A 144179-nucleotide genomic window follows, 5' to 3' on the forward strand; every position below is an offset into this window, starting at 1 on the left:
TCGAATTTATAAGTGGATAACGTTTCGTTTATTTACTTATTTTAGAGCAGTTGTTTTACACTGGCGCACCAGCAAAGCATTACCACCGTAAGTCGTACGTACCACCAACAGTGGCTCGCGTACCACTGGTTGAGAGACTCTGCTTTAGAGTCCCATAACATAGGAAAGGTGTGATTGGAAGTCATTTAATTCAATGAATATAGATTATCTGTTCTTATTGTACAAGGTTAAAATGTTCATTCTAAATTAACAACACCTGTGATTACTTATAATTTTTAATAGTAATTATAATGTGATTTTGATATTTGTAGTAACAACTACTAAACAAGTTGGAGTAAAGAGTTACAATATAGTCACAATATAGAGCTCTTAATTGTATTTTTATAAAAGCCTTCCATTTTGTCTATAAATTGATAATACATTCGCATCCTCATTTTGAATCAGATTCTAAAGTTAATTAATTGGCTCACAGTATTATTTTTTTGTTAAGTACGTGTTCAACAAAGAATTCTTGAAGAATAAATAATAATGAAAATAAAAAGACACTAATGGAAATAAATGAAAGTTTGTATCTGACAACATTGTGGGATAGGTGAAACTCGCTTTTGAATAGCTTCCGTATCAATCGATAGAGAGACTCTCCGACCAGCAAGAGATATATCCAGGGGTCAGTAGCGGTTTCATTCTTCTCTGGCGTCTGCATTCGTAGGAAGGTTTCTAAAGGTGTGGAAAAATGGTGATAGCAGAGAAGAAGGCCGATGAATTTTATACTCCCCCTCCTAAACTAGGAAAATGGGAGGGTTTCAAATTATTCATATGGAATCCAAATACTCATCAATTTTTAGGAAGAACAGGATTAAGCTGGGGTAAGTACTTGGGCGTTCCCCTTTTATATTTTGCTGCATTAGAGAACTTCCCTTGTAGAGTTGTATAGTGCTTACGCTACCCAATAAATTATTTAGTTGAATGTCAATTGATATTTATAAAATCGCATTTACCAAAGAGCTTTATTATGTAACAGTAGTTTTTACATTGTTATTGTACTGCATGGCGTTTTCTTTGTATACGAAGCACTAATGTAATCTGAGTAAATGCTTTTAGCGTCAGCGTCTAGAGCACATAGTAAGTTACTCTATTTAGATTTTTAAAATTATTTTAACTGTTTATTATTGAAAATACGGATAAATTCTTATAAAACTTCTCCGATTTTGACAGGTTATGTTGACGTTTAAGCATTTGCGTCGTTATCGACTTCCGGACTACATTTGGAAATTGCAAGGAGTAGGTGTGTCAGTAAAGGGTGCAGATTGAGAATATTCAGTCCGTATGATGTAGATTTACGTGACATTTAGGTAATTTTTGTTAAGTCAGTTCTTACAAGCTCCCTACAATAGAACTCACAAAAGATCAATATACATAGTGATAAGGCACTAAAGGAAATAATAATAATCCGGCTAAATCGAACAACTATGATTGTGCTTGCAATTCCACCTGTATGTTAACTCTCAAGTCACTATAAAATTGAATTTGTAAGGCATAAAAGTCCAATATTAACAGGAATAGTACCGACTTATGTAATTGACAGGAAATGTTTTTTTTTTTTTAAATAAACCAAGGACTGTGATCGCTAGATTTGTAGCGATGATATGATGGTCAGTATTCACTTTCGACTTGTCAATTTGTGCATTCAAGACGGGACAGCCACAATAAGGTACCGGTAGGACATTTTAGGTGCCGAATTTTGCGACATTGCGCTCTATATCGGGTGAAAGTAGGATGGCCTGTGTATTCTTAATCTGCACATATTATCGTTCGAAATTTGTGAAGTTGTGTACTTAGCGATGTGTTATATTTCTTTTCGATGTTAAAAAAACAAATTATGCTGCACCAGTTCATAGCCACCGACAGTCGAGCCATTCCAGGTCAAATCAACACAATTTGAGAAAATTTACCTTACCATCTCAGATTGTCATGAAATTTTGCACAGGGTTACTATTCATATAGAGTAAGAAAGATACCAAGTTTCAGCTTTATATATCGACACGTATTGAAGACAGGGCTATGTGAAATTTGAAAAAATGCCAAAAATAGCATGGTCAATGTATTTTGAAATTGGAATTGCAGCTCTCCTAATTGAGCTAGCGAGCTGGTTAAGGTATCATTTTACAGCACTTTTTATGCCCTTTCCTGTGATATACATCATCATATAGGCTAATCCAAATTTTTATTTTCAAAATCAAAATCAAATATTACATATTTTAAAGTTTTGAAATTAATTCCATAAATAGACAGTATTGTTATAAAGCACCTGGCAAAATATGAATTTGGGATGATAATGGGTTGATTGTGAAAAAAATTTGAAACTAACACTAGTTTTCATTAATACCCTGTACCTAGTTGAAAAATACACGAAAGCATTTTTTTTTAAAACTTGTGGGAATAAGTCTGAACACTTACATGAAGAGTACAGTAATGGGTGTAAAACATATACCTACTTATAATCTGCTGGCTATACTTATTACCTCATACTTTAAAAACTACCTTAAAGCAAGTTAAAGTATTGATACTTTTGAACTTTAAAATGATATGAATACAAGTTTCACAAATAAAAATGTTACTGTAAATAAACGTGGTTTGTAAAAAGTATACGTATACGTAGCACTGGTACAACAGCAGGGTTGGCTGCTTTAAGTCAGGTTTTTTTATATATAGAAAAAACAATTGGTGTAAAAAAGCAATGCAAAAATGCCGCAAATCGTAATCACAAATGCCACGTGAATTTCATAGTGACATTTCACATATATCTGTGTTAGTTGAATCTAATTTTTGCCTTGTAATTAAGAAGCCCGATGAACCCACAAAATTTCTCCGAGATGGAAACAAAGTACTGGTTCAGATGCCACTTCAAGTAATATGTCCAATCCTTCATAACCTCGCTGTTGCTTAAGGACGTTAAGCCTAAATAAACCAAACAAATTGAATCAGCTTTAGCGGGTAGGCATGAGTTCATTGCCAAGCAAAAGGAAGCCTTCCTTAACTGTACAAAAGAAAATCTCAAAGAAACAATTTGCTGTCATCTGATTTTTCTGAAAATTATAGCACACCGCTACAAGATGAAGCATAGAGCTACCACTGGACAAGCTGACAGGCCACAATCCATCCTTTTCTTTTATATTTCAAACAGGAAAACAAAGTTGAAGATGGTAAGCATGTAGTTGTTTCCGATTGCCTGGAGCACAATACAGTTGCTGTTTACACCTTTCAAAAGGACTCGTCATTTCTGACATCCAAATTTCAAAAACTTTCTAACAAGGTTTTTTATTTTTCCGATAGGCCTACCGCGCATTACAAAAATAAGGAAAGCTTTTTTGAACCTCTGCTTTCATGATTCAGCCTTTTTAAAGTGAAAAGAGGCTGGTACTTCTCGGCTATACCACATGGAAAAAGGCCTTGCGATGGAGTAGGCGGTTCACTAAAGAGACTGGCAGTTTGTGCTACTTTGCAAGGACCCTATGACAATCAAACCCCAAGACGACGTTTTGAGTAAATTTTGCCTACTCAATCCAAGAGAAATATACTGAAGCTAAAATGTTCCTGGAAAGTCGTTTCGATCAAGCATTGCCTATCAAAGGAACACAACAATATGATGCATTCATTCCCAAAACTACATCAACATTATTGGTGAAACACTTTTCAGATGGTTTGCAGGGTTGGGAAAAGGAAGTGTCACAATCCCCAAATAAACTTCAATTAGAAGACATATCAGCTTATGCCACCGCTGTCTATGAAGGAAATTGGTGGTTCCGGTATGTTTTACAGAAAAATGAAGAACTTGATGAAGTAAAAATAACTTTTCTTCAACCACCTGGGCATTTCCTGGCCGTTGCCAACGAATTGTAACTACAATGAGGCCGATGGTTCCTGTACCACTGGATGTATATCCATGAAACGTGGCATAATTAGTCACTAGAGGAAATATACTTCGGACATATTTCTCTCCCAAGAACCCCAGTTTGTCAGGGTTGCCAACCAAGTATAAAAATAAGGAATTGAAAAACAGGTTCCGTGCGAAGAGACGTTTATCCACCAAGCTTGAGAGAAACATCACACGAACTATAACAAGCCAAACTACAGCATTGGCGGGTATAATTAGACTGTGATCCATACTAGGTTCGTAGTATGTTAGTGAACCCACAAATATCCATATTGTCAGTTATGTTCGCCAATGCGGTAGACTTCATGCGGAAATCTTGAATGTTCGCATTCGTTGGCGACACTGTGGTGCTTGGGAGACAGGGACACTCACACTATATTTTCCATTGTCCAATGTTGCTTCTGTCACATTTGTCATATATCTGCTTGTCACAACGTTCAATGGCATTCACACCATTTTCAACATTGTGATGTTAACACGTGTTGGCAACACTGACAACCTAGAATGGTTTGTAGACGGTTACACTCAACATGTTTTTGCTATAGTTCGTTTGTTGCTTCTGCCAAGCTTGGTGTATGAACGTCTCATAGTACGGAACCTGTTTTACAATTTCTTATTTTTATACTTGGTGGTAACACTGACAAACTGGGGTTCTTGGAAGAGGAAAATATCCGAAGTATATTTTCTCTAGTGACAAATAATGTTTTTACCAGGTTTCATGGATATACATCCAGTGGTCCAGAAACCATCTATCGAATATACCATACATAGGGTCACAAACACCAACAAACTGGCCACATATGGGGTCAGGTTGCGGGTTTGCCAGTGATTTGAGAACTTTCGTACTTCTCATGGCAAGAGCTTTCAGATGCTGTATAGATTTTTCCCAGATACTTGGTCCCGGTATGGAATCGTCCCTAGTTAGTATTCTTGTGTTCTACGTACAGAGTATTCTTGAAAAATAAGTATTAGTTTTGATTTTTTTTTTTTAACAATGAACCCATTATCATCCCAAATTCATATTTTCCAGGTGCTTTACAACAATACTGTCTATTCGTGGAATTAATTTCAAAATTTTAAAATATGTACTTTTTGAAAAATTTTGAAGTAAAATTTTGATTTTAATTTTGAAAATAAAAATTTGGATTAGCCTATATGATGATGTATATCACAGCAAAGGGCATGAAAAATGCTGTAAAATGACACCTCAACCAGCTCGTTAGCTCAATTAGAAGAGCTGCAATTCCAATTTCAAAATACATTGAACATGCTTTTTTGGGCATTTTTACCAGACTTTACATAGCCCTATCTTCAATACCGGTCGATATATAAAGCTGAAATTTGGTTTTTCTTAGTCTATCTAGAGGGCATCTATGTATCAAATTTCATTAAAATCTGAGATGAAGTTAAATCACTATATTGAATTGATATGGAATGACCCAGTCATATAATATGTAAAAAAAATTTTGGATTGACTTCGTAATGAGAGAAGACCGATTTGATGGTTGGATCTGGTTTTAAGGAGTTTCGTGTCTTTTTCGAAATAGAACTTGTCCACGTAATCTTAGGTAACTAATGGTTGATATTTAGTATCTCCCAATCTTGCACACAAAATCTTCAATGTTACTTTACTAAATATAGCTGCGTGACCGAAGGGGATTTAGAAGCCTCACAGGGCTCGTTGTTTTTTACAATTTAGACAAAGACGGGGTACTTTGTTCTGGAGCCATGAAACGAATTGGGAGATTCTAAATGCCATCCCGACTAGGGTGAGGGTGTTTTTAACTGTCCTTGTATATCAATGCTTGTACATGTTTAAGTTGAAGTTTTCGTAATTTAATAAAGTAGATTTGAAAGGTAAGAGAACATAGGATAAATGGTTCGTACTGAAAATTCTGACGAGAGTTCTCAGACTCAAAAAATTTTAGTGTCACGTTGTTAAGAGTGTTACATTTCGAATGATTAAATGGTTAGCGCGCGTGGTTCTGGTACTATTGGGGGCGATGGATTTAAACATTTCGATCTTAACCCAGCACTGTCATTTAGTTAGGGAATAGGCCTGATTGGAAGTAATAATTAAGCTCAGATATCAATAGCATCAAGTGAAAATGTTAACTGATGTGCTCAGCAATTGATTTAATATCGCTTATTTTCTGCGTTTATCGCACTCGCACATTACTAAAGACATTACGCGAGACGTGGACATACGGCTTGGTGTAGGATCTGAACCACTTGAATTCGCACCGGGAATCGAATTTTTATCTTGCTCGACACAGGCAATACACTAACCATATAGCCAGGAGAAAGATTCAGATTATAGTATGGAATTTACCTAGTAGTCACGTGATGTTTCTCTTAAAAACTGCTTTGGCTTCAGAAACAGTTCAAGGCCTTTCAGATATGTGGCTATTCAGAAGATCGGTTTAGAATCGACACTGATAATGATGTGGATAAAGGAAGAACTCCTTTGGAGAGTTAGAGATTCCATCAATACCATGTCTTTTAGATTCGAATTCGATAAATGGTTATCGTGTATGTATATCATTGTTTTTTAAGTGACAGGTTTGTTTAGCGTCTCTTTCAACACAAATCGCTGTTATGATACGAGATCTACCTTTGCATCCGAATAACAGTTCGAATTTTTACTCGGAGCTATTACCTTCACTTGAGATACAACTCGGGACAAGGAAGTGTACAGTTTAGTCACTTGATTTTGAAAGGGAATATCTACATTGTTGTACTACACGGTTTTGCAGTGAGAAATTATGATTTGCCCTATAATTGACGTATTTTTTGTTTTTGATAATGTTTGTTGGAATTAATTCCTTTCGTTGATATTAGGGACATGTGCCTTCTCTAAAAATGACCAACCAGAATTAGGTTATTTGACAAATATAAGAAATATTTATTCTTCAAATTCGGTAGCTTACGACATGAAAACAGAAATCTTTGATGTATTAATTAAACTTAAGCTCACAGACTGCGTGTGTGCGTATCTTTTTTCTTTGTCATGCGGGCCGGAGAGAAATTCGCAAATGCTACTGACAAGAGAACCATTGTAGGCGTTGAGGTATCGAATGCAGAAGGAAGGAGTAATTTGGAGCTAAGGTGGTTACAAGAAAATTAAAAAAAAAAAAAAAAGTTATGTATCGACTATAGAATCAAATCTAGTGACCTTCGAGGTTAGAGTTCTTGTGAAATTACTGTCTCGAAAAAATAATTAAAACTTCAGCCATTCTGACGCCGGAATATTGATACATCTTTCATGACGTAAAAGCACGCTTGCTCAACTTTCATTTTATGTTGCCGTTCTTATTTTTCCATGGAGTAACTATCATTTTGTAAAGATATGAACGAAATCCTTGAAAAATTTACAAAAATAAATATTTTCGTGGTATCATCACATGGGACACCCGTTGCTTCTTTATTGGTTGGTTCGATCCCCGGCCAAGTAAGTTTGTGATGGACAACATCGTGTTGGTGGGTTTTCTCAGGTCCTCCCACTTACTCATTCCACAATTTTTTCCATTGACGTTCACTTAGTCTTCCGTAGCCTACAGGACATAATTGTGGGACGTTAAACTGATATATTTCGTTATTGGTTTTCCATCCCATTCAATTAACTTGTCTCCTGTGTATTCAAAGGACATTATAGTGTTATTCACGGTGCATGGTCTTTAATTTTAATTCGTAATTGAGGAATTACTTCAATTCCTATGTCTCCTTTGTTATATTTCATAACGTCGTTAATTATACTATGTACGATCGTCAGTAGCGAAATTGTGTATACAGAGACTGCGCTTTTTTTCAATAACTTGGGACGAATTTACCAAGTTGGTCATTAGCACTATAGGTAGTTGCATACTGCCTATATATATATATATATATATATATATATATATATATATATATATATATATATATATATATATATAAATTGGACGAATGGTTTCGAAATTACAGTGAGATGTGTAAATAGATTTTTACGGGAGGCTACACCTGTTCTATTTCCCAGATCTGAGAAATCAAGTGGCCAACATACCTTTTACGGGTATAATACCAGGTTTGGTTCCCGGTTGTGACCCAGTCTTCATTATCGACCAAATAGTAAGTCCAGGACCCTCAGTGGCAGAGCTGAGCTCTCACATCTGATGGGTGGGTCCCTGGTTCAATCCTATCTCGCACTAGGTGGGCTGTGTGGTACACTGGATATATAAAGGGTTTTTCAGAGTTCTGTTTTCTTCCACTTTCTTCATTTTAACGTTATCATTCCTCGTATCGCATTATGTGAAGTTTTTTCTCTTCTCAGAACAGCGTTCAAATTGGGGTGTTCTGTGACCTAGATTTTTCGGTCGCGACAGTGTGGTGACTTCGGAAGGAGTAAATTTATTGATTATCGTTGTTATTCCAGCATTGTTCCGCTGCCGTAAAAGGATCTTGTAAAGCTGGCCTCAGATTTGGGTTATCCAGCTTTGAAGTAATTGAAATTATAGTGTTTTTTTCTAAATTCTGTAAAATTCTGGAATACCTTGGCTCCTGACAAGCTTCAATGCTGTTTTCTGAAAAGATATTTCAGTTCTGTGCTTTGTTAAAGAATACTAAAATATGCACCAAGCTTTAAGTGGAATGTATTATCTTTAGCGTGTAACAATCTTTTCACAATCGAAGAAAGAGTATTCGTTAGCATCATATGAATAGAGATATTGCTCTCAAAAATGCCAGTCATGTTTGTTTTACCCATGGTGCTAAATCATTTGGAACTTGCGGGGAGGAAAGGTCAGCGATCCATAGTGATACGCATAATTGTTAATGGGTTGCCGTTCTAGAAATATTGTATGTAACGTAAAATCAGAGGGATTTTTTTAAGTGTAATTGACTTTCCTTCCGAGTAAAACTTAACGAACGTCAATTTGACAAAAACTTGTTTGTTCTGTGCTCCTTATTAGCAGGGTGTGTAGAAGTGCGTTAAGAAGTCCTGAGGTTATTCGTCGTGTTAGGATTTTTTTAAATCACTTAGCTCAGATAAATGTTTAGAATACCTTGAATAGAACCGTAGCAAAATGTATATCATTAAACACAACTGCCAGATTCCACAACAAGCCTGTTTTTATAATTATATGAGATTATAATTTAAATAGTTATAATCTTCGAGATTTGTGAAAAATTATGGAAGAAATATTAAAACAGGAAATACGATCTGGTTATTTTACTTCATTTTTATTTTTTATTTTTGTGTGCCTGCAGTCTGCTCTGGTTTTTAATTTCTCAATATAATATGTATTGATACTTTGGCTAGGGAACATTTTTGGTTAGTTGAAATTTTCCCGTTGGATTTTAGCAGTTAAACAGTAATCCTCGTCAAAATTGATTTCTTAATTTTGAACAAGTAGTCACAGTGATAGGAAGGATGTATAGGATTTTCCGTACTATCAATCAAATGGGATTGGTGTTATCTGACTTGAAGCGTATCATTAATGGCAATTTAATCCTGGATAAGGAGAATGACAAATGTTGTTTACGCGTTTTTGAAAGTAATTCTATCTTTCGTATATTTAGATGCAAAATTCATACTTCAGATTGGAATTCCTGTTTAATCTTACATGTAGTCAGAGAGTCCATTTCTTACGGGATTTTCATTTTGCATAGATTGGATATGGCTTAAGTAACCTCTTAATCTGATAGTGCTGCCTCGATCCTTTACTTTGGTCTAATATCTACTCTAGTCCCGAATCTACAAGAATATGCCGTATAACGTTATCGAATGCTTTTAAGTCCGAATTTCGGACTGTTATTTTCTCTAAATTGATTATACAGAAATGTTGAAGCTCAGGATTTTATATTGGGTATCCCAGTCAGAAGTAGTCCTGAGTGAGTGACTTGATCAACACTTAGCCCAAAACACTTAAGATAGAAACCTGCAGTTTTGACAGTGCATAGGATTTGTAACGTAATGTACCACTAAGCTCTTTTTTTTTTTTTTTTTTTTTTTTTTTTTTAATTCGATAGGGAAGAGGGAACTGATGCGACAGATATTACAGTAAAATGTCCATAATGCTGAACGGTAGAGATATGAAATTTGGTATATGGACCTCCCATTAAAAATACACAAATAATATTTTCTTGATATTTTCCTTATAAGGGGATGTCTACCCATCATCACAGGCTTCAGAATCTCCATAAGATAACATGTAAAATTTAATTCATAAATATCTTACAAAATACTGCATCTGGAAACTTGCAATTTTCTATACGAATGCCAAAGAGCAATAGAAAGGAGATGGTTATCTCAATTTTAAATTTAATGACTTAGATTAATTGTAATAATTACTTCCGTAATGACGGAATCACTATTTCAGGTAAAGATTCAAAGACCACTTTCATACTTCATAAATTACTACGGGTGACATTCTTTGAAGAACACATGCTGGGGAGGAATGCATTGTGGCAATTTGAGGATCGAAACTCGTCTACCACCTCCATTTTCATATCATTTACGCCTTGAGCAGCCTTCCTTCCCACCCCTACCCCCACTTCCCTGCTGAGTTCCTACAACTTTACGACGGCAACTATCTTTGAAACCTCAGTATCGAACATATGTTTCAGATTGCTTTTCTACATCTTTTGTTACTTCAAGCGGACGGATTCTCCGAACGGCTTTTACCTCTACCACTGACAACTATAGTACTATACAACCAAAGAAAGTGTAAATGTTTATTTGCCTATTTGTTTTGTTGTCTGGATAGATAGGTTTTTCGTTTTATATTATTCATCACAGAAAACCACAGTATGTTTCTGCAGTTAGAACAAATTGATTGTATGCAGGGGTGGCAAAAAGCAAGTTTTCCTATTTTTTTTAAATAACTAGTTTGGTTTACCAAAACTCCTTTATATATTTACCATACCCGTGTATACATGTCTGTTCGTGTGTGACAAAAAAAAAATAAAAAAAATTCCTGGATCATCAAATTAGGTCAAAATATAGTCAGGAATTGAGTTTATTAAAACCATGTACTCAGACCGGAAGTGGTTTAAATAAATCATTTTCCGTTTGGTCATTGTTCATCATAAATCGAAAATGGTAATATGTAGTGAGATCCGGTTTTGTGCTTCGTAAAAACACACTTAATCTCTATTATTAACTCTCTACTAAAACCGAAAATGATTCAAATTAAAACTTAACTATAATTTCTGGTTTCAATAAGTATTGATCTACGTACAGCAAAAACGGGGAAAAAAATGAAAGCGGTTTCCTCCAATCGAGTAGCTCTCAAGTCTGCCTTTCATCTCCTCTTTTGATCTTCAATTGAAACCTGAAATCGTAGAAATTAACCACTTCCGGTTTCAGTAGTGTTCTCCATAAAACAGGAATGGTAAAAGCGAGAAGTGTTTTTTTTTACTTTCTATTCAGTATTCTAAAAATAACTACTATCTTCAGTCTTAAGCCTCTATTCAAACCAAAAGAGATGGAAATCAACCACTTCCGGTTTTAACGGTGAAAGCTATAGAATAAAAACTGTAATAGACAACAAAAGCGGTTTTCTGCAATCAATTAGGCGTCACAAGAATCTATTTCGTCTCTAATCTAGTCTCTCTACTAAAACCGGATCTACAATTTCCAGTTTCAATATTAATTATGAAAATATCGTACCACAGACACCAAACTCCTTTGCGTGGTGTAATCGTGGTCTCTATTTTTTAAACCATAAAATAGTCAAACTTAATGTCATACGTAAACTAGTTGCCAGTAGAGAACAAATCATTTACTAGTCTGCCCATTCAGCACTGTTCAAGATTGACTAAGCCAAACCGAGTAGCGCGTCTGAACAAGGGATTGAGAGTTATGGAAACTAATATATAAAATTATTTGCATGAAGTTAAATCTACTTTAGATTTGTAATAAGGGATAAGAAATTGTAAACATCTGAGAGATTATTTGGTTCATACAGTTACAGTTAAGAAATAGATAAGAACCTAAGATACATTGGGTTAGAGCTAAGTTAGGATAAAGCTGGAAGTATAAAACTCTCCATTATGCTATTCTATGACAACCAATTAGGTTACATAACCTTCAATAAAATTCTGTAAGCGCTTACACATTTTTGTAATGAAAGTCTTGATTCTGAGCGAAAAGAACTAGTTGACCTTTGACCTCGAGTTGGACCACTTTGCGGTTATTGATAAAATATTTAACAAAGTTGTCTGGGTCATGATTTTTAGAAAATCGAAACTTATTTCCAAGAGTAAACTACCCTGTGGATTCTTTGTAGAACAAATGAGTTACACTATACTGTCAGGTTACAAAGAGAATAACCTTTTTGTGTGTGTGTGTGTGTCGGAAAAAACTCTGCCCGACTGAAATACTTCTTTTTTTCGTAAAAAGTGATAACAGTATAGGGTTGTAAATACAATATTGATGTATGAAACATAAACAAAATCCGTTGACGTTTTCGAGGAAATCTCCCCCCCCCCCCCTAATTTTCACCCTTCAGGAAACTATTATTTTTAGAGGTACATGAAAATGCGACCCCTTTCCTGGAGAATCCTGGAAAACTGACACTTCGTATACCCACTAGAATCTAGGCTGAAAATAATCACTTATCCAACATTTCGCTCTCTAGTTATTTCTTTTTTGCACCATTACAACCAGCTTTCTGCGGACTATATCTCTGAAATAATGCATTTGTGTACCAAGATTGGTCTGTAGGCTTTTTCACGTTTACATGTGAGGATTCACTTCCCAAAGTTATTTCCTAACACCATGTGTATATATTACACTTGCTTACTTTCGAGTAACAAGAACTAGAAATGTTCGAAGCCCTAGTTCTACTTATATTTATGACCATAGTCTGAAAGATTATAAAATTTCACGTAGTCTAAATTATGGTGACATTACTGCGTCCGTCCTTTATTAGCTTGGCTGGCTTTGTAGGTAGTTTAGCTTCCCTTTCTGCACCAGTTTTGTAAGAGACTGATGATTACGGAGCCTTCAGTGGGATCCATATTCTTAGTAACGCATTGAAATTTCAAGGCTCTTCCACCGGGTATCGAAGCCGAGATCCGTGCTCCAAAATGAGCGAGCTAGGCACTATACCAACGGGAAGAGCTGCTGTATTTTTGAAATGTTACTTACGTATGTTTATTCACAGGCAATTTGGTTCATGGGTTCAGTCCATCGTTTCTGTTAAATGGATCTTAAAGTAAAGTTGATTTTTTCATTACTTCCTGAAAATTTGAATATTGTTGCCAGGAAGGGGAAGTAACTACCCGCTACGAATTTCAAATCCCGGTCACTAGAGGGAATTATGTATTTTGTATTCATGTGAGTGTCTCAAAGTTAGTGCTGCAAAGGAACGCTAAATTTCAGCCATGATCTGTATCGAACTGTTGATCCTACTAACCACAGTATATTTTTTACTGTTGAGGCAGTGCTATTATAAAGTTGGAACTAACAAATGCAGTAGCAGGAAATCGTAAGAAGCAGAGATTTCAAATTGTTGTTTTCTTTCTTTGTGGCGTTTACAAGAAAATCTACCTGCTCTGCAGAAACGAAGGAAACAAATAGGATGAAGGTGGCACCCCGAGGCGTTCTACCACTCTCATTGGAAAAGGACTTGAGAGGGGGAGGGAAATCCTTGCCTGTCAGCAGCACATCTGTTCGTGAAGACTAAATTGGAGCAGATACATTCAACCACTATGTAATATAGTCCACTACATTGTTACCAAAAAATGTTCATTACTCGCGATCTACGTCATTAAGCGTGAAATTGAAACAATTATTTAATTTCTATTGATTTTCTCTATTCATATGGAAGATTTTAGTTGTTACGTACCATATTTCGTTAGATATTCATGAAGTAAAATTTACATGTTATCTTATGGGAGCTGAGAAACCAGTGGTAAAAGGTATAAGATCCCCATAAGGGAAGAAAAACGTGTGAGTGTTGTAATTGTTATAAGATGCCCATATCTCGAAATCTGTTGAGATTAGACACACATGATATTAAGGATGTGGAGCTTGGTGTGTAAATTTCTTATTCAAAACACGTGACCATATGCAACTGCCGGGCGTACTCAGGACTTCATTTCGGGAGGGGTTCAAAGCTTTGGGATTGGGTTCAAATTCAACATGAGGATTACATACCTATATTAAACTCTGTAAAATCACCCCTAAAATTAGACTGAAGAAAGTCCGGATTTAAAATTACTTTTCTCTAAACGGTATGAAAATTACTGCAAGCTACTGTAGTGATAAAATACGCCTCCTAGAGAAGTAACGAAAGACTTGGTATTGTAATGCATCAATGTTTCGTATATTTGTCAAATTTACCTGCGTTGGAGGAAGTCGATAAATTTGTTCTGAAATTGTGGATAAGATACCAGTAATATTCATAGGATGTTAGAGGCAAATAGGCTACGCTCTTTACTATTATTATTGGATACGAGTAATTACCATGTGTGACTGGAATTTTGCAAATTGTGGCAATGGATGGGTTTGTGCACAGCGTTACTTAGAAATGGCTCATTGCGCCAAATGCGAGAGAAAAAGAAAGTACGATAAATATTGGTTATAAATGCGTTCTTAAGTTGTAAGTCTATATTAATCTCCAGGATATATGTAGCGGTGGCTTTAGCGGGTAGGCACGGGCCTACTACCCAAAAATTTTGGGGAGCAGGAAAATTCGGTGTACAGAAAATTCGGTGTACGGAAAACTCGGTGTGGGGAATGTTCGGTGTAAAGAAAGATTCGTTGTAGTAGACAGTAGTATTTATTAAAAACTTAACTTTGAGCATAAATGAGCGTATTAGTTTTAAGTTCAAACTTTGTGTAGAACGTACTTTTACTGTCTGCTATACCAAATTTTGAAAAATTGTGATCGTGAAATAATTTGAATTCTAGATTTCGACGGATTTTAACATTTCATGGCCCTTACATGACGAGAAATTTGTTTATTGATGTCCGTTTGTGTGATTTAGCGAAGCGATCATCGATACCAATCGACATTTCATTTAAAACTTAAGTTTTTATGCTGTTTTGGAGGATGTCTCCTAGAATTTTATATTTCAAAAAAAAAAAAAAAAAAAAGTAGGTTACTAGACGGGTAAAGTTGAAAATTGTAGGTTTTTCAAAAATGTTCTGACGATTTTATGTATATTTTATAAATAAATATTTAAATTTAAATTCTTCAAAAACGACATAGTTTATTTATGTTACTCAAAGGTGTAAAAATAAATGCCTCAACTAAAGTATCTACGCCTGATTGGAGGAGAAGTCAATAAGGAGTCAATAGGGTTGCAGTACTTGTTTACCTTAACTTAAGGCAAACAAACTAAAGTGTCTGATTGGAGGAGGAGTCAACTATTTGTACAAATATTATATGATAAAACCATCCTGCTTTATATTGCCCTTTCCACTAAGACTTTTTTGATCAATATATTTTTGCATCTTACATATGTATATGCAGAGTGATACTCCCGAATTCATTGGGCTCTAGAATTTCCAACTAAAGTCCGGTTTTCATGCGGTTTGTTGCAAATTATCAAGGGAGAATGGGAGGTTTATGGGACTATGTTTACTGGTTTAAATTCATCCGGGGTAATATCGAGCAGGCCGCAAGAAAAACAGCAAATATTCGCCATTGTACGTTACAGTTCGAATGAGATATTGGATATTTGAAGCGAAATTGAAGAATACAAATTAAGTGTTAGTGAAATGAAATGAAATCTTTAAGTTTTATGTCCAACAACATCCGCCAGCGGTGTCAGATGCTTCCATGCCTTACTCAGAAGAGATCCTGTTTCCTGCAATTTATTCACTAGCGACCATATTATGTTCCTGTTTGGGGCAGAACGTGAGGCAAAGTTGCGTGTAGCTGCCCTTTGCGTAGCAACAACAGATCCCGGCCTCTAAAATCTTTTTAACGATAAAATCACGTTGCTCCAAAGAGTACATTATTGTAACTGCGGCCTGATCATATTGGTACAGTAGCACAGCATAATTCTCAATACGAAGGCCCAGTCTCCTGTTTCTTATTGACCGTCGCGAGGTTACCATCTAACGAAGAAACTCAAATCCCCATACCGCACCTCACCTAATTCCAATTCGGTACAGTAGCGAATATTTGCTGCTTTTCTAGAGGAGCGGCCTATATTACCCCAAATGAATGTAAACCAGTAAGCATAGTTCCATAAATCTTCCAACGTTCCTTGATCATTTGCCACAAACCGCATGAAAATCGGACTTCAGTTAGAAAATCTAGACCCCCAAATGAAATCCGTGAGTTTTAAAAGAATCACCTTGTATATGTTCTATGATGTACTATATAGGAAAGGTGTTTTTAGTTGTTCCTATAACTATTCTCTGAACTTATAGTTGTAATTGTTTTATTTTTGACAAAAAGTGTCAGCTTCATTGTGTGATGAAAAGTAGTTTATAGTAATACCCCGCAAAAGACATGCAAGAGGTAATGGACTCAAGGCAGAAAAATAAATTTGCTTTTCTTGAAATAGGTAATAACATTTTATTCGTTACATTATATGGTTTTCGTTTTCACAATATGAAATGTCGTAAATTATTGTAAGTAGTAATATCCAATATGTATTACACCGAATCTACCTACACCAAAATTTCCCCACACCGAGTTTTCCGTACACCGAATTTTCTGTACACCGAATTTTCCTACACCGAGTTTTCTTACACCGAATTTTCCTACACCGAATTTTCCTAGACCCACATAAACACTAAGAGATACAATAAAGAGCAAATATATTTTTCGCCATTTATATTAATGGTAGATAATTATAATAACAGATAGCATCAACCAGTACTGTTAAAATCATTTCCTACTGTCATTAATCAATCAAATGTGTATATGTATCTATAAGCAAGGGAGCGGGCCTACCCAAAATTAAAATCCTAAGGCCGCCCCCAGATATATGGAACCACGAATAACCAATGGAAATATGTCGATGTGCTTTAAAAATAACTCAGTCTTTTATTCTGCGAATTATTTTATTGTATGATTGAATGACATTTTCTTCGGTCTGGCTCTATTTGTAAAATTGAAGTACAATTAGTATAGGCTTATATAGCGCTTGTGCGCAAGGCACACATTAAATCGACATTTGTTATGTTTGTATGTGAAGTTCATGCATCATTCGATAGGTATAGGAAGAGCATTTCTTAAGTTACTTCAGAGCCGCATCAACCTTGTTTTGTTGCCATCACAAAGGTTGTAGCGAGTGCAAATAATTATCACTACTAACGAGTCTGCTTGAGGACTCCGGATGAAGCGGGACCTAGCCAGATTTGCTGACGTCACACAAGAACGTGACATCTTGCTGCCCTACATGGGGAGCTGGCTAAAAGCCCAGTGTCCTCGCCTCGGCTCTTGTCTTGGAAAGCTGTGTGTTGCAACATCAAGCATTTCTGAATGTTGTACCTCAGGTAAACCACACATTCAGAACAATGCCCGCACGTAGTTACTGATTTTATTCCACTTCAAATTGCCACAGCATTCATTTTTTCGCATTTCTGTTCTTTTAAATTATTACAACTGTTAAGGACAACTATAAATTGTATGTACTGTAAATGAATAGGCAAATAATAATATGGAAGTTAATGTCGGGAACTTCAATTCTGAAACTTAAGCCTAATTTGTAATCTGTTGATACGTGTGTAACTTGACTTCGCAAATGTTTTTAAATAGTTATGAACTTTTTTGATACTCGAATAGCACAAGGCTTACACGTGAATACGACCAGGAGCAACATACAAGTTTTATGGCTGCGGTCTCACTTCAGCAACGTAAGCCTGTCATCACAAAATCGATGAAAAAGAGATCAGTATTGATATATTAGCCAGAAATGAGTTTTTTTTTTTTTTTTAAGTACATCAATGCCTATTGAAATTTGAGCTATGCTTGCAATAAATCTCTAAAATCATTTACACGGTGATGGGCGTTCTGTGTACTATTTATAGTAGACGTTCGAATTTTGCCAACGTCATTTATGTTCCTGATTCCTAAAAGACTGCATAAGCCTCACAGAAAGAAATTGCGCGGTTACTACCGTTTGTGTTTGAAGGATGGTGCATATTATACATTGAATGCAGATTAAGTGCACTTCGATTTACATTTTCGCTTAGTTATGGCCGCATCTCAGACTGGATCTTCATACCAAAATTTGTTCTGATCGCTTGTTAATCTTAATCCGGACATAGAACCGAATTCTTGTTCGTGCTTTCGTAAGTTTAAAGGTGAGTTGTGGACTTTCAGGTACCGAGACAAGTAGATTCTTACAGAATTTTTAGTATCCAAATTTAAATCAGAAATTACTATTGAGTGATACTTTTGTTCCTCAGCAACGGCCAGCATTGCGTTGCGTTACCTGTGGTCGAGGGGTTGCCGTAATACTTTCGAGGGTGTCCAGAGTGTTCTGCAGATCTTAAATCTCGTAACTCTTAGTACTAGAGTTCAGTCATCTCTGAACATAGATAGATTGCAAAATAAAATTACCCCAAGTTGGTCGTGTAGGCGTATTGGATATCGGAAAATTTTTGAGTAAGGTTATTTAAATTTCAGTAATACGTGATGAGGTAAACAAAAGATTTTTTATTTTTTATTTTCGTTATAGAACACGTTTGTTACATTCCGTATTTCTTGTCCTTTCTTAGCACGAGGATATCAGTTGAAATTACTAAAATGTTCTTATAATACTTTATTTTGCGAAAAAGTGATAAGGACGTACCGAATGTTTATGTGAAAATTTTGACAAATCATATTGTGGTATCCTGGTGCAGACTAAGCTTAATTGGTTCATTAAAACCATGATTATTTGCGTTCCATGTATTAGCCCTTCCGATTCTAGTACTTGAAAAGATAGGCAGGATGAATGGGAAATTACTAGGGAAGGTTAGGAATTACTGGAATTAGCCGACTAGTCTTTTTTTTTTTTTTCTCCTTACAGTAGTTTCGTTATGTTGAACGTGTACAACTCGTCTGAGCGATGTTGTATTTAGTAAATTTAGGTCAGGGTTGACAACTTGAGAAAGAGTTGCAGTCTCAAACTGGAATTGGACATGCTGAATATATTTGTTCCTTTCATTCTGCTATTTTTTTTTCTTTCTTGAAAGCGTGATACTAAATTTATTTTATTTGTGTGTTAATAAATTTGTCGATAGATCGTTGTCGTTTCGCACTCATCATGGAATTAGTGTTTTACATACGATACTCCTGCAATCTGTTTTATTAAATAAGTTCTACTTACTGGTCTAGTGTCTAACATGTGTACGTTTACACATGGATCCGGGTTGGACTCCGGTGGGAGAGCACAATGAATTAATCTCACAATCATTCATCTACTTTAGCCTAAACACAATCATGGGACGTTAAGCTTTTTTTCTGCTAATTTGTGTCATACATCCGAATACTTACATAGATAATTTGGTTTTATACTCTCAACTTTCTCTAACACTTTAGGCGCTAAATGTTTTATTCTGGGGCTAGCAGCGTTCACTGGCCTACCGGTATTGAATAATTCGTGAATATGTGTGTAGGCTTCTAGTATGAATATAGGCCTCTAGTAATAGACCAAATGTGCATAAAACTATGTACATTGCGCTTAGTGTTAAAGTTGATAAAAATAATCGAAATCCATGACACGTTCACTTTTAGTTGGAAACCCTTGTATTAGCCATTAGTCTAGCCAAAAGAAAAGTGTGAAGGCGATAGGGCTGGTAAAAGGATAGTTTCAGAGGCTACAGTAAGAGAGTTTCGCAGTTTGTTGCACCAATGGTAAGCTGATTGGGACCTGTTCTAAAGAAAAAAGCAGCAAACTCCAATCGAGAAAGCCTGCATTAACGGTGAGGGGAGCCGATGTGCTGACCACATATCACCCCAAACGTGAGTGCCACAAGTTGGCTGGTGTACCTTGCTCCTTTAAGGACTTGCGCAGAGTTTAATATTGGGCAGGACACATTTATCTATACAAATTGGACACTTCATTCATTACTTTTCATATATTAAAAATGTACTAAGTTGGATGGATCATACATTTTGGCCAGGGTTTACAGAGTCGAGCTCATTAATTGAAGTGATATTCAAACAAAGTGGTATAAATCAACCATTTTCGATTTTAACGATGTTAACTTTGTTAAGCAAAAATGGTCACAAATGGCGAGTAGCGGTTTCCTGTTATCAATTAAGTGTCCTAAGAATAAATCTTATCATCAGCCATAACTCGACAAAACTGGAAGTGATAAATTCACTATAACTTCAGGTTTCAGTATTGAAAATATCACACCATTCAAACTAAACTCCTTTACGTGGTGGGGGGCGCGGTGGCTCAGTGGTAGAGCGTTCACCTCTGGTGCTTGGGGTTCCGGGTTCGATCCCAGCCCCCCGCCAAGTGAACTTTGTGGTGGACGAACACCGTGCTCGTGGGTTTTCTCGGGGTTCTCCCGTTTCCTCCCACTTTCTTCATCCCACCATTTTCACTCTTCTCTCATCATCACCGTCTCCTTTAGCCTTACCGTCATAACCGTGGGACGTAAAACTTAAAGATTTCATTTCATTTTTCTTCCTTTACGTGGTGTACACGTGACACTGCTACTCGTTCCGTTCTAGTAATCGAATTCCGTCGTTCTATGGTGCTCAACTTGGTTTTATTTACGGAAGGTCAGCGTTTCCTTTCAGTCCCCTCGCTATAAAGTAAGACGTGGACTTACAATTTAAAGTGAAATCCGAACAATAATTGTGTGTTCAGATTTCAGTGTACTCGAACAGTTTTTTAAGCTTCTAAAGAGTAGGGAAACAGACCTACGGTTCCCTTTTTTAAGCTAGAAACCGAACCACCATCATTGTGTTTAATATTCTTCCACCGTAAATCACTCGGAAGTTTCTGGCTCGTGACACAGTAGGAAGTCATGTTGTATATTTTAAGGAATATTAATTGAAATGTACCAACGGCTATCTGAGTAATGTAGTTTATAATTATAGTTATTGTATATATTATATTAATTCTCGATTTGTTCCTCTACTCCAGCTCGTAATTACTAGTGTACCATTATTTTTGAACAACATGAAACACTGGCCATTCTCTCTCTCTCTCTCTCTCTCTCTCTCTCTCTCTCTCTCTCTCTCTCTCTCTCTCTCTCTCTCTCTCTCTCTCTCTCTCTCTCTCTCTCCTTAACTGGCTTGGTAACCCCACCTAGGTGCGTTATGGTAGGTGGGCTAGAACTTGCGTTCGGGTAGAATAGACTCGAGACTAGATCCACCAAAAGTGAGCGCGCTAGTCACTAGACCAGTGAGGGAGAGCTAGTAGAATTTTGGTGTTGGTTTGTTTCGTGTATCAGTCAGGGATCTCCTTGAATTTAAAGGTAGCGATCTTTGATTTAGAAAGTATGGTATTCTGCTATGGGAGCCGATAATGCAGACACGCATCACTGTAGTCATTTTGCACGCAATAGCCCTTCTTGGTCCAATCGCAAGCTTCTTAAAAATCTAGAAGATTGAGTTCCTTTCTGAGGAAGGGCTAGTTGGAGATGTTCTGAAACGATAATTATGAAGGTAATTGAGAATAATCTTAGATGTTGAACGTTTGTAGATAGTAAAGTTTGTTTTGTACGTGAACGGAAGAGATTTATGATAGAGTGAAAAGTGGCTGGGAGCATCGTTAAATTCTTTTTAACGTTGACATGACTTCTATCAAGACTTCCGCTGTGAACTTTTTCGTCTTGTCTGTAATCAGCTGTGAGGACAAAAGCCTTGAAGTATGGGAAAGTGACAGGTTGTCAAGGACTTCTATTATTTTATGTGCTGAGGAAAATTTTTATTAATTTAATTAAGTCTTTCATGTGTTCATTAAGGCTTGTGAACAAACAGAAGTCTTACTGTAATGATATTGGTAATAGAATAATAGACCTTTAATTGTAATAACATATTCTCTATTTTCAGTAGAAATAGATGCATTTTAGTAATTACGTTGCTCGTATAATAGAAGTGCAATCCAAGTAGCTTCCTAAATATTACGTAATAGATGTACTTCTAGCATGGGCTAGTTTCGATAATTTTTGCTTGCGATATGGATTCCAAATATTTTGTGCCAATTTAGTTTATATTTTGTAATAAGAATGTGGAAACAATTCCTGATAACTCGGACTATTGACATTGCAAATTTGGGAACTATGTCTTTCTCTTCTAGCATTATTACCACGTTGACACGACATATATAGGCGCGGATCCAATGAGGGGCTCTAGCCCCCCTTGACGCTCAGCTATGCACTGGATAAAATGGGCTTCAATCGTGCTTTACACTGGATAAAGTGGCAAACTATGGTTTAGCCCCTCCCTTCATCATATCCTGGATCCGCCACTATATATATATATATATATATATATATATATATATATATATATAAAACTGAATCTACGCTATTTACACAGCGCACAGTTCTAATATGAGCGTGAATCTCCTTCCCACTTCTCACTATATCTGCAAGTCACTTTACGAACACAGGTAAAGGACAGAGACTCAAAGGGAGTGAATTGCTATAGACAAACATATACATGTAGTATTTTCATATAGAATGTTGGGAAGTTTGTGGCAAACTTGGGTAAGTAATAGATTATGCCAACTGCAAATATTGTTTTTCTTATAATTCCATATTCGGCAACGCCTTGTGGGTCCACAAGCCTTCGAAGTTGCTAGCCTGCAATATGTTTTGTCATTCAGATTAAAGCAAAGCGCCTGAAATGTCCATCAACCTAGTTGCAATATTAAACTAATAGTGAAAACTACACCTAAAATGTGGAATATAAAAATAGACAAGTTTTTTGAAAATTTGAATGAGAACTGGAAAATCTACACAATTTGGAATCGACCAGCGCGAAAACAGCGTTTCTGCCGCTTGTGGTTTTCGAGATTTCATTGTCGAAAGTGTTGGCCGCAAACTCTTTCCTAGCATATATAATATAAATATATAAAGGGAGAAAGGCATATTCTGGCACGACTCCGACGTCATCGTGTTTAGTAGACTAGCCATGAATATGTACGTCAGTATGTCTAATGAAGCCATAGCTACATATATGTTGTGTACGTGATATTTCTAATTATTCTTAATTTATTCAAGCTCCTAAATTTCTACTTTCCCTTGAAACTCTTTAGGTAATGCAGGAAAGAAACTGATAACCCTATCCCTGTTCTACTAGCTAAAAGCTCGCCCTGGATTATCATTCGGACGAAAAACTGACGGACTTGTTCAAAATGTGGCTATTTTGTAATCCGTATCCAAAATTCATTAGCTGTAGCGTGTACTTTTTCTGTGGGTGTTGTCATTGAATGATTTTTTTTCTCTAATTTCGATGCTTCCAATAAATTTTATAATAGTAGTCAAAACGGAAGTAGAGTAAAGTTTAATTAACTTCCTACTAAGCATAATGAGGATTTTCTTTTTTTACCTCATTAATTCAAGGTTTAGAACGAAATCGTGTAAATTTCATGGTTTCTTTTCTGGTGGAGTGAAACTACGGGCAAAGAAAGAAAAATGATCGTTTTCGTTTAATAGCGTTCCTATGAATACGACCTTGTGGTGTTTTTCAAAGGGATTATACCTTTATCCATCGTGTTTACTTTTCTTCAAGGGCTTTCTTTATTTCCTATGAGCACAAATGGATTCGCATATTACGTGCTTTCACCCGCCTTACGTAATTAGAAGACGAACATTTTGTTGCATATATTAGTGTTGTTTTGTATCAATATACGGAAGTGACTAGAGTTTAAGCATGCTAAGCATGTTTTTCTGTGTCGTCTTTGTGTTACAAAGAGAAAAAAAAACTTAGAGAAGACTCTTGTAGTCCTCAATTTATGAGTGTGGGTAGATATGTAATAAGATTGCACTAATACACAGAATTAACAATTGTCAAAGTACATCAAACATACTAATTCAATTCGTATGACTAATTGACTGCCAGCATTAATCCTTTGTGCTCTGTCGGTACAGCCGACACTGCAATTTGCCATGGTTTGAACTCAGTATGTTATTTCGGCTGACCTGTGTTCATTTTATTGAGTTCTTAGTTTCCAGAACAGTTTGCAAGTGTCTACACTTGCTTGCAGTTGGACCGAAAAAGAATAGTTGATTCTTTCTGTGGGATTAGGAAAAAAAAATAATGTTCACGGAGTGTTTTGAACTAATGCTGTAAAAGCTATTCGTTATTCCATTTTCTTCTCATTATTCGACAAAAATTAATGTCCTTGGCATCTTATATGGTTTCATGAATTTGATTGTCTGTTCGAGCTCCCTCGTATCTATATGGTTAGCGTACGTCTTTGACGCGGGAAATCCAAGATCTTTGTTACACGCTTAGTTTCTGAATGAATATTATATAGACATAGCTCCTCCCTTGATTGCTCTTTTTCCATATCGCTCTAATGTATTCTGGCCTTAATTCTCCAATAAATCTTAGATAATATTTTGATTTTCAGAGTATTTTGCTGATTTTCTGATCTCATAACTGGTATGTTGGTCATTTTATCTCTCTTTCTGTGTGTGTGTGTGTGTATGTATGTATAGGGCTATAGTGTAGATAATTATTCAATAAAATCTATATAATACCGAGTCATATTCCATATCATTAGGCATGGGCACAGTTATTAAATCCTTTATCTTGCTTCTTCGCAGGCATCCTCGCTACTAATGGTTACCTTTGTAAGAACCCCAATAGGATCCTATGTAGTTCGGGTTCGATGTTGAATGTGGGACACTCATCTCAAAATTTTCTAATGCTTTTACCAGTTTCACCTTATTGCTTCTAGTATCACTTATGTTCCAGATATTTTGTTTCACTAAGTCAGTTTTAGTAGTTCCTATTCGTACCCACACCTCGAAAAGTTGGTTTCTTGAAGCAAAAACGTGGAATGATTAGTAGGGTGAATCGATTTTTTTTTCGAATCACTATAGTCCGGTCAAGTTGCCTCCTATATTGACAAGCAACGTAAAAATATTTAAAATCAGTTAGCATCTTTCGGTCGCGCATTATACTTAAGTTTTATAGAAATTGACGACATTAAAATTGTGCAATCGACGCTATAGTTTGATGTTTATTTTATGGATCAGTAATATGAAGTTAAAACGCCATTAATATTTTAACGTTTACTGGTCGCGCAGTGTGTTGCAAAAGCAGGAATTTTCCAAAGTTAGCAAGTTTCATTGTGCATCTTTAGCCTATTTTGTGAAAATAGAACGAACCAGAACTCACCACGACGAAGTAGCTGCACGTCAAGTTCCATCCACACCCTGTCCAATCAACCATTCAAAGTAGAGGTGTGTTTTTGCATTATATTTGACCTTTGTGTACAACAAATCGATTAATGGATTCAGTAATTCACTGTTTCTTTTCAATATGAACGAGTTTGAAATCTGACTTTAGGGAGAAATCATTCATAACCGATCTTTATAACAGAGTAGATGATGGGAGCGAAACTGCGCTGAGTGCAGTTTAAACCATTATCGATTCGGATTATCCGATCCTAAAACAGTTGTCTTAGCTTCGAGTGTTCTGCAAGGCATCGGAATGATTGCTGACCCGGAATCTTCCCACGTGGTTGACATACAGAATCAGAAGAGCAGTGTCGTGTCAGGACTGATTTGAAGTGTATGCCTAATGGAAAAATGTGTGGCCTTTACTTCGGCGGCAATAAAGACGATACTTTGTTGAAAAAGTGAACGCCAAGCATTTTCGGAGGAACAGGAAAAACAAAATTATCTGTGATTCAGGAACAAAGATACTTTCATTAGTCGCGTTTCTCCTTCCTCGAGGTTGTCCACCGGCGACGTAACTCGAAGCATTATTTCACACCTGTCTAAACTTGAAATATCGCTTGAAAAGCTTCAAGTGATCAGATGTGACGGCACTGTTGTCAACACAGGCTGAAAGAATGTCATTCGTCAGCCAGAATTGCACGTGGCTTGATACGAGTTTAATTACCTTTCAGCAGCAAAGCTATATGAGACGTGGACCTACAGTTTTAACTAGAACTGAACCACGTGAGCTTCCTTCGGGAATTGAACCCGGATCTTCCGGCAGTACGAGAGGCGCGTACACTAACCGCTTATCTATGAATGAGCTCGGGAATTGCACGTGGAAAGACTACAGTGGAGCATGTCTACTGCATTTCAACAAACTCTTCCCGTCATATATTCCAACATACAGATAGTGTTACCACCAGTGGTCAAAGTGAGACGGTATGCGGTGGTATGCCATACCGCCTCTGGTTTTTCAGTGATCAACACATACCGTCACTAGAGAGTAGATGTTAAATACCTTTAATAAATACATTTTTATATACAGTAATTGGCGAATAGCTTCGCGTGTAAATATATTTTATTTCCTGTGTAGAAATAATTTCTAAGTTGACAGCACCGACATTCTTATCTTTTTCCTACCTTTTGTTTCTAAAATAAGGTGTCTTCAAAGAAGTTAATCTAGTTTAGATTTTGATGTGCCATATAAAGGTGTTTTTATAGGGTTTTAGATTTCTGAGCTTTCGGCATCTAAGGCCATTTATTTAGCTCGTCACGTTTGAGATGACGTCCCTCGGCTAGCACACAATCCGGGGAAAGGGAAGGAAGAAAGGATTGGGCATTTGCCTGGTGTGAATGAGGAAAACCCAGGAAAACGTCATTCAGGGTGGTTTCCTGAAAAAGCATTTTACACTTCGACCGAGTGTCCCCATCGGGAATCGAATCCGCGACCGCTCGCACCGAAGGCGAAAGCGTTAGCGACTACGCTACGTGGAGCCACATGTGCCATATTGAATTGTTTCTTATGTGTGCGTGTCTTCTTTCCTTAATGCATATAAATGTTTTGAGCATGGCGGATTTATTGGTAGTCTGCTATGGGAAACGGATCTTCCGGGGTTTTGGTAGACCCGTCAGTTGAATGGGTAGTCCAAAACTTTTCCCGCAGGAAATTAATATAAAAATTCGGCTTTTGAGCATTTTCTTGTATAATTCTCTACAATACAACATAAAGGGATTTTTTTTTTTTTTTCAGTATTGGCTAGGGATCAGTCTCGTCATGCTCCCCCTCCCCTCTTCCGTAACTAAAGAGCTCTCCAGAAGATTTCAGTCATTATGTAAATAGAAATGAAATGTTTTAGGCAACATACCCTCACTGTATTTCAGCATTTAGATAGCCGGTATGCCGAGTCAAAATTGTAGTGAAACATAGTCTCTGCTGCTTTTCCACTTCGAACACTGGTTACCACAGAACCAGTCTCTCTGGGCCCATTGAGCAACAGTTTATTGGATGGTAAAAGGTCCTTGTGGTCAAGTATCCTTGTAGGAGTCTGTACATTGATTCCAGAAATAGGCAGAGATGCTGAGCAAGGACTAGCAGTATTTATTACACACATCCAACGCAATGAAGTCAGAACATGGTGCAGAGGATTTATCAATTTTAGATGCTCTGTCACCTTCCAGATGGCTAACTGCGGTCAACAGAGTGGTTGGTTTGTGCATTAATTTGCGCATTCTTTGCGAAAACTTCAAACAAAAAGTTACCTTCATTTTGAAATTATACGCTCTTGTGTGGTTCAGTATCAAGAAAGACATGGCGCCTCTAAGGGAAAAACGATTAGACACTTTGTGCCACCTAAGATAAGACTTTAAAGCTACCGATTATGCTGAACTTAGATCGGTATACCAGTTGTGTTCTTCCCAATGTTACGGGAAGTGTGTGATGATATTAAATTATCAATTCGAACACAAAGCTCATCAGGGACATCACGAAGTTTTCCTGTCACTCAGGCATCGAAAGATTTCGAACTTGTTACCAGGGCTTCAACCAAAGTATGTGGACATGAAGCCAGAGGTAGTTACATCAAATCTAAGTTAAGATCTGTTATGCCTGAAGAAATAGTAGATAACAATGAACCACTGAATCAGTTACTCAATTTGTTGTAAATAGAGGTAAAATACAATAAAAACAACATATCTCTACTTGAATAGTTGGTTGGATAGGATGTGGATGGAACTCGACATGCAGATACTTCCTCATGGGGAGTTCCGAGTTGTTTCGTTTTAACAACGGTCCAAGAACTGTACAACGGAACTAGGAAACATTTTGAAAATTTCCGAGTTTCGATTATATTGCGCGACCGGTAAACATTAAAATATTAAATTTATTTAACGTCATTGAACCATAAAATAAACATCACAAACTATAGCGTGTCGATCGTAGAATTTAAAGTAACGTTAAAAAAAAAAAATACAAAAAAATGTTTTTCGTCAATTTCTATGAGCTTTAAGTACAGTGGACTACTGGAAATTGTCAACAGTTTTTATTTATTTATTTTTATTATAGAAGGTACTTTTCCGCACTATAGCGGTTCGAAAAAAATGACTTCCGTTGCACCCTAATGACTAAACTAACCCTATGGCTTATGGAACCCAGAGGTTCAATGCCGCGTTCACAAAAGCTTTCCATCGACTTCTATCCTTAGCCAATTGGATCCAGTTTCTACTTTGTATTCCTATTTCTGCGAGACCCGTCTTAATATTGTCCTCCCATCTGCGCCTAGGTCTTCCTAATGGTAGTTTTCCGATTGGACTTCCAGTTAAAAATTTAAAAGCGCTCCTATTCAATTCTGGCTACATGCCCTGCGCACCTGAACCTCATAGATTTGACCCTAACAATGTTCAGTAAACTGTATAAATTTTGTAGTTCCTCGTTATGAAGTTTCCGTCATTCCCCATTCCAGGGTGTCTACTGGTCATGAAAGTCATGAAAGTCATAAAAAAGTCATATATTTTGCTTAGTGGTCATGAAAGCCATGAAAAAGTCCTTTATTTACCCAACTGGTCATGAAAATCTGAAATCTCAGAGTATATTTTTATATTTCATACTTTTATACCTCATACTGCATGTATTGAAACAGTTGTATCAGGTCAGTAATTGTGAGAATTTCCCCTACCAGTTAGTGCTGGCTAACTGGTACTTTACTGTCTTCCTAGCTGCTCCCCATTTCATCTTCTAGTCTCTGTAATATAGTAACAATTTTTTACTGTCCAACTTTCTGATCTGCTATTTCTTTACTTCTAAGAAACGTAAATTGTGTATATTTGGAACTGAAACGTAAAGATCTCAGTGACTCAGTAACTTCAGAACTTGATGGAATTGATGTTCAAATTAACTCATTGAAAAAGAAGTTGAACTTGTGACATTCAATCAAGATGTCCATTTTTGTGTTCACTTTTTTTTTTTTTTTTTTTTTTTTTTTTTTTTTTTTTTTTTTTTAAGTTTTGATGTGATACTAGTATGCAGACTGTGAGAAAAAAATATTTGTGAAAGTACCCCTGAAAAAAGAGTAGAAAGAAGGCATCAGACCCTATCCAGGATGAAGGTTCCATTATGAACAAATTCAGTAGGTTCCATTATGAACAAATTCAGCAGTATGTTTATGTATGCTAATTTCAAATATGACACGATGGAAAAGAATTGTATATTTACGTAATCAGTCTTTTCTTGTAAACGAAAATTATAAATTTAGAATTCAGAGTACATAAAATGCAGATAAAAAACCTATCTGAATGTAACGGGACTGTTCACAAGATTTTTTTTTAAATCTATAGAACCTGGTAAGCCTTAAACCCATACTTGAACCGCAATTAAAAATTTGTTTACTGCCTTTTAAATTGCTCTTGCATTTTAAAATTAGTTGTCAGCTAATCGACATTATGTACATTAGACAAATAAGAACATAATGTGATCTTCATCTTAACCGATGCACCACTGATGGTAGGGGTTTATTATTACTAATGGTAAATTTTTATCACCATGAAAATTTGAACAAAAAGGTCATGAAAAGTCATGAAAAAGTCATGAATTTACTTTCTGGTATTCCAGTAGACACCCTGCCATTCCCATTCCTTTTGGGTCCGAATATTCGTCGTAGGATTTTATCCTGAAATACTTTGTCTACATTCTTCCCTCAGGGTAAACTACTATGTTTCGCAACCATACAAAACAACTGGCATGATTACCTGTACAGATGGTTTGATACAGTATTTTAAGTTTCACATTCCTCGATAGAATTCGCGACGACAGAAGATTTTGAACTGAGTAGTAACACGAATTCCTTGCTTTCAATTGAGATTTAATTTCTTCTTGAATATGGCTTTGGTCTGTTAATATTGATCCTAGATATTTAAAAGTATGCACTTTATCGAACGTATTATTTAATATTTTAACGCGTTCATAATTTGCAGTATTACAATCCCGACAGACTTTCATGTATCTCTGTACTTCTAAACCCATGTCCCTGCAAGCGTTTAATAAGATCTCTGCATTTCTTTCTATTCTATTAAATTTACATCAGCATATGCCATAACCTGGTGAATATCATTCAGCTCTAGGTCCTGGTTGCTATCTTTGAACTTCCTTATAGCGTACTTCAGGACAAGTTGAATAATAATGGCAACAACACATCACTCTCAGCGTGAAAACTCGTGACATTAATTTTCCTACCCGGACTTTATTTTGGGATTCGTTTAAACATATCTTAATTAATCTAACTAGCTTTTTCGGTATTCCAAATTCTGTAAGAATGTTGAACAATGTTTCTCCTAACCGAGTCGTAAGCCTTTCTAAAATCAATAAATAATGGATGTACAGGGATATTGACGTACAGGCCTTAATGACTAGTACCTTAAAAGATTCATATTAGTTTTCCCCGCCAGAATTTTCATACATCAACGGGTTGTAGAAATGTAATTAAATAAAATCTTTTCTGACATACCATAACGTAAATCGTAACAGTGCTGTACAGAATGAAGTATAGAATCCGAGATGTTAATTTTTGTTGTAATAATTATTGTTATAAAGTATACGTGATATTTGACTATAGTATTTGACGAATGTATTTGTGATTTCGTATGGCAGTTTCATCATTTCAGAAGACAAATTATAGATTGTTATTTTCTTTTTAGTTCGGTATTCAGAGAGCCGATAAAAAATTGTATTACATGATGTATCTTTGAACGTCACCCTATCCTAAGTACAGTAGTTAATCTGTTAAAGCATAATAACTTTAGCCAAAGAGAAAATTTCAGTTTCTCAAATGGCAATTTTAAACTACTTTTTCTGTAATTTTATAGGTTTAATTAGAAGGAAGCAGTTCTGCTTTTTTGTAAATGTTAATGTTAAACTTTTCATAAGACTTAGTTTTAACACTGTTTGATAGCTTTATAACTGAAAATCCATTTCAGTTTGCGCGGGTGGCCTGGGTTCGATTCCTAGTAGCTCATTTGGTTCAAATCCCACAGTAAGCTGAAGGTCCAAGTCTTATATTGACTCAGTACTTCGAGGAACGTCACAAGAATAACTTTACTTCAGCCCTAGATTAGCCACTTTTCACTTCTTTCTCATTACACACTTAAGATGGTGGTAGGGTATTGTGACTCTGTAGCAGTAGTTTCTTGTGAGAACAGTTAGTCATTATGTAGCGGAGGTCTGCTTATAGCTTCCTGAATATAGTGCTTGCTTTGAGTGTGCGTGATTACAGGTTCAAATTTCTGCTTGGAGTGTAGCTACTCGGATAGTTGTTTTGAATCTCACTTTAATAGTAAAGCCTCTCCTTCGTAATCTTGTGTTGCATAAAGGCAGGAAGTACCTTGCAAATAAATACAGTATACTCCTAATATCCGGTGTAATGTGACAGAAAGGCAGACTGAATAACATAACAACCGGGTGGGCCGGAGTTCTTTATTACTCATTTCCTGCCCCCACATATACCATTAAAAACGTAGGAATTATACCAAGATCTGTTGTTGTTCGTATTTTCTGACCCCTTAGTACGAGCCAGTACATTGTAAATGTTTGTGTATTGTAATGTAGGTTTTAAATTTATTACAGAAAAGGTCAAAGAATAAAATATAGCATACATTTTAAGAATTTGTAGGACCTTATGTAGAGTTGTTTTGACATATTAGCGTCATACTAAAGGCCTGACTACTGCAGGAAACATGTTAGTCATACTCTTTAGTATGGCAGTAATAACGCGTCAGAACTACTCAGCAGAAGGCCCATAATGTCTAACTTGATTGCGTGAAGCAGGGTTGGCAAAAACCATGGTTTTTATTAAAAAAACAAAATAAACCGGTTTTTTTGGTTTAAACCAGGTTTTCTTTTGGTTTAAACCAGGTTTTTATGGTTTAAATAATTTGCTCTATATATTCATATCATATATGGACAGAAATAAGTTTGTTTCGCCTTGATGTTATTATGCGACAACAGAGTTATGCTGGAAGGGGTTGCATAAGCTTAAAGCGGAATAAAAACCGCTTCTCGAGTTACATCCGAGAGAAATTGTCCTCCATTTGAACTCGGAACCAGGACTAATTGGCCACAAATGCGATACGTCTGCCGACTCACTCACGAAGGAATCCTGATAAAAAAAAACGTTGTACTGATCTCTGTCAAGAGTCATTTCAGAAGGACAAAAAGATACAGTTGCACAACTGAAACCATTACACAGAATTACCTATGAACAATTTCAAAGTACTACGGAGTACAGAAGAACTAATTTAGTTCAAGTTAGTTAATAACGACTTTTATTGGTCCAAATTAAAGAAATACACCGACTTAATCTGCATATCAATAAGAAAAGTGAATAAAGATACGAATTATTTGAGTCCACTTTGGCTCAGACTCATTTATACATAAATAGATACCAAAGATACTTATTTCACTAAATGCCTCTTGTGAGGTCTGTATGACCCTCCCCCCCCCCCACACACACACAAAAAGTACGGCATTTTCGATGTATTTTATCAATAGTAAACATTGAAACGAAACAATATTTAGAATTTTTCTTAGATTGCAATTACATAACAATAATAACTACAAAAAAATCACAAAATAAACGTTTATAAACTTATAAAAAAAAGTTGCTTTTGTAGTATAATCTTTTTGAGTAATGAATGGGGAATTTAGGTCTGAATATAATACGAATAATATACGGGAGTGAAACATGATAACCCATAAATGTGTGTTCATTAAGATTTTACAAACACTTACACTTTTACGAAAATTTTTTGTTTTCTGGTTTAAACCATGGTTTAAACCACCTTGGTTTAAACCAGCCAACCCTGGCGTGAAGCAAAGTAATGTGCAGTGTACAGTACGAATACATACAACTTGAACATAAAAGTGGGTCAGCTGTGATAGAATGCAATGTTCATAGTGGACGAACTCAGTAGTTAAATCAGGTGAGTCAAAGTTCGCCAGTGGGCTCCTGGACCCGAGATAAAAAGTCAAAACGTAGCTTTTAGTTTTTTAAAATGTTCCTGATAGATGATTGCATCTCTTTGACAAAGTCGCGATTTTATGAAGACGTTAAAAGCCTATTAGATCATTCAAGTTACATTCCTCATTTTAGTACGGATACTGTTTTTTTTTTTTTTTTTTAACCAAGCCAGGTAGTTGTGGGTCTACTGTAAATAAAATCGTAGATTTTTGACTTTCCTTAGGACTCCCTTGATTAGACTATTTTTGCAATTACAGTATTAGACTTCCGTATGCTACAGAATATAACTAGGGTATTACGTGAAATTTTCTCGCCAACTGGACGACAGAACAAGCCTTATTACAATCGGAACTTGTAAATATCTTAAAGAAATTCAATATGCAATTGGCTTGCTGCACAAAAGTGACACACGCAAACATTTTTAAAAATATATTGAATAATGTAATTAAGTTTTAACAACATTAAATATTAATATCGTTAAAAAAAACGTAATCAACTTCGGGGAGTACAATAGAATAAAAATTTGATTTCCTGAGTAGTAGCACTATTTTTTTATGTCCAAGGTCATGTGTAATTTCGTGCATGTATGTCTTTCAGTTGTCAGAAGAAACACACTTGTAGTAGAATTTTGATAAAAGATATTTTGTATAATACTAAGGATGAATTGGTTTGCTGAAGACATGTACTGCATATTCCGTGTTCTAAGCTTTTTTTTTCCTTTAATATGTGCTTCGTGACTTCATACTAACGTTTACAACAGTTGAACAGCTAGATACTATCTTAATGCTGTTTGTGTGAAAGGCTCTCATAATTCGCATAAAAGCAACCTTCGGGAAGTATTGCAAAACTGATTTAGAAAGTTATTGCTTCTTTATGACGTGACCGGATCGCATTTTCTAATAATTATTGTGGCATTGTTTGCCACTACAGAATTGCTTAATGTATGTATGTAATTCTATTATTGAAACTAATAAACAGTTGACGAATAATTCTTAATATTAAACGAAGTTGTCAGAAATCTGAGTAGGGTTAATCCAAGTGCAATGCCTTCTATATTAGCGTATCTCAAGAGCTTTTGCTGGCAAAGTTTGAACGCATATCAGCAAATGGAGAAAAAGGGAAATTGAAGTTTCACTAAATCTTTTTGAAATAAAGGTAATAATACCAGTGGAAATGTAATACTGTGAAATCGTTGAGTGTAGAATACCTGCACCATTTTAATTTTCGTAGTAGCTCATTTGTATGCTGATTTTCCTTAGTTTTCTTTTAAATGAACTGTGACTAATGATTTAATTGTGCTGTCGCTTACCGTTGAAAATTAAATTTTGTTACATATAAGGTTAATAATAAAACTTAAATATTATATTTCATTTATATATAATAGAAATTCATTTTTTGGAAAAGACATTCAGTTACACTTGAAAAATCAGTAAAATTACATAATTCCAGTTTATTTCGAATAAAATAGCCTCTGAGGAAAGCACAATATTTTTATTAAAACACACACTATGTTTAGAGGCTGTTATTTCTATTTTAAATTACTAAAGCAAAGTAAACCAGATAGTTACTGGATTGACTCCGGTGCTGAAAAAGGAGGATTAATAAGCGGAAAGACAGGAAGAGAACTTATGTAAATAATAACATAATCAATGGGCAAGTTGAGAGCGAAAGCGACGAATCACCTAAGTGCAATGATCTAAATCTGACATTTTCGGTTTCAAACAATACGTCTATTAGATTAAGAAAACATAGGCCGGTGTGTGTTTCACTTTTTCATGTAAATATATTTCCCTCCTTAACTTCGATCCGATTGCAGGTGCCCTCTTTTAGAAAGTTAAAAAAAAAAAAAATGCAATTTTCTCTTGCATTATAATAAGTCTATACGAAACATAACCATTGCAAGTTCCATATGCAGCTCACGATGTTGGAATCCAACGGAAACAAATGAGCAACAAATACTGGCGGAAATACGTAATGCTTATTTAACCTGCCATTGGCTGCAAAATAGATATTAAATACCATTAAACGAATGTCTTCATCACGTGTGATTTGAAATACTGGGTGAGAATTTCAGAGTTAGAACAGTTCGGAATGTTGACAAATTGGAGGTTAAAAATCCTTTCCAGCAGATTGAAATAGGTACCGGTAGTCTACTGGCTAAGTATGTGCTTGGCGGAGGTCCCGCCTTATATATTGTTTTAAAAGTGTTCAATAAATACTACTTTCATTAGTAGGTGAAGTGTTAAGTAAGTTTGAAGATATATTTTTATCAGTATTTGCCACCAGCAATTAACGAACTTATAACATATGATAGACCTCTTTGCCTCATTGACTAAGAATGTTACGTAAGAGATAAGAAACTGACAATTAGAATTACGAGATTTGCTTATCTAAGAACAAATATAAGCTGCATGTTTTTCCATTTTAAACATTACGTGAATCAGCTTTATAGTACACTTACCGCTAATCCCCAAATTGAATTACGATTATATATCAAGCGTTGCCAGTTAAGGGCAAAAATGGAAATTGACTGTATTAAGTAGGAGTTGCTCTTCACTGTCTTAAATTCTGCCGTCTATATCTTATCTATCTAGTTTAGTTTCGAAGCTGCCATGCACAGACTGTGGATTGCCAGAGTAGGAATTTTCCTATTTACTTTCTATATACAAAAAACTAGTAGGTTATACTCGTCACATGCGCTAAATAAGCATACAGTTGAACCGGGGTAATAAGAGACAGCTCTCTTATTACCCCTTCAAAATTTCTAAAACGGGTAATAAGAGACATGCCCTCAATTGACCTGAAATGCATGCCCTCAATTGACCTGAAATGCAATGTTTTAGCATTTTTCAAAATTTCACATCAATCTTCATAATCTTCGTCACAAAATTACATAGTCATTTCCACATTTGTAACTCACTTTTCACAATAAAATTTTCTTTTAAAACAGTCACGAACTTCCGTAGTAAGTTTCAAAGTGAAGGTATTTGTTTATCCAAACAACGGTTTGTTGTTTTAACATAGAATATAAAAACACTGTAAAAACGTGTTGATAATTATTTAATACTAACACATAATAAGAACTACACAATTATTGGACTGTATTTGGTACACAGATTGATAATTATTCTCATTGAAAAGGAATGTAATTTGGTCCTCCAAGCACGATCGCGGTAGCGCGTTATACACATAAAGCTCTCACTCCCACACACTGACAAAAGATGTTTGGACGCGGCCTAACTGTAAATTTTGAACAAAGGGAGGAAAGGAACCAGTATGCGAAACTTCGGGGTAGAGAAAAAGTCACCCCAAGAGCCATCTGTACACAAAAATTGGCACTACATACAGACTGTCAAAATTGAATATAAGGCTGTTAGAAAAAATAATAATAATTATTTGGCAAAGGACAGGATGGCCCAAACAGTATTTTTTGCAAAACGTGACAACAATATAAAAACTCATTAGTTCATAAGTACAGGTGAGGTAGGAAAGTAAAGGTATTGACGTTTTCATTACTTTTGCTATTTTGATTTGATATTTAGGATATTTTTGGCCGTCTCTTATAACTCCTGTCTCTTATTACCCCGGTCTCCCCTATAACACGTTCGGTAATGCAACACAAGTATTAATAATATATATTTGGTGCTTTGGTCAGCTTTGTTTCAGTAATACTGTAGAACATTACCAAAGCTGTAATGAAGTGTGTTTGTCTAAGGGTAGGGGTTCGTGTATTTTCCGGTATACAAATCTACACCATTGACTTACATATTTCAGTGATTTTATCGAAGAGACTGGAGGCTATATAGAACTTCTTGGTTCATATTCTAAGGGGTTGGAAGAACTTCAAAGAGGAGGAAGGGGTTTAAAACTTACGTAAAACAAAAAATAAATTACGAATTTTTCGTGTTACAAAGATAAAACTGTGTGTAACCTTATCTCTAAAAGCAAGTAAACATACTTATGACTATAATCTGAAAAAATTACTATGGGAGTAAAATATCTCTAGGGGATTGTGAAGGCGGTGACATGTAAAAATAATCGAAAATGACTTATATCAGTGTTGAAGCCATAGTTTTCTGGATCGTTGAAATAAGTTATTGATGATCAGTGGGGCAAGTTATTGATAAAACTTAGTGTAGCTTGTTTAAATCCAGTAGTGTCTACTGGACCAAGAGAAGAAATGGATTTGTTTAGTTACTCCTTTGTGAACTCGGAGTGGCTAACATTATCAATCAGCGTTTTGAATCAGTCTGAGGGATTCTTTTATATTATGATCTGTAAAAATTGTTATACTGCTTGAAACATCAAACAGAAGGCAGATTCTTCATATATTCAGATATGAAAATATATAAACTTCCCTTTTCGTAATGTATTTTCATACGTGACATTTGGGTAGGAAGAAAATTCTATACCTTGTGATTGATTATTCGATTTTGAAGGACTTTGTCTTGACAAGAATATAGTAATAATGGATTTAGTCTTAAACTGATTATCCTTTGTCGTACACAGTGGGGAAAAGAGAACTATTGTGAATGATGTAATCAAACTCTTAGAATACGTTGCTAAATACGAATTTATTATATCACTCGTTCTTGTGTGGCCTTTTACTTCAGTGGAATTCCGTGAAATGCTGCTAACTGATAATATTCTATTTTCCTTGTTGATAATGAGCAAGTCGTAAATCCGGGGGTTTCTTGATGGAGGAAACTACAAAAATATGTAGCCTTTTTGTAGGTGTTGGCAGTCTGCCCTGAAATCAATAGCGGAGAAGTCTGCAGCTGACTTGAAGGAAGGCTCCACGTATATAACCTGGGGGAGAGTTGCCAAAAGCTACGGAACATTTCTGATATTTTCTTTTGTATAAAAATGCATACAATAATTCTAATCATATAAATTGACTATTAAAACACATGTTGACTTCATTATTCGAGGAAAAATAACGCATTTCCTTTCAAACAGAAATTTCCTTGAACTCTTCGTTCTTACGTAAGGCATCGCTTTGTTTCATTCTCTGAACTTTGTTATAGCCAAAGCGGCGGCGCAGGTGTACTTCGCTGTTTCTGAAAGGTAGTCAAGCTGTCAAGAAGACTGTTACAGTGCAGAGAGATTGTAGTTTTATATGTCGGAAATACTCGGTGAAGATTGATCCGCGACCTAATTTTGGGATGAATAAAAAGTTCACTCTGCGTTAAATTGCTTTTCTATCCAAGTTATATATTTTCGAATCTTAACAGCGTTGTAGTATCTCTCTACTTTGGGCACGCAGAATTGGGTGTGAATTTCCATCAAAATATGTGGTGTATAAGCACGAATTTCTACGTTAATTGTGTACAGAGTATGATATGGTATTGCAGTAGATTTTTTCATTTGCCCCAAGCATGGAAGACCATGAACTTTATACATATTAGCTATTTGTGTACACGAAGAATTTGTAAGCGTTTAACTTCCATTAGAAGTTGGTGGTACAGCGCTTACCTCTGGTGCGTGGGGTCCCTGGCCAAACAAGTTTGTGGTGGATAACATCTTGTCCGTGGATTTTCTCGGGATACTCAGTTTCCTTCCATTTTTTTTCAATCCACCAATTCTTCCATGATTCACTTGCATTAATCATCGTCTCCCTTAGCCAAACAGACACAACCATAGGACGTTAAACTGAGAATTCTTTTCATTTTTCCATTAAAAGTTCTGCCCTGCAGTGAATAAAATTGGTTTTCTGTTCTTTCAGCTATTTTAATAATTGTAGTTTCTCAGATGTTAGCTAATTTCCTGCAAGATTTCAGCAGTGTTTGATAGAGAAATTACCGAATCCCACTAAAATGTTAACCAAAAGATGTTACGGAAAAGAATGCAGTACAAGGAACGAATACAGCTAAAGGATTACCACTTTCTCCCAGGCTCTTATCCATCTATTAACAGACAACTTGAATAGTTAACAGTTGGTTAATTATGTTGTACTACTATCGAATTACTGATATTAGTAAATTCGAGTATAAACAAGAAATACGCACATACATAATATCTCACTTATCGTAATTCGAAACTGTTCAACGTAAGCTAATTTCGAATTCTGTTAAAGCTGTTCGTATGCAGTAGGAGAGCTCCAGCAGTTGTATGGTTAGCATAAGTGCTTTAGGCCTCGAAAACCCCTGTTCGATTCTTGGCATGACCGCATTTTCGGATCCCACGTTAAGGTATAGACCCATGTCTAGACTTCGAATCAACGGAGGAGTGAAGGGATTTCTCCCTCTCAAGTAATTTCCCCGGCTCGTCTAAAGATTTTCTTCCTGGCCAGGGAAATATTTGCCCCATTTCACATACTATACTATACATACATATATACAGGATAATAGCTGAAGTATGTCACTCCGAAAAAAAAAGAAAAAAAGCATCTAGGCCCCAGGCTAGATTCGCCACTGGACTACACTAATATAATTATTTATTTATACTTGGAGGTTTACCTAACCTTGGCATTGCACATGAGATTATTACCTAATTAGTGCAGAAATGAGAAAATCAAAAAAATCTCTCAAACTCAGATTGGTTGTGTTCCCAGCCTTTCTCCTCTCGTAAAGGATCCTTATAGGTCAATACCAGTTTTCTCTGTATTTAATTTGATATGCTTGATTTAATTATGTTAAAATAGAAATAATTTATAAAGTATTCATGTGTTTTCTACAATGCTGATATATGGCTGAACTGAACGTCTTGTCAGTGGATTGCCTTGACAATAGTAAGTTCAACTAATACGAAAGGGAGGTCTCATGAGAGAAATTTCATTTGCTTGGCGGTTGCGATTACGCAGCTATCGTTTGCACACGAACGTTCTTACGTCATTGGTGATGTAACAGTTCTGTTGATCTGCTACAGAGAATTGTTTCCAAGAGCCATAAAGTCGAAACGTAGTCTTTCTAGACGTTATATATTGGGAGATAATGCTATGAATGTTTACATACTTTTATAATGCGAGGCGTGTTGTGTGCAATAGCAGTATGACGAGGCCATTATCAGTTACACACACATATATATAACAAAGACGCTGCTTGGAAATGCAGATGAAGTATTCCAACTTAGTCATTGACAAAAAAAAAAAAAAAAAAAAAAAAAAAAAAAAAAAAAAAAAAACTTACTGTCAAAGCTCAATTCTGCGCACGTGTGTATTACCCGAAATATTTTAATGTTCACCGTAGTAAAGTTAACTTCAGCCGTCCATTCAGTTTCCTTCCGTGGAATAACACAGGAGTTGAGGGAAAGTTGTATCCATTAACCTTATCAATTCTCATTGAAATGATGCGTTTAATGTTGTACACTCATGTCCAAAATGATTGTGGCATATATGTAACTGTCTTCTTGTAAGAATATAGTATAATAATGATTTTGCAGGGTACTTTTAATAATTATACTGTATATAATCGAGAGATGTATATTTGTGATAAATTTCATAATAAAAGAATTATAAATACGAAAATTAGTGAGTAAAACAAAATGTTGCTAAATGGACAAGAAAATTTTTTCATTTTATTCTTATTTACTGCTCTTTTAACATGAAATTTGCCACATACATGTCTTTGCCGATTATACACATACTAACATTATAAGAAATACCGGGTGAAATCGTTATCAAATTATATTCCTACAACATATTTATAGACAATTGACAATAATTTTGAACATAAGTGTACATGAATAGTTAGTAATAGTTGGGCAGTGTTTTATCCAGAATCTCCCCCCCCCCCTTTTTGAAGATAGCAGGAGCGTCATTTAGGGGGCAGGGAGGGGCATTTGCCCCCCCCCCCTTAGTTTGAGATTTATATAGATTTTATCAATAGAGTAGTAGTAAATGAGTGAAAAACGCGAAATTTTACATATATCGAGGGGTTCCCCCCCCCAAGCAAAATCTGAAATGACGCTCCTGAGATATAGATGTAGCATATTGGTAATGAATATGGTGTACCCCACTTGATCTTTAGACCTTCCCTAGAAATCAAGATTGAATAGGGTATTTTCACCTTGACCAGATTTTCAAACTGAAAAACACCTTATTTCAACTTAACTAGTGGAACATACAAATAAATTAAAAGTATAGCATTGCATATAACACTATCTGCATTGCCAATTTAATCCAAATATAAATGACAAATGAAGGCTAATTAATTTAGTTTACAGTTTACGGAAATCTCTCCAAAGAATGGATTTTTCTGTAAAAACCTGTGAATGAGGTGATTTAAGTTTGAGCAAAAGTGATGAGTGTGCTTTCACTATAACAATTGCTTTTAATAGTTCCACTTTTTTGTCTTAATAAATATTTATTAGACTAAAGATGTGTTCCACATAAGCATTTGTTCCGGAAACACAGGGAACTTCACTATTTTCTAGATGTTGTGAGCAATGATGTATAGGGCCTTGCATTCCAGTCGTGTCGCTCATGAAAAAGATCGATCAGAGTGATCATGAAGTGTATGAAATAAGCAGTAATTTAGTTTATTTCCGAAACTTTATTTCCTATTACTTAACAATTTGTTCTGGTATTTTCTCAGTTGCACCAACATATTTAACCAAACCATACCCCTTGTAGTAGGATTACAGTTGGATACTAAAATTCACAGCTAAATCAGATAACTAGTTCCACTAGAAATACTTAATCATTCCGTTATAATTCAACGTTAATTCAGTGTTTATTTACAGCGCCTTATCTAAAAGTTGTATGATAGCTTTCCGATATCTGGGACGTATGTTTTCTTGTTTTGAATGATTTGTTAGGATTTTCTCTTTCTATAAAATGATAAATTGTAAGTTTAATCTTTGATAAATTGAAAGTAACGTGTCATGTTAAAGAATTGAAATTCAGTCATTTTCGTTTTCTTTTCACGTAGTTTTCTTTCTTTTTTCACGTGCAGTGAATATGCTTGTAGATAATTCTCCCATATACCCTCTAATTAACAAAGGGCAATGACTTAGTTCAAAAACAATTGCTTCTTCAAGAATGGATAATCTCATAGCACTTTTTTCATATGGGTAGTCAAGATTCGCAGTTGCGTCATTGAACTTCTTTCTTTCATCACTAAGACATCAAGAATGGAATGTGCATAAACTGGTCTGAAGCGTAGCCCTGCTCGTTCTTACCTTTATCTCGTCACCGTAAAATGCCTGGATTTTTTTAAAACTAGATCGATCTTTTCAATGATGTCACGTACAAAGTACGGCCCTGTCCAGTTCATTTTCATTGAATATATACAGGGTGACGAAAAAGTGGGTATACAGTACCGTACTGCATTTTATATAGTTTCTTATTGTTATTCATCAGGTAGACTTAGTTTCTTTATTATTTGTTCTTAAGCTCGGAAGAGCCGAAGCAAATAATCCCATAAACTAGAATGTTATACTTGATCATATAATATACATACAGAGTGGCCCAAAAGTATGTATACAGTCCTGCATTGATCAAGTTCGACATTTTAGTTTAAGATAATTACTTCTGTTTCATCTTGAAGTATGAGTGAAAAGAAAATAAGAACAAATAAAGAAACTGTACTACCTGTATGATTAACAATAAGTAAATTATATAAAATGTCAAACGGTCAGTATGGGGCTCTATACCTAATTTTGGGCCACCCAGTATATAAGGTGCGTTGCAAAATGATACGACCACCAGGGTTATTCGACATAACTCAAGACCCAAAAGAAAATGATAACGAAACAGAATGTAGAGTAATAGCTGTTAAAACCTGTGACAAACAGCTTGGCATTTCAGCTAAACGAATAAAACGCAAGCTCTTGCGCGACGTTGCCAAGTGGTAAAGGGTGTGACTATGGCTGAGACAAACTATAGTGCGATCAGGTGACAGAGAATAGACGTGGATGTGTTCAAAATAAACGTGGCAATACCGCTGGCCTCACATTTGCTAGCAGCATTTAAAGGGAACTTGGAGCGCCACCTTCAAATGCCAAGATGTTTGTCACGCCGTTTAGTATGCACTGGGAAAAGATGGAGAACTCAGATGTTTGTTCTGATAACGAGCAACCAGGAAAGAAACAAACTAAAAGGTGAATATCAGCAGTTGTAAATTGATAAGATCACTAGATGGTAATCAGAAAAATGGAAACACCTGTAGTTGGCAACACGTCAGATGTATGGGTTGGCAGTGGTGTCGAGGCGCCCGCAGCGCCGGACCGCTGGTGGTGGTGCGTTAGGTCGGTCTCCATACTACGTCAGGCGCAGTGGAACAGCAGTGTCCAGTGGCTGCAGCAGACGGAGGTAGTGTAAAATGGGAGATCTCTCAGATTTTCAAAGAGGGCAAATTGTTGGTACGCGGTTATGTGGAGTGAGTGTGACGGCAGTGGCTACTGTGTTAGGTGTGTCGCGTGGGGCAGTATCGAAGGAGATGACGGCCTACACAACACACGGGAAAACCACATCGGGGAAGCGGAACAGTGGGCGGAAGAAAATCATGAGTGACAGATCACGCCGGGTATTAAAGCGCATTGTCACGCAGAACCGTCGCGCCACTGCGGAGCAAGTGACGGAGGAACTCAATCAGCACCTCCTCCACTCTGTTTCGACAATCACAGTCCGCCGCGAGTTACATGACATGAACTTTACGGGGTCGTGTTGCACGGGCCAAACCGCTCATCAGGGACCATAACGCTTTCGCACGCCGCAAATGGTGCCGCGACCATGCAACTTGGATTGTTGAGGACTGGAAACGTGTGATATGGTCGGATGAGTCATCCTTCACCCTATTCCCAACCACGGGCCGTGTTTATGTGTGGAGAACGCCCAAAGAACCTTATGATCTGCAGTGTCTCCGCCCAACTGTGAAACATGGCGGCGGCTCGGTGATGCTGTGGGCCGCCATATCATGGTTTTCAGTGAGTCCTGTGGTCACACTTAGCGGACGAATCACTGCCAACGATTATGTCGCACTGTTAGGAGACCACTTGCATCCTATGGTCCGGATGTTGTTCCCGGACAATGACGCCATCTTCCAGGATGATAATGCACCCATTCACACGGCTGCCGTTGTTGCAGCGTGGTTTGAGGAACATCAGGATGAAGCTTAACACCTCCCCTGGTCCGCCCAATCCCCAGATCTCAACATAATTGAACATCTGTGGTCCGTCTTGGAAACACGACCCCGGCGACGATTTCCACCTCCATCCTCTCACAGAACTGGCCGATGCCCTGCACGAAGAATGGTGTAAAGTTCCACTTGCTACCATTCACGACCTCTATGCCTCCATCCCACGTCGCATCAAGGCTGTTCTGAAGGCGAAAGGTGGCCCGACATCATATTAATCTGGTAAGTTGCAATTTCGTTCAGGTGTTTCCATTTTTCTGATCACCATTTGTGTATGATGAAGGCTGTTGGCGCTCGAAGCGTTTCCAAGCAAGAAACTACTTTCACGTGATTGAAGAAGACACAGTATCGTGTTTGGAACACGCTCGTGGTGTGTATAACAGAAGTAGGAAATGGGTCGAAGGAGCGCTCTCGCCGAGTATAAAAAGGACCAAATTACAGCTTATAAAGGTGAAGGAATGTCTTCCAAAACTATAGGTAGGAAAATTGGGCGCACCGCGTGTGTGGTAAATAATTATTTGAAACTCGGAGCAAAGTATGGTGTAAAGAAGTCGGCCGGAAGACCATGGAAACTAACACCGAGACAAGTAAGAAATGTAGGCGTAAGCTTGGTTTTAGCAACAAGTCTAGGCAACCTGTATTCTGCCTAGACTACAGATCTAAAATAAACGTGGTGATTCTAAAATAAACGTTCGCAAATCAACCTTGTGCCGCGCTGTGCAGCAATGCGATGTTGTAATACAAGGAAAAGAAAGTTAACCTCGACTCACCGCCGATCACAAGCGCAAGAGATTACGATGGGCGAAAGAGCATGTACACTGGAAAGAAGAATGGAAGCGGATAATCTTTAGTGATGACAAGAAATTTAATTTAGAGGAGCCAGATGGGTGGGTATATTATTGGCATGATTTGAGGAAAGAAGAAAGATATTTTCCAAACTACAGCAAGGTGGCAAGTCTATTATGGTCTGGGGTGGGTTTGGTGCTTGTAAAACCAATCTGGCTTTCCTTTCTTGACGTATGAAGGCTACTGATAATCAAACTGTGCTAGAAAGTAATGTTCCTCTTTGCTGCTGTAACTGCTGGACCTTTGTCTTTCAACAAGATAATGCCCGTATGCATCTATCCAATGGCGGAATGGCGGAAGCTTCATAACGAGGAACTACATAGTTTATACGGTTTACCCAACATTGTTAGGGTCGTCAAGTCTAGGAGGCTTAGGTGGGCAGGTCATGTAGCTAGAATGGAAGAAAGTAGAAACGCTTTCAAAGTCTTGACTGGTAGACCCATAGGAAAACGACCATTAGGAAGACCTAGGCTCAGATGGGAGGATAATATTAAGATGGATCTCGCAGAGATAGGAATACAAAGTAGAAACTGGATGCAATTAGCTAAGGATAGAAGTCAGTGGAGAGCTTTTGTGAACGCGGCACTGAACCTCCGGGTTCCATAGGCCATAGAGTGAGTGAGTTAGTTATGCATCTATCCAATTCCACAATAGAATGGTTTGACTACAAAAACGTCCACGTAATGGATTGGCCTGCAATCTCCGCGGACCTGAATCCAATGGAAAATGTTTGGGGTGTGTGTCGGCAAGTGTATGCTGGAGGTCTTAGTACCGATACTTAATACGATAGTATCGAGCCTTTGAAAGATGCCATTATTGCTGTACGAGTTGCACTTGACGTTTCCACGTTACTGAACCTAGTGAATGCTATATTTGGCTGTGTTTCAACTAGCAGTGAACAATGGTTCATACATAGGGTATTAAGTGCAGTGGTCGTATCAATTTGCAACAGTGCATTTCTATGTATACCCATTTTTTATTGTATTTCTACACACTATACCATACAATATATGTATTACTTGCTTTATTTCCTGTAGTTTGTCAATGTTACACCAACTATCCAGTTTAGTTCCCTTCCCCATTTTACATACACTTTTTATACCTTGGTGGTTGTATCATTTTGCAACGCACATTAATATTCCGATAAAAGGAGTAACCCAGAGCCACTCTGTTTTTGGTACACAGATAGATCTTGACCAGATCTAATTCCGATTGATGATTTTTGTTATGATTATCTTCGGTCCAGGGGTGGGGAGTGAAAGTATATGCATGTTTACGTGTTTCTCAGTGTGAATACGCCTTGCGTGTATGCTATCCGCACTACGCCACGTTTGTACGGGCTTACATAACAGTGTAGGATAAACAGGGGGAAGTAAACTTTTTTTCTTAATCGATGTTCTGAGCTAAGACTGTTGCTTACATTAAAACAAAAATATTGCTACTCATCTGGGAATCCTTTTCGCCACAAATAGATAGTATATATGAATACTTCTACTAAATGTTAGGAAACTGCAGTGGAGGAATTGATATTTGATACTGCCTGTAAGTGAAGTAAGACTTTCTCAAACGAATTTTTCACAAATTTATAGATACTACTCTACAAAATCAGTTTTACTGGCTGCATGTGCCTTGCCCATCATTTCAAAAAGAGTATATGTAGTAAATAGTGTGATTGTTAAGGCACAAAATTACGTTCTGTTTCCGCTAAGTGACTAGAGCGATTCTTCATTATCTGAGATATTAAAACCAGTTAATATTGGAAGAAACTTTCTTTCATTGTATTAGACATTCTCAATCTCTTTCGTTGCAAGTACAATCAAAAATGTCTTCAGTCTGTCTTGTTCAAAGGTGATCATTCATCACTTTAATAAAATTTCACTTGAAAAAAAAGATAGTATCAAACAAAACGAAGTCTCGTGGATTCTCGAAATATTTATTGTAAGTTTGCATCAGAACTACCTAAGGTAAGTAGGGTAATGAAAAATTAGAGGTAGTTGGGATTGAATAAGATTATACGTCGAGTAAGTCAGTATTCTAAAATCTAGATTTTATTCATGCATTAGTATTATGCCAGTGTACTTGTTACATGTTTTACTTTCATAACTCCACGTTCACTAGTTTTTTTTAATAAAAAAATTTCCTGTACCCTTCGAACAAGTGTTCTCCATTAGTCAATTAATTGTAGTTTCTCTTCAGCAACGGTAGCATGAGATGAGGCGCTCCGCTTACAGCGAAGTCCCAACTATATTTGGCTTCTAAATGTATATCTGACTGCTGCCCTCCACCGAGGATAGTACCCGTATCCACTCCCGTAGAAATCATGTATTATTTACTCCCCACAGAGGAGCTCTTACGTAATCAATAGCAGTCTTCCTTTTGTGCGTATGCTTGGGTGCAATGACTAGTTAAGGCACAAAATTTCGATATTGGTCCATTATCATGAGGCAATTGGGTAACGACTTACGGCAAGTTCGTACCTAGGTATAGAAAAGAGGACCAGTGTGAAATAGAAATCAATGTGTTGACTGCACATGTTCCAAATTCGACTTATTGCCAATTACAACAGTTCGCCACGAAACTTGTTAATCTGTTACCATCCAGAAGTATTGTTCGTACTACCATACAATATGTTGATTATTATCGTTTCTTAATGAAAGATAATTTTATTACAATACGCTTTATTACCAGACATAAGTATCAGTTAGCATCAAACAGTATCAGTTGATAGTGAATTAATAATAAGCGTTATATTCGTTATCCAAAATAGTTAGCTATTCCATTCACACACCTGGTTTACCTTGGCACATACACACATACGCGCGCGAACTGTGAAGAGTAAAATCGTGCCGTATAGCAGCAATATTTTAGGATAATTAGGTCGTTCTGTGAACCGGGCGAAGATTGGGTGTTTCTTAGAAATTCACTTATCCTCAGTTGACTTAGGTGTTGAATCTGTCGACTACCAATAACAACCGTTCATTGGGGAATATATATTCCAGAAGAAGTAGTCTTGGCATGTATTGGGGGGTATATCACCTATCCCTAAACCTCGTTTTAAAAAGGTTCTGTGAATCACTTATAACGAGCAGAGTGCAAGCTATTCGTAGATTCCATGTTCAGTAATCTTACCAAAAGCGGATGAAACAAAATTTTGTTTGAAATTTTAGGAAGGAAGTTTGAAGAAGAAACATGTGTCCCTGTGACATGCGAGGTACAGCATAATTTTCCAACATTGCTAGGTACGTTTCCTGTGATTGTAGCCTCTTTCTTCAAACAAGAACGGGCCTATGACACAACTTTGTCAACGCAAACCATACGTTTAATTTTGGGTTGTTGCGCTAATGTTATACAAACCGATGTGGAGTTTCCTCACCCCATATCCTGCAGTTTTGCCTATGCATCTTACCTAACGTATGGAAGGTGCCTTCGTGAGAAAAAGGAAATCATTGTCCTCATTAATGTGCGATAGCATTTCAACTGCAAGTTCATATCTGTAAAGCTTGTCATTAAACGGAAGTTTTCGAATAAGCTGTAGCGAGACATAACCTTCTATCACGATATCGTGCACAATCAAACACGGTATTCGCAGTTGTGTACTCATACCCTTATCGATTTGCGTGGACCTAGCTCAAATGTTTTCCGGACAGTCTTAACTTGGATTCACGGGTTTTCTTCCCCCTCCTTTCTTTCTGAACAGATCCAGTTCCCTGCAGTTGTTTGTGCCAGACAATGCAGTGACGGTCTAGTGGTTTCTGTCCGTATTATTGTCTAAATCTTCTCTATGTATGTTCAGTTACAGGGAACTTTAACTCTGCGAACTAAGAACAACACTCAACTTTCAGACGAAGAGCAAAGGACGCAATTTTGCTCACGGGTCACGCTAAAAATGTAGGATCACTTATTTTTGACACTAGCGATTTGTCCTGTCCATTTTAGTCTGTCCTATCCGTATGATGTTCGATGACAGCTTAATATTAGTGTAACTGTGCGTATTCAAACCATTAGTTGGTCTTTTACCGCAGGAAACATTTTCCTCAAATCAACGTACAAAACCGGAAAAGAAGAAAAAACACTAAGTGAAATATATATTAATCAGTTGTGTTCAATATGGATAAACAGAATCCTTTAAAATTTCCATATCTAATATTGTAAGAAAAAAATCTAAATACTTTCGCGTGTACATATTTTGTTTTCCTTCATTATATAATACGGAGTAAAGAAATAGAAATTTTCTCAGTGGTCTAAAAGGAAATTGAGCAAAATTCAAAATGTGTTCTGTTGTGGAAAACAAGCTCAGTTTACAGATTCAGCAGAGATTTCGAGGCGTCTGTACGTACATCGGGTCGAATAAACATCCAAAAAAATCTTTTCGGCATATAAAGGACATAAAACTTGTAAATGTATCTTTTTTTTTTAATCTCCTAGCTATTGTCAGGTTACTTTTTTTTTTTTTTTTTTTTTTTAACTACCCTCAAATTCAAAACAAAAGTCATGGTTATCTTTCTGAAAGATTCTGAAAAATAAATTTGTGAACTATTTTTTACAAGGCGTGCGTTATATTCCTTACGGCATGGCTGATCATAATCACTAACATAACTAGACACATACTTGATAGTAAATTAAAATAGAATATGCAGCAGCAATTTTACTTGTGCAGTGATAATTTGGAAACAGAATTCTTTCTTCCCAAGAATTAATCAGAAGTAAAAGGAAAGACCGAGATAGAAAAAGGGGAAGATTTTTCCAACTTCTGTATATAATTTCTAATGAAAACAGTAACATTGCGCTATTCAGTTCGTTGTTACTGTCATCGCCACCTTCTCAGCATTTAATGATTTCCTTCCTTTTTTTTTTTTTAATTGGTTTCTGCACGCCTTTCATCTTTAAAAAAAACACAGTTCTAATGGCAGTAAAACTTGAAGATAGGAGCAACCTTGACGGTTTTGGGCACGGGATAGCGTAGTCTCTATGGCTTTCTGTGCTGCATCAGATCTGGGTGTATCGATTGGTCTAAGAGCCACTGTAAAAGGCGATGTAGGTCAACCAGCTGCTTAGATTTTGTGCGCGCGACAGGCGGAGGAGAAAATTAACAACTTCATGAAAAATATTTGATAAAAGGGGGAGGTTAATAAAAGCAAGAAGTTGATCAAAATTATATCTGATCGTGAAATAAATGCCCAGCAAATTTGTAATAAGAGATAAATATTGGGAATAAAATTTAGTTTGAAAGGTCTCAGGTTACCTCGGGCATTTTTGCCTTATCCTTATCCAGCACCAAGGTTTTGGATTCCGATTTACGTAGACATAAATTCGGTGCTGCTGAAAAGGAAATCTACGATTAGGGGGTAGCACAGAACAGATCCCCATCATGTTATCTCATCTCAAAGACTTAATAACAAGAATGAAATATCTTATTTTGCATTTGTCTCGTTATGTTGTAAAATCTGGAAGAAAATAATCATCGTAGGAATTCGAGGTTTTTCTTGGCCAGGGGCGGCTATAGTATTTTAATTTTGAGTAGGTCCACTCTCTCGCTTATGGATAATATACGCATTTGATTGATTACTGACAGTAGGAAATTACTTTTACAATAGTGGTTGATGCTACTTGTTAAATAATTATCTACCATTAATATAAATAGTGGAAAATATATTTCCTTTTTTTTTTTTTTTTTTATCTTTTACTGTTTATGTATTTTTCAAAATGTTTGGGTAAGCCCGTGCCTACCTGCTAAAACCGCTACTGTTCTTGGCGCATTTACTGAAAACTCGTTCGGGCTTTGTGCAACATCATACTAGAGATTAACAGTTCGTGTCATTCTGTTGTATTGTACGACTTTTTTCTTTGATCTTAAAAGATGCAAAAGTTGACAAGTTCTTTATTGAATAATGGCTGTCACTAGAAAATGTTCTTCACATTTACTATTTTTCACCTACAACTAAAAAAAAAATAATGGTAATATTCTGAAGGAAAACTAGTAGCAAGATACTACACTGGAACCATATCTCATTGGCTCTGGTAAAGAGTAGATTTTAGGCTTACGGGGAAACTCGTGTCTTGACAGTAGGATGAGCCCATTGAGTGTAGCATGGGTTAAAACAACTTAAAATTTGGAGAATTCGTTTGGGTGTCAATTAGGAATTACGTTTCCCCACCAGACGAAACGAGACAGAATTTTAGTGATATAAAGAAACTGAGCTCTTCGAAAAAAAAAAAAAAAAAACGTAACTTTCCGAGATAAGATAACTTCCATATCTTTTCAGGACGAAACCGTCAACATTCCTCTTAGGTAGTCCTAGTATCAATTCAATAAGGTACATTTCTGCGTAGTGTTCAAAGAGTGATGAATAAAACATACTACCAAAATCTTAAGGTGATATCACCAAATATGCAGTAGGTGCTCTATTATTTTACGTTTTTGTCATTAGCTGTCTTATAAGTAGACAAAAATTATCTGTAAACGAAAATAAATTTGCTTTGTAGAAAAAAAAATCTTATTCAACGAAATTTTAGGTAACTAATTGGAAAGGATTCTTCGGTAGACGGTCTTATATGACCTCGGTGCCGAGAAGACGTTAAACATATCAGTCCAATTTACTTCAGTTCGCATTCAATTTCTGATCAATGTTTTAATTATTGAACGCAAATAATAGTTCCCTGGTTTTCGTTCTTAATATCTCAGGAAAGTACCAAATATAGTTTTTGTTCCTCGCCATCGGAATTGGGAGTATATGCAAAAGTAAAAATCTGTTGTAGTTTGAAATGTATTATTTATACAAACTTGATAATTACTGTACCCAAATTCGTGAATCGTTGGTTACTGGGTTAAATAATAAACTAAAAACACACTCCTCAATAAGCAGCGAGTTGAACACTTTTTAAAAGAACCTCTGGGATACTATAGAGTAAAATTATATAGGGTATCAAATATACAAATGTACTTAAATGTGTAAAGAATAACAACTAGTTGTGTGTATTAGTTGGAATACGTCAATTTGCATATAGCACGTCTAGTCGAAATTTTATTTCCGGTGATGTGTACTGCAGCGTGTTCTCAGTGGTCGAATGGCATTGATCCCTTTTGTCATCGAGGTCTTGAAATATTTGTTGTTAAACTATATTCACATATTCCTACACATAAGATGTACAAGTGTAATGTTCGGCAAAAGGGTAGTCATTCAATCCGACTGTCCCATCAATCTACTTTCCAGGGACTATTATGATGAATCAAATGTGCTGGCGCATTGTCTTGTTGCGATGTTACGCTTGGTTGAAGGACTTCCAGATCTGGCACAGCATAAACAGATATCCAGGTAAAAATCTGGCGTCGCTATTATGAGAGAAATGTTACAAGGACTCGATTGTGACAGAATGGCACTACATTCACTTGAGGACTATCTCTAGTTCCATAAACGCATAAAACTTTCGAGACCCTTTTAAATAAGAATAAATACACTTTTAAGTGTAAATACAAAGTTACCATAACTTTTTTAAAGAACGGAACTTTAGTTTCTTGTCGGTGAAAATTAACTATCCATAAATACGAAAGTTACTTAGCTATCAATGAATTGCTGGGTTTATTAGACTAGTGGCAAGTGCATTAACGCAGTTACAAGAATGTGATATTCCGCACTTTCGTAGAGAGAACTGCCAATTTTGTTATCCATCGCTTTTGTCCAATATGTGCTGGTATCGTTAGGACGTTAGGTGATCTGTGAAGCAATACTTACTGTAGTGGTGATAATTCGCACATTGCAATATAATTAAGTCCGTAAACTAAAAGCTGCTGTTCGTTACCCACAAGCACATCTTTGCTGTTTACAGGAGTCGTTGAAGACATTGATTCCTTTATTTGGCAAATCCATCAATGAATAGTAAATTTGTCATGCCTTGTATTTGGGAAGGGCCTAGCATAGACAGAATATTAATGATAGTGGTTGTGTAAAGTAGGACATTGTAAAAGGTTCATTTCTATGCGAGCCGCTGCTTCGAGGATGAGCGTCTTCCTTTTCTACCCATTTGTTCTCCCCTCTGCCTCCGTCTAATCTTCCTGCATTAATAGACTACAGACGAGAGGGCGTTGTTTGGGATTTCTTTTACAATTGATAATCTAGAAGAGAAAGTTCTTAGTTGAACAGTATCCGAAGGACAGGACAGACATGCAGTATAAATACATACACAATTATGCACAATAACTGATATCTTCAAAAGCAGTCACTTATTTATGGTTAACTTTTATTTTGTCTGTCATATAATATATGGTATTACACACTAAACAGTTTAATCTCAATGTAAGACTTCGATCGTTACTTACTTCGAAACAAGGATTGCTTTTTACTCCTAACAGTTTTCTTACTCTGAATCAAGTGTTCTGTTTGAAGATTTCGGTACAAATGTTATTTTTGCATCCCGTGTATGTGCAGTGCAAATCAGTGAAAACTGAACTCACCGGAAATTGAACCTTGAATCACACACACAAAGTTGAGTTCGCAAAATGACTATATTCTATTGGAATACTTGGTATACTATAGTCAGTGATGCTATTCTAATCTTTTAACAACCGGTTCTTTCTCTCTCTCTCTCTCTCTCTCTCTCTCTCTCGATATCGACGAAAAGACCACTTTATTTTGTACAGTGCTTCGAAGGTACACCCATGTCCAAAATGATTGTCGCATATCTATAACTGTCTTCTGATCTTGCATCGTTTGGCCTAATCCTCGTTTCGCCTAACCAATTATCTGATACTTTTATGACAGATAAAAGATAAGCTTTCAAGTGAACTTTGTGGTGGACAAACACCGTGTGCGTGGGTTTTCTCGGGGTTCTCCCGTTTCCTCCCACTTTCTTCATTCCACCATTTCATTCATTTCTCATAATCACCGTCTCCTTTAGCCTAACCGGCATAACCGTGGGACGTAAAACTCAAAGATTTCATTTCATTTCAAAAGATAAGCTTTATGTCCGCCATTTTAGGCGAAATAAGGATACTCGTTTGGCCTAATCTTCGTTTTGCCTAAAATGGTGGACTATAAAAAATCGTGGAGATAAAACTGGAGGGAATTTTTTCGAAAAAAAAAATATTCCCTACTATGTGAAGAACTGAGAAATACAGATGCAAAACCAGTTAAATCCCTCTTCCATATTCAGTTTCATAAACTGTTAAATCCCAAACGTGCAAATAACCTAATGAGAAAAGCAGAATCAAACCCGGTTAATTCCAAATTTCAAACAATTTGAGGTTTCGTACTGTATAGGATTAGTTTAGTAATCTGAATATTTATTGCAACTCTTCGTAAATCTTTCGAAATTTTATTTGGCAGAATTTGAAGTGTGTGCTTTCATTATTTTTTTTTTTATTTTTAGACTGAAAATTGAAAAAAAAGAAAATGAAATCTTTAGTTTTACGTCCCACGGTTATGCCGGTTAGACTAAAGGTGACAGTGATGATGAGAAATGAATGAAATGGTGAAATGAAGAAAGTGAGAGGAAACGGGAGAACCCCGAGGAAACCCACGAGCACGGTGTTTGTCCACCACAAAGTCCACATGGCGCAAGCTGGGATCGAACCAGGGACCCCAAGCTTCGGAGGTGAACGCTCTACTACTGAGCCACCGCGCACCCTGGACTGAAAATGGAGACACTATACGTCTTAACCTAACTGTTCGTGAAACTTTTCTGTGCTTATTTGCTTTTCTTTGATAATTACTAGACAAATGCACGCAAAATCGAAAGAAAACGATACTCTAAGCAGCGATGAATAATTTTTTTATCAGACAACACCAAAATTGTCTAGAAAACGTACAAGACTCATAAAAAACTGGAAACGAAATGTAGCCAAAAAGACAAGGTGAGTGGACTATCTATGGTTAAAAGTAGTTTGTTTTGTATTTCAGGGTAACCCTTTACTTTGAACAGAACATTGTTGGATTAGCTTTTTTCTCTAAACGGTCTCTTCAGCTTCAGCAGAACCTCTTTCTTAAAATGTCTCGTGTCAATTATCATTCAAAATTATAACACGCTTCTGGTACAACATGTTAAAAAAAATTGCCACTTATTTACCATTTCTGATTCTCTTTCTGCCACTGTTTTGTTCAAACTCAACATTTGCACATTTTGTTTTGCTATATTTCAAATTCATATATTGGGATAATTGGCAAATTAATATTCACCCTATGTTAGTCCATAAAAGGTTACAAACTCTTCCAAAATATAGTCATTCAGTTTAGAAATGTATACGGATAGGTATAATTAACTCCGCTTGTAGTTACGAAGGATTTGACGATTGAAAGCAGCTTAAAGCTCACTTTTACAAAGAGGTTTTTGAGGGATAGAAAACCGAGAAAATGGTGATGCACCAGAGGACGACGACGATATGGATTTCCATTTAGTAGATGATGATGGAAAGGAGGTTACATAATTCAATTTTTTGCACATTTGGATCCATTGTTTTCAATTTAGAACAAAATTAATGTATCATTTATGTATCCATATTCATTTGTGCCAATCTTGTGCAATGTATAGTTGATAATACACCCCCCCCCCCCCCAATATTTTAGTAGGCATAATACTGATTTCTGACTCTGAATCCCTTTCTTTTTGATAGGTTTTGTATCTTGAGCCTCAACAAAAATGGCCACTCGTCCAGATGCAAAAGCTGTTATTTCCATTTACATACGCAAAACCTGTTAAATCCAAACCATTTTCTTCAATAACGCAATTCACAGACTAGCCTGCAATTCATAGCTTTCGACAGACCAACACTCCCATTATTCTTAATTTTTTAATGTCCTCTAGTTTCTAATGTTATTTTACAATTATGGCGTGTTTAAACAGTTTTTCTCGATTTGTCACAAATTTTAAAATGTGAATTTAACGGGTATTGCTATTCACCTACTCTTATATATATATGTGTATATCCATGGTCCTAGTAAATACATAAAGGAATTTTGATAATCCTAACTACTCGAAAATAGTTAATATAATATTAATCTATATATTTTGCATTTCTTAATTCTTTATATACTAGGAAATTTTCTCTTATATAATTTCCCTCTACTTGAATTTCCACGATTTTTCTTATTGTCCGCCATTTTAGGCGTATCGAGGATTAGGCCAAACGAGGATCCTTTTTTCGCCTAAAATGGCGGACACAAATCTTATCATTTATCTGTCATAAAAGTGTCAGATAATTGGTTAGGCGAAACGAGGATTAGGCCAAACGTGGCGACACGCTGTCTTCTTACAAGAATATAATTTGAAAATGATTTTACAGGGTACTTTTAATCCTAATACTGTATGTATAAGCGGGAAATGTATATTTGTTGTAAATTTCATAGGAAAAGAATTATAAATACGAAAATTAAAATGAGTAAAACAAAATGTCGCTAAATGGACAAGAAAAGTTTTTCATTATATTCATATTTACTGCTCTTTCGGCATGAAATTTGCCACATACATGTCTCTGCCGATTATACACATACTAACGTTATTAAAAGTACTGGGTGAATTCGTTATCAAATTATATTCCAACAACACATTTATAGACATGCGACAATAATTTTAGACATGAGTGTTCATATCTCGAAAACTGATAAAGACAGTGGAGTAATTCAAAAACGTGTTGCAGAAGGCATTAGGGCGGTTCACATATTATGTAACGCTGGTTTTGATCAATTTTATCGCCTCCCTCTCCCTGGTCACACTTTGTAATGCAAGGCTGAACCCCTTCCCCTTTGTTACGTAACGCTTTTTGATTTTTGTTCTTAAACCAATTTTACTTATTTTGGGAGTTATCACAATAAAAAAAATTGACAGAACTTTTCATTACAAAATACTTGTACAGTAAAACCTGTCTTCAACGTACCCTTTATTAAACGGAAAACTGTCTTAAACGAAAATATTTCACGGTCCCATGAATTTTGGAGAACAAAACGCGTAAAAAGTCCCTTCATTAAGCGGAAACTGTTATGCGGACAACGGAAAGAAAAATAAACATTTAACGGAAAATTCTGAGTTCCTGACTACAGCGTTTAGAAGATGTTTAGACATTTTGTGAGAGATATACATTGCATTGTCTGCGATAAAATGTTCGTTCTTTTGTTAAATATTTCTGGACAGTGTTGGCCTTCCCCAACCACTACTCATATTCACCCCTACAAATTGTCCTTAATCCCCGTAACTTAATCAAGAATCATACGGAATGTCGGAAAGAAGAAAACGAGATAGAGGAAGAAGAGGAATACGATACCGAGTTCGAAGAAGAGTGTAGAATAAATACATATCAAGATGCTCTCAGAAATTTAAAGGAACTGCAAAAATTTGCCTTACGGAAAAATGATTGATTCACTTAGTATAATTTCTCAGGCTAAAGTGTATGCAGAAAGTCAAGCAGCCAAGCAGCAATGTACACAGAAAATCCTGCTTGGCTATTAGAAAAATAAAGAAAACGTGTGCATAGTATATTTTGTATTCATTTTAATTTTTTATGTATTTATTCGTAGAAGAAAGAAGTACTGTATTCGAACAATGTACGTACAGCAATATATTTTCTCAGTATGCCCCTTCTTAAGCATATATATATATATATATATATATATATATATATATATATATATATATATATATATATATATATATATATATATATATATATATATATATATTTATTTAAAAAAGGGCTACCTCCACTAAGCGGAAACCTGGCTTTAACGGAAATTTTTGCAAGTCCCGCTCGATTCCGTTAAAGACAGGTTTCACTGTATTTTGAATATATTTGTAATATTTTTTCGCCAACATATCAAAGTATTTAGAAAGGTAGTACCGTAATAATATTTGAACCCTATAAACTTTTTAATTAACCACTCTTCGAAATTGTTGTTTTCCCAAGGAAATCGCACCCAACCTCTTAGGTCTCGGATGATTGGCAAGGAGGAAGTGCTGCTGGAAGATACAGGTGAAACAGGAGCTAGAGAATTGACATTGATTTTTTTTTTTTTTTTTTTTTTTTTTTTTTTTTTTTTTTTTTTTTTTTTTTTTTTTTTTTAACCCAGGGTGCTTCCTGTATTTGAAGTTTCTCAGTGTCGACGATACAAAGAAGTTCTTTTTACCTGTGGATCGCAGACTCGACGTGGCTGCACACATGAAGGAGCAGGGACATCTCATTTGTGAACAGGCTTTCAGTCATCTTCGGACTTCAGTTTACCCCTTTCTAAATTCTTATTGTCCTAAATCAGTGCCAGAATGCGAATAAACTCTATTTCTCTTGAAAAATTCAAATCTAAAGATTAAAAATTCAGTATGAGATGACTATCCGTCGAATTCGGTTTTTAATCTTACGGTACGTGACGTTTGGGCGCGAGTTAAAAAGTCGTTATGTTAGGCGCTGAGTACTAAGTTCGAATCAAGATATCACAAGGTGTCTACTGTAGTGGAAGTCCTTGAATTATACTGGATTTTGTTTTACATACTAGAAATACTGGAATTTCAAAATTATAAAAACTGAAATAACAATTAAATTTTGTAAATTTAAGTTTCAACGAAAGTTAAGTGTGCTTTTTATTTGATAACTTTTCAAGCCAAATGTAAGTCGACCAGACTACATATGATTGACTGCATTACATACATAGTGAGCCTATTCCATTAAAAAACTTAAAGCAGGCCTTCTACTGTAGTTACGCAATAAGTGTGAATGTCAAACACATTTCTAGTGGCTAAATGACCAATATATGTACACTTAACTATTATTTTTCACTTTGAAATCGTTGTTTTTTTTTTTTCTTTCTTTCGCCACTTTCTTTAATGCAGATTAAATGCTTACAATGGGACGAAAAAAATGTGTGTTAAGTTTTGATTTTTATATTGGAATGTTAATAAAAAAAAAGTGATACCAGAAATACGGCATACTACAGTTCCTAAACTCAATGTGTTAGACATCCTGTATGCAAAATATGTCTTACACACCATGTATGCAAAATATCTTTCCCTCAACTCGATTAGGATATAGGATTTTTAGATTTCTGGGCTCTCGGCATCTAAGGCCATTTAGCCCGTCACGTTTGAGGGAGCACACTATCCGGGGAAAGGAAAGAAAGAAAGGATCGGGGAAGGAAGGAAGCGGCCTGGACCTATAAATTAGGTACCACCCCGGCATTTGCCTGATGTGAATGAAGAAAACCCAGGAAAACCTCATTCAGGGTGGCTGGCCTGAAAGAGCGTGTTACACTTTTTCGACCGAGTGCCCCCACCGGGAATCGAACCCGGGACCGATCGCACCGAAGGCGAGAGTGTTAGCGACTACGCTGCAATCTTTTATTGGTAGTTCTTTATTGGACTTAAGGAAGAGAAGAGTTTGGCAAACGTAATACGAAAGAAAACAAATTTTAATATTCATAAATATGTAATTATTAACTTTCTTTAAAAAAAATACAAAAATTAAATCAATACGTTTTAATTAACATTAAGAAAATTAACAGTTCGTCTGATTCCTTTATTTCCTAGCTTTCTTATATAATACAAAAATTAGATCAGAAGTACAAGAATCGTGAACAAGCGAAAAATCAATCCATGACGAGGTTAGGCAACAAATGCCACAAACGCATTAAACTATTTAATTTAGATGAATAAATAAGATAGAGATAGAACATATACAGATAAATGAGGTGAGATAAAGATAGAAGTGTAGGAAGTGTATATATATCTTGATTGGCGCTTAGTTTTCAGTGCCTAGCTTACTTTATATGTCGTAAATTGTGATTTTTACTATGTACCTCGCGCCCAAACGTCTGGCGCCTAAACGGCTTTGCGCCCAAACGTCTGGCGCCTAAACGGCTTTGCGCCCAAACGTCTGGCGCCTAAACGGCTTTGCGCCCAAACGTCTGGCGCCTAAACGGCTTTGCGCCCAAACGTCTGGCGCCTAAACGGCTTTGCGCCCAAACGTCCGGCGCCCAAACGGCAGCGCCAAAACGTCCGCGCCCAAATGGCGGCGCCCAAACGTCCTGTCCCGTTAATCTTATTTTGCTTGGATGGTTCTGTCGAGGGAAATATTTCACATTGAATTTGAATTTCTTCTGTTTCACATGTGAAACCCATCGGAAGAATAGAGTGGGTAACGATTCAACGTTTTAAATTTATTCTCAGAAATAGCAATACGAGGGCATTTTCAAGTGGTAGTTACGATCGCTAACAACTAACTCCAGAAAAGCGTGTACCGTAAATTCATTGTTCAATTTATACAGACTATGTTCTCAATTTTCCAAATATATATATATATATATATATATATATATATATATATATATATATATATATATATATATATATATATATATATATATATATATATATATATATATATAAAATGAAAAGAACTTAATAAAATTATTTGTTTAAAAGATTGCGTATAAACCTGAGAATAAAACTAAAGATTACTGAAAAGAAGTTACGAAACATACGTTAACCTCCCCTCTCTTGTCTCATACTTAGTAACGCAAGGCCAACCCCCCTCTCCCCCTTTGCCGCGTCCGTATGAATTCACCCCTCAGATACGTATAGCATTCATTACACTCACAGATCCCAGTATCCCGGACAAATTCCTGAAATTCAAATTTCTGTCTGCCCATTGAATTGAAACAATTAAGTTATTTGTTTTCACAATAATACAAGTGAGTGGGAAAAATAGAGGTATTTTCACTAATTTGTTTGGCTTCTTCCTTTCACTCTTGGTAGGTCATGCCTGTGTATGTTTGTCTGGGTATAACAAACGGTTGTGCGAACTCAAAATATTTTAACAACCGGTTCTAGCGAACCGGCTGAATAGTACCACTGACTATAGTCATGTTTAAAAGTTTACATACCCACCTTGTGCATATACTGGTACATCTAAAGCTTCGATCAGGAGTTTGAGAAGCTTTGTGAAAGTAGATCGTAGGGAATTGGATAAAACAAAAGAAATGGGGTAACAAGGAACTAATAACAATCCAGAAATAGAATGACAAGAGTTGAGCGCTTATGTTTGGTGCGAGGAATCCTTAGTTCGATTGCAGACCAAGTGAGTCTGGTGATGAAATAGCCCACAAATTGCTCGAGATTCTCCCACTCTTTCATTCCACTAACTTCCATCATTCCTTGCGTTTACTGTCATTCGTCTTTAGTTGCTCTGTAACAGTGAAACGGCACATTTCATGCAGTGACTTGCACACTTACTGGCTTTTCAGCACCATACTCATACAGAGTAGACCAAAGTATCCAAACCACTTACGTCGGGATACCTGAGACATCTACCAGGTTGCGAGCATGGTTAGCGTAAGCGTCTGGCGGGAGCTCGTGTATTAGAATTCGTCTCATTATCTCACTTCTAAATGGAATACTAAACTCAAATCCGAGTAAAGGCTCACGTTCAGTAAGCACTCTTTATCTATCTATTAAAATGCTACAATAGCAATTAAAAGCTCCTGAGCTCCAACCTATAACTTTGGCTTTCAAATTTTCATTTACGGTTGTGTGTGATTTCACGTTTAACAAACATTTTTAAGTATTTGTACTTTAAATAGTCTAAATTAGTTAACTATATCTTTTTCATAAAGTTTGATATAAAATTATTGTTCAAAGCCTTTGTATTTTAATAAGCCTTCTCTAAAACCAATGCACGTGAATTGTGCTTCCATCTTCCGAGTTCTTGTAAACTATGTTTTTGGTCAATCCTTTCGACAATGAGATCTCGGAAACTACAGGCTCTAAAAAGATGACGTTTTCACTGATCGATTGGAAATTTTGCGTAGATTGGCCAGTTCTAATTGAACTTTTAAAAAATGGCCTTATTTCTTTATTACATTTTTTTTAGGGTACGCTGGAAGCGTTGAAATAAAAAAAAAACTAAAGCAGCATATCCTATGCGTTATACATTCCAACACCACAATGTTGTATATTGTGGTTGTATATGTCTCAGGCGTTTGTTCCATGGTCAAATAATAATGAAAAAGGAAGGATAACCATTTCTCGAGTCTTAAGATAAATCTTTATTTTTTGAGTTTTGCCCAATGAACACCATATATAACTGACATTATAATTAATTGTATATGTAATGTATTTGCTTATTACATACTGCATGCGAGAAAGAAAGAAAACACTGGTCATACATGAATTAGAAACTCCAACCGGAAGTAGGCTCAAATCTTGCAAACGGTGCGAGAAAAAATAATCGAAAAAAATCTCCCCTTTATGATACCCCTTGCTGATTTTTTTAAAATCAAGAAGTCTTTCACTTGTGTGTAAAGTTACATGTACATATGTTGTGAGGAATGAGAAGGAAATTTATGCTCATATGCGAATGATGCGCTGTGTAGAGAGCGCAGGTTCAGCTAGTTGTTCATGAAAAGATAAGTTTCATTCGTACGACGAATAACCTTTCGGCTTGAACCATAGTTATTTCCATGTACTTGTAGAGATGAGAAAAGCATCGTTTTCTTGGAACTTTTTTTTCAGTACAAACTAGGATTTTAGGTTTTTTTTTTTTTTTTTTTTTTTTTTTTTTTTTTTTTTTTACTAAACTACCAATTTTATTGTATCATAATTACAGTAATTCTACTATTGAGACTTTACAATGTTAACTCAATAGTTGTATCTGAAGCCGACCAACTTGATTACTTTACAAAGTAACATTTCATTTTTCGTCTGCAAGGTATTAACACAATGAGCAAGGCTATGTGATGAAAATATAAATTTAAAAAATTAAGGGGCGGGGTCTAATTAAAGTTCATCTCTGGAAGGTATGAGGTGACCAAGTCCCAAATAGCCAGGATGGAAGTCGGTGAAGACACAATTAGTGTTGAAACTATTACACGTGTGTGTTGATATATATATTTTTCACGTAGCCTTGCTCAGTGTGTTCTGTTTAATACGGAAACAAGGCCTGATAGAATAGTTACATTAAGGCAACTCAACTTCTTCCTTGTACTGTTTGGTTGCTTAACCTCAGCCTTATCAGTTCCTGAAAGTTACATACCTTGTCACTTGGGTTCCTTCAATTGCATAACTTCAAATTTTCAGGGAAGAAAAAAAAATACTTCGAACCAAGGAAGAAACAAAAGACCAGGTAAACCGAACTCAGCTCACGGCATGCAAAGCTGTGCAACATAGCATCTGTTGTTGAGCCGAATTGTTCTTGGCCAAGCCTGGTCACCAAATATAGCGATCTGTAGTTCCAAGTCGATGGGCTACTTGCGCATCAAATTTCGTTCAGATCCGGTCAGTAGAGAATAAAGTACCACATACAAGGCGAGTCGAGCCTGCCCCTAGCCGAACCGGACCACCAAGTATCTTTTTTTTTCATTAGAGCATGAGCTACTTGCCCACCAAATTTGATTGAAATTTGACCAGTAGTAACCGAAAAATAAAGTACCACACAGACCTGGAGTGAAACTATAAGCTTCTGTATGCTTACGCCGGGAGCTATAAAAAATAAAATACGCAAACTTGAAAGCATGGAGACCATGCAATTTTCTTGTATTAAAAGAATGCTTATCAATTAAAGTAGCCTTTCGAAGGGACTAATCTGAGTTTGTTGCAGAATCGAACGAAATGCCTTTAGTAACTGTGAGCGTACCATGATAGTAAAGAGTAATTTATTCATAAAATATTTACTGTAGTAAGTTTTTTCGTGTCAATATTTGTGATATGGAAACATACCCCTTTATACCAAGCTGCTAACTCCACGTGGCCGAAGTTCAGAACCTATTTTAAAGCATAGCTTCCATTTTACATAGACTCCAATCAACCAATTGAAATAGAAACTTTGGAAACCGCTTCCTTCTTCCTAGGTTTTTAAGATTTTTTTTTAAGTGGGTGTAACTACTGTGTATTCTGCTCTGTAGACTGTGATTTTATTCGTTAAAACCTGTGACCATCTCAAGATTGGCGTCATTCTATGCTGTTTAACTTCCAAATAGAGCTTTTAATGAACCTTCCTTCCTCTAGCAGTTCTGAATCAAGATGAATGGTTTTAAGTTAAAAACCCACCGTATCCACGGTGGCTACTCTAGTGACCCAAGAAGGATCGTTTGGGTGAGAACAGATTGCCTCCTGGAGAATGAACACACTTGAGATACAGAATAAGTTTTACATATAAACGGAATAAAGTTGGCAATATACAGGTTTGTCCAAAAGTGTGGAAATACCCTTAAGGGGTAAACGCTGCAAAACATAACCAAGGTAATGTACTCGTATATAGGGAATAGGTGGTATGGTGAGGAAATGTTTGAGGACATGTCACAATGACTCCCACATATTGAATTTTACTTGTATTAAGTGGGAACCAGCATGCAGTAGTCATTTTAACAGCAAATTTTCATAGAAATTGAATGACTGTTATTTTTGCTCTAGCGCTAACCATAACGAAGTTATAACTTCCTTTATTGTGTCCCCAACAAGAGATTAATCATACGATAAGAACTACGCACTGTTACAGGACATGTTAATGTGTTCCCCATTCCGGTCGATTGTCAGATGCATTCTGAGTTCCTAGTTACGTAGAACTTCTCGCAAAGGGACGGCTGTAATTTTGGGAAATGCGTCCACAATTCGTTCCTTGAGATACTGAACATACCTAATTTTCATTGCATACACAACTGCTTCACATAGCCCTATACGTAGTAGTCCAGTTGCATAGGTCAGGGGAAGGAGAGGCCATTCCACAGCACCTCACCGATCAATAACACACGTTAGGAAATTGCTGGTTGGGCAATTGAAGCTGATACGGGTGCCACTTATTCACTGACATACTGTCTACATGTGCTTCTCTTCGGAGTTCTACTGAATGCCAGTTACTGCCTGTCTGTCACCGTGCATGGTTCGCCCGTCTTTGTGGGTCGATCTGCCACAAATCCGAATTCTTGGAATTTCTTCAGCACTTTGAGTACAGTACCATTCCTAATGGTTGTCCTTTCCGGATGACTGCCGTTAAATCGTCTGCAGTCACCTGGTACTTCGTTCTCAAGTCGTCAGTACGATCTCAATACGCTCTGCATGTGTAAAGGCCATTTTCTGCTAGTGACCTGCAACAATAAAGAAACCGTCCGTGCCATTCGGCTTCTACCAAAATGTGCTATTAGAATAACATACTATGGTTTCCATTTGAGACAGTTGCGGAAAATTTAAGATGGCAAACATTGTGATGGCTTTCAAACATTTTTTTCATCCGTATTCCCCATCTACGTTGTTACTTTGGTTATATTTTGCAGCGTTCACCACTTATTAGATGTGTAATCAAATATGTGAGATAGCTGTTATTACTAATCTTGTTCGTTGATTCAGTAAGTCGACTCGTTTTTGGACCCTGTATTAAAAACTGCTCATGTTAAAAGAATAATTTTTTAGTGAATAATGTAACATCAGAAATGATTATATTTTGTTCGTAGTTCTATGTATGGCAGTCTATAACTGTAACGTGATACCAAATAGTGGCTCATTGAGTTTGAAAGGCAAAGAAAAGTAAGGGAACGGTCCTTGATTTTTTTAAAATTTCTGTTTACCAGGGTATAATTTTTTACAATTGAAACTAATTATTTGGGAGAAGGATATCTCCGTGTATCGCAAAACTAAGCTTAGAAGGAATGGCCTTTGGAGGGTAGTCGCCTCCGCTGTTCCCCTCGTGGATTCGCCGGGAAATAAGTTTATGCATTGGTATTGAAAACTATTGTTTCTTATTTTTTTAAATTTGAATTTTGGGGAAAAGTTGGAGTATGGAGCATTCTTGAAGAATCCATGAAGATAAATAAATTGTAAACTAAGTACAATGTAGTTGCTTACCCATCGCATTTCATTGATTTACATATAGATCAAAAACTCCATACATTGAGACTTAATCTAATCATTCAAGATTCTCGAGCTTTTTAAACTGAAGGACGAGTGAACGAAATTAGTACAAAATTCGCTTTTTTGTTTTCTTGGTATTGACCTGTCCGAATGAAATATTCACTACTTATATACAGAGTAATATTTAACAGTCGATCATATGTAGTCGTATGGTTCGAGTAATTAACGAAATAATACGTTAAAGATTTGATGATTAGGAATTAGATTACGTAATGTAGATGTTGGAGAAATACTAAGAACTGTAATTATTTCCTACTGAGATAAAAGTCGCATACGCGAAGGTGATTTTCAGGTTTTAACCATCCCTTCAACTAGATACTAAGAAGAAATGTTTACCATTTTAAGATGTGAACAAATCGTGAAACTACACTTAAGAGCTTAAACTTCCCCTTTTATCTGTGTAAGCCACTGGAGGACAAAATGATTGACTTTTCAATCCATGATATTCTTTGTAGAATCTTCTAGATTAAGGTAATACCGAAATAGTGCAGGGCTACATCTGTATCAAAGGCATGAATACTTATTGTCTAGTTATTCGGCTAAACTATCCGATAGCCAAAAATAAGTTGTCCTTGTCTAGAAACTCTTTCGTACGTTTATATCGTCGGTCAAAAATAAACAATTGTTCAATATCTCATACACTGGTCTAGTGACAGCGTGTAGTTGTTTGTTGAGCATTTGAAAGAAATAAATAATACCGTCTTTGTGTGATTTAAATGCAAATTAGCCGTAGTTTTGTAGCTCAGTTCCATCTCTGGTAACGTCCTCGGCTTGCAATTCATTCGCAAGATAACTTTCATTAGGTATTGTATACTTACGCAAACCCACCTGTCTCCCGAGATAGAAAGAGAGAACGCGTGTGGCCTACATCTGATGGGCTGGCGCCAGATCTAGGTCATTTCGTTAGAATAGAGAGCGAGATAGGCAAGATCAATAACTCGGTGGTGACGTCACGAAAGCAGTACCGTGCTATCGATTATTGCGTTGGATAGCTTCGTAATTGAAAATGGAGACAGTATCAAAACGACAAAGAAAAGAATATTGTGAAGAAATTAGCAAAGTTTAGTGCATCCTAAAATAAATATTGCACTTCTTATGTTCGAAACATTATGCTAATGTATTGTTTTCGGTTATCATAAGTTACCCTATTTCATGATTATAGCAAACAAATAGTGTATTTCAAGTTCGGTTTGTTCACTGATTGAATCTATTCTTCGCTTCCACAACTTGTGGCGTCAGTATTGAGCTCCCTCCTTGATAAATGTAATTTCATTTCTAATCTTTTATGTGAGGAAACTACGTAGTTTTATCCCGAAATAGGTTAATATGTTAAACTATAGCTGTTTAATCTAGCCCTTTTGTTTTAAAAAAGAAAAAAAAAAGTTCCGAACAAACAATAGTGAAATTTACTTTATTTATTCAAAATATAGATAAATGAGTGACCAGACAAATTTATTCCTAAAGGACTAAAATTTGATTTCGTGTGAAGATGACTTCAACTTCATAATTATTTTCTTGCACACAAACATCTGTTAATGGTTTTTAAACTCTAAAAGTGCATACGTATTCCAGTACGCTGTAGGCCTATTATTTGAAAGATTGAACAGTTAGCTTTTTTTTAATCCTCACTGGTGTAGGAATCTTACTAATAGTAGCAAGATAACATTTTCTTGTACAGGGTGTTTCAAAACACGGTGCGAGTGGTCCCGGGTTCGATTCCCGGTGGAGGCACTGTCGAAAAAGTGTAAAACGCTTTTTCAGGACAGCCATCCTGAATGAGGTTTTTCTGGTTTTTCCTCCACACCAGGCAAATGCCAGGGTGGTACCTAACGTATAGATCCCAGGCCGCTTCCTTTCTTCTATTTTTCCGGATTGTGTACTCGCCGAGGGACGTCATCCCTGAAAACATGACGGGCTAAATGGTCTTAGATGCCGAACGCCCAGAAATTAAATCCTAAAACAACACCGACAATATTTGGAAGGGGATTCCTGACACCAAGATAAGACAAAAAGTATAGACCAACATGGGTGCACAAATGCTTCCTTTCGGAGTTATAGGTTACCGAAAACATGAAAAAAGAATGAACTTTAAAAGATCCATAGCTACAATATTGTGGGACCTACCATGGTCGGGTCAAGACTTCACTTAGAAACAGTGTCGGACTGGCCAAGTTGAGGGCCCTTGGCGCGGGTCCTTAAATGTCCCCATATATATTAGCTTAATAGCTACGTCACTTGCAAAACATAAGTGACAAAATCATATTTTCTGTATTGAATAAACATGATGTACAAAACAGATCGCAAAAAAAGTTACAATAATACTGAGACAGTCAAACGTAATCGTGAAGTTCTTCATTTACTTTGACAGTTTTTCACGCAGTTCTTCACTTGATGAGGCAATCAAATCAATTATTTTTTCTTCTCTACATTCTGGAATAAATCTTTCTCTGTAAACATAAAAAGTAAAGGAGACAAATTGTTTTGACTTATCGTAGATCATAGTCTGGTTTTAACAATTTTCAATTCAGAAAATTCCCTCACATGTGATAAGCGCAAGGGGCCGTTACGGACTAGGAGGGGAGCTTTGCTAAGTACTAAGTTTTACTGGCTCAGGGGCCGTACTGATGTGAGGAAGGGGGCCAGAGAAGACTTCTTTCGAAAAGACAAACTTAGGCTTCCGCAACCTTCCACCCATCTCCAAAAATCCCTAGCTGGTCGGCTTGAGCTCGGTGGAGCTTATGCAGGACTATAAAGCTAAGACGTATTTCGATCTTTTTAATAGGGTATAATTATCGAAATATTTGACTCCAATAAGCAAGTTTTCGCAATTGGATGTTACTTCTGTAACATTACACTTAGATTGACAGCGGAATCTAAAAAATGACTTGGTTCATCCAGAAAGAAGTATAATACTAAAGATTATCAATTTTCAGCTTAATTTTGTTCATGAGTGAAGTCGTACTGAACTGCATGTATTTGAGCTAATATTGATCAATCAAATCAAAAACAGATCTTCAGAATCTTAAGTATTCCTGAAATTAACATTTTTTTTTTTTTCTTTACAGCTAAAATCGTCCTGTTCTACATTATATTCTATGCGGCTCTAACTGGCTTCTTCGCTGCTATGCTTGTTGTGTTCTACCAAACATTGGATACCAGGGTTCCTAAATGGCAGTTAAGTAGCTCTCTTATTGGAAGCAACCCAGGTAAGAATTTTAAAATTTATTTCCTTCATCACATTTCATTTTTAATTTTACTGGTTTCCTTTAACAAAAAACATAGCATAAGACATTTCACATTAAATTGGAAAAATTACGAAGTTAAGAACAGTTGCAACAACATTATAACTTCTATAGTAGTGAAAGCTAAGATAAACTAGGACTTAAAAAATTTTCATTATTTGAGGAAGAAGAGAAATCGGGCATGTGGTACGGTTACAGGTTAATCGATTTATGATAGTAATGATTTCTTAATGTATATATTTACTCTCCATACGAAACTTCGGTTTAGTGTCATTATTTCAAATACCACTCCTTCTCAAGGCTTTATAACTTCAGGATATAAAATGGGGACAGGTTTCTTTTCACTTGTACGCGCGACTGTCTGGGGCCTAACTGCATCAATGTATATAGCTATGACATTTGATCAATATAGTTGCGCATTGATCTAGGTTGCATGCTAAGTTTTAACGATAGAATTTTCATAAGTTAGTTTTATATTCTGTTTCAGTATAATAATAATCATAACTACGGGACAGAAGTTCATGAACTAAAAGAAATATAGATACATGTATGACTTATAAAATGTCCTAAAAATTGTGAAAATTAGTTAAATTGATAAGAGTACAACAAACATACCAAATGATGGGCATTGTGTCCGCGATACCAGAAAAAAATAAGGTACCTTCTTTAGTTCAAACATGTAAGTTTGATTTTAAATTAAAATTACCAAATACAACCTGAATTTAAGTAATTTTAGTGATTAAGATAGCAAATTATTCAGCGTAAAAGAAGTTACTTTCCGCACCTCGACCTACTATGTAGCATGGTGTGTTTCCATGTCCTGCACGTTACTACAAACATAAAGAAATAATGTCTCCAAGTAAAACTTGCAATTATTTAGAATTAAGAAGTTGCATATGAAAAATCGGAAATTGAATATCAGGGACGGGACTTCCTAAGCACGCTGCCTCTTTCCGCCAAAATACAGATCATCGAAAAAGTAACATATTTAAACGTAAGAAACTATTTTAAAATTAACACACATTAATTTTGGAAATATGTAATGAAAATAAAAACTCCAACTTTCTCCATTTAACCTTACACATGGTTAAAGTATATCATTGCATTGACAGCATAGAACCAAAGACCAATATCTGTATTTCAGATTCTCTTTCTTTTGCTTGTGAATTGGCCTCTTATGAGAAACGTATGTGTTTACCTCGGTGCAAAGTCTCGAACATATTGCCAAAAATTAAGATGGTCAAAAATTATGAAAAATTACCGAAACTTAGGAAAATTGACAAAAAAATCACCGGAACTTAGGACAAATGACCCAAAAGCTGAAAATTGGCTAAATATGCACTTTTTTTTGTTTCAAAACTGTGTAATATGATGTGTATTTGATGGGCATTTTGTCTGCGATACTAGAAAAAAAAAAAAATGACAATGAACTTCTGCCCCCTAATCATAAGAATTGTCACTACAGATAAAACTTTGCCGCAAATTGAAAAGTTTCTACGCACTTCAGTCTCTCATCAACCTGTCTTGATATTGCTTTGGTATAGCCTCTTCCTCTTTCAAAAATGGTTCTTGGAGCTCTGAAAAACTTAGTTACAAATTAACTTCCCAGCAGTCTGGTGTCATGTTACAAAGTTCATTATATGGAAGTATATGGAAGTATTAATGAGTGCTTTTTGGTTCTAAGTTCGTAGTCTTCAGGTCTGGTCCACTTCCGTTGACGTTTTTACACTACTTGTACAAGATGAACTGATTATTGACCCGATGCGAGCTGCCAAGTGAATGGGCGAGCATTCTACTGCAGTTTCCAGTAATGACCACAACCTGCGTTTTAATGTTTCTGAACTTACCATTGCTTTCACTAGCACGAAAAACACTGCATTCTACACTAGTTTCTTTGAGATTGGCAAGAAAATGGCGTTCCACAAGGCTTTGTTTTAAGTGCCATGATACATCCTAGCTTTCGTTCATATGTTGTATGTGGACTACCTTGCACTTTATTGCCGCTCTTGGAATCTCTCGTGTTGTTGCTAGACAAGTAAAACTTATTATAAATATGGTATCACCTTGGTCAGCACCCACTGGATTTACTTTTTCCATCGACAAGACTGTCCACTTCTGTCGCATACGCAACTCCACATATTATCTAATTATCTGGGCTATACATGCTTGTCTTATGTTGGCATCATCCGATTTCTGGGTCTTCAGTTTGATCGACTGTCCTGGGCAGTCAATTACGAGAGCTAAAATATAGTTTACGAGCACTCAATTTTCTGAAAATGTTGTTCCATATTTCTTGATGTTGTGATTGTAATGCCCTATGACCATCGTACCCTTATCCTCGCAAAATTGGATTATGGATGTACTGTTTATGGATCCACCAGACTTACAGAGGTTGTTCAGTCTACATTTGGCCAATTTCGACTTACCTAAAAATTTAGAAGAATCCATGGCGCCACGGAGGCGCGGGGGCTCAGTGGTAGAACGTTCACCTCCGGTGCTTGGGGTCCCTGGTTCGATCCCAGCTCGCGCCGTGTGGACTTTGTGGTGGACAAACACCGTGCTCGTGGGTTTTCTCGGGGTTCTCCCGTTTCCTCCTACTTTCTTCATTCCACCATTTCATTAATTTCTCATAATCACCGTCTCCTTTAGCCTAACCGGCATAACCGTGGGACGTAAAACTCAAAAATTTCATTTCATTTTTCCATGGCGCCAGGTCCGTAAGTGCTCGATGTATTTCCCTTGGTTCCTAACAATAGTCCTACAGCGTAATTTCCACTGTAATAGGCTTCTCTGAAGAACTGCGAGGGGAATCTTGTCCCATTCCCTTTGCACAGCTGGGGACGCGGTGGCTCAGTGGTAGAGCGTTCACCTCTGGTGCTTGGGGTCCCGGGTTCGCTCCCAGCCCCCGCCAAGTGAACTTTGTGGTGGACAAACACCGTGCTCGTGGGTTTTCTCGGGGTTCTCCCGTTTCCTCCCACTTTCTTCATTCCACCATTTCACTCATCTCTCATTATCACCGTCTCCTTTAGCCTAACCGGCATAACCGTGGGACGTAAAACTTAAAGATTTCATTTCATTTTCCCTTTGCACAGCTTTCCAAAGTCCTTCCACAGTTGTCACACGCCGTTTTCCCAAAGCCCGCTTCAGCAATCCAAATCCACAATAGTCCATAGGACTTGCATCTGGAGATTTAACAGGTACCTCATTGAAAGGTATCACCTGTATACCACTTGCCTCCTCCATCTCCCTGTTGAATGCAAGGGACGATCGTGAGGTATATGATGAGGCCTTGTCCATGTGAATGCGCACCAGATTGGCGTCATTTCCGTACATTGTTGAAATATCATGCTCGTAGATCGGCCGCATGATTTGCTCCTGAAAATACTGCGAATTTATTTTGCAGTTCTTCGCCACTCTATGAATCTTCAGTTTACCTCGGTAACAGTAGCCAATAACAACCATGAACCCTTTTGGGAAGGATTCTTTACAGACACAGACCCACCTTGGGGGCCGCGGTGGCTCAGTGGTAGAGCGTTCACCTCTTGTGCTTGGGGTCCCGGGTTCGATCCCAGCCCCCGCCAAGTGAGTTTTGTGGTGGACAAATACCGTTGTGCGTGGGTTTTCTCGAGGTTATCCCGTTTCCTCCCACTTCATTCCACCATTTCATTCATTAATCATCATCGTCTCCTTTAGCCTAACCGGCATAAGCGTTGGACGTAAAACTGAAAAATTTCATTTCATTTCACGGACCCACCTTCTGAAGTTCTTGGCGCCTTTCTCTCGGTACATGATGGCTCTCGGTTTGCTGCAGTCGGAAAGGTAAATCCATGCTTCATCGAGCGTTACGACGTACATCCACCTTTGTTTTTCCAGATGCCGTTCATACAGCTTCCGCGCGTTACACTTTCGTTCCTTTTGGTGGGCATCCGTGAGAAGATGGCCGCGAGCTTTCATGACTTTTTCCAGCTTGAGTTGATTGTGTAACGTCCGGCTCACAGTCCTCAAAGACACGTCAAGACGATTAGCCATACACCTTTGTGTTGGCGGATTTTCTTGCATTGCCATTTTGCGATGTTTCCTGTGCATTGTGGAGGTGGTCTTCGTGCATTCCCGCTTCCTAGGCAACTTCGTTGGTGATCCAAATGGTGGAGCTTCGTCTCCTTGTACTTTTTAATAACATTTTTTATTCCACTTAACCTGATGTTGCATCCATTCTACTTGCACTGTTTTCTAATGACAGAAACGCTAAAGTGGGCGTCATTAAGAGCCGTAACATATTCCCAAAACCGGCTTAGTTTGGGCGGCATTTTGGTCACAGCGGAAACCCACACACTTGGAAACAAATTTAACACAACACACACAACAGTGGTCCTGTGTTGTGCGTTATTGTCGTCCGCGCGGAAAAACAACTCCGTCCCCAGGAAGCCACTGCACAACACTGCAGGACGCCACGAGCCAGGTCGGGTGAGTCCATTCTGCCCGGGAGGGGGAAGAAACGAAATCGGCCAAACGTAGGCTGAACAACCTTTGTAGCACCTTATGCCACTGAACACTGTCCATCTTGGCTTACGTTTGGTGGACTGGTGCATTCTGTACCAGTTCTGTTCCCAATTTGTATTTTGAAGTGCACGAGCCATCTTTAACTCAGCGCAGTCATCGGCTGATTCTCTACTATTTTACTCATCTAAGATTAATTCCTCACCATCCTTCATCTTTTGCTCTGGAAGTTGGGCATCAGTACCAACGTTATCAATCACGACTCAGCACTATCAGGCTTTTTTTGGAATTCGTACACTGGAAGTTTCGGATGATCCTGCCATCGAAGTTTCCCTTTTATATCAGTTGTTTTCTACCTACATCTGCATGGAAGATACTTCGTCCAGCTATTTCTTTCCATTTGGTCCAGTACAAGAAGCCAAGCACTCAGCTCTCACGAATTTCAGCAAGTTTCACTCCCTCTTGCAGCAGTTTCAACTCTATTTTTTGCTGATGGTCCCAAAGATGCTTATTGTCAGATATGCCTTTTTAAACTACACGTACTTGTGATTTCAAATTACACGTCTTTCCTTCAATATTCACTGCTGAAATGACTGCAGTTTTACAAACTTTGTATGTCATTGCCAGAATCTTAATCTGTTGCGACACAAAACTGCTGAGTAGTCTCCTTGATGTACTAAATGAACATCCTTACGTCCAGCGAATCTTCCTATCATATCATAGATATTAGCATAGGTATGTGAGGTACAACTCCACTGGGTTGACCATAAGATTATTTTTATTTTTATTATTATTTTTTTTTTTTTCTACAAACTGTACTTTTGATTTTTTTCCCCCTGATTTGTTAATTACTTTATTTCAGGTTTGGGATTCCGTCCTATGCCACCAGAATCTAATGTTGAAAGTACATTGATCTGGTACAAAGGAACACAAAAAGAGAATTACCAATATTGGACACAAGAGCTTGACAAATTCCTTGAAGGTATGTATATAAAACAATCCGTAAGTACGAGAGGGATCATTAGTTCGAGAGTATTTCGCTGTTTGCATACAACTTTTTTTTTTTTTTTTTTTTTTTTTTTTTTTTCAATGTCTCCCAAATCCCAAGGAAAGAACCCGAGAAAGGATAAGTATAGTATGTGTTAGATTATATCTAGAAAACTGAAAACTGAAAAATCTAGAAGAAAGGAATAAGGGATTTTTTCTTCCAAGCTTTTGTTGCTTAATGTTCTTCAAAGGCTGGCGGAAGTAGAAATATTAAGTAGTCAAAATCAGAATCTAGAGTTCACAGAATTCCCTCGTTACAATTAATACCAATTGATAGTATCGAATTGTGATCTATGAAAGCACCAATTGCAATATCAGACATGTGCACACTCGTGGATGTGCTCTCTACCCATAACGTAGAAATAGGGCAGGCGAGCACTTTCTTCTCGACGTTTATACTTGATTTAATTCTACATTCCCATTATTATGTTTACTATTTCATTTCAACTAGTAACAATTGCTCAGAAAATTTCCTCTACACAAAATGTCTATACCGTTATTGGTAACACACACACACACAAATATATATATATATATATATATATATATATATATATATATATATATATATATATATATATATATATATATATATATATATCGGACGCACTCTGTCCTTTTCAAAATTTGGGGCCGCGGTGGCTCAGTGGTAGAGCGTTCACCTCCGGTGCTTGGGGTCCCGGGTTCAATCCCAGCCCTCGCCAAGTGAACTTTGTGGTGGACAAACACCGTGTGCGTGGGTTTTCTCGGGGTTCTTCCGTTTCCTCCCACTTTCTTCATTCCACCATTTCATTCATTACTCATCATCACCGTCTCCTTTAGCCTAATCGGCATAACCGTGGGACGTTAAACTTAGATTTTTTCCTTTCCAAAATTTCACACACATTTCTATGGACCAGTACCACTACCCGCGTATTCTTTCTTGCGAACCATACAGGCAGTCCCCGAGCTGCATAAATTCGTGTTTACATAAGAAATTTTCGATATAAGTAAATTTACGGTTCATACGTTTGAAGAAAAAAAATAGTTTTACGCTTTGGGAATATGGATCCGAGCACTGTTGTTGAACTGTTATTAATTACATAGTTAATATTTTTACCATCAGCATTGTAAATGTATGGTTGTGTGCCGTATTTATAAAGCATTTTATATAATAATTTTTGCATCGCAAATAAGTTCGTAATTTTTCATGTGTTTACGACAAATCGTAACTTATTGTAGAAATTCGATTTGCGTAAATTTCGACTTACATGGAGCCCTGGAACAATTATACACGTAAGTCGTGGACTGTGTGTATTGGCATTTTATCAACCATTGTCTTTAAGTTGTTACGACTTACCCCTCAGTCACTTGCACCCATGATGCAAAGGGTTGTTGAGTGAATTGCTTCCAAGGAGAGCAATTGGAATGATAACGGAATTAGACTTAGGGTTCTCAACTGATTACAACCACGTGTCGACAATACGAGAAAATTTGAGAGGAGTAGTTATAAATATAAGTTCCAGTGTTACATCACTCGAACTTTCCTGTCATAGGAAGACTATCCATGGCTTTGGATTGATTATTTTAACAAAAGAAACACTGACCAAAGCTTAAAACCCACTTTAAATTATAATATGTAACTGTTTCCGATATCTTAAGTATCCGATTGTAGTGTTCATGTATATGTAGACGCAAAAGTTTTTTTTTTTTTTTTTTTTTTAAACCAGAATTGTTGCAAGGTAGTTTTGAGTCGAGAACCATGCTCAATTAATGCTTTAATACTTAAAAACAAACATTCTTGGAAGTAAAAATAGGCAGTTGCACAACCACATCTGCTGAATTGTTTTAGGGAAAGCGCTCATAGTGTATATTTTGAGTGTTTGTGTATGGTCCTGTTTACACTGTTTTCTGGTAAGATTCATTTCTGATATACAGACGGTTACTGCTGCCGACGATAAAAAGATTTTGACGGTTGCTGCTGCCGACAATAAAAATAGTCTTTGAATCACCTACCTGGTTAGTAAATCTTGTTTCACCACCGATTGTGTTCGGTGTGACGGGCACTGGTCCGAACGATCGCCCCGCAGCGTAGTTTCAACTATAGCAATATATTCCGTAGAATGGGAAGGGAAATATCTCGCCATATCGCTTTGCCAACTTTCCGAAGATCTTGCAAGGTACAGGGACGGCGACAAGCAAGTGCTTTCTTGAGGAATGCAAACTTTCAACGGTCCATTGTTAAGGCATCTGGGATTTTTCAGGATGGATGAAAATTGGATCAGTTGATTTGTCTCTTCTGCCTTAAATAGAACGCCTGGGATGATCGAGCAGGTACATTTCTAGTATTTCACTGCATAGGTGGTGAAGTGTGCGTCATATAGAGGGTTCATGGGGTTCGTCTGGAAGTAAACGGTGTTAATTTTGGTGTTGGAAGGCACTTCGATAAGTAGCAGCGTTCGGAGATTGCAATACCCACCACTACCAAATAATAATAATAATCCTTCAATTCGGCAGTCAAAACAACTCTTGTTGTCTGTTTAACGGTAGAAAATGGGCTGAACTCTTGTGGTTACCTTTCATCCAGGATACACACCCATTCCCAATTGTTCCTTGCAAAGTAGGTTTCGTTCAGTTTCTTAGTGTTTGTGAACCTCTACTGGATGTTGTACTGAGACGGCTTGCTTTGTGCGCGCTTCCAATGCGAGGTTCTTCAGGTTGTTAAAAAAAACTGCCTTTCGAGATAGTGTCATATGGCCAAAACTTCACTGTATTGCATGATTGTCCTGCTTCATTGCTCTCCTGATGACTCGTATTGTATTGAGGATTTGGATGGGTTGGTGCCGTAGTCTTATATAATTTCCGCCCGATCTCGTACCGCAAGGACCTGTTGCGTACATAGTCGGATGGCGAGTCCCGCTATTAAACCCTGTTCTGTGCACAGTTTCACTATTTGAGTGGCTGTAATGAGCAACGAAGTATCCACACGTGACCCGTCCCAAAAAGCTTTCAATTTACCTTCATCATCCTAACCGTTACTGTTATCAAGTGCAGGCAGCAATATATCATTTATAGTTTCTAAGCAGAAAGTAGTTCTTAATCAATGCACGAAATTGATTTTCTTCAGTTTCAAATGCTGAACACACATTGATCGGTCTAGAACGGTGTCATCAACAGTATACAAAATAAAAGACAGTTATATATTTATTGAAGAGGACCAACGTGAATAACAAACTTATGATTGGAATGCCATCTCATGAAAAGTCAACTTTCCAAATGCTCCTCGTATTTTTGGTTTCAAGAATTTATAGATGGAGTTGTTGCCTTGGAACAAATGTTATGTTCTATTTCGATAATAGTCTATTTGACTGATATATTTTCAACCTAGCCTGTCTATTACACAAGTGATAATTTATTTTTAAAAAGATAACGATTTCCTTTTCCTGTGACTAAAACTTCCTCCATTCATCCAAACATACAGGTAAAATACAACTGGTATCCTATCATGTACATTCCTCATCTACGTACAAAACCGACACCGTCAACATATGGACATTTCATTAAAAGGGATTTTGTTTTTAAAGAATAAACATGACCAAAAGAAATTTTCGATTCAAAATTTGCGATCAGAATTATTTTCAACAGATTCAAACTTCCGTAGCTAACCGTAAGGCCAATATCACTAATAATAAAAGCTGGTGTACCTCTTTTATCCTAAAGCATCACTAATGGTTGACATAAAATGCAGCGTTGAGTCCATTTTGGTGCACAAAAAATAATTGGATTGAATTCAGTCTATAAAATATCTAATTCACTTGATTCTAGAGGAATTTTTCACGCCATGCATTCAGCATACATCGTGATGAATTAAAGAAACATACAAGTTCTAAAAACGAAAGCCATGTCAGTTCCTCAGTTTCATCGTTTAAATATTTGAGGTATAACGTACAATCTGCTAGCATATTTATGAACAAAAATAAAACATCAAAACATTAAAAAAAAAACATTAGAATCATTATAAAGGTAAGTATCTGAAACTTTCTAAACAAAACTGATTTAAAATAAATGCATGTACAGGACACTGTTAAAAATCATTGATCCATACACTTCAGCATTATGAATATTCTAGAAATATAATACAGTATATGCTCACGTGATGTCGGCGCCTTTTTTGTTACTAAAATTGCAACGACAAAATACGGGTTCGAAATTTACGCGAGCTTTTTAAACAGTATTTTTGGTAATTAATTTTCTATATAAATTTCACTTCTAACCTCCTATATAATACCGGTAATAAAATTAGTGAAAATCAAATTAGATTTAACAGAATTTATGGTTGATTAAAGTCAATAATAGTACGCATACCCGTATCTATTTTCAAATAGAGGAAATATGTGATTAGGATGTGGACATTGTCCAGGTCACTTTTTCAAAACTTTTACCTCTAAAGTTCGGGTGCGGACACTACGCGAGCGTATATGGTAACAGCAAACTAAGCAGCTGCATGCGTAAGGTGTTAAAGAAGGGATTCTCAGCTTTTACTTTCACATATTTACCAAATGAATGGTACAGTTTGTGTACTTACTAGTAAATTAAATAGAAAGTAATCTAATCAGGGTGTCTATTGGTCACGCAAGTCACGAAATCAGAAAACTGTCATGAAAGTCACGAAATTTAGCTTTGGGGTCACGATGTTTTTTTTTTTTTTTTTTTACTGTACAAATGTAAGTACAGATTAGAAAACTGCGTTCTATAAAACGTCAAAATTCACCAACAAAAATGTCTATGGTCGGGTTGAGACGCTACCAAATCGCAAGCAAAGTACGTTTCTATTGCATGGATTAAAATTCAGCGTAATTCGCACCCAAATTCGCTCTCCAAAATGTTAGGAAATTTTATGATTTGGTAAAGAAAATGTCACGAAATTTAATTTTGGAATTTTAGTAGACACCCTGCTAATGTAAGATATGAAACAGTTTACTCTCGGTGGTCATTTCATTCGTAAATTGGTCAAAAAGATATAGAAGAAAATACGTTTGTGAATATCCGTTAAATGACTATTGTAAACTGGGAGCAGCGTTCGTTAATATAATGTTTCTGTATATTTTCAGAATACAAGCGACCCGGACAGGTTGCTGGAAGTGGCCAAAACAAAGTATCATGCGACTTCGATCACCCTGTGGAAGAAGGCAAAGTTTGTGATGTGGATTTGAGGAACTTCGGTATTTGTACTACAGAGGATGACTATGGCTACCGCAAGCAATCACCTTGTATTTTCCTCAAGCTGAACAAGGTTTGTATTCAGTTGTATTATAACGGTCTCCTCTCCGGAAAACATGTGAAAACATTTAATTAATCAAAAAGTAATATTTATTGCTGTTTTACATATTAGATACATTAAATTTCTTCACTATACCTGGTAATACTTATTTTTTTCATAGGACGTTTTTATTACTTGACCTCTACTTTTTTAATATCGACGATCGGTCAGTTACTATTCAAAAATCAACCCTGTCAGTAAGTCATATTCGTACATAAGGTATCATTCCAGTTTGTAATTAGAAAGTTAAAATTCACGATTGATTAGTAAACTCTGATATTTCAGAAGCGACTTACATCTTCCTTTCGTCCATAGGTGCTCTAATATTTTATTGGACAACCGTTTCCGATGTAATTCTAATAAATTAAGATAAATTTAGAACCTAGTTTCTATGTTAGCATTCAACTAAAAGAAATCCTGAGTGAAAAACCGTTAACTTTCGAAGATAATAATGAGAGATTTCTGGTGTTTCATGTACTTTAATGTACTTCTATCACATTTAGTCATCGTACAAGGTAGAATATGAAACTTGTGAAGAAAACTAGAAAGAAAGCTAGAGGGAAGGGAGCTTTTGATATTTAACAGCAAGGATGAAATTATTATTTTAATCTTGTATTTTAAGTAGCTGTGTGCTAAAGTTGTTAAAGAAGGAATTCTCTTTTATTTTACTTTTACATGTTACCTATTTATAAATTAAACGATATAACACATACAAAGGAACTCTGTATTTTGTAATGAACAAGAAGTTTGTGAAGATGTTTTACAATTAGAAACTTAAGGATATGAATAAAATCTGATTTTTAATTTGTTGTGCCTTTCTTGGTTGTATTGGATTAGTTTAGGGTCCCTTTCAGCAGCAACGAAGCTCTGAGGCGTGGAGTTACAGCTTCAAACCGCATGAGCTGAGATCCAAACCGCATGAGTTTCCATTGGAAAGTATCTTGCGTATTTGTTTCAAGAGAAATCTCCATTAATAATTATATAAAATACGGAGATTGATTGTATGTAATATTAACATGTATTGTACTTAAAACGACTGCCTGGTTTTACATTAATAATCAACCTGTAATAGTGGGTTAATTTTGAATTTCTTCTTTTGTTCAGGTTTTCGGAAGTCGAGTGAATTTTATATCAAGACTGTTCTTTTGGATAGAGATTATTCAGTTGTAAATTATATTATAGTTGAGTATCTTTTCCCCATACAGATTTTTGCCTGGAAACCAGATTACTACAAGACAAATGAAGAAGTAGACGCTACTGGGATGCCAGCGGATCTTAAGGAACACATCAAGAAATTGATCGCTAGCAACAGCTCAATGGTAAGTTCGTAATTTAGATATTAAAATAAAAATTTAATAATTTTTCGTCTATGAATATACAAGGTACACATTAAGTAAAAAGTAACTTATCCTGTGATTCAATTTCTTTATAGCTTCTTGTGTTTTTTCTGATATCTATATCTTCATCCTAATGTCTAAGTGGTGGGCCGAGTGTAAGAAGGTAGCCAGCCTACTGGAAGTATAAAATGAAGGATCCGTGATTAATGTCGTTACAGCACTAACATAGTTTGAAAAAGGTTTGTGGTATTAGAAAAGGTGGATAGAGCGTAAAAGCAAGAGCTCGGAACGCATTTTTTTCTTCGAAAATTGACTATCATACATGGTATTAGAATACTCAGTGAAGATGTCGACGTTTTAGCCGAGGCATAAGGCTTCAATTGATTCAAAAGATTCACAAGTGGAATTACATTGTAACTTTTTATTTTTTATTTTTTTTTCTTTGTGGCTTAAGTATCTCATGCGTATGGTTGGAGGATTTATTCCTGGTAGAGGTACAAAGCTTCAGTAATGATTCAGTTTTTAAAGGAGTTTGGTTTACCAAAGCTCCTTCATACAAAGGCTGTCGCAGAGAAGGTGAGACTAATTACTGTATAGGGAACCAGCGACCTCCATTGGCTAGTAAATGTACTACGGTAAATATTTGATTAATTATCTTCCAACTGAGAACAAAATGAGCGCAAAAGGTTAAATGGTCGTAACTTCGTAGCAGTTAAGACAAGCATGTACGTTCGTAGACCCTCCCCAAGTATCATTAAAATAAAATTTTAAAAAGTTACAAACCAGGAAATTTTTATTCACAATCAGCCATATCGAGTAGGCATACATTCTTTTTCAAAATAGGAAACATTGACAGCTAAGCAAGCGTCCATACGCTCCTCCTACTTGTAAATGTCTTCGAAAATTCGACGTCAGATAGCAAATTGAATGAAACTTACGCTTAGATTGTCAGTTCTTTGTTCTTGAAATGACCACGTACACTTAAAGTGGCCGTTAAAAGTAATAGCCGAAAGTCGCGGGGTGCAAGGTTCAGTATGTGCTGAATGGAGGAAAACGTCTATTTTTCTCTTCGTTGCGTAATCCTGAAAAACCTGCACATAATGCGGGCGGACGTTATCGTGGTTTAATATGAAGCGAGTTCAAATGCAGTCTCTTTTTAGCTCGTGCTGGAGGAGCCTCGATGACTCCTTGGTAGTACACTGCATTCAGTTTGCCCGGGAGAGACAATGTTGGTACACCATGCCTGTTCGATCCAAACATGCGACTAGCATAATCTTACGTGCGCTTTCCTGTTACCGCACTTCCTTCTTGCGAGATGACTGTGGTAGAATTCCATGCGCTGCTTTCATGTTTTGTAAGCGTGTTAGTCATGGATCCATGTTTCATCGTCAATTATGATTCGATCCAGAATAAGGAGATCTTCCGTACATCTCTTCCACTGGATATAGAGATGCAAGGGCTCGGAAAAAAACCGGCTTTTTTGGAAAAAACTCGATTTTTTCTGCTTTGCTTTTTTGCTTGGGAAATTTTGGGCTTTTTTCAAAATTCTGCTTTAAATCGATAAAGCAGACTTTGTTTCGCTTCTCTATAACACAGAAAGTCATTTAATTAGTGGTTGATGCCGATAATAATATAAAACCTCGAAAGTAAACCATGAATTTCGAAAAGAATTTTAAACAATTTTACTTCAACATTTTTACATTATGAATTCCAAAGGATTAACCAATGTATATAATAAACACATTTTAACCTCCTATATACAAAAGTAAGCAGAGCTGGCAAGAACCATGGTTGTTTCTGAAAATGCCAAAAACCCGTTTTGGGGGGGCAGTTTAAACCAGGCTTTTTTGGGGTATAAACCAGGTTTTTTGATTTAGATATTTTGCTTTATGTATTTATATTACATATTCACAGAAATAAGTTTGTTTCGCCTTGGTGTTATTATTCAACAACGGGGTTATGCTGGAAGAGGTCCCATAAGCTTAAAGAAGTCCGGTCAGTAAATTTCTTAAATTGAGAAACTCCCGCCCTAGCCATCGGGAAAATCCCGTCATTCTTTTAAATGTAAAACAATAACGGGAAAATCCTGTAAAATTTAATTTGCATGTAAAATTTAAAGGTCAACGCATTATAATCAGTACGCTAAAACTGAGTGACACACAATCATAGTCAACGTCTTACGAATAAAATCAGAAAAATAAACACACTGCTGAACAAGACTGCACTTATTTAATATAAAAACACATTTACACGTGACGTTTCGATCTTCTATCCAAGATCCTCATCAGACGTGAGTGTACGTCTGATGAGGATCTTGGATAGAAGATCGAAACGTCACGTGTAAATGTGTTTTTATATTAAATAAGTGCAGTCTTGTTCAGCAGTGTGTTTATTTTTCTAAAACTGAGGTATTAAATTACAAATTTAGTATGTAGGTATCATTGAAAGTCCAATCCAAGCTAATGTTGGAAGCTAAGTAGGCAATCGATAAATTTTACCAATTTTAATCAATATATTTAAGCAACCTTCGCTTCTTTATAAAACAACAGGCATGCAGAAATATATAATTTGGTTTCGTTTTGTATGTTTAGGCTTAACATCCTTACGTAATACCGAGGTTATCAAGGAGAAGACTTTCGCTTAAAGTGACATCCGAAAGAGTACTTGGTTTACACATGAAAGAAGGGTTGTGATTCGACCGAGAATTGAACATGGGACACCTTGATTAAAAGGTGAAAAGGAAATAAGACTAATGCAGATGGTTTGACATGTGAAACGTCACCATGAAGTTTACACGATTCGCATTTCTGTTCTTTTAATTTTTTTAGTTTAAACCAGTTATTTAAAAAAAAAACAGCTGGTGTAAACGAGCCAACCCTAAGAATAAAAACTTCTTTCAAAAAATACACAAATAACTAGCAAAATTGTATGTAGTATTTTTACTTCAAAATATTCCATACCCTCTTTTTGAAACAAAATAAAATTAAAATAAAACATAAGAGAAACACTTAGATTTGTATGATACAATTAAAGGCTGCACATGGTTCTGTATATTCTTGAAATTCTACAGTCAAGTTTTTTATAACCACCATCAAGGCCGCCCATCAGGGGGGTTAAGGGGGCGCTTGCCTCCCCTAGAGGAAAATGTACTTCAGAATATTGAAAATCCAATAGGATTTTTACATTAGTTACAGCAAAATTTGAAACTATTTTTGAAACGTCGCTTATACTTGCCCCTCCTTGGAAACCACAACATGGGCGCCCTTGACCACCATCACGGTTTACCCAGTCCTCAAGTTTTCTGAATTTTTAACAAGAGGGATTCAACATATCATTACGGAACAAAAAAAAAAAAAAAAAAAAAAAAAAAGACTACGGAATATATTTAAGTTAAGCTAAATACAACTGCACAACAAACGTGACTGAGTGGTTGGCTTTTGCGCTTCTATCGGGAAGTCCGGGATTCAACCCAGCATTCGACCATTCTGACAAAGCCTTCCTTCATTCCATCTGAGAATGTAGAAATAGTGCGTGTACTGGCCGACTAGGAGTGTAGGAGTTGGCCGACTTCCTTTCTTATTGTTTTTAAATCGTTATTATTACTAATTACCAGCAGTGACGGTTTTACGAAGGTTAGAGGATCGGTCTTTCGGACTGAAGCCTGTTCTCCAAAGTTGTGGAATATCTAAAACGAACGAAATATCTATTAGTTATGCCTTTACTCATAAACTTTAAGCTCCCGTCAAATAAAAATTACGAATGTTTATAAAAACTAAACATTAGTAGTAAGAAAACCCCTCCCAAAACACTTTTTTAAATTCACCACTGATTCTCAGTATAAAATGATCTTCAAGGTTGTATCCGGAAGATTATTGCTAAACATATAAACGAAACGAAATATTAGTTATGCCTGTACTCATAAACTTCAAGCTGCTCCCAAATAAAATTAGGACTTTTTAGAAAACGAAACAATCAGAGAAACCCCTCCCAAAGTACTTTTCTAAATCCGCTATTGATTATTTGTATAAATTGGTATTCAAAGTTGTATCTGGAAAATTATTGCTAAATCATTGCACAACTACAGTATAACAGAAATGTGGAAATACGGTTTGACGGACATATTGAAAAACGTATGCTTTGACGGATATATAGAAAAACGTAAGTTTAACTTTCGTGCTAGAAGCTGGAGTACTAAGCTCTTAGAAATGAAACACGGATGACAAACTAAAATGATCTAGAGAAGGAAAAAAATGTTTAACTCAAAAGTTAAAATAAAGTTAAATAACCTGTAAAATTGCCCTCAAATACTACATTCTTCATGTTAGCTTTAATTCGTAAAATATGTGCTCCATCCATCTTGATGGTGAATTTTAGAGCTAAATATGGCATTCAGGTCGTGGAAATCTTATCTAACTATAATATATACTACTATATGAAAGCTATTTGAATAGAAAAATCATGAAAATGAAAAAAGCCAAAATTTCCAAAATTCTCGGTTTTTTTCCAAAAAAAAGCCGGCTTTTTATGTGAAAAAAACTATCGATTCAAAAAAAGCCGGCTTTTTTGCATCTCTAACTGGATACAAACATCCACACGCTGTCGCATCTGTTCTGCTGTAAGAAAGTGCGGTATCCATGAAGAGCAGACCACTTTCATTTTCAAACGTGCACTTAGCGTTCATAGACATGTGCCTATCATCACGAATAATTCCTGCAACAGCATTTACTAGCGTCTCGTTAATCACGGACGGTCTTTGTCCAGGATGCGGAAGCAAAGCAACTGATTGGCGCCCATTTTCGAACAATTTGTGCCGTCGGTACACTGTGGTTCTACTCAGTCGTGATCGGCATATATCTGTTGAAACATTGCATATGTTTCGGCAGTACTTTTCCCTAAACGCCAACAATATTTTATGGCATTTCACTGTTCATCGCAAATAGCAATCTTGGAGAGGTAAACAAAACACGTAGTGCGTAAATCAACAAGTGCTCACTAATGTGGTTTAGAAATGACAACTTGCTGCGGATACATAGCTGTTCTACACGACGAGAAGTAGTGTTACCAAGCCAGGAAGAACGTTGTCTCACCTTTGCGACAGCCTTTGTATTTTTGTTCTCTCCGTTCAGAGAAAAAAAAAAAAAAAAAAAAATCACTGAATTTGGTCAGAATGTAGAGGGTCAAAAGTTAAACAGAGGTTGTTTTTTAGAGACGATATTCAAACCGAAAGTCGTAGAAATTAACAATTTCCAATTTTAAGGTTGATCGCTATAGAGCAAGAACAGTAATAGATAGATGTTTTTTGTAGTGATGTCAACCAGCTCGGTTGGATGAACTGTTGGCTCGGCTCACTTCTCCGCTCGGCTCGGTGGTGACTGAGCCGTGAGCTGAGCCGCTCGAGCCGTTGACAACACTAGTTCCAGGAAACTACGATCTTAACCTTTAAACTCCGATTGCTCCTTGACCTTCCCTCGGTTCGATTTCAACCTCCAAATTCCAACTACCATTCAGTCTCAACGTCGGAACTCCAACTACCAGGGTTGGCTGGTTTAAACTAAGGTGGTTTAAACCAAAAAACGAAAAATGTTCGTAAAAGTGTAAGTGTTTGTAAAATCTTGATGGACACACATTTGTGCGTTATCACGTTTTACTCCCGTATATTATTCGTATTATATTCAGACCTAAATTCCCCATTCATTACACAAAAAGATTATGCTACAAAAGCAACTTTTTTTTTTTTTTTTTTTGTATGTTTATAAATGTTTGTGACTTTTTTTTTTTTTTGTAGTTATTATTATGTAATTGCAATCAAAGAAAAATGTTAAATATTGTTTCGTTTCAATTTTTACTATTGATAAAATACATCGAAATGCCGTACTTTGTGTGGGGGGAGGGGGGGTCATACAGACCCCACGAGAGGAATTTAGTGAAATGAGAAGTATCTTTGGTATTTATTTTATGTATAAACGAGTCTGAGCCAAAGTAAACTCAAATAATTCCTATCTTTATTCACTTTTCTTACTGATATGCAAATTAAGTCGTTGTATTTCTTTAATTTGGACCAATAAAAGTCGTTGTTAACTAACTTGAACTAAATTAGTTCTTCTGTACTCCGTAGTACTTTGAAATTGTCCATATGTAATTCTGTATAATGGTTTCACTTGTGCAACTGTTTATCTTTTTGTCTTTCTGAAATGACTCTTGAGTCATATTAGGAAGCATGTAAAGATCAGTACAACGTATTTTTATCAGGATTCCTTCGTGAGTGAGTCGGCAGACGTATCGCATTTGTGGCCAATTAGTCCTGGTTCCGAGTTCAAATGGAGGACAGTTTCTCTCGGATGTAAGTCGAGAAGCGGTTTGGGTTCCGCTTTAAGCTTATGTGACCCCTTCCAGCATAGCCCGGCTGTTGCATAACATCAAGGCGAAACACTTATTTCTGTCCATATATGATATGAATATATAGAGCAAATTATTTAAACCAAATAAACCTGGTTTAAACAAAAAACTGGTTTAAACCTTTTTTTTTTTTTTTTCTTTCTTTCTTTCTTCAATAAAAGCCATGGTTTTTGCCAACCCTGCCAACTACCAATCTATCTTTACCTTCAGTCTGGAGGTTGAGGTCATATGAGCGTGAGTCCCATGTTTGATTGTGTGGGACTGATAGAGTACTAACTTGGGTGAAAACTCCCTGATTCGAAGACGAAGACAGAGTATTTATATGCAAGACCGAGACCAAGATCAAGTGTGCAAAAACAAGTCCAAGACATAGTCTGCAAGACTCGGGCAAGAATGAGACCCACTTGCGAGAGTCTTGCAGTCTTCCAACTTAAATACCTTTATAAATAGATGAAAAGTACAGAGGTTTTGTGCATTAAATTTATCATTTTTTTAAATGATGTTGTCTGTTTAAGTTATGGGGATGGACGGGGGATTAGGAGAATGCAAGTTCTCCTTAAGTAAGAAGTGATAATCGTAACCTTCTGAAATAACCCAACTGAAGAAAGAATGGTGGCTTCCGTATTGCATTCCCTATGTATAATGTGATAGTTTATCGGCCCAAAAATTACTAAGAATGAAACAGTAGAAACTGGTTGTTGGTCCATTGGAAACACTTACATGCGGAGATCAAAGCATTTTGTCAAAAGTCTAAAAGAGTGATACACCTGCGTTGCAAATCAGCAGTAATGTGTACTTGTTAACAACGCTTATTTCGGAGCGCTTTTTCTTGTTTGTAGCAAACATAACAAATTATTATTATTATTATTATTATTATTATTATTATTATTATTATTATTATTATTATTATTATTATTATTATTATTATTATTATTATTATTATTATTATTATTATTATTATTATTGAAACAAACACCAAGACTGTGTATTCCTTTAGCCCTCACTGGGAATCAAACCTGAGGACTTTGCGTGAAACATAGGTGTGTTATACATTCAATCATAGAGGGCTCAGGTAACAAGTAAAAAATTGATATAAAATATACGTATTTAGGACATAGTCTTCAAATTCATCTAGTTATTTCGTCATAACCTTTGCAATTATAAAGTTAATACTTTATGCAGTTTATTAAAATAATTAGTTGTTTTGCAATGAAATAAATTTGTGATTAAAGCTGAAAACTACTTGCTACGAAATGTTAAAACAAAAGCCCAATTTTCAAAGTTGGATTTACGTGAAGATAAACAAAATGATTATATTTGTAGTAACTGATATGTTAATCGATCTCTTAAATCAGTGGGCACTAGCTTGATCTCTGTTGTAAATATCATTCACAGTTAAGGTCGTGTAACAGCATCTATGTAGTTTCTTTTAAAGGCATCCTTTGTGTTTATCTAGAGACTTGTTCTGTTTTTATTACTTTCATCCAATTATCAATAACACACATTCTATTTGTAAGCGAACTTGTATTTTTTCTTTGTTAATCAGGACGATGTTGCACCCAACCGATTCGGCTAAGCACTGAGACACTGGCTCAGCTCGAGCTCCGGATCGGCTTGGCTTGGCTCAGTTCGGCTCAGGTGAGTCATCGGCTCGAGCCGACTCGGTTGGGCGAGCTGTTAGCTCTGCTCACTCCTCGGCTCGGCTCGGCTGGGTGGTAACTGAGCCGTGAGTCGAGCCGTTGACAATACTAGTTTTTTGCAATTGATTAAGCGTCACAAGAGTTACATTCAATTTCCACTCTAATCTATTAAAACCAGACGTTACAGAATGCAACTACTTCTGTTTTTTTTTTTTTTTTTTTTTTTTTTTTTTTTATCACCATGGAATAAAAACCGTAGTAGGAAGAAACTGTTTTTACGCAGTTTCGTATTCTAATCTCTATACTGAAACAAGAAGTAACAGAAACCAATCATTTCCACTTTGATCATTATAAAGTGGAAATAGTAACAACTAAAAGCTGTTTTCTGCAATTAATTAAGCGTCCTAAGGATATATTCAATCTCCTCTCTACTAATTCCGGGTATTGTATAAATGTACTACCACTTCCAGTTTCAATTATAATTAAGAAGATACCACGCCACACAAACCAAACTACTACTCGTCTCTCATTGTTTCAAGATTTTTCTATGGTTTATGCTGTTAAATAAAATCTACGCCGCAAATACTAAATTTCCATGCGTCTTATCAGTTAACAAATTTGCAGTTACTTTGAAGTTAGAAAGTTTACAGATTGCTTATACTTCGAGTATACTTTCACGCACAGCAATTGTATTGTGTCCAAAAAGATACACTTCGAAGAAATAGTTCACAGTTTGTCATTTTAAACGTATACTAGCTGAAGTGTCCGTTCTTTACACGGTAAAAGATAAGATTATGGGAAGTATTTGAAAGATCCGACTCTCTTGTATCTTAGGAACAGTATTGTTGGAACTTTGAACTCACTAGGGCTTTAACAAATTTTATACACCGAAGTCGCCTGTCAGCAATAGCAAGAAAGTTTCTCACTTATGATTGCCATATTGAATTTATGTAAGTAAATAAGATGCACATATTACGTATATCAAAGTTACCCTTGTATTAAATTTTACTTTCGTTTAACGATTCAGAAGAAAGACAAAAAAACTAATTGCTAAATTTGTGATGAAGTTTCTCAGATTTGTGCAAGTGAAGAAGACTTGCATATTCTTGTCAATAAACCTCTAAGACAGTGAGCCTCGCACCGCTATACCCAAAGGGGAAGAAAATGCGTGTAATACTTTAGTTCCTCTTGCTCTTTCGGTATGCAATTTTCGAAATTCACCTCAATGAATGTGGCATTCATATTGTCATATTGTATATAATATTTCGTGTCTTTATGTACAACGATCCAGAAATAAATCCCTCGTTCAGCATCTATCATATTTAATTCACCGACCGTCTCTCTGGGTGAAGCTTCCGAAATTCGTGCGAGTGAGGTATGTCCTACTCATGAGATCAAAAAAGTTGTATACACTAAATTTCATCTCTTTATACCTATCAGTTCAAGTTAATTTCCCTTCTTTCTCCGTACGTCTGCCATATTGATTTTACAGTAAAAGTTCTGAAATTTGTATGACTTCATTTGGATTCTTTAGTGCTCGTCACTTTTATATGGTTGGTCCGTGGAGTTTTATTAGTTTGGGAGTATTGAAGTAAAAATTAATTTATGAATGGTGTTAGGTATGGTATGGCCAGTACTTCAGATATTTAATTCCTGTAGGTTCCAGAGACATGAAGTACATACGGAACTACCTAATTATATCATAAATACTGTCACAAAGTTTGGAGTAGCGCTGTAGGCATCCGGAGTGGCACAATGCTGCCATCTGTGTATAAAGCGGAAGATGTATGTAGTGTGTGTTTGACTGTTCATGAAATACGTTGATATTGTACTGAGTTCTGATGGAGTGGGGCGATTACGAAAATCGTGTAGCAGTAATTGCACTACACAAGATCGGGAAGACAGGAGGTTAGATTATCAACCTCCTGAAACCCCAACAAATCAGCAAAAAATTCGTGTATCGCGCCATACAGCGTTACACCGAGACTGAAACGACAGCTGACCGCGCATGGAGTGGCAGACGACGAACTGTACGAACCCCGCAGGTCCAGAAAGCAGTCGCAACAAGAATTCGAAGAAATTCTGTCGAACACAAATTGTGATGGCTGCTGAGATGAACATCAGCAGAAATTCCGTCTCGTGTGCTCAGGAGTGACCTAAATCTACGGGCGTATAAGAGGCGGACTGGTCACTTTCTGACCCAAACATTAATATCGCAGAGGGTCTTTAAATCAGAGACTGTTGCGACGTTACGCCAACAACCTGCGCAGAAAGATTCTGTTCATTGACGAAAAGGTGTTCACAATTGAGCAGGCCTACAACTCCCAAAATGACCGTGTGTATGCCACGTCACCTACTGCAGCTGCTGAGGCAGCTCCAAGGGTTCAGAGGGCACATCATCCTACCCCAGTGATGGTTTGGTGGGGAGTGAGCTACTCAGGCACAACGCAGCTGCATTTTTGCGAACAAGGTGTTAAAACATCTGCCAAGGTGTACCAGGACACAGTGTTAACACCTATAGTGAAACCACTGTCTGCTACCATGTTCCCTGGAGAAAGGTGGACCTTCCAGCAGGATTCCGCTGCAGGCCACAAACCGAAAACAACCCAGGAGTGGCTGGCACGGAACGTGCCCGACTTAATTTCTACCGCTGATTGACCTTCTAGCAGCCCGGACCTTAACCCGTTGGACTACAAACTTTGAGCAGTCCTTCAGGCAAAGGTCTGCCATAAACGGCGTCCATCTGTCGACAGTCTGAAACAATTCTTGACTCGAGCAGTGAACAATTTTCCCATGGACGTGGTGCGTAATGCCATTGACCAGTGGCTGAACACTTTGTGCCTACATCAAGGCCAAGGGGGGGCATTTCGAAAAATGATTCGTGCGTCAGGTGTACAACATATCAATGTAAAAGATGACCAAAATAAATTGCCTTGGTGTTAATACTGTGTTATTCACATTCAAACTTGTGACAGTATTTCATATAACTAGGTAGAAATAGTTGTTTTGCGTTGATGTGTATATTGTAATGAAAGAAAAAATCTCAACTTTTGTTTAAATTTCCAAAAGAAGGAACTTGGAAAAAGCAAAGAAAGGTAAAGAAATATTAACATGGAAATAGTGAAACATACATCGACCTATGCTTTCTTTATCTAGCCGAATATGAGAGTTTTGCAACCTTGCACTGTGATTGTGTGAAAGTAACGAAATCACTTGACTCATCCATTAGTTTCTGCTAATGAATTTGAGTCTTCTGCTGAATATCACCTCAGATAAAACCACCATAAGAGTGTAGTTTCGAACTTTCTCAAATATCTGGTTTACGACCATAAACCCAATATCGTGAGATCCCGTTTACTGAAGTTTCGAAATTACCGATTTGACTTGTTTCTTCGTTACAGGAATCCCTGCTTGCTTTTCTTTCATCGTTTAACATGTAGTATTCCATTATTCGATACGGTTATGTTCCCTGCCATCTTGCTTACGGTATTGGAATAATTTGACATCGGAAACGGTTACCTTCCCAACACGAACGTTCACCGCACTTGTTACGGATAAAGTTTTTAGTTATTTATAAAACCGGTGTTGCCATCACTTTGCGCTAGGTGGCGTTACTCTCACTTGTGAAAATTCACTATGATCGGAAGCTCTCTGTATATTACGTAAACATGACATCCAAATCTATATAATAATAATAATTTTAAATTAGAGAATTGTAGATACGTGTGTACTTGTTCAGTGTTTGAATCATGATATTTAGATCGAAATAAAAAAATTACACCTTAGCTTTCGTAGGAAGTATTTGCTTTGAAGTCAATAATCATCTGCTAGACGAAAATAGAAGTAATCTGTATTACAAACACCGATCTAACAGTTTTAACAGCCATTTAACATTTCAATTACTTTCACTTTATAAGACATTAATTGCCAAAGTTCGATCCCACATTAAATTCGTGCTCATTATTCAAACAGTGTACTTCTAAATTATTTCCACTCATGCAGTACAGGTTTCCATAAAACAAGTTAGGCCACAACTAGTTATTCAGTTAGTAATTTCGTGGTTCAATATTGAAAACTACTAATATGGGAACATGTTTTGATGTACAAGAACGGCAGAAAATTGAATAGGATTATTAAATATAGATTCTTTTGATTCTTGTATTTACCATGCGATTATTGTTTTCACAGCTAAAGACTTTCCAAAACCCGTAATTCAGACCTTGCTTGAAAGATTCGGAGAACGGAACAGTCCCGACCACCGAAGTAATTTGTTAGATGGAATGTGTATTTTACGCAGTATAACAATGATTTCTATGTGTAAATTCACTCAGCAACTACAGATATTTTCATGTAACCTTTGTTTGATTTGTTTCCAGTTGAACACAATCTGGGTAAGCTGCGAAGGTGAAGGTCCAGCTGATGCGGAACATATTGGTGCAGTTAACTACATTCCAAATCGAGGTTTCCCTGGCTACTATTTCCCGTACAGGAACTCTGAAGGATACCTGAGTCCATTGGTGGCTGTACACTTTGAACGACCAACAAGTAAGTTTTTTTTTGTAAGACAGGTTTTCGCCTCCGGTAAACCTTTCAAATATTCGTCATAAATGTATTGTCTTCATAAAAGTAACGATGGTTGTAATCAAATCACTTGTATTCAGTAATTTAGGTTATGTGGCACACATCTTTAGAGCTTTAGGTTGTTTGGTGCATAAATTAAGAATGGAATTGTGTATATTCTAGTTCCTAAGAACAGAATGTTTGTGTGTATATACAAAATTATCTAAAGAACATAACACTACAATAGCGAAACTCAACTTCATTCGCATTCACTCCCACTTCGTTATCAGAGTTACAACAAAATGTAAGAGGAGAAACAGTCTGCAAATATGTTTTCAATCTAACATTATCGAATTTTTTAAATAGGGGGAGCCGTTTATGTTATACACTCTTTATGCGCCCAATGTTGAATGGAAATGCAACGTTGCCATTTACCTGAACCTACAAGATAAGTGAACGAAATTACTGTCTTTTACGCTAACGTGTCGATGGCCAGCCCCCATTTCAAACATGGCCCCACTCACTTTGTTGTGGGTTTTATATGCAGGGTTATTGGAAGTCATTGGAACTATCGTAAGCAGTGTCTAAAAGTACTTCTGTTTGTGAAATGAAGTAGTTTTCATAAGATGGAACAAATAGATTATTATTTTAATCTGATAATTCACTGCCTTTACAGCGTTGTCATTTCAGAACAAACAAAAAATATTGAACTGAGTTGCTTCAGGTACATTATATTTCAGCTGGTAAACATTTGGTGCGAAATACAGTGACTTGTTCTGTTTACATTAAACGAGCACTTGAATTTCTTAATCCTGAGGCAAGAAAATTACAAAATCGCTGCAGATACATCAGAACTGTACCAAAAGCACTTTGCCACCATTCCAGATGAACAACTTGTTGACGAGTGGAAATTTCTGCAGCTTCAATATGGTCCTGCCAGAATTGAAGTCACTTCTTCACATATTCACACTTACGGACTTATTTCGTGGGAGTGAAGAGAAAGGATAGTTGACCAAAGTTTCCTTTAGTGAGTAAAGTGATAAAAAGCTGTACTACCTATCTCATAACAATGCTTACATTGAAAGAATATTTTCCGTATCAAAAAATGCTCTTGGAGGATAAATACACAATGTCTCGTAGTACCTTAAACAGTATTCTGATCGTTAAAGATATTTTGAAGTTTTATAACATACCTAATCTCGTTCCAGTTTTTAAGAAAATGATTACCTTGGGTCATAATGCTTATAACGATTACGAACAGTTTGAGGGAACGACGACTAGTGCAGAAAAGAAGTGCCACGCTTAGGGAAGAGGAAATAAAATTGAGAAAAGCAGAAGAGAGCTGGAAAATCCTAAGACTGCTAAGAAGAACGTAGAAGAAATGAAAAGAAAGCATAATGAAAGAAAGAGGAAGTACAGTGACTCAAAAGAATTGCAAATTCTGTTTGGTGAAGCCACAAATAGACTTCGAAAGGCTCTTAAAACGGGAGACTTGGAGGCACAAATTGCTCAAGGAATGTTTGAAAGTGCCATGTCTTTGGAGGAAAAGGAATGCAAAGACCACAAGTACATTCGGAGTCTTTAAAAAAGTGTTAAAAAGAAGAAAAATGATCTCATGACGTCACTTTAATGCACAATTAAAGAAAAAGGAAATTTGCTCAAGTGAAAATGCATTTTTTCTGAGAAGTCTAATTGCAGATAATGTATATGGGTGATTCCACGAAAAAGGGAAATTTTCTGTCGGGCATTTCTTCAAACTAGTACTAGAAAGAATCACCTCAAAAAACATACGTAAAAAATTATTACCCAGATTTCTCAACACCGTGGGCTGTCAGAGTACAGTTGACTGATTTTAATCAATGAATTACAACTGAAGTCTCAAATCAAACATCATTTAATGGTAACTAAATGGAAGAGAACACTTCAATGTTTCGGTTTTATGGAAGTAAACCTTTATAACGATTATTTTCGAAAGCTTGACTATGCTTAGTTTCTGTCACCTCTATTTCGTCTCAACTCCATGGAATGAGAAAAATTGTCGTTGCTCTCAACAGATTGCATGGTCGTCCACATTGGCAACACTCACAAGAAGACAAGGCAGATATGTTTGACTGAAGAACAGAAAAAGTTGTATGCATGTGTTAAAAGCTGTAGGAAAAATGTGTGTGTGTGTGGAAAGCAGGTGCGTATATTAATTGTTACTCAATTCCATGGTATTTATTACTGAATGTATTTGTATGATATATACCTTATTTCCCTTGAGAAACTTACGCCTTAACGTAGAAATTTCGTACACAATTACTCACATGTACTGGTTAAAAAGTGCGCCGGTAAAGATAAATTATATTCAATTTTCTCAACTCCATATCCATCTGAAAACTAAGGAATCCACGGTGTTGAGACAAGTTCACAGAGTTGATAATCCTATAATGTTTGTTATGCTCATGCTCTTCCAAATATTTGCTCTTTCAACATATTGATAGAAATAAAGCTCGTTTATGGTCTAGTGACTAGTACGCCAGCCTTTCGTGCGTGGTTCTGGGTTTGTTTCCCGGTGGAAGCTCAAAAATTAAGGGTGCTTACTTCGCACAGTGAGACAATTGAAAAACTCATTTGAGTAGAGATGTACTGAAACCTGATCGCGCAGACCATCACAACGGCCGTAGGAGCCGACACACTGACCACGTGTCATTCACACTCAAAGGCTGGCTGGTGGGTCCTAGTCCATTTAAGGAGTGTTTAGCGAAAGTTGTTTTGTGGCTGTCAGGTAGCCGGAGGTAAAACTTGAGTCAAGTAAAGGTGGATGGTATCTGTTTTTATCCTATTGACGTCTCAATCTATAAGTATTATGCGCACTAACAAAAAGCTTTTAAAGAAGCTATAAGAAAACTATTTTTGTGCGTGGAAAGCAGGTGCGTATATTAATTGATATGGGTTTATTTCCTCTCTTGATTGATTGATATTGGATTATTTCTTCTTAACTAATTTGTAACTTTTTCCAACTCATTATTTGTCACATATGAGTCTCAATAGAAGTTTATTAAAATTTCTGAAAAAATAAATTCAGTACGGACAATTTGGTACGTAGGCGTTTAACGAAAAAAAAAAAAAAAAATCAAAATCTTTCAATATCAATGAATTTCGTATATTTCTAAATGTTTCTTTTGTAATAGTCTATAAGAAGTAACATTTGTTAAGTCTATATATATATATATATATATATATAATCAGATTAAAATGCCGAGAAAACGATTAAATGAAAAGGGAAAGCTAGAAAGATGGAAGCCGAAAAGAAACGTCGGTTGGTAATCAGGAATGATCCTATTAAGTATGAAGAGTTCAAGAGGAGAACGAGAAAGATGGAGAAAGAGGAATAAGGACAAATAAAAGGCATATTGTCATTATCCGAAAGAGAACAAAGAATAGAGAAAAAGGTGACGACCATCAACAAGAGAACATTACGAAAGGAAAAAATCCGCACGAGTTGCTGAAAAATTTGCTACTTATCTGTCAAGAAAGAATATTACATCGAACTATTCCGAAACGACATGCGAAAGGTGCTCCCAGTGGGGTCGGGGCCACTCTTGAAAGAACCGCAGAATACCTTATTGTTCAAGGATATGATGTAGACATTAATTGAATAAATGAGAAACATTGCAGAGATGTCAAAATATACATTGTTTCAAAGGAAGAAATTTCATCTGTCGAACAGCAGCTTCCTCACCACGAAACGTTTTGTGGGAACATCAAAAGTACATCAAGTAAAATGGTGTAGCACAACACCACAAGTAATTAATTTCCGCTCTCTTTCGTGTTTTACGTGTCTAGCAGGAGATATCTGCATTCATTTCCATCTCGGGCAACTTAACAACTATTCTCCACCATCAGTGGCAACAGTTTCTTCAGATGTAAACATTTCTTGTGAAGTTGGTTTAACAGATGACAATCCACCAAAAACTAAAGACTAAGTTTCAGTTATATACTTTGATGAGTGGTACCCCCGTAAAATTCAAATAATTTTTTTAACTTTTAAAAGCACTCTAAAAACTCTCGCTTCTATTATTATTTGGCCAAAACTTCTGATTACAAGGACTTACTAAATCTTATGATCAGCTAATTGTTTCCTTTTCAGGGATTGTCAGTCTGAGGGCAATGTACGGACAGTCAATTTTATGACGCGGATCGGGAGAAATTTCTCCTGGCCCACTAAACCTGATGTTCAAAAAGCGTTGGCAGTTGGCATTCTGTGTAGACTAGAACAGCTCTTCCCTGTTTCCTCAAGACATTTCCTTCATTGGAGTGAAAAATGTGGGCTACTTAACAGAGAACATCGAATTATCCAAAGAAAACTGAGAAATGAGCGCCTTACACTGTCATTTAGTGTTCATTATACAGGGTGTTTCAAAACAACACTGACAACGTTTGAGAGGTGATTCCTAACACCAAAATAAGACAAAAAGTATAGACCAGTCTAGGTGCACAAATGCTTCCTTTCGGAGTTATAGGCTGCCGAAAACGTGAAAAAATGAACTTTAAAGATCCATAGCTCTAAAACTATGGGACCTACCGTAGTCGGGTCAAAACTTCACTTAGGAACTAGTATGTGCGCTATCCAAATATCCATGTTTCAGAATCCTGCGGTACTTCCACAACAACTTTTATAGAAGTAGTTGGTGAGTACTTCAGATTATATGCCCGTAGCCAAACTCCCTCTATAAAAATTGCTTCGTGAGTACCTCACGATTCTGAAACATATTTTTGGATAGCGCACATATTAGTTCCTAAGTGAAGTCGTGATCCGACTACGGCAGGTCTCATAGTTTTGGAGCTATGGACCTTTAAAGTTCTTTTTGTTTTTGTTTGTTTTGTTTTGTGTTCGGTAGCCAAAAGCATCCAAGTCAGTGAGCTTTCTTTACAGATATGTTCAAAAATAAAAACAATTTCAATCGTTTATCAAGAATTTGAAGATATACAAATGTATTTCTTTTATTTCTGATCTTAGGCGCTCCGATCCGCTGAAAGGTGTCGGAAAACTAAAGAACAGAACTATTAGTCAACTACAGTCGATTATCATAATTACAAAATGGTATTCTACTGTGGTTTACCGTAATAGTTCTCTACTCTCTAGTTCGTAATATCTTCGCATTTTTCATTGTTTAAGAAGTTACCAGCAAGATATAAAAACAATCTAGTTGTTACTCTTAATGTATCTGCCAAAAGATGCATCCAGAAAGGTAAAAAGGAAACGAAACATAGCGGTGGATTATAATAACGCATCAAAAGGAAGTAGAGTGTATTATTCGGTCAACTTAAACCCAAAACAGATTTTACTTAGCACACCATACTGCAAATTTGACAGTCCTAGTTCAAATAAGACTTACTGAAATACTGAAGCTGAAATATCTTCAATTCCTTGAAGAAAAAGGTAATAGAGTAGGAATGGTTAATACAAATAAATTGAAAGCAAGAGAATCGTGTATGTACATGTAAACTATTAGAGTTGTTAAAATGCATTACAAAATATAACACACAGCCTCCTGAATGCTTGGCACAGCAACACCCGAGATCCTAACATACGATAATTGTCAATATTTTAAAAACTAATTACTACTCAAAGGAAGTCCCATTCCGATAGGACAAATAACTTGGGAGATACGAATTTTTTTTTTTTTTTTTTTTTTTTAAGTGTTTCGATGGTGGTAAAGATGTACCCCAGAGAATTTGATTCCCAGTTTGAGTTTAATCGCACTGGTGTCATAGTAAAAGCTTAAAACACGGGATTTCTCGTTTCGGACAGGGTGTGTTAAAAATCAGTATCCGCTCTATAATGTGAACCTCAGTAGTATTCTCAAAAACAACCCAGACGCACAACGGTAATTTGGACAGTGATGTGGAGTTGAAGTAATTACTAGAATCTCTAGAATCTTAAAATTTAGACTATGCATAGGATTATGAGGAAGGATTTTTTTAATTCAGCGAGGGAGGGGAAGAAATAGGGATGGCAATTTTTATACTAACATGTCCTATCTCGGAAGATTAGAGACAGGAAACTGGTATGGGGACTTCTCAAAATAATTACACGCGTGTTTCAGCGTTGTTTGATATTTCACGTATAAGGGAGGAAAAAGGATGGGGATACAATTATTATAAGATTCACATATCAGCGGAATTTCGTAAGGTTAAAAACATGAAATTTGGTATTTAAGTTATCATTTAAAATAATTAGATACAAGAAGAAGACGGGAAGAAACTGCGAAGATTACAATTACAATTTAGGGGTTTCCGGCAAAAAAAAAAAAAAAAAAAAAAAACTATGAAAATATCACTGTTGGGAAAGTGAGAAAAAAAAAAACGCATATCCAACCCGTAAGTACCGAATTTTGTGGTGTTGCGTCTAACAAGTAAAGGGTCCAAATGGATGAATCGAGTTGCAGAATGAGACTTAGTGCTCCTGATAGAGAATGAAAATATGTATATGTGCAAAGTTATTGCGGCTGAGCGCCATGAGAAACGGAGGAAGATGGGGGGGGGAAACCAAGTTGGTGGGAGAAGGGCTATGCTACTGTATGTTATTGAAATACATCAAATAAACTACTCAATCGTAAAAATTGTGGAAGAAAGACAATGCAAACGGTGGTAGTTTCACATATTGGCAAAAGAAGAATGGGCACAATCAGGGTTGGCTGGTTTAAACCTTGGTTAAACCAGCTGTTTTTTTCAAAAAAAAAAAAAAAAAAATGGTTTAAACCAAAAATCGAAAAATGTTCGTAAAAGTGTAAGTGTTCGTCACGTTTCACTCCCGTATATTATTCGTGTTATATTCAGACCTAAATTCCCCATTCAGTAAAGATATACTACAAAAGCAACTTTTGTTCTTTTTATAACTTTATGAATGTTTCTTTTGTGATTTTTTTTTATAGTTTATTATTGTTATGCAATTGCTATCAAAGAAAAATTCTAAATATTGTTTCGTTTTAATAATCTTTACTGTTGGTAAAATACATCGAAGTGCCGTACTGTTTTTGGGGGGAGAGGGTCATATAAAACCCCACCAGAGGCATTTATTGAAATTAGAAGTATCTTTAGTATCTATTTATGCATAAATGGGTCAGAGCCAAAGTGGACTCAAATAATTCGTATCTTTATTCACTTTTCTTACTGATATGCAAATTAAGTCACTGTATTTCTTTAACTTGGACTAATAAAAGTCGTAGTAAACTAACTTGGACTAAATTCGTTCTTCTGTACTCTGCAGTATTTTGAAATTGTCCATATGTAATTCTTTATAATGGTTTTACTTGTGGAGCTGTTTATTTTTTGTCCTTCTAAAATGACTCTTGACAATTATATTAACAAGTATGTAAAGATCAGTACAATGTATTTTTATCAGGAGTCCTTCGTGAGTGAGTCGGTAGACGTATCGCCAGTTAATCCTGGTTTCGAGTTCAAATAGAGGACAATTTCACTCGGGTGTAAGCCGAGAAGCGGTTTGGATTTCGTTTTAAGCTTATGTAACCCCTTCCAGCGTAATCTGATTGTCGTATAATAACACCAAGGCGAAACAAACTTATTTCTGTCCATATGTGATATAAATACATAGAGCAAATTATTTAAACCAAAACAACCGGGTTTAAACAAAAAAAAAAAAAAAAAAAAAAAACTGGTTTTTTCGTCTTTTCAATAAAAAACCGTAGTTTTTGCCAACCCTGGGCACAATAGATCACGACCCTCCGCTGCCATCTTGAAATCCGCCATTTTCATATCTGTGATACTTTCTGAAATTGAAAGGTAATCATGTGATATATTAATTCCGGCCAGCATGTTCTCAAAGTTAATTATGAACTTTAGTGATCGTTAGTATATACTTATTTGGAAAATTTAGGTTCATCTTTATAGTTACTTACGAAAATCTAGAAGATTGATACCCGTATGTTGAAAGTTTAGATTATCACGAAAACACGTGTAAGTTAAATATATCTGCAAACGAAGAAAGCTAACAGTGAAACTTGATATCCAAGTTGTATATTATTATTATTATTATTATTATTATTATTATTATTATTATTATTATTATTATTATTCAATGCTGGATATCAAATTTGCAGCCATTTTGAAATATTGTCAGATCACGTTCTAAAGCTATACAGCTTTGAGTGTCTCGTGCTTCTATCCTCAAAATGCCAAATTAAAAGAACGAAAATTCCACCCTGTAGTGTGGATGGACGTCATATTGAAATTTTATGTCGAATTGCCACCAAAATGTATGCAACAAACCTAGTGCGTTGTTCTTCCACTTGAAGTTAAAAGTTCGAAAATGTCATCCTGTTCGTGGATGTCCTCCATTTTGGAAATTAAGCCACCATTTTGAAGTTGTCGGATCGCCGTCAAAATATGTTCATCACCACGCACTTTGGCATAACGAATTTTATTCTCCTTTTCAGTCTCTTTTGTTCTTTCGTAACTCTGTCTTATTTTTGTCTATTTTAACGTAACCTTTTGGATCAAAGGAGTTTCCCTAGACGAACGAGGGTAGTTGTACACAAAGTGTAGCGTATTCGTGAGTTTGTGTGTTGAGCAGAGCGCTCTCACGGCAGCTGCATGAAGTACCACTGACTAATAATGTTCTTGCTAGAAACGTTCCAGACTTGAGTTTTTTTTCTCTCTCCGAATAACCGTATTTTTAGAGGCTTATAGAGTACGGTGTGTGGTGTTTTTGACAAAATCGATTGTTTACTTCTGTGCGTAATCCTGCATATTACATGCTACCTCCTCTGTTTTCGATTTTTTGAAGTTATGTTGATTTTGCTGGAAACCCCTCCATTTTAAGTGTCCATAATACAAAAGGTACTATGAAAAGTTTGCAATACGACGCAACCATGTGTCGCAGTAGTCTGCTCCTTGGTACATGCTGAGACATTTCATACTTGCATTGTAACCGCTGCGCTAGGTCAATGAGCTGAGTTATTCGGTAGCAATTATAGTTTGATGTGCTTGCTATGGCAACTTGGTCACGAAACTAGACACGAGCAGTTTTGCGGTATAACTTCGCGCGTGGTTTAAACGTAGGTCAGTACTTAGAAGAAATGACTCTTGCACTGGATGATGTCTGTCCATATCGTACGACTATATGCAGGTTGGGCAGAGAATTCCAAAGGCGAAATTTTACTCTAAAGGACGCTGAGAGGTAGGAAAAGCCACGGACGTCAGTTACGGAGGAAAATATTACTGATGTTAGGAAAATACTTGAAGAACATTGACAACATTAACCCGTTTTTTCCCGGTGTTCCAATATTGGAACACTTTGAAAGATGACGCAGATACCTGCTTAGCTGGCTACATTGTATCGCGAGTAGTTGGGAACGTGCCAACTGCAATCACAAGGGATGAAATAAAGAGGTGATGTACTTGTTTCCTGCTCTGTTAGCTTTTGCACCTCGCTGGGGTGACGTCATTGTCAAATTTTTACATAAACCATGGAGGAAAGAAAGAAAATATTCTCTTATTTTTATAATTTTTCCGTTTATTGCCTCAGATACCTTGATTAATAGTTGTTTCAAGTCATATTAAAGATTTATAAAGAAAGTAATAATTATAACTTGTACAGTGTAATCTAGAGTACAATGTTCCAATAATGGAACACCAGGAACGAATGGGTCCATTATTTTTATTATTGTAAAATTTCATTTCTGTCTCACAACTTGGAATGTATATTACTCTTTTATTAAAATATAAATGATTTTTGCTTTCGGTACGAGTTCTCTGTTTATATTTGTTTCCAGCTGCGGCGCAAGCACTTATATTATTCTAAAAGTATCGAAAATAGCTCATAATATTATTGGCTGTAATTTTATACTATTTACACTATATACATATTATAAATTATTTTCTGAAAAGGTATGGAGCATTGATTTATGCTGGATGTTTAATCCTTCACTGAACTAGTTAGTATCACACGTGTGTTTGGTGCACCGAGTCCGAGGTTCAATTCCCTTTGTAGTAGGATTGTACATTCTAGAGATACCTGATGGTTTTATGATTTTTTAATTTAACAAAAAAAAAAAAAAAATACTTTGCTTCAACACTAGACTTAGAGCTTAACATGGGATTTGAATCACATATGCTCTTGCCGGGAATCGAATTTCTCTCTCTTGCACCAAATGCGAGAACGTTAACCATTTAGTCATAAGAGAGTATTATTATTATTATTATAACCGATTATTATTGTGTAACAATTCATTTTTTTGTGTGTGGTGTATGTGTGAACTTCGAGGATACCTGTTACAGTTTCAGCCATACGTTGGATGAGATGTAAATACACCTAAAGACACTGGCTTGGGAGAATACGTTGTAATACAGTTGTCAAATTGAATACCAAAAGATATGCATGTCAAGAACGCGGATAACTATTTTCATCCCTTTCATTAGCAAGTGAGTTAGCCGAATTGGGTATTGGTTTCACTGGAACTATTATGAAGAACCAAATAGAGAAGATAAAAGATCTACAGGAACAAAAGAAAGAAGGTGGGAGCATTTGTTTCAAACCCGACGCAGCTAGCAAATGCATGGTGGTGGAATGGAATGACAATCGCGTAGTTCATGTGGTAACTCCATGCAATGCTGTGGAGCCTGCAAAGGGATGGATTGCTAGGAAGAAGAAATTACCAGTTCCACAACCTAATACTGTTTCAAAGTATAACAAGTTCATGGAAAGAGTGGATAGGATGAATGAAAACCTTGAAAGTTACATAATTTCAAGCAGATCCAGAAAATGGTGGTGCCCTGCTTTTGCGTTCTGTATTGATACCAGTTTCCACAATGCTTGGCAACTCTACAGGAAAACAGAAACAAAAACATCATTAGATTATCTCGGCTTCACAAGAAGTATAGTCGAAATATATTTGCAGAAATATAGTTCTCTACCATCTTCAAGTGGAAGGGCGAAAACAAGCAAGGAATTTTTGTCACGCATCCGTAGAGATCTAAGACATGACAATTCTGATCACTGTATGGCTCCGGCTTCACATCTTACCACACACAAATGTAATTTTAGTTCTTGAATTGATCAGATCTTTCGGGAAGAAAATCAAACGTTATTTCCTAAATATCAATCTATATTGATTTTTGCATATATCTGAGAATTTAAGGTGTAAATATTTTACTCCTATACCTCCCTATAAGAACTATAGGATACATAGTTTAGAATCATTAAAAAATATTTATATTCATATTCTGTAGTAAACATTTATATTTTATACTGTTCGTCCTGTATTTCACTCTATAATATTCGTACGAAGTATATTTGCAAAATAAAAATATGAAAATTGATCGCTTGTTTTATAACGATATTTCTTTCTAGAAAAAGTAGAGGTATAGAGGAGTGTTCTATTTGTAGAATAAATAACATATATAACAAACATTACTGTCACGTTCGTTCGTAATGTCAGTTTAGGAAAAAATCTTACTGGTCCCGTTCGTTCCTGGTGTTCCAATATTGAAACATGCTCAAGCAGCCGAATTAATTACGAAAAGTGGCAGAATTTAATATTAATCGTACAAATAGAAGCCCCTCATTCAGAAAAACAAATTTTCAAAAAAAAATTCAAAAGTAAAAATATTCGGGCAAAAACTGGTTAATTTTACCAGTTTAATTTAAAAAAAGAAAAAACGGGATAGTGTCAATTATAGGAAAGCTTACCTTACTGACATTTACTGTGTAGAAATTAATTTCTGGGATTTTAAGTTTTAAATTTGTACAGGAAGTAATAAATTACTTAGATTTTAGAGGAACAACATAGTAACACGTTAATGACTTGATGCGAAATTTTTGAGCCACTTTCATTAAGTAGATTATGTATTTTCATTACTTATTATAAAGATCGCTTGACATAAATTGAGATATTCATAACAATGATAAAATAAGTTGAACACTTACCCTTCAATTCGTCTTTGGAATTCTAAACTGTTTCAGTAGCTCCTTTGCTACCTTTTCCAGAAGTGTCAGATCACTTCACTTCTCGCAGTGTCATCCTCAGCTCCACCGGAAATCAAATGTCTCCTACGCCGAAGGCGCTTATTCTAACCATGTAGCTTTAGGAAGCCCTGAATACGCAAAGCCGCTTTATTCACCGGTAGGGTGTGTGTGTAGACTCTTCCACCAAACTTGTTTTTTAAATGTTTAATCTTACAGTTTAGCAGACTTCGAGTTAATTTGATTGAGATGGTCAGTTGATAGCCGGTTAAAAATTCGGCGAATCATATATTCGTGATACTTGGCTTTACGTTAGGAACCATAGATTTATTCTCTTTTGGAACGCCTCCCTCAAGAAGTCTGCTGACCGCAAGCTGTTTGAAAGCACTTCTTATTTGTAGATAAGAATATAAATTTTCCGGAGAATTTCAGTTATCAGATATTATATCTGGTATGTTGTGCTTGATGATTTTTTAATGATATTTTTGTTTGGATATAACTTAGTACAGTGTAGAATATTGTTAGTGGCTCTTAACGGTATGAGAAGAAAATATTGTCTGTTTTAAGACAATTCACGTTCTTTATAATATGAAACTTAATCTACTTTAAATTTGTACATCCTGTGTATAGATTACAATTAACTTGTACTTATTTTCCTTTGTAGCTGGTGTGCTGATCAACATCGAGTGCAAGGCTTGGGCCAAGAATATTAAACATGACCGTATGGAACGGCGAGGCTCAGTTCACTTTGAGCTAATGATTGATTAATAGATATATATAGGAATTTTCAAACAGACTTGAAAGAGAACGTTATGTAAGTTTATCAAGAAACAAAAACAAAGTGGTCCTTCTAGGGGACAGGGTTAGAAAACATGTGGTTTACTTCCATCTGCACATGCGCAAATGTTGGGTGTGAAATTCCTTATAGAAAACATTTAGTGAAAATAAAATAGTGACTGTTTTTGCTTCCTCTCAGAAAAAAAAAAAGTATATCCTTTGTTATTCTTTTTTTTTTTGCTACACTATCCTTATGAACTCTGTTAAGGAGATAATGATTGTGGATCGTAGCAGCAGCATCTTGTATTTTTTTTAGATTGTTAACGTAGTAATCTGCTACATAAGAACACTACTTTTAACTGATTCAAAAAGAAAATCTTGTTTAAAAAAATGTAGAAGAATCCTTATTAGAACTTTATGTATGGACACAATTATTCTTGTCATATCAAATTGTAGATATGTTTTGCGTAAACTGTTAATTTTATAGCAACGTGATAACATATATATATTCACATGAAGAAAAACAAAATACACATAAACACACTGTTTGTCGATAGTGCTGGCGTATAAAAAGAACTTGTAATATGTGCTGTATAAATTAATTGAAAATTGACTGTTAGTAGATTTTAGGGAGAACAAGTGCTGTTCCTATTTTCCTTTATTTGATTGTTATCGAAATGAGGTATTCAAATTAACAAACTTATTTATATATATAAATATCAGCAATTATTTGTTTAATTGTTCATTGTGTTCTTGTACAAAACGGTGGAGTAGGAGGGACAAATAATGAAACAGTACTTCTCCAGTTAGCTATTTGTATCCCCTTCTTCAGCTACGAGATCGGTTAACAGGTTTCTTTGTTTCATGAATTTTTTTTTTTAAGTAGTATTCTCTGCTATTACGGTGTTAATTAAAAGAAACTAGGAGCTTAAAATTTTCATTAGAAAGTTATTTAAGAAATAACAAAGCAGTTTTTGGGCGAAGCAAAAATACGAAACGAATCAGGGCCATGGCAGCTGAAAGTAACTATAAGGTCCATGTGTCCATAACGTTATTTAATATGAAAGTAAACAATCGCTATCTGCACCAAGTCTGATACGAGTGTTTTGTATTGGCAAAGGAAGAAGTAAGTTAACAAAGTTTCCAAACGTGCTTAAAATGCACAGCTTGTGCTGGAAAAGTCAGTATTATTACTTTTTTTTTTCTTTCTTTACGTGGGCAGTAAGATTGTCTCCGTGGTAAATTTAGTGCAGATTGTTTTGAACTTTTTTTTTTTCGTGATAAGTATTATGGGTAACACAAACATGCTTCTTTAATTTTCATTACCATTTAATTTATGAACGAATAATAAGAATAATAGGTTCAGATACGAAAGCATTAAGAAAACGATGTATATTGTTCGTGTCCAGAAAAGAATGTCGTCACAAGTAACACTGTAAATAGATATTATAGACTAACATGTCGGGAAAAGAAAATGTCAAGGGTGTAAACGGAGAAAAGAAATCTGGCATATTTTTATGTATGAATAATTAAAAATAAAATATTGTTATGGTCAAATGCAATTTTGGCTAAATAAAAGTTGCCTTGCTAGAGATTTTTTTCGAGAAGTTATCACTGTACACTTTTTTTTTTCTTTCTTATAATTTAGAATACTGTAGAAGGTAACCACAAATAACTGGGACTGTTCGAATGAATTATAACTTCAGTTGCAGATTTATATATGTATATTTTTTGAATTATTTATCAGTTGATTCGAATACTCCGGGGTCATGAGCTATGTATTAAAGATCTAGATTGTCATTTGAGAGAATCAAATATAGGAAACCTAACTTCATAAATGTTTATTCGCATTAAGGAAATCTGGTGATTTGTTTTATAAAAGTATATATATTATATATAAAACGATCATACGTTAAACTTCGACACGTTGTCATTTTCATTCATAATTTTACCATTTTTCATAAATGTTTTATTAATGTGGCATTGTTTCACAGTTCACGTATAATGTAAATAAATATTGATGCTGTTTGGATACCAAGTCCTTTTATGAAAAGGCGTTGTGTTGCTCTTTTAGCTAAATAAAGTTGAAAATTTTCCCAATTCCGTGCTTTAATTGTAGTTGAGGTAACCAGTCTCCTAATTATAAAAGCGAAACTTCTCAGTCCTTCATTCTGTGCTTCACTCTAGTCTAATAGTAAAGTCACGTTAATTGGTATTGCTACCACAGGGTTTCTACAGATGTCCGTGTTTTAATTTCACTGACTTTCTCTGACTTTAATATAAATTTCCCGGACTTTTTTGTCGGCGGCCTCACCCTCTCCTTATAGCCTACTATACTGCGCCTATATATTATTCTCTTTTTCAGTAGATTCAAAGAATAATTGAAAATTTATATCTGCATGTGAAGGAAATAAAATTTAGTTACTAGTAAGCAAAAGATGTATAATTATGGTCCAAATATGCTGTAAATCTACTCAATAGATTTTTAATTAAAATATACCAATTTTTAAAAGTTAAAATGAACATATTTGTGATTATGATTCTTCAGTTCTGATAAAAACTTGCAATAAAGATAAGCCATGAATATAAATAATAAATATTACAGAACGCAGTGCACTTCACAACTTTCATCTCACGTAAGAGAATATTATTGCACAAATTTATGGACGTTGCATGAACTTAACAGCAGTGACTCGCGCACAATCAGTGATGCGCGTACCACATGTTTAGAAACTTAACCTTGGTTGTAAGTCCTGAAGGTTGACTCGGGCTCTGAGTAGTACAGGAGACAACCCTGGGGCCAAAACCACACGTACATAAGCTGCGAAAGAAACGAAGTACAAAGAGCTGCGAAAGAAAATTAAGCATACATAAAATTTTTTGTGTGCGTATTTCATAAAGAAATGAACAAATTCCATGAAATTGGACAGTGATACTAAAGTAGTGCAAGAAGTGAGTAAAAAAACCGAAGAGGGAGATAACCAGAAAATTTTAGGTGTTATTAATTTTTGTAAATACTTTATATCAGTCAAGTTGTATATAACTGAACATTCAATTGTAATTCCATGTAATCAGTATACGTGGACTACGTGCACTGTCATAATCCTCGAAAACATTTGTAGAAAGGTTTATATATTTCTAACTTTGTAATTAATCATTAAATAATTGTAATATTAAAAATAACCTGATAAAGAGAATATGAAGGCTAGGTATGGTTGGCTGTGAGAGGAGAGTGAGGCCGACAAAAATGGCAGGAAAATTTATATTGAAGTTAAGGGAAGTGAGTGAAATTAAAACTCAGATATCTGTAGAAACCCTGAGATAGCAGTGCCAATTAACGTGAAGTAAAGTACACGAGGGAGGAAAGAATGGTGGTTTCAAGTAAAGTTTAGGTTTGAAAGTCAGTAAGAAACAAATTTTGATACAGCTTTAATCGGTCAGCAGCAATAACAGCGCAGCTGAGCAGTTTAGACATGAGTAACAAAATAGCCGAGCGGCTTGGGTGAAAAATTTGATAATCTCGAAACCCTGTGAAGTTTTTTTTGCATTCAAATTCTGTTTCTTATTGACTTCCAATGCTAAACTTCAAACCCTCATTACTTCTGTGCTCGTGTTCACTTCCATCCAAACTGTTATATTTGGGCAGAGTTGACAAACCTCTAAATTGTTTCTAAGTTTGGTCAAATTCCCAGTGGTCGTTAGCTGACCATTTGCTAGTAAGTACTGAACTTGTTCAAAACCTAATTTTAAACCGTTTCCCCATGATTAGACAGACAACATGGATGTCAGTTTTATATATTACCTTAACGCGTAACACCCCGCTTCCTAAATCGTCAAAAAGCATATCCCCCTGCTTCCACCCTGCTATACAAATGCAGGAAAATTTAAGTCTGTACCTCTTTCCTCAGCCTGCTAAGTTGACATTCCCCTTTCTAATAACATCGAAACTTTTTTTCACCTTTCTCAGTTAGCAATGAACCAGTAGTTACAAAAATTTGTATGGAGTCAGGTCAGTAATAAAGGATTGGACCCACGGATTTATAATTTTACTACACGCTTTCAATTAAATAATCTAATTTCCCATGTTCTCTTAAATTTGCAACAGCGCAGTATGTGGTTCTCTTTCAGCAGTGTGCAACGAATTTGGGCAAGCCATTTAAAAAAAGTTTTTAAATCCTGTCCATATCATAGTTGTGGAATGGATATTTGTTCTCCCCTCGTCTTATTCGAGGAGGACAAATTTATTATACTAGAAAGAAGTTTGTTATATTAGTTGTTTTTACTGAAACCTCACTGTTTCAGTATATTCTTCCAGCATATCACTTTAGCGAAGCTATGCTTGCTTTCAAAACTTGAAGAGACTCTTGAATCTCAAATATTTCAAGGTCTTATACGAGAAGATATCAAAACGTTCGTGCAATCGTATACAAGAAATCCACCCCGGAGAACTGACATGATGGTATTTGTTCTTCTCTACGTAAGTCACCACGCCTAGCGATACATTTTTGCCAGTGGTTCTTGACTTTATAAGTCCGTTTTGCAAGTCTGCCGTTTGGCTTTGAAACCACAGTTCACTCAGAAATAATGTCATCCCTAATGTCAGTGGCGTTCACGGAGTGGACGCTTCATTTCTGGGAAGAGAGACGTCGATTGGTGTTAGATCCGGTGAGCATGGGTGGTGGAACTATATTTCATATCCTAATTCCACTGCTTTCATCATGGATGCATGGACTGGTGCATTGTCTGCCAACAGCAGGATCCCTTTTGTGACCAATCAACGACGTTTCTTCTTCAGTTCCTCTCGTAACTTAGGAGTTGTTGAGTTGAGTTTAGTTTAGCGTCCCTTTCAGCAGCGAGGCTATATGAGACGTGGACCTACTGATTAACGTGGAATCCGAACCACATGAGCTCCCGCCGGGAATCGAACCCGGGTCGTCTTTTACGTGATTGCACGAACTCTTTGGTACCACTCGTACTTGAGTTATACAATTATAAACTGTTGATTATTAAAATTGAGTGACCTAATGAGTAACACACGTAGATCAATTTCCTGTGTAAACTAATAATAATAAGGCTTGGACATTTGTAACTTAAGAGAAAATGGTGATCACCACATGGGCTTCCCTTCTGCAGCATTTTTTTCTTTCTTTCAAGCACTTGCATTTTCGTTTACGACGTTGTTTGACCGCATCACTGCGGCTGATTTCATACTATCTGGATTTTCACAACGGAGTGGTGACCAGGCTAATCGCTGTTTAACTTCGGTAACCTCACAGGAACCAGTAGACCAGTGCAGACAACATATTGGAATAATATTAAAATCAAATTTTCACTTTAACAATTTTTATGGTGTTCTATAATGTTTATGCTAAATTACTGCTAATGGTTATAATTTATCTATATGAAACAAAGTTAAAATAAACTTTTTTTTTCTTTTCTTACACAAATCTATTTATTTGGTGTGCATGCTGTCGGATTCTGTTCTGTGTAAGTTTTTCAGTATTTTCAGTATTGATCGAGCATCGTGAAACAATTTCGGAATTTGTAATAGAAGCAAGTGCCGACCACAAATTGTCCAATTATAATAAAATCTGGCCATAAATTTATAAGACGAGACGAAAGAAATATTGAGACGAAATGAGAATAATAATTTTGAAAATATAGACGAGACAGCCTTATTTCTCTTCTACAGTAATCACGTTAAACTGAAGCACGCCCAAAGAAAGAAGAAACTTTTGTAGTTAGTAAAAGTTTAGTTCTCCCTTCTCAAAGAAATAAAGCCAAATCTCCAGTCAAGCAAGCAGCTTGTCTAAATTATACTGTTCTATTTCTACCACATTTTAACTTTGTTAACCAATGGTCAGAGTCAGTGGCGTATTTACGATTTTCTTTCGGGGGGGGGGGGGCTTTGCTAACTTTCGGGGAGGGCTTTGCCTGAAAATGTGAAAATTCTGCAAGATATTTCATATACTTTACTATAGTAAGTAAGATTTCGGGGGGGGGCTTAAGCCCGGAAGCCCCCCCCCCTAAATACGCCACTGGTCAGAGTTATACTTTAGTTTCGAGAAGAAGGTAATTCCTGATTTTGCTTGGGGGGCTAGGTTTCCCAGCATATATATTAATTAAACTCAGAGGTATTTGCCTCTGCCTTTCCCAAATTACGCTCCTGAGTATTATATTGACTTCATTAAAAGATTAACTATCACTAATGCTAGTAAATTAAACACCAACATTTCATGTTTATTTATAAAATGAATATGCCAAAAAGAAAGTTATGTTAACATGATTTTAATTTTATGGATCATTTGTGAAGAATTTATAAAGTTTGTAATGTAATGTAAAGCAAAAAAAACAAAAGAAGAAGAAAAATTCAGAATGTACACTCATGTCCAAAGTGATTGTCGCATATCTATAACTGTCTTCTTGTAAGAATATAATTTGATATTGATTTTGCAGGGTGCTTTTAATACTGGTACTATGTGTATAATCGGAAAATGTATATCTGTGGTAAATTTCATAGGAAAAGAATTATAAATACGAAAATTAGAAAGAGTAAAACAAAATGTTGTTAAATGGACAAGAAAGTTTTATTTTCTTTATATTGTTCTTATTTACTGCTTTTTTGACATGAAATTTTCCACGTACATGCCTTTGCCGATTATACACATACTAACATTATAAGAAATACCGAGCAAATTCGTTATCAAATTATATTCCTACAACAACATATTTATAGACATGCGACAATAATTTTGGACATGAGTGTACAGTATACCTATAAAAACTAGTTTACTGGTGTATTATGCTATATATTATAAGGTCAAACCACAAAATTCTGTAAACATACATATTCCGTAAGAAAAAGAAAGTAATTTTAAAAATAGCCAAACTCAGTTCACAATTTACAAACCTTAGCTAAGAGTCATCTCAAAAAAAGGTTAACTTCCTAAGTCAGTAAAGAAGAATTCAAGAGGAGTTCGAGTTTAACACAAATATAGTCTAAAAAGAGTAGTAGTTCAGAAACAAAATTTCAAACGAAAGAAAATTGACTTCAAAGCTGAGTTACTCAGACATAAAAATATTGTCTCGTCAACCCTGTTCATCGTTCTTGTCGTGTCAGATTGTCAGTTCTTTTCCAATAATTTCCGATAAAGTTACTGCATGTTGATCAGAACGTTGCAGATCTTCAACAAAATATTTATTATGTATTTTACCTAGTACCTAAGTATTATTTTTGCAGACGAGACATTTTTTTCGAGCTAGTCTCGTCTCATACGCATTCCTAATTCTGTGGTTTGCTCCCCACTTAGTTTATAGTATTTAGACTGCAAACATCAATCTGTTCAAAAGTACTTACCGACTGGTTTGAAACTTTTTCTGTTTCTAGTATCTCTAAAGGAGTTTAATTGTTGGAACTTCTTGAGTGGAACATTGAGTAATTCTACTACCGTTTTATTTCTCCCATTTTTCCCCCCTCCAAATTCGTCTTCTAATATAAAATAAAATAGACACACTCTCAACTAAAAATAAAGTAGTTCACAAAAATGGAACTGATGTTTACAGCTTTTAAGTGAAGACTGACCTTAGAATTTTGAATAAACCTCAAAGCTACGGTGAACTGGAGAGAATGTAATTTACTGCATGGCGTGAAGACGTTCCTCTTGTCTCATTGAGTTTGAAGAAACCGTAGGTTTTTGCTCATTTGGTGGGGCCCAAAACTGACAGAGGAGCAATGAAAATTCGCATATCGTATAAGAAGTCTTAGGTAAGCAGCTTATAAGAGTAAGTGCAAATTATTATGTATACAATATATATTAACATTGTTTTACATTATGTTCGATCTGAAACTAAACTTGGCTGATAACATGGTTTGTTGCGTTTTATTTTGAGCACTATTCGTTACTAAAAAGCTTAAGGTCTTATGTAGAATCATTTTGACGTATGATTAGCGTCATACTAAAGGCTTGACTACTGCAGGAAACATACGTTAGTCGAAATCTTTAGTATGGCACTATAAATTGAGACAAAAGAAATTTAGAAGTTTACTAATAAATACTTCATAGAATCGCTAATTTAAAATGTTATTAACAGGCTATTTCATGAAATGTTGTTAGTGGGTCAGCGTTTAGCGTCCCTTTCAGCAGCAAAGCTATACGAAACATGGGCCTCTAGTTTAACGTGAGATCCGAACCACATGAGCTCCCGCCAGGAATCGAACGTGGGTCTTCCGCGTCGAAGATTGTCAGGAGGAAGGGGGCTATTTCTTGTGATCAAAAAATTTATTTCTATTCATGTTTCGGGAAAGAAGGAATTTATAACTGATATTCGCATCCATCTACACTGGAAATATCTTTATTCAAACGGAACTGTTTCCATTTTAAATTTCTTACAAATGTACAGGGTGACGCAAAAATGTTAACAATAAATAAGAGTGTTTACTCACGTGAAATTACAAGGCAAGGAATTTGATTACAGGGTTTCAATTTGGCACCCATCCCGCTCAATGCAGTCTATCCATTGTTGATTGTATGGCCCTCTGGGCCATTTGGGTAGGGTTAGCAGCGATGACTTGAATGATGCAGTCCTTCAGGTCATCCAAGTTGCTAGATTTGCTGGCATACACACGATCCTTGACCATGCCCCACAACCAAAAATCACATGGCGTCAGGTCGGGGAAACGTGTTGGCCATGAGAGAGGACCACCTCTACCAATCCAACGTTTACCGAACGTGTTGTTCAGATAATCTCGAACCATTTGACTGTAATTGGCAGGGGCGCCGTCTTGCTGAAAGTACCCTTGCTGAAGAATTCTCTTTCATGAACGTACTGAGCATTGCAAGGTAGTTCTCTCCCCTGATGGTCTCTTCTTCAAAAATGAAGAGTCCAATCACTCCAAATTAGCTCACTGCACACCAAACGTTCACGTTGAGGGAATCACGTATGTGCTCGAGAACTTCCTGCGGGTGTTCGGTTGCCCAGATGACACAGTTTCTGTTCACACAACCACTGATGTGGAATGTTGCTTCGTCAGAATGCATGAATAGAACGTCCAGCTCCATGCGCACCATTTCTAAGATAATTAGTGCAGCATTTACACGTACTTGCTTGTCCGCGTTTGTGAGATGCTGTACAATCTGCAAGCGGTATGGCCTCATTCCAAAATCACGGTGTAAAATTCTAACCACTGACCTTTGAGAAATGTTTTGGTTTGGTTTTCTTTCTACCATTGTTTCCCTTGCAATCGTCTTGAACGGACTCCGTCCTTACAAACTTCTCGTAGATCCTACCAATCGTCAGGCGCGAAGGTGTATTCCGTCGGGTCCATTTATTCATGTTCGTGACTGTACCATGCTTGGGGACTGAAAAACTTCTATCCAGGCAGCTATTTTTCTTCGTTCCTCAATAGAATGTCAACATGCCGTGGTTTAATCTGCAAAACAAAAACAAAAAGAACACCTATTTAATGTTAACATCTTTTTCCCTCACTCTATATATACATGACATAAAGAAGTGATATAAAAGAACGAAGTTGTTCTTGCTTCTTCCACTTTCAGCAAAGAAAAATGAACGCACGCTCCAAAGTCCAAACCCTCTAAAAGTGCCTCACAAAAGTCATAAATATGTCATTATTGAAAAGGATCTCCTCACCTGTAAACAATTTTCAGTGCTCATCCAAGTTACTTATCACTACCTGCTACAAGAGAGAAAGAGATAAGAATATTTCGTCTGGGGAATGTTGCAAAACTTCATATGTAAGAAAGGGGAATGGATAACTTAATTGAAAGCTTGTAGTAAAATTATAATTCCGTAGGTTTAATCCTTTATTATCGACCTGACTACGCAAATCTTTGTAACGACTTGTTCATTGCTTACTGAAAAACTGACAAGAAGAGTTCTAATGTTATTAAATAGGGGGAAACTCGACTCAGCAAAGAGGTAGCAACTGGCTTAAAACATCAAATTTGTTACTGTTATCCTGCCCATTTCACGATACCCCAGCGTTCGCTTTGAGAAATTTCTCCCAATCTAGGGAAATTTCGTAGGATAATTTAGCAAAAAGGGATTTTTTCGATAAAACGTGAAAATCCAGAGAAATTCCTGTGCTGACTGATTGACCAATGTTTAAATTTTTGCTTGTTCTTCAGAAATAAACCAACACAATACAATACAATAGTAATAGAGAGTGAGTGTGTGTCTGTGTTCGAAGTTGCATTTGTTTCCACTGATCGTTGGCTGGGTGTCTTTGGGTGTACTTTTGTAAAAATTAAAAATAAAAATCAAGTGAAGGAAAAAGTCAAAGAAAATAGAAGCAAAAGGCAAATGAATAAAACAACTGTGGTTGGCACTCCTTATAAATAGCTAAATTAATCTTATCACTTAACTTTTGTCATGGAAATTGGACACTCAACACACTAGGGAAAATTTGAAAGAACAGGGAACATTTTGAATCAGTCGAGGGAAATTTTCTGAAGGAAACCTACGAACACTGCGATTCCCGCGTTTTATCAGTTTAACAAGGAAAGCACTACAGCATAGACGCTACGTACTGTACCATGTCAGTTTCTAATATACATCGAAGATGAATATTAGAAGAATCAAATTTATAAATATTCATATTATCATGTTCATTTCATTTGCGCATCATTTTTATTTTTATTGTAATAAACTTATACTATTAATCGTAAGAGAAAACTATGCTTTCGATGCGTTGAATCAATTTATTCATAATATTTACATATTGTTGATCTTTTCCTTTGAGTAAATGGAGTTCACATTTTACAATTCTATAAATAAAATTGCTCGAGGGTAGACATTTCCCCTTTCCTTTTATATCTTTCATAATAGCATATGCTATTCCTATATTTAAATCGTTCATAATACGGTATTTATGTATTACGGTACTCTTGGATAGACACTTCAACATGTTTATACATGTTGAGGCAGGGGCGGATCCAGAGGGGGGGCGATCGGGGCGATCGCCCCCCCCCACAAGAGGAAACTTTCTTATTTTATATATAAATAAACCCATCCATAACAAGTTTGGAGCTCTTAAAAGTAGCAGTATTACCGCCGACCGCCCCCCCCCAGAAGTCCGTCCTGGATCCGCCCCTGTGTTGAGGGCGCCATTTTTGGCAGTATCCTTTTGTGTTATTGCTTACATATATACAACACAGTACTTTCTATGGTCTATACATACTACAAAACCCTCCTCCCACTTTTATGACCCTACAACATTTCACAAGACCATTAACAGAGGTAATACAACTACTCTTGACATGCTTTGAGTATTATCCTTCCCAATTCTACTATCCTATTCAGAAAAAATAGTTATTAATTGGTTCATGATCACCATAAATGAGCGTATTCAAATTTGACTGACTTACATTATTTATGTTATTACAGGAATTGTACACACCCTGAAAATCTGGATTTTCATTTTCTTCAAGTACTGCAAATGCTAAGAATCTTTTTCTAGATTCTTCTAGAATTGGAGACAATCCAAAAAGTTTCACTACTGATGCATCTTTCAAAACTCTCATGTAAAAAGGAAAAAAAAAAAAAAAAAAAAACATAGCTATGTATGTTTGTGGCTACACGAGCGCTGCGACTGCATCCAGTAACCCAAAGCATATGACAGACAGCTTCTATTTTCTTAACATGGAAAAGTACTTTTATATCAGCATCGCTTTTATCTTCTCGTATTGATGACAAATGGTTCCATTCAGTATGGCAACCACCAGCAGTCTATTTCTATAACAGGAACATTTCTCTACTTAACAGCAGTTGACTGAACTTTTTTTTTAAGCCCTTACGGACAAGTAATGAGTGAATGGGAAGAAGGGCGAGAATGAATGTTTGACAAGCACACTTCTTCGAAAATATATACAGTAAAACCAGCCTTCAACGGACCCTTTATTAAACGGAAAACTGTCTTAAACGATAATATTTCACGGTCCCATGAATTTTGGAGTAAAAAATAAGTAAAAGTCCCTTCTTCAAGCGGAAACCGTGTTATGCGGACAACGGAAAGCAAAATAAACCTTAACGAAAAATTCTGAGTTCCGGACTACAGCGTTTAGAAAATTTTTGTAAGACGGCAAACATATGCATTACAGTGCCTGCGATAAATTCTTCGTTCTTTTGTTAAATCTTTCTGTACAGTATTGACCTTCCCCAACCACTCATATTCACCCCCCACAATATTCGGCTTGTCCTACGCAGCATGTCAGCTGTCAGTCTTCTTTGTAGGAGTACTTCTGTTCCGCTTGTGTAGCAACTAGAGACAATCGACAAAAATGAGGAGAAAACTGACAAAACAAGGTTCTGGAAAAAAAGGAATTGAGGCAATAAAGCAGGAAACACTCTCTATCACGTGTCTTGAAGACAAGCAGTGAAGGGTTGAGAGGGTTTTCAGAATTTAAGAGAAAACTTTTCTGTCCTGAAATATACGGCGCGAGGTTTGGAATGAAAAGCATATTGACCTGAAGCAAAAACTCATGTGCAGAACATTTGAGGGAACTATGTCATTGTTTCTAATTTGCGCTTTCTGATTCTCCTTTCCTGGGCCCCCTTTCTCCTCTCCCTTGCCCTGAGCAGAGGTGGTTCTGAAAGCTCAATACCAGATTGAAGGAAACAAAAAGTTTCTTGATAAACATTTGCAAACCAATACTCAGAAGTGTACAATAATTTCCTGTTTATTGTTGTTCTTGACCTTCGGATCTTTCGGTTTTCTGTCTTGTCAATCACCTTGCAATCCAACTTTTAGCAATATACATCTGAACTTCCATTTGTATTTTTATAGTTCGAAAGCATTCATTATGACTTGTAAAACACGAGTTATGCTTGATCCAGGGTAAAGGTGATTCATACTAGTGATCGAGAAAATTGAATGTAAAGCAAATCATGAAGATGTTCAACGTCGGTGAAACTTAGGTGTACGAGATTCTTTAAAAAAGAGTTAGTGTCATAACCAAAAATCACAGCATATCAGGCCCTATATTAGAGGAATATGCTAAAACGATAGGTAAACGTGGGTAAAACGGAGTTCAAAGCATCTAATGAATGGTTAGAAAGTTACCGCAAAATACATCAAATAGTTTTTCCTAACGAATTTTGTGGTGAATCATTAAGAATATGCTTTCTCAAGGAGGGATTTAAATTGCCCTTCAGCAACATGTTATGGAAAATCTCTCCAAAAATACGAGAAAGACTCAAAATTTATTGGATTATAATATGATTAAAAAGGAAAAAGATCCAAAAGGGTATGATTTTGGGTGCCGAGCAACAGATGCGTCAATAACCCAAACAGCAACACTTGATGGATGCGCCTGTTCCAGTTTAATGAAGGTGTATAAGGAGTGACAGCAAAATGGGGTAACGGTCTCCAAGCGACGGAACAGCAGGAGCGTACGGAGGTCACACCGCCGGGCGAGCGAGCGTTGCGTCAAACTGCTCGCGACAGCCAAACGAACGATCAGTGTCCGGGAATGATATGACCAATACTATAGTGGATGCATGATAATCATATCCCATGTAACTATGTAGCGTACCTGGTACATATGAAGTTCCACAGCAGAAGACCCATTCCTCATGATTCGTTCCGCCGACTTCGCCGTACTTGGGCACAGGAGCACATTAATTGGACTACGGATGATTGGAAAAGATGTGTTTGTACGATGAATCACGATTTGTGCTACATCGCTCAGCTGGGCACGTGTGACACCAACAGCACGAAGCTATGGATTTTTCGTGCATGGTGCGAACTGTACAGGCAGGTGGGGACAGCTGTATAGTTCGGGAATGTTTCTATTGGCATGGACTGGGATCGTTGGCGTGCATGAACCACAGTGAGACATACGTTGTGTGTCTGCAGGTGTTAGCGGATCACATACTGACTATAATGCAACAATTTTACCCACACGGAGACTGCATTTTCCAGGACGACAATGTATGGTGTCACAGAGCCAAGACTGTACTTGATTGGCTTGAGAAACATTTCACGGAGTTACAGCACATGAACTGGCCTCCTAACTCACCGGTTCTTAATCCTATAGAACATCTATGGAATGTTGGGACGAACTTTTCGCGCCATAGCACTTGCACCGACGTCTGTGGGTTCATTGGAATGCCATCAAGAAAATATGGTGTCAGATTCTCGTGGAAACATATTAGCAACTTGTAGAATCCATGCCACGTCGTGTCCAGGCCGTCCTTCAAGCAAAAGATGGACTAACAAAGTATTAGGTAGGTGGTCGCAATTCAGTAAGCGAGTGGGTGGGAAGTGGGTGAAATGGTACGCGGGGATCTGCATGTGTTATATATCGTTGGAAAGGTCACACCAAGTACACCTCACATTGAATTATCTCGCTTGAACGGGGCCGAACATGACACCCTTCGAAACACCAGAAAACGTGGACAAAATAGGAAGCTATTGTGTAATTGTTTTGAGACGTGATATGTATAAGTTTAAAAGGTAGCTGAATAACAATCCGACATCAAATGTTTACAAATCAAAATAGCGTATCCAACATGGTGGACACAAATTACAAAAAAAAAAAAAAAAAAAAAAAGCTATGGATCTGAAGTTGGGTATACTGTTTAGATACAGTATGTAACACACTTGTTCGTACAATGTGAATATACTCGAGAAATTGCTCTGTAACCGCCAAAAGTGAACTTTATGTACTAGTTTTATTTTACTTTGTTGTAAGGAAACATCACAAGCACCAACGTATGAAAACCATGAACCAAATGTAACATGCGAACCCTAAAAATAGTGAAAAGAACAAAAAGCTACTTTTTGGAGCAACATACTTGTTCGTATACCAACTGTTTTTATAGAAAGAGTGACACCTTTTCTTGGTCGAGGGGCGTCACTTAGGGGGCAGGAGGGGGCAATTCCCTCATAAAGTTTGAGGAATACATATACTTTAATAGATTTCCTACTAATATACTAGTACAAAACGTGAAAATCTTTTGTCGGTGGTGTTCTAATCCCCCCTCAAGCGAAGACTGAAATGACGTCCTTGTCTTTATCTCTCTGAGTTTGCTACGTAGTCGCTCTCTAGAGGCACAGGGTGCATTAAGAAAGAAGAGTATACGGTAGTTTACGCTGTGAATCTCTTTTAAAGAAAATGGGGCGTCGAAAGGAGTTAAGTAATGATTTGAAGGAAGTGATTGTAAATCTTGCCTTAAAAGGTAAGTCATCTAGAACTATAGGAAAAATTGTGAACAAATCTCATTCAACTATTCAGTATATTGTGAACAAATATAAATACAACGATTCAACCAGAAATTTACCGCGCGGGAGGCCAGAAAGGAAACTAAATGAGAGAGATGAGTGAATAATTGTGAATGAATCAAATGAAATCCTAAAATTAGTGTACCACAACTTCGTCCAGCAGTAGAAAGGGTGCGTGGAAAAGTAGTATCCAATTAGACAATCCGTAGAGTACTGTGGATAAACGGCTACCGTGGTGGAAGAGTACGGGAAAGGCCATACGCTAGCAAGAAAAATCGTCCTCTTATTTGTAAGTTTGCTAAGAGGCCTCTAAATGACAGTCAGGAATTTTGGGATAGTGTCATCTGGTCAGATGAGACAAAAACTTATTCTGCTCAGATTGCATCACAAGAGTGTGGAGAAAAGCTATCGCCACAGACGGGCCATAGCGATTTTCCATGTTTTTGGATTAGTGCCTGCACATAGCTCGTGTGCCCATTTAAAACATTGGATACATCTTATCCATCATTCACCACCTTTGTCAAGTTTATACGGCTGTGAACAAAACATTGAAAATTTTGGACGCTTTGAGGAACCCCATGTTCTTTCCCTTGACGGCATCAACAGCCTGAGCACAGCCTCAGGTTCCCGCTTCTTCCTTCGATCGATTTCTGTCATTTGTAATAATCGAAGAATGACATCAGCAATACCGTTCTCTAATATCTGATATCTTATATTCGGAACCTCTGTACAATCCGATATTTGGCAACGTAGGCCGTGTGGCAACTTTTAACTATATACATCAAGTAAATAGAAACGAACTACCAAAACATTATATAATTTAAAACTACTCTTCCTAGCCTATATTATAATAATAGTATGAATACGATTAGCTTACCTTTAGGACGACATAATGCAATCAACTGCAGTATTAGAAATATTTCATAAGGTCAAAATCACAAAATACTTCACCACACAAATAAACATGATGTGAGAAACATCGTAATTCAGGGGTCAAATGGTCCATTGATTGGTGTGCAGTTACGATAACCGCCGCTAGGCTGCTGCACCTTACACGGAATATTTCTCGGTATTCGATATTAGGCACCTTAACCCTAACAATAACAACACCAACCACAATAATAATAATAATAATAATAATAATAATAATAATAATAATAATAATAATAATAATAATAATAATAATAATAATAATAATAATAATAATATACAAGGTCAGTGATAGCTCATGCCTTCAAACCAGTATACGCCACTGCAAAGACTTACAATAACACTTTAGATTTAGTATCAGAGTATATCGGGTGTTGCAAAATAAGTGTTATAACCCTTGGGAGGTAAATCGTGCCATTCAGACAAGAAAAAAGTTCTCTTGAACTTTCCGCTATCAGACATAGTTTCAGATCTACAAGGTGCCGAAAGCGTGGGAAAATGACTTTCGGACGCCAATAGTTCGGAAACTATCCAACGTAAAGAGGGCGGGTAAAAAATTCACTGAAGAAGTCATACCTGCTGTATTGAATTTTGCATGTTTCACAATCCTACCATGCACGCGCAAGGGATTCCCCAAAGGAACGTAGGGAGTCCCGGATAATCTGCCAAATGAAAATTGGTCTAAATGGATATGAATTGATAGGGTTTCTACCAGGTAACAATACTTCGTTAATATTAAGTTGACATCTGAAACAAATACAAAATGACGGACATCTTGATTCCTGTTGTGTGTGGTTGCATAATCGCAAGGTAAGGATGCTGGCCAACAGTGACGTTCTGAGTATTAAGTTTAGCGAATTTGTACTCAAATGCTCTAGAAAGACATCTGGAGTGTCGGTAGAGCACAACAGATGAAGCAGGGTGATTCACATGTCTGGAAACACGTAACGAAAAATGCCCAGAAATGCACTCATACTCAGTAAACATGAGTTCAAAGCGTCCGAAATGTAAGGAATAGCATTAAGAACATGAAATCCATTGCCAATTCACCAATAATATTCCATCAATCCGATGCAATATGATGTGCTTGGTTGCATACCAATAAGGATGCAACAACTGAGGTCAAGTTGAAATTGTGCAACGGGACTCACTAAGAAACTGGCTAAACTAAATGAATGTCAATAGTGGGATCGCATGATCGATATGGAAATGTGGCCAATGTGTGTGTTGATGTCAAGATGTAGCTAATGGACAAATGTCAACATGTCCCATTACTGCTGGGACACCATCCCATGTGCGGAAACTTTGGAAAATAAGTTGTACATTCTGTTATTACATCTGGTGCACTTTTTGGTAGAACGTAACTGCAACACGATTGTATCAATGTCCCTCTTTGTTTGGGACATTGTCCCATAGTTGATACATATGAAATGAAATCTTAATCCATGGTTTAAATTCTGATAGAGCGTGAAAATAACAAACTTGTGTCATGTCCCACGTCTTCTGGGACATATGACGGACTCGAAATATAGGAAAATACCTCCAGAAATTCGTATCTTACATACAGTGCACATGCCAAGACAAAGGCGAAAATCAACCAATTTGGCACATGTAACACTACTGCTGGAACACCATACATATGGAAAATAAAACGACATGAAAAATAGGAAGAAACGTCTTAAAGCTATGATTGTTTACAACTGTGCAGTAGGAGTAACAAAATGAAACACACAAGCATGTCGGGAGGCTGTACAAAAGCGCTTGCCAAACAAAGTGGGTACTCCTCAAATAAATGAATACAGAGAAAGTGAGGCTCCCTCGAAGCCTCAGGGCTAGAGCGCTCGCTTTCGTTCGCGTGGTAGCAATTTCCAATCCTACTGGGAGCCCACGGCCTCAAATTTAAGACCCGAGTAGTTATTTTCCTATTTTTCGCACATGGGACGGTGTCCCAGCAGTAGTGGGACATGTTGACATGTGTCCATTAGCTACATGTCGATATCAACACACACATTGGCCACATTTCCGTATCGATCATGCTATTCCACTAGTGACATTCATTTAGTTTAGCCAGTTTCTTAGTGAGTTTCCTTGCACTATTTCAACTTGGCCTCAGTTGTTGCATCCTTATTGGTATGCAACCAAGCACATCATATTGCATCGGATTGATGGAATATTATTGATGAATTGGCAATGAATTACATGTTCTTAATGCTATTCCTTACATTTCGGACGCTTTGAACTCATGTTTACTGAGTATGAGTGCATTTCTGGGCATTTTTCGTTACGTGTTTCCAGACATGTGAATCACCCTGCTTCATCTGTTGTGCTCTACCGACACTCCAGATGTCTTTCTAGAGCATTTGAGTACAAATTCGCTAAACTTAATACTCAGAACGTCACTGTTGGTTAGCATCCTTACCTTGCGATTATGCAACCACACATAACAGGAATGAAGGTGTCCGCCATTTTGTATTTGTTCCAGGTATCGACTTAATACAAACGAATATTGTTACCTGGTAGAAACCCTATCAATTCATATCCATTTAGACCAATTTTCATTTGGCAGATTAACCGGGACTCCCTACGTTCCTTTGGGGAATCCCTTGCGCGTGCATGGTAGGATTGTGAAACATGCAAAATTCAATACAGCAGGTATGACTTCTTCAGTGAATTTTTTACCCGCCCTCTTTACGTTGGATAGTTTCCGAACTATTGGCGTCCGAAAGTCATTTTCCCACGCTTTCGGCACCTTGTAGATCCGAAACTATGTCCGATAGCCGAAAGTTCAAGAGAACTTTTTTTCTTGTCTCAGTGTTAGGAGTCTCCTCCCAAGAGTTGGAACACTTATTTTGCAACACCCGATATATAATGTGGAGAGTGCTTCTCTTATAGAGGCACATACGGCAATAACGTTTAGACCCGTATCATCTACGTTATTTCTACTTTATTATTATAATTAAAGATTATTATAATTTTCCACTTGTGTAAATGAGTTCCTTAGACATTATACTTTGTTCGTGAAATAATATATTTAACCCTAATAATTTTCATTTGTATGCCAGACCGTTCTCAATCTGTACCATCGCAAATATTTTTAATTATTAAATCATAGATAGATTTGTTTGTAATTTTCCTATTGTTGAGGGTAACTCAACCAAAACTTGAATATAAATTAAGCGCGCTCCTTTTTTTTAAAAAAAAAAAAATCTTGTGCATAAGTTAACTCACTTTTTACAGAATGAGTTAAGCTGAGCTAAGCTTATTTCAAAATGGGCGTTTGCAACTCTCCTAAGAGTATACAAATCTTTATTGATTTAGGGACGAACAAAGGGAAGAAATTTAAAAGAAAAAAGTACTGTATAAAATGAAATAATTGCTTTCCCCAACGTTTCCCCCTTCTCCAATAAAAGCTCTGGCGATAGTCTGTATGTTTCTGCTATATAAAACGAAATAAAATAAAATATGAAGTTCTCTTTCTATCTCTCTCTCTCATATCTTCCATACGTGGAAAGCTGTGTTCTGTTCAGATACAGTACATCCGTTGTTTGAGTGGAATGAGAGAAATTTTCTGCTCGTAAAGTTTCAAATACAATTGAAAGGAAATCGTTAAAAAAAATGTAATCTGAAGGACATTAAAGTATATTCTGTCAAGCAGTAAAAAAAGAAAAAAAGGATATAATAATAATAATATATTGAAAGCACATATTTTTGCTTTTACATCATATTCTTAATTAATGTGTATCACATTCCTGAATTTTTTATAATTATTATTTCTAAAATAAGAAACATACTGATGTTAATATTAACTACTACATTTTACTGTTATAATATGTAATAATGATTTGAATGAACAGACCAGAAGTTACTTTAGGCACTAAGCTTGTCTCTTGCCGTGAAAAAGAGATTATACTTTGACATACGAAGTATAAAGCTACGGGTATATTAGTTATTTATATATTAATGATTAAAATTTCTTTCCATCATGTGTTCACTTTCATTTTCAAGCTATTGAAAATGTAAAAGATTAATATCATTTACTTTGAATAATTTTCTAGTAGTTACAACAGTAGAGTTAGTATAATAGTCAGTCTTTTTGAGATGCTAGTTATTAGGGGTCAAAAGTGTAACTAAATTATTCAGGTTTGGAGTTAATATGTCCCTCATAAAAATGTCCGATTTATGCCTAATTGCCGCCTCCCTAACATATGACGTTATCAGATTAGAAATACATTTATTTGAGTGCCAAAACGCCCCTTCCAACGAGGAGTGCCAAAACGCCCCTTCCGATGATATAATGATTTCATTCTCAAGAAGTTGAAATGAAATGGAAATGACTTAACTCGGCAAGGTATTCGTAAATACTCTTTTTATTTTGTATTTCGCTTTAAACAATAGATTCTGTGTTGTTTAGTTTAGGAAAAGGGACATTGCTATGAAACCAATCGAGCAATGAAGTCCAAAGTAAGTATCTACACACGGAGGGGAAAAAACGAAAATAAATTACGCTATCAGCTCATTTCCTCTGTAACGTATTGGCACCATAAACGATTTAATGTAAATAATCGTTCTTTATCCTTGACCGATTCAGAACAAACTACAATTCATAAGTGAACTCCTTTCCCAATCGAAAATAATTTTAGAAGATCGTACTTCCATGTTGGTATCGAATATTGTCTAGAATAGAAATTCATATGCCGTCTAGGTTTTCATTTGTAAATTCATTGTAATTACAATTACATCAATGTATAATATTTTTTTGAGTTCCCAAATATGTCCTGTGCCCTAAATGTTGATCTAGTGGCTAGCGCGTGCGCCTTTGGTGCACGTCATGCGATTCCCGGTGGGAGAGCACAGAAAATTTAATTTCACAATCATTCACTCTCATTAACCAGCCGTCTCCTTTAACCTAGAGGACATAACAGTGGGGTGTTAATAAAAATTCAAATAAACCCAGCCATATATGAAAGCTAATATCCATGTTAGCATAATAATAATAATAATAATAATAATAATAATAATAATAATAATAATAATAATAATAATAATAATAATAGTACACTATGGGAGCCCGAAGGGGAGGGCAGGGTGAGGCCCGAGCCCCCCCCCCCCTGGCTCACGAAAATGTATTAAATTTCTTAAGATTTTCTAAATACAAATAAAAAATACCAAACGTAATATAGCAACCAGGGATTTGAGTCCCCCCTAGAAAATAGCTATTCTTCGGGCGCCCGTGTAATTGAAAAAAATAACCTGGATTCAAGATGGCCGCCATTCACCACGCATGATCAATCGATAGCTCCTTTACCCAAGTCCGCCCTCCGCTAGTCAGATTTGCTTTAATCATGTTTGTTTCCAAAATAATCCACTGTACTAAGACTTATGGACCACTCTGTAGTTTAGCTTTAACAATGCAAAGAATAACTTCATACTTTGTATGTTTATTGAGTTTTTCTCAAGTGAGATAAACTTATGTTTTTGCTTAGTCTAACTTTTTTTAATACGAAGAATCACTTCATGCTTCGTATGCTCTTTGTTTATCTTAAGATTCTTGTAGAAAACAAAATAATTCAATAAAAATACCTGTATGTCGATTTTCTACAACGTGTATTTCAGCGGACTTTTTCCCCATTACTATAGGACTTTTGCCCCCTATACTGGGGTAAAAGTCCGAATTTGTCCATTCTTTTTTTAAATTGTTGTATCGTATTAAGTAATAAATTGGTAGGCTTTCTAGCACCTTCAAAATATAGAGGAATGTTCACTTATACTTCTGTGCGAAATTTGTTATTTTGCCGTTATATGTTTCTGCTCCAGCCCAATTCAAACACCAAACTGCAGAGTTTTGCCCCTGCTTACTCTACACCAGGGGCGGATCCAGGGGGGGGGCGATCGGGACGGATCGGACGATCGCCCTTCCCCCAGAAGATGAAACTTTCTTATTTTATATATATAAATAAAACCTTGGCTTGGAGCCCTTAAAAGTAGCAGTATGACAACCCACCACCTCTCCCCCCCAGAAATCGGTCCTGGATCCGCCCCTGCTTTACACTAATACATAGATGGCCTAACGAAGCGTAAGAGAAATGCCTATACAGCGCTGGAACCTTTGGCACTTGGCACAACTACTGAAAATCATAGTTGTTTAATTAATCCCACAGAAATACATAATAAGTTAACTGTAAATCAATTTGCTTATAGAAACACTGCTGATGCTCTGTGTGACTACGCGTACTATGCAAAAAGGGGCAATTAAGGTGAGTGTGACTTTCAAGAAGTAACGTCAGCTGTTCCTGGTGAGGCATTTTGGCACGAATCTTACAACATTTTATGAGGGTGGGGTTTCTCCATGGGACGTTATGACACTTCACCATCACTTAGGGCAGGCATGTTCAAGTTGGAACAAAGGATGGGCCAATCACAAAGGCCTTACTTGTGTCAAGGGCCGTACGAGACAATGTATAACATTTTCACAAGAATTAAACAGCTAAAATGGAGACACTTCATTGTATAGTAGCACCACAGGAACAGGAAAACTGCTATACCTGTAACCAAAATACTTAATTGAAAAACGTAGAAAAGTCTATTTACTTACTATTTTAGTAGGAAACTTGATCCTTCATGTTTTGAACTAGTCTCTCAATGTTCGATGGTAAATTGGATGTTCCAACGCGGAGGATATTTTAAAGGTTGATATCAGTTATCCAAGGAAAAAAAATCAATTCAGGTTAAGAGGTTACGTAAAAAGTACATTTCCAATAACGGATCAGGCGGACCAAAGAAAAAGGTTCACTGGGCCGCAAAAGACCCGAGGTCCGGCTCTTGCACAAGGCTGATTTAGGGACTGCGATATTGACAAATCAACTAACTCACTCAAACACAGTACCGGAGGGGGCACGGTGGCTCAGTGGTAAAACGCTTGCTTCCGGTGCGTTCGATCCCAGCGAAGTAAATTTGTGGTAGACAACGTTGTGTCCAATTACCAACACCTATTAGCGCGACTGTTAAGTATTAGAAATTAGCGTTACACACAGCCAGAGTAATTTCTCTGTTACATTAAAAATGTCTCTTACTTCATGAGAATTAAATTTTGTGATATGTAGCTATATGATAGTATTTGAAAATCAAATTTTATTTGAAGTAATTTTAAATTATATGTAATGCAACTTCATTTTTTTAAAAAGTAAGAGATTTAACTATATTTGAAGAAGAAATTAGTAAAACAAAACCATTATAATTTCAATTCAATTCCAAGAGAAGAGAATAATTTTCTATAGGGGCTATACGTCAATGGGCTAGAAAATAAAGATGTCAGGTACTCAACACCGTTAACAAACGTCATCTTCATATTATTATATTTATTATTATTATTATTATTATTATTATTATTATTATTATTATTATTATTATTATTATTATTATTATTATTATTATTATTATTATTATTTCACTCTAACAGGAGTGATAGAACTACTTCCCTCCCATCGTGAGACAGAGAAGACCTAATTAGGTCTGAAAAGCATCACTTTGAGATACATTTAAAATTGGAAACGAATTACGAATAATAGCTAAATATATATTTATTTGTAAGAAACTTTAAAGTTAAAACTTACGATTTCATAAGACAAATGTGAAATTATGTGGAAGCGGGCCGATTTAAGAAAGGGCTAATCATACGTATGCATACAAATAGTTAGGATTTATGCGACTGCTTTTTTGTAGTTACTGTTACATGTATCAAACCTAATAATAGCTAAATTTCACAAATCTCGTAGCTATTATTACATCTGTCAAATGATATACAGGTATTCTTAAGTGAAGGAAAAATCTGTCATAGTTGTTCTTTTGCTTGTCATAACTTACAACCCAATCCTGAAAAAAACAACACAGAGTAGGGTAAACCATACAGTGATTGGCACCCAGATAGTAATCGGCATTTTTCCAGTTAATATTCAAATAATAAGAAAACAAATCATTTTTTTGAATGTATTCCTTACAGATAGCAGCACTAGTCTGCTTATATATTCTGTAAAGTTTCTTTCCTGTTATTTTGGTATTAGAGTGAAGTGGTTTATGGAATAGGTGGATATATTTTCCTAAAATTAAATGTGGTCTTGTTTCTTATGAATTTGTTAAGGATGTTTAAAGAATAATTATCATCGTTCCGACTTACTAAATGTTACGTTTCGGTTTATTGGCATTGCAGATCAGGAACTATCAAAATGTGTTTTCCCTTCAAGCAACCTTGTAATTCATCTCTCTATTGTTAAAAAAAAAAAAAAAAAAAATGGGGATGCCAATCATTGTATGAATAAGTATGTGCCTAGATAGTAATTGGCATACCCCTGCCAATAACTATCAAATTAATATTTTGTATATGATTATGATATAAGCCTTTTGAAAGCTTTCAATTAGGGAAAATACAAATGTACTAAATTCTCGTGTTCCTACGTTAACTCTTTCTAGTTAATGGCGCCCCTGCCAATTACTCTATATTGTGGTGCCAATCACTAATTCAAAAATAATCAGATTGAAAAAAGTTGATCACTTGAGCTTTTAGTTTCGATCATGTGAATCAGAAGTCATGGCATACTAGTATAGCCTAGTGTTATACAACACTAGACCAAGTGCCAGAATCTCATTATGAGATAATTAAGTCTAAAGTTTTTAAAGTGAATCTCACATAAATAAACTGGTGTTTAGTCTTTAAAACTATTTGTAGGCAAACGCTGGTAAGAATTGGTAGTGACTTTTATTTACATGACTTCCGAAATAAAGTGCTTCATAAAACAGAAATTATAAGAAATGGCGCTTTGCCTATTGATGCAAAACACTGTCTGTTTTTGTTGTTTTTTCAATTGAATTGTTGAGTCTGAAAATCTGCCATCCCCATCGAAACAAGTCTTTCCAGAATATGACATGCTTTCAAAGTAAATAAAAATTTCAATGCTCAATATTTTCTATAACCAGTGGGAGGAGAGGGCTTGTTTTCAGCTTAAGTGGTGTTCCCATATCAGATGAGCTGGACCGTACAAGAATCTCAATTTTGTTAAAAAGTGGAGATGACTGGTCTTCGAACTCATCGATTCAATTTATATTTATGGCGGCACGTTGTGGTAATGTTAATTTTTATATCTTGTACTGGAGTAGTTCCTGTTGGTTAGAGACCTAGCCCAATATTGCAATATACCAAGAATTCGAACTATTAAATATTATAAGCAAAAGCTTAAATATACTCTCAAAGTAGTTTCAGAAGGCATGGGAATCAAAACAGCTTCAAAGATGTACGGTGTAGCAAGATCTACACTGCGATTCCGTTAAAAAAAAAAAAAAAAAAAGTCCTAGTTGTAGAGATGACTTCGCTCCTATTCCAATTTTGCAAAAAGATGAACCTATATAAGTGAAAACGATACAGGGAGTGTTCTAGCTGAAAAGAGTGCCAAAATGTTCATGAAGTTAATGCTAAAGAATCAATAACAGTAATGTTTACATTTAATGCTAACGTTGATACAACTCCACCAATGATAGTGTACCCTTATGTCCGTATTCCAAAAGATGTGGCAAAGTCTGTTCCAAAGGGAGGGGTGTTGGACATAGTAACAACACTTTGCTGAAAGGTGATGTATTCCACGAATGCGTTGCTAAGGTGTTGTACAAACAACCAAATGTTAAATTACCAATTATTTATTTTGTTGATGGACATAAGACACACCTAACGTACCAGTTGAGTCAGCTATGCTGTGAGTTACAAATAGAACTTATTGCTTTGTATCCAAATGCAACTCGAATACTTGAAACAGCAAAGCAAATGTTGGAGCATTTCGACCAATAAAGAAGGGGTGGAGAAAAGTGATTCGGAATTGGAGGCATAACCATCCCGATGAAATGTGAATGAGCTGAATTTTGCTCCTCTTCTTAAAGAAGAAGTGGATAATTATATTTCCTCATCAACTATTAAGAATAACTTTCCCTCCTTTGACTTGTTTCCCTTTGACCAAAATAGTATGGACTATAGTAAATGCATTGGGAACACATCTACGTCCTCATGAATTTTTGTTCAACATTCTTGTGCGGAAACAAACGAAACTGTTGTCGTAACAGCTGAACAGTTCTCAGACATTGTAGAAGATGTATTGCAATAGTTGGAAAGCACTAAAGTGGAGAAGGACTCGGAAAAGAATCGCAGTGTGGAAATGTCAGCCTTATATTGTTTGTGGAGACATTTCAAAATATCTACACAAAGCAATAAACCCGATTCAGTAGGGAAAGGAATTAATCCAAATGTTCTTCAACATTCAACATTCTATAGCAGAGGACCCGTCAATCAATTAAACAGAAGAAACATCAGGTGCCGCCATATACGAACAAGAAGCAAACGTCAATACTTGTGATTAAAATAACTCCAACAATGTTAGACCATCATTATTTTCTGGGAGTGCAAATGTAGAGACATTTGAGAATGAAGTCAGTGCATCGTGTTCAGAAAGTGCTGAGATGAGTAAAGCTTAAGCAGATAGTTGAAAACTGGCAATTTAAATTATGCGTCATTAGCTGATCATCTGCATTGACCAGACACACCTAAGCGCAAGGGAAAACGCAATATAGAGCGCCTACCGTTTGTTATCACTTACGAGAGAAGGAAACCCGGAAGAACCAAACTGCTGAAGAAGAAAGTTAAGCTGAAAAGAACGAGAGAGAAATCCAAGGCAGAAAAGGGAAGGAAAATGCCAGCAAATAGGGATGCGTTCGAGTCGAGTCGAGACAGAATTTTCCTGACAGAATTCGAGTCGAGACACAGCTCTTCCAATAGAAAAATATATATTTTTTGAGTCGAGACATCACTTTTACAGCACATTTTCGAGTCGAGACAGACTCAAATCTTGTCTCGTGCGCATCCCTACCAGCAAAAATAGGATATAAAGATTGTACAGCCAGAAATGATTCGAAAGATTGTACAGCCAGAGAGGAACCAGAGGTGGGTAAGAGTAGTGCCAGAATCAGAAGCATTTCTCCTCAGAATTCAAAACAGAAACAAACTGAAAAGAAAAATTTGTTCGGTGCCCAAATGGAAGTCAGTAAGAACTCCAATAAATCATGTTGAAAATGTGCACTACCGTTAAACGCTTACAACATGATAACGAGTCCCTTTTGTACGAATTATTTTCATTAGATTGCATTCCTAGAAATCACAAGATTCATATTCCAGCAGACCCGCAAGATGATGATTTTGTGTTCCATATTTGCTACGTTCTGGACGATGGCACCGAAGACATAGATATACCAGGTTATGATGATAGTAAGTAATAACATTCAGTCTCTGTATTATAATATCAATCGTTCGACACTTGTTTCTCGTTTCCTTCTTTCAAATTCAAAGATTTACTAAGATAGAGTTTTTAAAAATTGTCATTTTGCCCGAATTTAAATGTTATTGTTTGTAAAACGTTATAAATAATTTTAAGTAATTTCTTGTAATTATTGGTCAAAGAGCCACCTGATAGTGTTATATTTCGGCACATAATGTAAAACTATGTTGTCTTTTATAAATAAAAACCATTTGAGTTGTGGATTACTAACAGTGCCAATCACTATAGGAATATGTGCCAATTACTGTATTTTCAGTGCCAATCACTATAGTTTTATACTTACGTTCACTATAAGCTCTACAAACATTTTCTGCCTCTGAAATACGTAAAAAAAAAAAAAAAAAAAAAAAAAAAATACATGTTCTCCGTAATCAATATGAATTAATGTATATTTAGAGAAAAAATCAAGAGAATATATTTAAAAAGATAAAAGATGTAGACATCTGTATTTTTAAAAATCTTTAAAGTGCCAATCACTGTATGGTTTACCCTATATAGGAGAATCAGGGTGATGAGAATCACTGAAGTTAGAAACTTCATGCACAGACTAGTTTCCGACACTTGCTATTCTCTGCCCATCATAACATTAAACATTGTATAGCTAACGACGCTATTCTGTCAGTCAATGAAGGGAAATTATTGAAGACTGCTTTCCAGTATTATGCTACAAATTTATGATTTTCTTCTTAATTAAGTTACTTTTATTGTTTTCATTTTCAGTTGTAGTTTTCGATATTGTGATTCATCTACTTTTTGGTGATTTATCTACTATTTTATCATTTTTTTTAAGAGCTGGTCGTAGTGACTAGCTACCTGGAAGAGGATTACGCCCTCTTTGAGGTGCGTGGTGAGAACAGGGGCGTCATTTCAGATCTCGCTTGAGGGGGGCAAGAGCACCGCCGACTTAAGATTTTCACGTTTTGTACTAGTATATAGTAGACAATCGATTAAACTTATGTGTACCTCAAACTCTTGGGGGGCGGCAATTGCCCCCTCCTGTCTCCCCTAAATGACGCCCCTGGGTGAGAAGTAAGGAAGGAGAGATAGAGGAAAGAGATGGTTGAGCTAAAAGATTTAATTTTAATTGATTATCACATCGTTTCATTGATCTTGCAATAGAACGGACTTAAGGAACTTACGTTCCTTAACATGAGGTATGGAAGGAAAGAACAGAAAACATATCTATATTTCTATATATTGAACAACATAACACATTAATATAATCTATAAATCACGAATATAACTAATATAACTAATGATATTGAAATACGGACAAAACGGTAGTCATTATAGAGATTGTAGGCATGTAAATTGTAAAATTATAACATGGAAATTGGAATAAGGTATGAAGCGAGGTGCGTTACACAGGACAACACGTAGGTTCTGTTAGTTAGACAAATGAATCCATTTTCTGCCTAGGAGCAGCTCTAGGCGATAATGAGAGACGAAGGAAGCCCGAGTTAAACACAAAGGGAATTACTGTGGAGGAAAAGATAGGTGAATGAAAGGAAGATGTTCATGAAGAATGTAATCACCAACGACTATACTGCAATTTACACTACTATAACACGGCCAACAAGAGATGGTCTCTGATGTTTCTTACCACATGCGGTGGGACATTGCAGCCCCTACTTTGATACCAGTGTTACCAACCACGATCACTCTGTCTTATACCATTAATTAAATTCATGTTCATTATGTGTTCAATTTTCAGTTTTTTTTTTAACAGGAAAGATTATATGCCAAGTTTCATTTTACTAGCTTCAGAAACTTGCGAGATACACTACCCTTTAAAAAAATATTGCCCCACCCGTTTTACGATACTTATTTCCAAAAATTCTTTCTTATGTCCTGCTTTCATAAGAAAGTTATATTTTATAATTAAAATTTAACGACTCTACTTGTAGTAGTATGCCCAAAAAATCACTCATCTTTACTCTTTTATACTCGTATAAGAGTACAGAAGATAAATACAGTCAAACAAATGGATTTCCATGAATAGTTTCCGATTTCTTATAACTACCTGATTCGTACATTTCCCACAAGCTGTGATTTTAAATTTACGCTCTGTCAAGGTCCAGGTTTCAAAAAGGAACTAACTGGAAATATAATAATATTATGAAATATAATAGTATTATGTGTAATATGTATAAATTTATTGTCTTATTGAAGCTTTCGTAATCTGGAAATAAACTTTTGATTTGCTTTTAATATATAAAAATCATGCTCCCCTAGAAAAATTTGCAGGCTACACCCCTAAATGACTATGTAGTAATTTCTGCAAAAATGGCACAGGACCTAAAATTTAGGTCTAATGCCTATATTTTTAGATTGCATAATAAATGTTCTTTGCTCAATTTTAAATTTACTGCGTTCTTTATGTATACAGTTGGTATTTAATGTTCACTCGTGAAATGTCTAGTGTGCTTTTGTCCTAATTAAGTAAACTTTGGTGGATTTTTGTCCTACTCTTAATAAAATACGCTCCGCACAGTATATATTGCAATTCTGAATGTTTGCTTGGTTTCAGAAGTCTGGTAAAATATTCTTTTTAAACATTTTTTTATTATTTATTTATTTATTTATTTATTTATTTATTTATTTATTTATTCTTGTTTTAGGAATTTGTCTTGGGATTCTCGTATCTCCATTCGAAAGAAACGAATTTCATAACAAATTATGTAATTAATTCTTAGAATGAAATAGGTTGTATTATGTAATTCGTGTATAAGTGCAGAACAGATAGTGATAATAACGATCTTAGTAGTACAAATATAGCTGTTACTGTTGGAATTAGATACGTTCGTAACATTATTGCCAACTAGTTGCTGCATCGTCCCAATTTCGTGTGGTGGTGGCGAATTTCAGAACTAAAGCAAGTGAATGATAAAGGCACAAGTCCTAAATGGCAGAAGTCCTAAACGGCAGAAGTCCTAAAAGGCAGAAGTCCTAAAATGCAGAAGTCCTAAAGTGCAGAAGTCCTAAAATGCAGAAGTCCTAAAGTGCAGAAGTCCTAAAATGCAGAAGTCCTAAAGTGCAGAAGTCCTAAAATTTAGGTCTAGTGCCCATATTTTTAGGACTTCTGCATTTTAGGACTTCTGCACTTTAGGACTTCTGGATGTCACCCTAACGGATGCAATAGTGTTCCCATCCAAAGTGTAGAATGGTGTCCCGGGTCATCCTAGCCACTTGGGGCTTAGCGTTGTCCTGTAACGGGAGGACCCCTTTCTGATTCAGAAGTGCTGGCTCCAGAGTCTTGAGTTGTTTCTTGAACACGGCTCAACTGCTGACAGTACACAGTTGCATTGATGCTCTGACTAGCTGGTAGCAGTATTTTTTCTCTCAAAATACTGTCCAGAAAATTTGGACTTGAACTTAGTAAAATCAAAAAAATTCATTAAAACGCGTTAAACTCGTCTGATATTGGCCAAAGTTGATATGGTCATAGACTTTAACGAGTCTGGTACGCGTGCGAGCTCAGTACGAAATATTGTGATGCACAGACCTTTGGTTCTCGGTTCTTGAGGGATATAAATAATAATTCTAAACAGTGTAAAATTTATATTTTACAGAATATTAAAAAATAATTATTTACTCATAGTGATTATTAATGTGTTATCGACAATTTGGCATTACTGCTGTATCGCCGGACCAATTTGAAAATCGAAAAAATGGAGCAAAATATACTGCATTCGGTTATATTTGGTTGGAATACATAAAGTTACGTTAGATTATGTTATTAGATGCGCAGTTTCACTATACGGATCCATAGTATAAGTAGTAGTAGGAGTAGGAGTAGGAGTAGCAGTAGTAGTAGTAGGAGTAGGAGTAGGGGTAGTAGTAGTAGTAGGAACCAGAGTTGGCGTGGGTCAATGAAAACTTGACCGACGACCCACTGACCCACCACCCACCGTGACCCACCATGATCCACCACCCACCATGACCCACTCTGACCCACCACCCACCATGACCCACCACCCACCATGAACCACTCTCATCCACTGTGATCTACTCTGACTCACCAAAATCCATCGTCATCAACTCTGAACACTATCCACGGCCTTATCTGTACTGACTAAAGAGTTTACACTTGTAATAAAACAAGACTGAAATTGTCACTAATCGGAGTTTGAATTTCTAGTCAAATCGCTCAAGCACCACTCTGTTACAATAACGGTGGATCTGACCTTTACAATATGAAATGGTAAAGTGTTTATCAGTGAGGAAATTGAACCACTTCGAGGTGGGGGGAAATTAGTGTTTGCCTAAAATATACTTGTACTAAGAGAGTATTCTTTCAAGTGTTAATTTCTCAACGCATTCCAAAAGAAACGTCTATTCGCAGGAAAATACCCCTGTACAATATGGAAAAGGTTATGGTTTCTCAGTTCACAGTATTTTTCTCACAAAAGGCTTGAAAAATCAGTTTTTCATAGTGTATAAAGGTGCTCGGGCACCCTATCTGAGAGCATCTCCATAAAGTATGCTCATAATTGTAATTTGTGTAATCACTAAAACACCACGTTAAATTTAAGTTACAAATATGCATAATTGCAATTATTATGAATATTTATTCAAAGTAGTTTACCTAAAGCAAAGAAGAGACTTAATAAAAATTAGGTACAAAGTTGAATAACACAAATAACCCATTAGTAATACAAGTATACATTTTCCATAACTCGTAATTTTCCACCTTAAAACAAATCTGAAATCGGGTTTATTTCTTGTTGGTAACTTTTTCGTGGTAAATCATCCGCAGCGGAATGATATCCATCCTTCAGCCAAGAAATAACTAGCTCGTCTATTTCGAGTTTATCTAGTGGTGGGCCATTAACATTGATGAACAACAAGTTAGACAATGTTTGAGCACTTGGTCTATTTCTTAGTCTTAGTCTATTTCTTAGCCTTAGTCTATTTCTTAGTCTTAGTCTATATCAGTCATCTGTAAATTCATAAGGGGAAATCCCCGTTCGCACTCTGTCGTGGAAATTGATAATACTTCTACCCGATTTCTGCAACTCCTCATCGACAATCTGCTTGTTAGGACGTTTGCACACGGCAACGATAATATCGGTGGAAGCCCCGATAATATCGGTGTCGGTGTCGGCGTACTTTGCACACGTCGCCGACAATATCGGTGGAAGCCCCGACAATATCGGTGTCGGCGATAGTTTGCACACGTGGCCGATAATGTCGGCGCTGAGACTAGTATTGGACAAGACGTGAAACATAACTCAAGTAATTTTCACATATTAGAATATTTGAATAATTATCTTAATATAATTATTCGAATAATTTTAGCTTTTTATTCAAACAACTATTTAAATGAAATGTATTTTCACATACAACTTTTGAACGCATATTAAATTTTACAACATACAGATATAAACTAGGAGCACAACCGGAATATATTATTATTATTATTATTATTATTATTATTATTATTATTATTATTATTATTATTATTATTATTATTATTATTATTATTATATCTGGAAATTATTAATTTTGTACTGCTTACAATCCACACATAATCCATTTCACATCCCAAGCAAGTAGTGCCTAACAGCTATTTTGATTTCTTCACCTGCATTGAGTTAGCATTTTACAATAAATAATGTATTATTTATGCAATCTTCCGCCCTTTCCCCTTTCTATTATCTACCATTGCTTGTCGAGTGGGACCGAGCGAAGTAAGCGACACACACAATATATTCTGCACTGTGTTTCTAAAAATCTTCTCCATATATGAAACCAAAAGTTCTAATAATCGGGAAAATTATTTTTTAAAACAAGGACTACAAAAACTGTTCTGAAGAGGTGTGAAGGACGGTACAAAAACTTATAAAAAAATATGCCTAAACATGTTTAGATTTCACAGTGCCGTTTAAATACGTAGATTTCGTAAACATAATATTTTCGTTTCGATGAGAATTATTGCTGTGAGACATTGCAAACTATATTAGGTTAATTTCTGTTGAAACACTGTTACATATCGTATGTACCTGTATGTACATTATTTTGTTTTCCATGCAATTAACACTAATGTTATAGTAGATTAAATGATAAGATTTGAATTAGTTATTTTGTTTTACTTGGTCCATACATACCTGTCGTTTCTCGTTTCTTTTTGTCTATGAATTCAAAATGCTCGGCAAGGCTTGCATAAACTTCTCGCCATGCTTTTTGCTTTTCAATTTTGTCCTTAAAAGAGTCTGTTGTCTTATCCCATATGCAGGGTCTGCATTCCACAAGTTCGATAAGGGTTAAAATATCATACGGAAAAATTTTTGCCATCTCTAAAATTGTAAGCAAAACTAGAAAGGTAAGAACACAAGAACACACAACCTTTTCACCCACTCACTATAGCTAAACTGGAGAACTCTATCAGGTGGTCGATCCCGGTACAAAGGGGAGAAAGGAAACTTGCATACATAGCTCTGGTCTTTGTTTCCATTTGCCATTCCACAAATTCTTTTTAAAAATGGGGGTAGCGTTGGAAGTTAGAGAAAAGATGTGCGACAAGTGAAGCGTGGAGTCACATCCCTGTTTTTGAGATCACAATCAAGAGAATGCCAAATGAGTCACTTGTCCTCGGGAGCTTTGAAAAGAACGTTTGATTATCCTAGGTTCGTTTCAAAATAATAATAATAATAATTCTACTTGTCAATAAATATTCTATTCAATCATTGCTTATCGAGTGAGACCGGGAAAATTGTGTGCACACAATTCTGATGTAAATAAAAGAAAGTAATAATAATCATAATTTTTCCATATGCTTATGTTCACTGAGTATCAAACTTTGAAAATTACGCTTGAATTAATTTCCAGAATATAATAAAACTTAAATGCATTAGTAGATTTAAAAAGATACAATCAAAGATAGAGAGAGAGAAAGAAAAAAAGGGAGTAGAAAATAATCAACGGAAATTGGTTATGTAAATTTCCTATATTCTATTTGATAACTATTTAGAGGGAAATCAGTACTCTTCAGACTTCCCACATTTTATATTTATTTAATAAAGGGAATTAGCTACTCCAAAACAGAGACTGTAAAAAAAATAATAAGCTGTTCCAAAGTTGTTTATAGGACAAGATAATAATAATATTATACAATTGTAATAGAAAAAATGAAAAAAAAAACAAAATTCCAAAGAAAAGAGAAAAACAAAAATACACAGCGCCTTGTCACTTTCTTCATCTAACCCGCTGGCCGGCCGACATTATCGGTGGCGTGTGCATCCAATCATAAGAAAACATTGCCCCCGACAAAATCGGTGTCGGCGGTACCGCCGACAGTATCGGGGGCTTGGCCGACAGCATCTGCGTGTCGGAGGAACGGCCGATAATATCGGTGGCGTGTGCAAGCTACGATTTGAATACATTGAAGTCGATTTCACCGCCGACATTATCGGTGGGACCACCGATATTATCGTTGTCGTGTGCAAACGCACTTAGACTTAAGTCTGATAACGATTTTTCTTAGTCAGTTTTGAAATACTCAGCAAGAAGTATCTCGCTCTATCACCATACAACATCTTTTCCATATTGGCCATGTCAGTTGGCAATGTCGATTCATGGAGAACAGAAACTTCATTTACCACGCCTTCGATAGGGAATCTTGTGAATAAATTATTAATTAAAGCCTGATAAACTGATGATTTCTTATTTTTTTTTATAAATTTAATTTTTGTAATTACACATGAAGGTTTGATGCCAATACCAAGTTCCCTACCCCGTCTAGAAAGCGAAAGGGAACGAGGTTCATGGAAAGTGTTCAGAGGTGAATGGGAATTTCCCTTTTTGTTCCCCTTCAATTACCACACTGCTGTTTGCCATGTGCCAAATTACGATGAATTTCCATTAAATTATCATAATGTTGAATTATCGATACTTTTCAGTGGAAAAAAAGGATGAAATTTTAAAGTTCCAAATCAAGTAAGAAGACCAACGTAAAGAGGAAAAAAAGTGTAAAATTTTTCATATACTTATGCGTACAATCCAAACTTCAAATTTCCGTGTAATTAAGCTTACAGTACAAATTTTATGCCTATTTTTCTCACAACTTTATGGGTTGATTGCCTTGTGCTGTAAACGCTCCATATAATAAACATAAGCTTCAGCAATTATTATAGTAGAAAGCAATGGATATATGAAGCCAAGCACTGTATTTTTGTTTCTGATTTTTTTTTCTTAAATAACATCGACCGTTTTCGATCATTTTTACAAACCAACTCATTACCAATTTTCCATGTATAGAAAGTCCCCCCCCCCCCCATAAAGGAGAATTTAACAAAATGCTAGGACACATTCTGTTTATTTTCAATAAAGAGTTAATACACTGAATTTCAGCTCCGTAAGTTTAACGGTGTGCGAGATACTCATTTTTTCCCCTCAAAAATTCGGATCCTCACTACCTCCTTAGGATATTATGCATTATAATGAAAGCAATATAACATCCCAGTTTGGATTTAGGCCTAACTATATACCAAAAGTAATTTCATTTGACTTTGCAATTTGACCGTAATGATCAGGCACACATACTTACATTCAATACTTACATTCAATTCAGTGATTCAAAAATATATTTTTTCCCGTAGTTAGCTCCTCTAAAAACTCACAGGTCTCGAAAGCCAAGTATAGTATAAGTCTTATTGCTATTATTACAATTAAAAATATCAATATCCAAAAGTGCCTGAAGTTCATTTTTCATTTGGTTAGATATACTTACCTCAGGTAAGTATACAGTAACAAATGGAAAAGGAAGGGAAATGAAGGTCTTGAAAGTAAAACGAAGACAAATTTACCAGTCCTCAGAAGATACTGTCTACAATGCAGTGAGCAGAGTGGGTCGGTAGATCATACTAAGTCGGTGGCTCGTAGTGGGTCATGGTGGGTGGTGGGTCACAGTGGGTCACGGTGGGTCACATGCTGTTGACCCACGACCCACTGACCCACTCAGAAAACTTGACCCACCGACCCACTGGCCCACTCCATCTCTGGTAGGAACGGGTTAGAAGCCCCGCAGGGGTTGGTTGGGTTCTGTTCTCGACATGAAATGGACAAATTAAAGATTTGCCCAAATTTTTCTGTACAGTTTACAATCTATGGATCCGTATAGTAAAACAAGTGTACCTCTCCGCGAAATAGTCCATCCGCCTCCACATACAGTGCCGCTTACAACATCAAAAGCAACCAGCAAATACAATCACTTTCTGAGCTTTTACTATTCCCCTTACCTGACTTTCAATCACTCTTCCTCATAAACTTAAATAAATTTTCCAATTGACCCGGTAAATTTCCTAAAATTGGTCCGGCGATACAGCAGTTAACCCGACAATATATTTTATAATGTAAAAAAATACTAACAATTTACCAAATAGAAGGATCCTGTATAAACTGATCGTGATAGTATCAGACAACTCTGTAATAAATTGACTTTTAACAATTGATTTTAACAAAATATGAAACATGAAGTGATTATATGTACTGATACTGATTCTAAAGACTTCTCACTAACTAGGGATGATTCCATTCCGGGACCAAGTACATGGGGAAAACCTATATATCGTTTGAAAGCTCTTGCCAACAGAAGTACGAAACCGTTTTCGAATCACGGGCAAACCCGCAACCTGATCCTATAAGGGGCCAGTTTCTTAGTGTTTGTGACCCTATGTATTGCATATACGACAGAAGTAAAAATGAATGTTACGATGCATCGCGCGTAAACGCCTGAGCCCATCATGTTTCGTTTTGGCTCATTGCTAGAACGTAACTCGGGCTAGGGTTTGATAATATCGCTTTGCACCCAGACATACCCATTTGGTCAGTGTTGTCAACCAATTGTAAATACAATGT

The 144179-nt window shown here is 36.3% G+C and overlaps 1 protein-coding gene across 1 annotated transcript; it reads left to right on the forward strand.

The window, feature by feature from the left end:
- Positions 1-633: 633 nt before the first annotated feature.
- Positions 634-108887, forward strand: LOC145693199 (sodium/potassium-transporting ATPase subunit beta-2-like). The gene is made up of 7 exons (XM_081768981.1): positions 634-866; positions 69090-69230; positions 74626-74745; positions 79901-80082; positions 81315-81428; positions 93859-94027; positions 106675-108887. The coding sequence occupies exons 1-7, from the start codon at positions 734-736 to the stop codon at positions 106776-106778; spliced, it is 963 nt and encodes a 320-aa protein (XP_081625107.1). The 5' UTR covers positions 634-733; the 3' UTR covers positions 106779-108887.
- The last annotated feature ends 35292 nt before the right edge of the window (positions 108888-144179 follow it).

Source organism: Thermobia domestica, chromosome 8 (assembly GCF_964235325.1).
Source record: "Thermobia domestica chromosome 8, izTheDome1.hap1.1, whole genome shotgun sequence".
NCBI lineage: Eukaryota > Metazoa > Arthropoda > Insecta > Zygentoma > Lepismatidae > Thermobia > Thermobia domestica.

Coding starts and splice junctions, on each gene's coding strand:
- LOC145693199 (XM_081768981.1), top strand. CDS start 734: ATGGTGATAGCAGAGAAGAAGGCCGATGAATTTTATACTCCCCCTCCT. Junction 74,746..79,900: donor GCTTGACAAATTCCTTGAAG/GTATGTATATAA, acceptor GTATATTTTCAG/AATACAAGCGACCCGGACAG. Junction 94,028..106,674: donor ACACTTTGAACGACCAACAA/GTAAGTTTTTTT, acceptor TTTCCTTTGTAG/CTGGTGTGCTGATCAACATC.